Below are 144,179 nucleotides of genomic sequence, written 5' to 3' on the forward strand. Positions count from 1 at the left end.
TTGTTAGAAATAATACTATATTTCCCTTGACGGAGTCATACTGAATGTAAAAAATGGCTCAACTTTACAACACTCTCCCAAACAGTTCATCCATTTAATAAGTATTGATGCATTTTATTTGCATGCCTTCTATGTGATCATGCAAATCTACATGAAAATGTATGAGCAACTCTGGCACATTCAAAGGATTTTTCACAGAAACATTCGTAAAGTGCTATTTCCTTCCATGGCATTATTCACTTTTATAACCCAACTCTCGGGGTTATCACTAGTTACCACAGCCACAGTCAAAGATGGCTATATCGTTAAAAAAATTATGAAAACACAAATTTGCTTTTTGATCTTAATCTAAGGTTAGTGTTGGGCATACGGTTAACAGTGTGGTTAAGGTTAGGTTTAAAATAACTTTGATACATTTTAGAAATAGGCGGGGTTTATGACTTTGTGATTGTGGTAACTAGCAATTGTCAGTTGTGTTATTGAGGCTCTTTTGTAGTGCTAAAGCAACCTCTGCTGGTCATCGCGGAAATAACCAGTTGCCTCTTCGGTATTTCCGTTTCCGTGTAAACAAAACAACATGGCAGCCCACGTAGGTACTGGCATAGAGATTTCGAGTTTTACTTTTATAGCTTAGCATTTCTAAACTCGACCGTATGAACGACTCAAATTGTCCGCGTGCTGCTCTAAAGTTCTATTGCACCGCAGGGAACGGCATGGAGCCTTTCCTGATTCAGGAGGTGAAGACCAAACTTGCAGCCAAAGATGTGAGTAGTCAAGACATAAGTTAGTTCCAGGCTACAGTATTCGTGTAGCTAAGGGTAGTAATAATGTGCAATGCATTTATATGAAACACTAGCCAATAAAGTAATACCGTTTATATAAAATGGTCTTCCTCTTAACTAGCCGGAAGCCAGGCCGCTGACTGCGCATGCATATTGCATAGGTTGGCTGCTTGGAAAAAAGCCAATCGTACATCCTGGCTCTCTATTAATCTTTTCTTATTAACAACTGTTAAGTTCATGTTGTTGACATGATTATATGTTAGGGAACTCTTAGTTTGCACTAAATAATGTGTATTGTTTAGGTGGATCACATCCCTGGAAAAGTGTTCTTCACCACCTCTTTTGAAATAAAGCAAGTGAGGGAGCTGAAATCTGCAGAGAGGCTGTTTCTACTTCTAAAGCGACTCTCGGCCCCAACAGGTAAGCCTACCAAATATTCTGTGTGAATATTTATCCTCCCTGATTAAAAGTATGAAGCTGCAATTAAATGGTTTGCACAGGACTTTATATTTTTACTGTAGTTATTTTTCTGTCACACTCAGCTAAAACACCATCTGGTATCCAGTCAAGGCTCATGGGTGATGGAAGTGACTGGACCAGAGCTGTGTTGTCATGGAGATGCCTGCAGAGAGACCTGATGATGAGAAGCGACTGTACCTTGAGCCTGGCCCTACCAGGGAGGAAGAGGAAGATGGAGGAAGAGAGTGGTGTTGAGGGGTCAACTTGTAACGGACCAAATGGAACACAGAAGCTGGGACTAGGGGGGGAGAGACAAGAATTAGGACTAAGCAAGGATCACATTTCATCAACAGAAGACTCTGGAAGTGTAAACTGTGTTGCAGGGGACAAAGATGAAGAGAACCGCAGAGAAGGCAGCCGTGACAGAAAGACATCCACAGTGTCTTTCAGAGTGAACTGTCGGTGCAGTGGGGCCCTGTCCAGACTTTTCTCTCCCCAGGTATGCACTTTGGAGGAGAGAAGGTATTTGTCACATCTTTGCTTCTTAATGGAACTTCAACCTATGAAGCAAAATGCATATAAGAACAGGTGTTTAGTCTGGTAGGTTTCAGATTATTGTGTTTTTTTTATCAGGTGATAGAGGAGGATTTGACTTTGTCCTGTTTGTGATGGTGTCTGTCTAGGATCTGAGTAGGATCATTGGAACAGCGGCGAGCAGACAGCTGGGCTGGAGAGTGGACCTGAGGAAACCAGATCTGGAGGTAATATGAACCATACATGGTCATCACCCTAACATGGAGGTAATGTTAACCGTACATGGTCATCACCCTAACACGGAGGTAATGTTAACCATACATGGTCATCACCCTAACACGGAGGTAATGTTAACCATACATGGTCATCACCCTAACACGGAGGTAATGTTAACCATACATGGTCATCACCCTAACATGGAGGTAATGTTAACCGTACATGGTCATCACCCTAACACGGAGGTAATTTTAACCATACATGGTCATCACCCTAACACGGAGGTAATGTTAACCATACATGGTCATCACCCTAACACGGAGGTAATGTTAACCATACATGGTCATCACCCTAACATGGAGGTAATGTTAACCGTACATGGTCATCACCCTAACACGGAGGTAATTTTAACCATACATGGTCATCACCCTAACACGGAGGTAATGTTAACCATACATGGTCATCACCCTAACACGGAGGTAATGTTAACCATACATGGTCATCACCCTAACACGGAGGTAATGTTAACCATACATGGTCATCACCCTAACACGGAGGTAATATGAACCATACATGGTCATCACCCTAACACGGAGGTAATGTTAACCGTACATGGTCATCACCCTAACACGGAGGTAATGTTAACCGTACATGGTCATCACCCTAACACGGAGGTAATGTTAACCGTACATGGTCATCACTCTAACACGGAGGTAATGTTAACCGTACATGGTCATCACCCTAACACGGAGGTAATGTTAACCGTACATGGTCATCACCCTAACACGGAGGTAATGTTAACCGTACATGGTCATCACCCTAACACGGAGGTAATGTTAACCATACATGGTCATCACCCTAACACGGAGGTAATGTTAACCGTACATGGTCATCAACCTAACATGAAGGTAATCTGGAGGTTATATTCATTTTGCCATAACCATAATTGGATGATTACCACAACCTGTGAGGAGATTCTCATATTTCTTTGTCTGACCATGCCAGGTGTCAAAGTCAATTGAAATATTATGCATTCAGGCATGTTGACTATACTGTTTATACACTGAACAAAAATAAACGCAAAGTTGGAATTGAATGTTCGTTTCTCTGCCATAAGCTGCCTCCAGTGTCATTTTAGAGTTTGGCAGTACTTCCAACCGGGTTTACAACCACAGACCACCTGTATGGAGCTGTTTGCTGATGTCAACGGTGTGAACAGAGTGCCCAATGGTAGCCGTGGGGTTATGGTATGGACAGGCATAAGCTATGGACAATAAACAATTGTCGATGGCAATTTGAATGCACAGAGATGCCATGATGAGATCCTGAGTCTCATTGTCGTGCCATTCATCTGCCACCATCACCTCATGTGTCATCATGATAATGCATGACCCCATGTCTGTACACAAGGATCTGTACACAATTCCTGGAAGCTGAAAATATCCCAGTAAATATGTTCTTAACTCTATTTTCTTAACTGCATTGTTGGTTAATGGCTTGTAAGTAAGCATTTCACGGTAAGGTGTTGTATTTGGCGCCTGTGACAAATAAAATTCGATTTTCTTCCATGGCCTGCATACTCTCCAGACATGTCACCCATTGAGCATGTTTTGGGATGCTCAACAAGTACGACAGCGTGTTCCAGTTCCCGCCAATATCCAGCAACTTTGCACAGCTATTGAAGAGGAGTGGGACAAAATTCCACAGACCACAATCAACAGCCTGATCAACTATATGCGAAGGAGATCGTGTCGTGCTGCTTGAGGTGAACATTCACTCCAGTCTGAGGTCCTGCGCGCTCTGGATCAGGTTTTCATTAAGGATCTCTCTGTAGTTTGCTCTGTTCATCTTTCCCTCGATCCGGACTAGTCTCCCAGTCCCTGTCCCTGAAATACATCGCAACAGCATGATGCTGCCACCACCATGCTTCACCATAGGGATGGTGCCAGGTTTCCTCCAGGTGTGACGCTTGGCATTCAGGCCAAAGAGTTCAATCTTGATTTCATCAGACTGGACAATCTTGTTTATCATGGTCTGACAGTCTTTAGGTGCCTTTTGGCAAACTCCAAGCAGGCTGTCGTGTGCCTTTTACTGAGGAGTGGCTTCCATCTGGCCACTCTGCCACAAAGGCCTGATTGGTGAACTGCTGCAGAGATTGTTGTCCTTCTGTAAGTTTCTCCCATCACCATAGAGAAACTCTGTAGCTCTTTCAAAGTGACCATCAGGGTTCTTGGTCACCTCCCTGACCAAGGACCTTCTCCCCCGATTGCTCAGTTTGGCCGGGCGGCCAGCTCTAGGAAGAGTCTTGGTGGTTCCAAACTACTTCCATTTAAGAATGATGGAGGCACTGTGTTCTTGGGGACCTTCAATACTGCAGAAATGTTTTGGTACCCTTCCCCAGATCCGTGCCTCGACAGAATCCTGTCTCAGAGCTCTATGGACAATTCCTTCGACCTCATTGCTTGGTTTTTGCTCTGACATGCACTGTCAACTGTGGGACCTTATATAGACAGGTGCCCTTTTGAAATCGTTGTTCGATCAATTGAATTTACCACAGGTGGACTCCAATCAAGTTGTAGAAACATCTCAAGGATGATCAATGGAAACAGGATGCACCTGAGCTCAATTTCAAGTCTCATAGCTAAAGGTCTGAATACTTATATAAATAGGTTTTGTTTTGATACATTTGCAAAAGATGTCTAAAAACCTGTTTTCGCTTAGTCATTGTGGGGTATTGTGTGAAGGTAATTAATTGAATCAATTTAGAATAGAATAAGAATTAGAATAAGGCTGTAACGTAACAAAATGTGGAAAAAGTCAAGGGGTCAGAATACTTTCTGAATGCACTGTATATCATGTGTTTCCTCTGTAGGTGAATGTGTATATGAGTGATGACCACTGTGTCCTCGGGATACCTCTCCTCAGGTTGGTGACATGATCAGAACCTGTTCTTGCCCTCTGTGTCGACAACTGTATTCAATGTCTATTTCCTTCTGGATATCTCTTCTAGTTGACTATGTCTAATAGTGTACGCTTCCCTCTTTCTCGCCAGGCTTCCTTTAGCCAACCGGAGTTATATGAAGACTACTGGGCTGAGATCCACTATAGCCTGGGCCATGGCCTCCCTGTCAGACATCAAGGTACTGTAGCTACCTCATGGCATGGAAGGAGTTCCTCTCTCCAGCTCACGTGTTTGGTCTCATCTTCCTCTCTTTGATGTTTGGTTGTGTTCTGAGGTTCTGTGCTAACATCAAAAGGGCCAACTATTTTGTTCTCTTCTCACACCGTCGCTTGGCCTAGTGTGTTCTGAATGTATTCTCTCCTCTCTAACAGCCTGGCTCTTGTGTGATAGACCCGATGTGTGGAGTGGGAACTATTCTACTGGAAGCTGCACATGAATATCAGGTGAGTCTTCTGAGGGAACCTTTTATATTGATCCCATTTTAATTTTATGTCATGTGGGATGCTTGTGTTAGATTTTTGATGTGGATGTAGTTAAGGGATGTAATTGACAGAAAAATTTTGTAAACATGCTGATCCTTTTTTAATTCCATTACATTTGTATAATTCCACTTAAATATGTTGTTTTGTTCAGAAATTCATAGTGGGTTTTTTTCTCTAAACAGGATGCCTTTTTCCTGGGTCTGGACATTGATGAGTCTCAGTTAGTGAAAGCTGATCAGAATGTGGAGTTTGCAAAGTTTGGGGATAGGGTGCAGCTGCTGCAGGCATCATCCAAGGGTAGGAATGCCAATCCACTACACATGAGTTATTGTGAAGTATGCTGTTTATGACCATTTGTCATGTATGACTTCATAAAAATGTGGTTAATTCTGACGTATGTACTGTAGATCAAATTAGGTGTTTTAATACATGTAGCAGTTGTCCCTGATATACTGTAGGTATTATGGTATTTGTTTACCCACAATGCAGTAAATTATTCTGCATGATTTCCTGATTTAATTCATTCCTCCTCGTTTTCCTCCTTTCTGTAAAGAGATTCCACTGCCTTCCTGTAGTGTGGATGTCGTTGTCTGTGACGTCCCTTTTGGGAAGAAGTTTGGCACCAAGACTGACATGGCTGCCTCTCTTCCAGTGATTGTGAGAGAGATGGAAAGGTATTGTATTTAGCTAACTGTAGTATCACGTATCCCAATTTCATAATTGCTCAAATAAACATCCAGGATACAGCAAAAGTTGAGAAAGGAATTGCTTATTGATTGATTTATATTAATCAATCAAACATGCATGTTTTTTCAGAGTTCTCCGTGTGGGTGGGACCCTGGTTTTGCTGCTTAGTCCCCAGCTCTCCTGCCTGCTGAAGAAAAGCATGACCCCCAGACCAGTAACCTCACACACCCAGGGAGAGGGGACTGGGGTGGGATTAGGAGGGGATGTGGACCCCTCCCATACCCCAAGCCTTTTCCCCTCACTACAGCCCCTAAGCTACCACAGAGTGAGCCTGGGAGCTATAGACGCTCTTATTCACAAGTATGTCAAGATACTGACTGCTACTACCACACTCAGTGAACCTCACTGTATACACACACTCAACCCCTGCATAGTGGAGCCTGAGTGAGACTTTTAGGAGATGGATACACTGGATTCAAGAGACATTCACATACACTTCAAAGACAATACCACCTGTGAAACACAGACCATCACTGTATCAATTTGACATGGTTAGAATTTCACCGACGTGTACTGTACTACCACAAAATGAAGAGAAATGCTTAAATGTCATAGAATGTCAAACCCAATTGTGTTACTACTTTTATTCTATATTTCCAATTACTTTGTTAATGGTGGAAGGAAATAATGCATAGTTCTTGAGTTCCTCAGTTTCACTTCTCAGGAGTCTGAAATTCTGCAGCTCTATTTACCCAATCAGACAATGACTCACATCCAACAATTATACACTATCTGGGATTAGATTACAGAATACATCCACTGAGACTAAGGTAAATACACTCCGCTTAGGTTCCACTGGGAGGATTAGGGGTTGGTATCCATTGATGGGGGGTTTAGGTGCGTATGCACAGGGGTTTGGTCTGTGTCCATTGACAAGAGGATTAATGGATGTCCTTACAATTTTGGTTAGAGATCTGCTATTCTAAGTATATTCTGCTTGATCCATTATGGTCAGAGTACATATCAATGTCAGTTTGAGCCACATCTTTCTAGAAATTCAATCTTCTTTTCTATAGTTATTTTCCTTTCAAATAACTTTCATTTTTGATGACACGTCAAGGCCTCTGTTTTCCCACCAGTGATTTGACAGTTATTTGCATGACACTGAATTCTGATCACACATAGGAAATGTAGCAGTAGGCTGAATCACAGACATAATTGCATAAAGGCCCCAGACAAAGCATGAATGCAGGGGTGAAGCCAACATTGATGGTTCAATACTTCCACAATTCCAGGATGTTTTGCTCCATGGAGGTAACCTAGATTTAGATGCAGGGTCTAATGTTAGTCCCAGGCGCCTGCTGCAGCAGTGTCAGACAGATGTCTGGGGATGGGCTTGGTCAGCAGGCTGTTGATGTGAAAGATGCAGTAAGAGGTGTGTCCGACACAGTAAAGGGGTGTGTCGGACACAGACATATTAGACTCTTTCTTCCTACAAGCCCTTGCTGCAGCTCAGTGTGTGTGTAACACACAGCAAAGTGTATATCAAACGCAGCAAGGTGTGTGTCAGACACCGGCGTTGGGGGCACCCTTGCCCTGCTGGGCTTTGCTGCTGCTACAGCTGAGGATGGGGAAGGTGGTGCACATGCATCCAGACGTCACCGTCAGCCCCAGACTGAGCCAGGCACAGAAGCTGGACCAGCTGTAGCCATGCTCCACGTCAGCAGGCAGCCCGTAGATGAAGGGAGGGACCCTGGCCAGGTCGTAGGACACGTTGGCCGCGTAGGTACACAGGGAGATGGTGCTGAAGATCCCTAAGAAGGAAGAGGGACCGCAAAGAGAGGAGGAGAATGTGCAAGAAAAATCAGTTGTTTAAGAAAACAGACTATCACAATCAGGTGATTTTTTTGAGGGGGGGGGGGGGGTGTAACAGTACCTGCCATGAGAAAGAGCAGCCCAGAGACGTGCTGAGTGAGAGACTTCTCCCAGGCGAAGCTGACAGACGCCACGATGCAGCCACACAACAGAACGGCTGCCGCCATGCCTAGAAACCCTGCTGTGATCCGCCGCAGGTCTGACATCGGGAAGTAAATGTAAATTAATATATGCCCTCCTTTTGAATGGAAGGTAGTGGGAGAGTAATAGGATGTCTGAATGAATCAGGCCCATCGGGGAACCTCCTTCATAATGAGAAAAGGATCTTACGTAAGAGGTGCCACTCGTCCTGCTGGATGGTGCGGGTCAGGTTGAGAGGGATGTTGCGGAGCCGTATGGGCTGGGAGAAATGGTACTTGATGATGGTGCATCGCTGGGCTATACCTGCACAGAGACAATAACTTGTGTGAACATAATGTGTATCAGGTTAAGGCCAAAATATAGAAAAGGGCAAGTGTTTCTCAAGGACAGTTGTCTTGAGAAAAGCTGTACTCATTTATTAAGTAGACTCCCCTGTTTCTAGACTTTATAAAGCCCAAGGGGGTCTACTTTCACTTTAATGCCATGATTTATTGTAGCATCTTAACTCTATATAATTAGTTGCTATGGTATAGTCACGTACACGATAAGGTTTACTTTGATATTCAGACCTACATGTCATGTGAACAGACTTCATAATAGGGTTTTAGAGGCTGTAAGTTAGAATGTTACCCACAAGATGGCAGATTTTACTTCCTCTAGACTAGTAAAAGCCAAACGTGGAAATGCCGCACGAACCCAAATAGGTCTACTACATCTCTGATAACTAACATGTTTTGGAGTGATGTGTACTGAACAACAATATAAACGCAACATGTAAAGTGTTGGTCCCATTTTACATGATCTGAAATAACTGATCCCAGAAATGTTCCATACGCACAAAAAGCTTATTTCTCTCAAATTTTGTGCACAAATTTGTTTACATCCCTGTTAGTGAGCATTTCATCTTTGCCAAGATAGTCCATCCACCTGACAGGTGTGGCAAATCAAGAAGCTGATTAAACAGCATGATCATTACACAGGTTCACCTTGTGCTGGGGACAATAAAAGGTCACAAAAAAAATGTGCAGCTTTTGTAACACAACACAATGCCGCCAATGTCTCAAGTGTTGAGAAAAAGTGCTATTGACTTGCTGACTGCAAGATAGTCCCCCTGAGCTATTGCCAGAGAATTTAATGCTATTTTCTTTATCATACGCTGCCTCCAACATCATTTTATTGAATTTGGCAGTACGTCCAACCAGACTCACAACCGCAGATCACGTGTAACCACGCCTGCCCAGGACCTCCACATCAGGCTTCTTCACCTGCGTGATCGTCTGAGACAGCTACCCGGACTGCTGATGAAAATTAGGGGTATTTCTGTCTGTAATATATCCCTTTGTGGGAAAGCTATTTCTGATTGGCTGCACCTTTGCCCAGTCATGTGAAATCCATAGATTAGGGCCTTATTTCAATTGACTGATTTCCTTATATTAACTGTAATTCAGTAGAATTGTGCCATTAAGTATGGCAGGGATCTGAACTGCTCCCCTTCCACAAACTATATACCAATATTACAAAAAGTTGGCCTACTGACATTTCCATTGTCACTATATTAATTGGTATACTCATTTTTTATTTGAGAACCCTAGCTGACCAAACTCAACTCCACGATTTCGAGCTTTTGAGCAAGTTTCCAATTGATTGAGTTCACAGCATGTTATGTACAGAAGGCGTCCATTAATCTATTCACATGTATTCATATTGATATCACGTTCTATCCTCATGCAAATGATATGGATCATAGAAATATAATGTATATTGAACACATCCAACACTTCCTAGAATGGCTTTGGTGTCAGGTCAAATGTAATGACCTTGATTTCTGACAGATGCAGTCTGAAGCTGATCAGATCAGAGAGCTTCTCTGAGGTCTGTATGGTGGACACACTCCACCACGCATGCAACCTGTCTACACACCTAGGCCATAGTGGTTATCCAAATTAATAGATTTGTAATGGACACAAATATACACAACCATGGCTTACAGATGGGCTAGACCCAAACAGAATCTCAGAGGACAACATGATAGTTTAAAACATGTTTTGAAGCTATACATTGTTTGTTTACAAACACTGAAATTACAACAAAAACAACTACATTTTGGGTTATAATGGGTTTAAGTCAGTTGTAGCCTACTAAACTCATGAGTTTTTTTCAAGGATCAATGGATATATCATTAATTGAAATGACCATTGAACAGCATTGCATGCATTTACAAAAAGGCCTACTATTTCTTTCAGGAAAGTTATAGGCCTGTATATTGGGTCGGATGTTAAGTAATATCTCCAAGGGATGCGGTTTCACTGCACCGCACTGGGCCCCGGGTCAAATTCCCCACCGCATCTCTTACCCTTGGATATGAGGTTGTCGATGTCCTTGTCCTTTCCTAGATAATAACATTTCCTCCAAAGTCCAGAGTAAGTGGAGAAAATGGGGCGCCCGCATTCCGTTTCTAAAATTCCCATTCCCAAAATGGACCTCCAATTTTCCAGGAGCTCCTCTCTACTCCCGACGTGGATCGCCCGGAGCAGCGCCTGGTTCCTCCGAGGATTGCTGCTGTCCATCAGGGGCAGGTGATAGATGGGCATCAACCGGTTCTTGTGTTCGTTGGCGTCCGGACCGAACTGGTCGCAGTTCTGCCTGTGCCGTGTGGTGTCCGTCTCGTACCAGTGGTCAGTCATGATAGCGGTGATGAGAAGCACCAGTGACGCCAGGCTCATGGACAAACTGATAGCTGTCACCAAGGTCTGTTTCTCCATCCTTCGGTCATCAACATTTGAAGAGTTGGTCAAGGAAGCATCTGTCACTCCGTCCACTTCACTCCTCCTAATCAACACGGGTGTGCAGGGCTTCATCCTGTCCTACATGATGCCGAAAAGGCTGTAAAGTCCTGGCATCTCCGTCTGGGTGCAGGCACAGTGTTCCTGCTCTCCCACTTCGTCGACTCCCTGACTTCAGTATATCCTATAAATGTGGGACGAGGTGTGTATATCAGTAACATGTGCGCGGCCGACTCTCTGTGTGCTGTGCTTCGGATTTCCAGTTTTGCGGGATTAAAACAGGTGCGGCGTACAGAGCGCGCGATGAAATGTCAATCATTCTGTCAGCGCAGCAGCGCGTCGCTACTAATAAAAGTCCCTGTGGCACGAGAGTCATGATAACACCACTACTACTTATTATAATATAAATATATTATAATTATTTTTAATAGCAACAATGTTTCCTGTCATTATCATAACCTATATGTGTTTTTCATCATTTCTTTAGTGATATCATAGTTGAAACACAGAACAAACACTTCAACACAGTGCATTAAAATAGTCTATTTAGGCTAATGATTAACATGATGCTGCAACATGGTCAGAGACATTGTGCAGAGAAGGCTCCCTTCCCCTCCCAGTCCGCTTCATTAGTAGATACGGGGACATGGACATCTCAGAACATGGTGCACTTATGAAGATTCATTAACACAGGTATATTTGGCTTCTCATTCAGTGCGTGTTGTTGATTTGTTCCTATGCACTCAGCAGAGCCCGATGTATCAAAGGCCTTCTGTAAAGTAAGAGCAAGTACATCAATAGGAGTGAAGCTTCAATAAAGCTTTCTTAGCTGTCTGTCTTTAATCAATATTGACTGAGTTTGACTTTGACCTTTTTACCCCTCCAACGTTTTTTCTCGGGTGTGTTGACATAGGAGCACATCTCTTCCCTACTGTTGAACAACCATCCATGAAATGAAAGGCTGGATTCCTGTCCAGAGTATTCAGCGGAAATAAACCACTCCAGCTATTAGGTATAAAATGAGAGGATATTTATTATTCTGTTTGGTTCAGTGAGGCAGGCAGACATTAACGTAAAATCAAAGCTTTCCTTGCATTTGTAGACTTAAATAAATAAATAAATGATAATAAACTAATTAAAAAGCGTAAAAGCATTTATGGGGTGTGTTGGCAAGCAGCCTCAGTGACAGACAGTCCTACACAAGGCTATTCCTCTTCCCAACTCAGACTGCATAGTAGGCTACTCTGCCATGTCACCACAGGGTGGAATTGAGAACAAGGGTGCTCTTTAATGAAGTGATAATGCCCAAGAAGCCGGTGTTTTGAGGATATATTGGCACGGGTGTTATTAGGCCCGAGACCACGTTGTGCCAATATATCCTCCAATCACCGGCTTCAAGGGCATTATCACTTTTTTACAATGGGTTACCAACATTGTATAAAGTGGCCAGTGGCAACCCATAATTTTTTTGGGGGGGCTAGCCTGTTTTGCATGTTATTTTGTCTTTAATACTTGTCACATATCAGTTTGCAAACAATGGGAAAAATATATATATATCATTGAGTTAATAAAGCCGCATACAAACATGGTTTTCTTGAGTAAGGGAGCTCCAAAATGTAGGTGTTTCAGCCTAGCTCAGTGCTTTCTGTGGCAGTGTGGCAAGACAGCAGAAAATATGGAGATTTCGAAAATTCAAGCCCCTTGGGTGCTGCAATATAGTTACATTAGAAGTGCCCATCCAAGAAGCCTCATGTTCATTGACCACAGATAAAATTACCTCAAATCACATTATATCTGCAGTAGCTTTGATTGGACTGATCATGTCAACATCAAACTTTCAAAATATTACCTAGCAGTCATCATCATGAACCAAGTCGACAATCTACTGGCAAATCCTTTTTAATCCTTGTCATATAAAGAGAAATAATGAAGAGAAATTATAGATAAAACGTATCGGTGCTCATCGGCCATTGGACATAAACATTCCACAACAAGTTGGAAATCGCAAATTCAACAAGGAGTGGTTTGGAAGGAATCAGTGGCTAACTGTGAGTTCAAGACAGCTGGGAACTCGAGCTACGAGCTACGACTTCGAAAATACGTTTTGAACTTTCATCCAACTCTGAATTGTAAATCGGGAACTCGGGCCTCTTTCTAAAGCTACGACCAGAAGATCACTGACGTCATCATGATTCAACCTTGATTTTTTTTCTTCGAGTTCCCAGTTGTCTTGAAAGCACCATCAATCCAGAGAATGCCAGACTTTGACAACAAAGTTTGATAACAAAATTTGCCCACGAAGGACCGCCTCGCCACCTTCCTGTTCAAGTGAGCACAGCACAAGGTGAGTCCATAAATGTCTTGTATGCTGCTGCATAAATGATGTAATATGGCAGGGAGATGTGTTTACTGTAGCTAAGAAAGTAATACTAAGTGTATATTGTGTAGTAAGCTGTTAGTAGCCCATGTGCCTCACCCTAATAATTTGGTCTATTTTCACCTCTTAATTTCCCCTACTGTTCTGACTTGGTGGTGCACATGTAGCCTATAACCTGTTTTAGAGAAATGTAACCAAGACTAAGGAGATGATTGTGGACTACAGGAAAAAGGAGGACCGAGCACACCCCCATTCTCATCGACTGGGTTGTAGTGGAGCAGGTTGAGAGCTTCAAGTTCCTCGGTGTCCACATCAACATCAAACTAGAATGGTCCAAACACACCAAGACAGTCGTGAAGAGGGCATGACAAAGCCTATTCCCCTTCAGGAAACTAAAAAGATTTGGCATGGGTCCTGCGATCCTCAAAAGGTTCTACAGCTGCAACATCGAGAGCATCCTGACTGGTTGCACAGAGGGTAGTGCGTACGGCCCAGTACATCACTGGGGCTAAGCTGCCCGCCATCCAGGACCTCTACACCAGGCGGTGTCAGAGGAAGCCCCTAAAAATTGTCAAAGACCCCAACCACCCCAGTCATAGACTGTTCTCTCTACTACCGCATGGCAAGCAGTACCGGAGCGCCAAGTCTAGGTCAAAAAAGGCTTTTCAACAGTTTTTCCCTCAAGCCATAAGGCTCCTGAACAGGTAATCAAATGGCTACCCGGACTATTTGTATTGTTCCCCCCACCCCCTCTTTTTTACGCTGTTGCTACTCTATGTTTATCATATATGCATAGTCACTTTAGCTATACATGTACATACTACCTCAATTTGGCCGACCACCAGTGCTCCTGCACATTGGCTAACTGGGCTATCTGCATTGTGTTCCACCCACCACCCGCCAACACCCTCTTTTACGCTACTGCTACTCTCTATTCATCATATATGCATAGTCACTTTAGCTATACATGTACATACTACCTCAATTTGGCCGACCACCAGTGCTCCTGCACATTGGCTAACTGGGCTATCTGCATTGTGTTCCACCCACCACCCGCCAACACCCTCTTTTACGCTACTGCTACTCTCTGTTCATCATATATGCATAGTCACTTTAACCATATCTACATGTACAGTGGGGAGAACAAGTATTTGATACACTGCCGATTTTGGCCCACTCTTCCAGCGGGGATTTTGGCCCACTCTTCCATACAGACCTTCTCCAGATCCTTCAGGTTTCGGGGCTGTCGGTGGGCAATACGGACTTTCAGCTCCCTCCAAAGATTTTCTATTGGGTTCAGGTCTGGAGACTGGCTAGGCCACTCCAGGACCTTAAGATGCTTCTTACGGAGCCACTCCTTAGTTGCCCTGGCTATGTGTTTTGGGTCGTTGTCATGCTGGAATATCCAGCCACGACCCATCTTTAATGCTCTTACTGAGAGAAGGAGGTTGTTGGCCAAGATCTCGCGATACATGGCCCCATCCATCCTCCCCTCAATACGGTGCAGTCGTCCTGTCCCCTTTGCAGAAAAGCATCCCCAAAGAATGATGTTTGCACCTCCATACTTCACGGTTGGGATGGTGTTCTTGGTGTCCTTCTTCTTCCTCCAAACACGGCGAGTGAAGTTTAGACCAAAAAGCTCTATTTTTGTCTCATCAGACCACATGACCTTCTCCCATTCCTCCTCTGGATCATCCAGATGGTCATTGGAAAACTTCAGACATGCGCTGGCTTGAGCAGGGGGACCTTGCGTGCGCTGCAGGATTTTAATCGATGACGGCGTAGTGTGTTACTAAAGGTTTTCTTTGAGACTGTGGTCCCAGCTTTCTTCAGGTCATTGACCAGGTCCTGCCATGTAGTTCTGGGTTGATCCCTCACCTTCCTCATGATCATTGATGCCCCACGAGGTGAGATCTTGCATGGAGCCCCAGACCGAGGGTGATTGACCGTCATCTTGAACTTCTTCCATTTTCTAATAATTGCGCCAACAGTTGTTGCCTTCTCACCAAGCTGCTTGCCTATTGTCCTGTAGCCCATCCCAGCCTTGTGCAGGTCTACAATTTACCCCTGATGTCCTTACACATGTCACGAACCGGCTCAAAGCCCATAACAAAAGGGAGACAACGTGGAGATAAGGAGTAACAAAACATATATTTATTAAATAAGTAACTAAGTATAATATACAATGGTGTGTGTAATCAGTAATCAGTAGTGTAAGTGAGTGTTTTGCATGCATGAATGTGATAATGCAGGGTGTTGAAAGGTGCCAAAGTAAACAACCAAAAGGCCACCAAGAAACACAACAAAATCAGAAAGGTGTCTGCATGGAGAGTGTCTCTTCCATGAATGTGGAAGAGGTCTCTTTATCCTGGGACACACCTGGCCCAGGTGTTTCCCATGTAGCTGACGACCCTCCCAACTCCGCCCACCGGCATCCTAATAAGGAAACAAGAACAAAGAGAGAATACGGCAGACAGAAGGGAGGGTCGTCACACACAGCTCTCTGGTCTTGGCCATTGTGGAGAGGTTGGAGTCTGTTTGATTGAGTGTGTGGACAGGTGTCTTTTATTAAGGTAACCAGTTCAAACAGGTGCAGTTAATACAGGTAATGAGTGGAGAACAGGAGGGCTTCTTAAAGAAAAACTAACAGGTCTGTGAGAGACGGAATTCTTACTGGTTGGTAGGTGATCAAATACTTATGTCATGCAGTAAAATGCAAATGAATTACTGAAAAAACATACAATGTGATTTTCTGGATTTTTGTTTTAGATTCCGTCTCTCACAGTTGAAGTGTACCTATGATAAAAATTACAGACCTCTACATGCTTTGTAAGTAGGAAAACCTGCAAAATCGGCAGTGTATCAAATACTTGTTCTCCCCACTGTACATACTACCTCAATCAGCCTGACTAACCGGTGTCTGTATGAAGCCTCGTTACTTTTAAAGCCTCGCTACAGTATATAGCCTGTCTTTTTACTGTTGTTTTATTTCTTTACCTATCTATTGTTCACCTAATACCTTTTTTGCACTATTGGTTGGAGCCTGTAAGTAAGCATTTCACTGTTGTATTCGGCGCACGTGACAAATAAACTTTGATTTGATTTCATTTGTAATCATCGAATATTTTCTGCTTATATGCCCTCTTTATTTATTCTACAGTTCTGACTGGGTGTACAGGGAGAACACTGTAAAAATGTCCCACGTTCTGAATTCTGACGTTGTACATTTCAAAAGTGCTGAACAAATAGTTATATTGACAACATCCGTCCTAGCTCGCTCATTAATGTCTTAATCGAAATTACAGATGGCCTCTTATCCCCTTGTTGTCCCCTTACGCCGTAGTTTGTACATCTCAATTGTCAGTAGAAACCCCATTTGTTTAAGCAAGTCAGCTATGTTTTTTTAAAGCAGTAAATGAGGCTGAATGAACTGTTTCGCTGCCAGACAAGGCTCCGCTGATGCCAGGTGGAGCAGTGGTAAGGTGTTGGGACTGATGTTGGGACTCTGCTGTTGGGACAGCTTTACAGTATGTAAGCCCTAACAGTTTGTGGGCACCGTTTGTCACCGTTATAGTGCAGTTAATGTATTGTTTAATGTTGTGTTGTGTGGTGTGGTGGCTTTGCTGGCATGCATCCCACATAAACATGTTTTGCCCCACCAAGATTGACATGCTAAAATCGCCACTGAAAGTAGCCATGATAGTGGATCCTTAGCTACCACGAGCTTCATGGCCCATTGGATGGATAGTGAAGACGATACCAGGTGCAGATGGAAGGATCCGGACTGCGGAGGTCAAGGATCAAGTCTACTTGCGTCCTGTTGCCCTATTGGTGGAGCTTCCCACCGTGTTAGACGATGCAGACTTGCTTTCATTGAAAGGAAGATGGAGGCTTACTAAGTTCGAAGTAGTGACACTAATTCTGGGGCGGCATGATTTGGAAAGGCACACACCTTTCTATATAAGGTCCCACAGTTGACAGTGCATGTCAGAGCAAAAGCCAAGCCATGAGGTTGAAGGAATTGTCCGTAGAGCTCAGAGACAGGATTGTGTCGAGGCACAGATCTGGGAAGGTTACCAAAACATTTCTGCAGCATTGAAGGTCCCCAGGAACACAGTGGCCTCCATCATTCTTAAATGGAAGATGTTTGGAACCACCAAGACTCTTCCTAGAGATAGCCACCTGCCCTAACTGAGCAATCTGGTGAGAAGGGCCTTGGTCAGGGAGGTGACCAAGAACCTGATGGTCACTCTGACAGAGCTCTAAAGTTCCTCTGTGGAGATTGGAGAACCTTCCAGAAGTACAACAATCTCTGCAGCACTCCACCAATCAGGCCTTTATGGTAAGATGAATGCCACTCCTCAGTAAAAGGCACAGAACAGCCCGCTTGGAGTTTGCCAAAAGGCACCTAAAGACTCTCAGACCATGAGAAACAAGATTCTCTTGTCTGATGAAACCAAGATTGAACTATTTTGCCTGAATACCAAGCATCACGTCTGGAGGAAACCTGGCACCATCCCTACGTTTAAGCATGGTGGTTGGAGCATCAGGCTGTTTTTCAGAGGCAGGGACTGGGAGACTAGTCAGGATCGAGGGAAAGATGAACGGAGCAAACTACAGAGAGATCCTTGATGAAAACCTTCTCCAGAGCGCTCAGGACCTCAGACTGGGGGCGAAGGTTCACCTTCCAACAAGACAACGACCCTAAGCACAAAGCCAAGACAACGTAGGAGTGGCTTCGGGGCAAGTCTCGGAATGTCCTTGAGTGGCCCAGCCAGAGCTCGGACTTGAACCCGATCGAACATTTTTATTTATTTAACTAGGCAAGTCAGTTATATTGTGATATTTCAGTTTTATATTTGTAATAAATTAGCAAACATTTCTAAAAGCCTGTTTTTGTTTTGTCATTATGGGGTATTGTGTGTAGATTGATGAGGCGAAAAAAATATAATTTAATCAATTTTAGAATAGGGCTGTAACATAACAAACTGTGGAAAAAGTCAAGGGGTCTGAATACTTTCCAAAGGCACTGTAGTTTCATTAAAAACATTATTTTGATGAATTTATTCATACTATTTCATTCTTCCTCAAGATTTAGTCCTTGCAACCCAAGCCGGCTGGTCGTTCGTTCTATCGGTTCGGTTGCCAGAGACACGACCCAGTCATTTATTATCTTTGTTCTGTATCTATGGACGTCGTTCGTTCTAAACGTTCGATTGCCATACTGGCAGCCAGAAAAACAGCAAAGTAGCTGCATTTGTTTAAGCTGTTTTCTAGAGACATTTATTTGGGTACATCCATAACAATGAGCTAATTAGGCTCGTTTTCGCCTGGCATAGAAAATGTGCTCACTCATCAGAACACTGTTGTTCAGAGGAACTAGCCAACAACACAGCTAACAAAATCACTTCAAACTGCAGCTGGAAAGACTGTAAACCAGCTTCATTTCCTTTCAGTTGACCTTTTTTCTATTGACATTCTTTGTATATATCCATAAAAATGATGCCAGCTGATTCATGATTTCGACTGGTTGAGAAACGTTTCCTGTCTGTGTCTCGTACCGACTCCCGACACGTTCATTACTATGGGATAGGTGGAGATCGAATTTGAATATTGAAACATTGTTGCTATGTCGGAGATACAGACAGACAGGTTTATACAAATCTCAGCTGTTGAAAACTAATGTTTGTCTAAAAGAAATGTGAGATAATGTCTAGATGCTTTTTAGAGTGGAGATCAAATTTATAAATTGCTTGTCTGATGAGACAGGGGATTGTGCAGTCAGATGGAACAGAGTAAATAGGCATTTTAACGTCATACATTTGGCCGGTGGTAACTTGAATAGACACCGGCTGGAATGCGGTTTTAACCAATCAGCATTCAGGATTAGACCCACCCATTGTATAAATACTTGTAACACAATAGCTACAGTAGCCTATGTTCCAATTGGAGCAGTTGACACCTGCGTGGTCTGTCATAATTCTTGCATAGCACTTCATTACAAGACCAAGTTGGCTAGATAGAGGATTCCGCTAGTTACCACAGCCACTAAGTCAAAATGGGCTTTTTGTTCATAATTTAAGGTTAGGCATAAGGTTAGCAGTGTTAAGGTTAGGGTTAGGTTTCAAATCAAATTTTAAGAATATAAATTGTAGGCGGGTTTATGACTTTATGGCTTTGATAAGTAGTGACAACCCACACAGACATTATCTCACTCTTCTGTGTATCAACATGGCTGTCTGACCTCTATATTTACAATACTTTCTAAGTATAAGAACTTATTGAGCGCCACTATAGAGGTCAGTATTGGTAATATTATGTGGTCATTATCTACACTGCCTAGTGAAAGTCTACACAACCCTTGCACAGTCTTCACATTTGTTATACACCTTTTGAAAAGACACCTTTTGAAATGACATTCTGGTGTGTCTTTGACCATTTGAGTAATTGTCCAGCTGAAAAATGTAACTATCCCAGGGTAAGGTTTTCAGAAGACAGACTGGGTTTTCCTCTAACTTTTTACCTGGGCTTTGCTCCTTTCTTATTTCATTTGAACCTTAAACTCCCCAGTTCCTGCTGGTGACAAGCAAACCCATAGCATGATGCCACCACAATACTTGAAAATACAGAGGGTTGCGTTGCATTGGATTTGACTCAAACCTGTAGTTTTAAATTTAGGCCAAAAAGGTAATTTCTTTGCTGTGTTGTCTTGCCATATTACGTAAAGTTCTTGTCGCAAATGTAATGGATGATTTGGAGTGAGTTTTTAACAGACTTCCTTTTTTTCCTTTTGTCACGCAGGCCAGTAATGTGGAGCGAAGGCAATGTTGTTGATCCTCTGTATTTTCAAGTATTTATGGTGGCAGCATCATGCTATGAGTATGCTTGTCAACGGCAGGGACTGACGAGTTTGTCCGGATCAAAATAATATGAAAGGAGCAAAGCCCAGATAAAAAAAGTTAGAGAACCTTGTCTTAATCTTCTGAAAACCCAACCCTGGGACAGAGTTTTTAAAATTTTTATTACACATATGTTAATGCAAAAGACACCAGAATGGCTTTCCAAGAGGTGTTCCTGAATGGTCCAGTCTCAGTCCTGACTTAATTCTGCTTGAAAATCAGTGACAAGGTTTGAATTTTGCTGTCCATTAATGATTCCCAACCAAATTTACTGAACTTGAGCAATTTTGACAAAAACAGTGGATAAACATGATGTTTTCCTAAGAGTTGTACAAAGTTGGTAGAATCTTATTAAGAATGATTCACAACTGCAATGGCTGCCAAATGTGCTTCCACCAAGTATTACCTCAGTGGGGTGGAGACTTACACAATCAAGACATCTTAGTTTTTATTTTGTAACTCATTTGGAAAATGGCCTATGATTTTCTTTCACTTTGAAAATATTTAGTAGCTTCTGTAGATCAGTAGGGGAAAAATCCAATTTATTGACTTTTTATTTAAAAAAAATGGAAGACTTAACAAGTGGCGTGCAGACTCACTAGGCGCTGTCTGTCTAATGACTAATTACGAATGACAGCTACACACATTTCAGGATGTTATGTATCCCTGGAAATAATTCGAATTCATGTAAACATTACAGTTTTGAAAACATAGCTTGTCCAAAAAAAGTGGTCTCTTGGCACAACTTACCCTGGGTATGGAGTAAGTTGAGCCGCGGGACAGGGTAAGTTAACCCACCTACACATTTCTGTACTGAATGAAATATTATTACTACCTTTTTAAAACCATGTCTATCTTTATTTCCAAAACACACTCACTTTTCTGTCTTTTAATACTTTTAAGCATCTTTTAACACAGGCTTAACATCTAATAAACACTGTACCCTTTAAAACACTTAACTTAGGCCAGGCCCTGTTGTTACTATATACCCCAGCAATAATGCCTTGTATTACACCTGGGAAGGAAACATTTCAATTTTCTCAACTTGCAATTGGCTCAACCATTGGCTCAACTTTCCCCATGGCCATTGGCTTAATTTACACCAACGCAAACATGTTGACTATATTAGCTCACACAGCTACAAGGATGCACGTTAAGGACCTAATATTGAAGCTTATAGAGACCCCAAAGGATGTATAGAACAATCTTGAAAAATAACCTACTTTGGTTTCGATACAAACATCATGAAACCTCCTATACAAATTTGTTTGACTTGGACACTTTGTCCATGTGGTTTCTTCTTTCACAGGCTCCATGAAATGATGACCTATTCCTAAATATTTGGTCAAATTATTAATTTAGTAAGTTCACCCCACCCTTCCCTAACCCAACACGTGACTGAGCACGGTCTCTGCTGCAACATGAGACCAGTATAGTGACAACACAGCCTGTACGCACACACATACACACACCACCAAGGAATGAATGGCAATACCCTGTAGTGGACTAACGCTAATTAACATACCTGCTCATCAACCCTTCACTCCAGGCCTCTTGTCACCAAAACCAATGTATAAACTTTGCTATTATCAATCGTCAATTGAGCATAGTAGTGATTGACTTGGCAATGCCGTTGACCAATACCTTTAAATACACTATCATGGGGGCTCAGAAAAATGCAACCGTGAATTAAAAGCCAAACAGTTTTGTGTACAGATCTTATAGGTCTCCTGTCTAAATCTTTGTTAAACGTTCTGCCATAAAGGCAGTGAGAAATAACTGAGGCTAAAGGGTTAACCACATAGCCTACTCCAACGTTTTATTGTTATAGAAGCCAAGTCGTTTGTAGTTTGGGTCCCATATCCTTTTCTTGGGGCCAGAGCCTGTTTCATTCAATCTTTATCTCTCACTTGGTCTTTATTGTCAGCCAGCCATCTGACACCGTTGTAAGCTGCTGCACACTTTCTCCCAGTCTGCTTTTTTTTATATAGAGAATTTAAAACTACACATTGATGCGCATGCCCATTGCGCATTGGAAGCCATGTTGAAGTTTTGGTGGAGGCTTGCTGTTATTTTCTGACGCTGTATGTTTTTTTTCGATTTGTAATATTGCTCTCGTTCAACCATACTATTCGGGAACCATAAATCGGAGTTCTAAAGATGAATTCCAGCGTTGACCTATCCAGGCGCAATCCGCAGGAGGATTTCGAGCTAATTCAGCGGATAGGAAGTGGCACATACGGAGATGTCTACAAGGTAACTGCAGCAATAGTAGCATGTTGTTAATTGCTCTGCTATTTTGATACATTGTTACATTACAATAACACACGCGCATTACATTGTAACGACGCAGGGTATTCCAATTGACCCAATGATACACTAGAAAGCATACTCGTTTTTTGTTGTTGTTTTTTTTTTTTTACACTAAAACCTGTCGCTCAAGTGCTGGTGAATACCTTTGCTTGGAGCGGTGGAAGGCACCTGGCCAGAATATCATATCGCGAAATACTTAACAGATAGCCTAATCCCTCTCATGTTCTGTTTTGATAAACACAATTACGCAGTCCGTCACCCTTGGTCATTGGGTGGCTTTGTTACAATGTTGCGTTCCTGTTTGTTAGTGTCCTATTTATGGTGTGGTAGAATATCCCCGAACGATTCAGTCTGGTTCCACACAACAGACAAGGCCCGGCGTAGTCGGTCAGCCAGGGCAAGGGAAAGCGATGCATATTCAAGTTTAATTCGATTTTAGCCCTAAAAACATTTACATTGGATATTATTTAAGGAACTCAATTAATGCAGTTTTGCTGTTTTGGGACCCTGCAATAGAGTTAATTGTGTTAAGTTGTTAGGGGCGGCAGGTAGCGTAGTTGTTTGCAGCAACCGAAGAGTTGCCCGTTCGAATCCCGGGTACGACAGGAAAAAAAATCTTGCGGCAGTGAGCTGGTAACCAGAAGGTTTCTGTTATCAAATCCTAGATGCCATTTCCTGATGTTTGACCCTTGATCAAGGCACTTAACCACTCTAAACAATAGCTTCCACGATGCCCAGTGGCAGCCCAGCCACTCCTCCAAAACCTGTATATGTGCATGTATGTGTGTCTTTCGCAGGGGTTTGGTTAAAAGCGGGAGTACAATTTCGGTTGTACCTAAAGTGTTCTTAGTCTTCTAGCTATTCAAAATATGACCTATTCAGACCATTACTCTGTTACAGCTGGCAGATGGGCGTTATTAGATACCACTGGGGTAGCACAGACAATTTGACCAATCTTAACTTGTCAATACTTCCTCAATAACCGACTTGGAAGAAGAGCAATGTCTTCTAAACATCCATGTCTAGTTTTAAAGTAAATAAATGTTTTGCTCCATGAAGTAATCCAACCACGTGTACGCCGCCATCTTGACTATTTCAAATCTTCTCTCATTGATTGAGACAGGTGGGTGTCCACCCCAAAGGGCTGTATGTCTTCTTCTGTGGAGTTTAACAAAACCTATATCCTAGTACTACCTCATTTCTTCCATAGCTCCCTCCCCAAGCTCTGGGGCCTTAGGGTATCACTGCTCGTGACAGTGCCTCGTATAACTCCTTCCCTGAGAACTTTTATTCCAAGGAACCGCTCAGCCGCATCCACAATATTGTCCATCTTCCTGGACCTCCCCTACACTTTGCCACCGTGCCATTGATCACCATTGCCATACAAATCACAAAGTCCACCTTCTTTACACGTAACCTCCCTGCATCCTCCTGGAGGGAAGCCAACTCTGCAGCCTGCATTTAAGGACTTGCCAACACCATGGAGTCCTCAAGAGTACCTTTTGACCCGGCCACCCTTTTGACAGCTTCTGTATATGAAATGCAGTGGATGGCCCTGACTTTGGCAACCTCATTCGGTTTTGTCCTTGTCGGGCACTCCAAAGATGTACCTACATGCGTTCCACCACAGTTGTAACACTTCACTGCTTCTTCATAACATTCACCATCACCTTTTTCCCACAACTTCTGCATCTCGGCTTCCTCCGCCTGTAGACACTCTCTACGTGTCCAAAAATGTTACACCGTTTACACTGCAACGGCCTGGAAGTAAAAGCTCTTACAGGAAAGTACACACCCCAGCTTCACTGTGGTCGGGAGGGACTCCACATAAAAAACCACAAGAATAGACAAGCTCTTCTTTTCCTTGCCACTGACCCAACGATTCATCCTCCGTGCATCAACCACTCCAGGAATACTCTTCAGCTCCTCGATGACCACTTCTTCCGAGACTCCAGCAATGACTCCATTGACAGGTGCTCTTCTCCTTAGCTCAAAGCACAATGCAGCATGGTCATTTAATGTCGGGTCATTCGCCTGTGTTCAGCAGAAACACAAAAAGTCAAGACCAGCCCACTCCTCGTGACTCAGCGACTCCACTTTACCCACACCTCTCCCCACCATCATCTTGCATACTTCCAATGGATTTCACAATTTGGGCCCCAATTGTCCCAGAAACTGGACTCCCACCAGATATGAGGTATTCTTCACACTAGGCATATTTCTTCCCATCCCAACTTTAGCTTCTTTAACTGTTCTTTTGAACAGAGGTCAATTGTTCCTTAATTCCACCGACATCAGATGTAATATTCCACCATCCTTCCTTCATCTGAGTCTGTGCGCTCATCTTCTACCGATGTGCTATCAAATTCCATTGTTCCGGTGGCCTCAACAAATTTGTCCTGCCTGCTTAGTCGTAAAGTGTTCTGGCTAGACTTTCCTTTCTCTTGAAATCTGTCCATTACACTCACCTGTCTCGATCAATGAAAGAAGATTTGAAATAGACAAGATGACAGCATACACAATGTTGGATTACTTCATGCAGCATAACATGATTTTAATTTTGATAATGGGGCATTTTCTAAATTTAAACGAGCCCCTTGCAACTAGACCTGGACATTTAAAAGACGTTGGTTGTCTTCCAAGTTGGGAATTGAGGAAGTATCGCCAAGTTAAGGTTGGTCAAATTCTCTGTGCTACGCCAAACAGTACCTATCCTTTAACGGCTAATGGAGCATCACATTAGCCCGTTTATAATCTGCTAGATAGTCTTTCCTTTGTTGAAAGTGCACCACAAATAAACCTTTCACTCCTCCTACTTGTTATATATTAACCACAATATTGTGGAATTGTATTGTGGGAGGCAGTGGCGACCATTCAAAATTCACTAACATTCAAACAACACAGATGTGATTATGCCTGCTTAGTGTAACCTTGAGTTCAACCAGAGTAGGTGACTTAACAATCTTTTTGCCATGCAGTTAGTTGTTTGTCAAAGTATTTAGAATATAGGATGGCAATTCATTGGATAAAGAGGAATTTGAAGGCCTACAATATGAAGACTTCAAAGTATTTGTTTAGACCGTAACCATTAACTATACAGAATATAAGATATGTAGAAGATGACTGTATCAAATGTAGCCCACATCCTGAAATGTTTAGCTTAAGGACGTTTGCCGCACTATGCTTTCAGGAATGGAATCATTTTCACCGTGGTCATCGTGAATGAATGTAAAATGTGAGTGGCACAGCTGGGCAGGCATGGTCTGGAATGCAGTGGTCCTGACTTCCTGTGTGTGTGTGTGACCCATTGTTTAAGACTGATCCTGTAAAGGAAGAGGTAGAGGAGAAAGCCTGGTCAGACCTTCAGCTGGATGTGTTCACAATCGGACCGTGCAGAACCGTCTGCAGTGGCCATCCTGTTTGGGCCGGGAATTTTCTGTTTTCCTCTAGTTTCCTTATTAAAACTGTTGGACACAAGCCCCAACTTTGTTTATCTTCAGGGAGGCTCCTTCTACCTATTGAACCAGTGTAATGTACTGTAACAGCCTACAGCGTTTACCCTGTGTTTTCTTGATACACACACTAAGCATTTCTTCTACCCTAAGGAAATAAAGTCCCTCATACAGCCTCCGTATTGTTCGCCACTATGCTTGTCATATCATAATTTGCTAACTGTGCAGATTACACCAGTATAATGGGGAGAGAATCAGAAGGCGTGGCGGGGTGGTGATATCTGCCCGTCCCAATAAGAATGTGTTTGTTGTGGGCTACAGTGCGTCACTGTTGTTATGTCAGCTGTGTCTGTGAGATAGCTGTGTTTCTCTTTCTAAATGATGTCTCCTGCGTGTCACTATCAATGCCATTGGTTAAGATGTTATAAAACATGCATTAATGAGTGTTTATTCCAAGGAATAGGTTACTGCACATTACAACAGCATTCCTGTATTTGAATAATGAGGCAGTAATCACACTTGACCGTTGTCTTTTACTGCCCTTGTCCCATGCTTTTTGTTTCGGGAGGTCAGAAGTTCAGTGAGGATATTTGTTGTTTGGATTGGAAGCGGGACTTTAAGGTCTAAATCATTTTATACTGAACAAAAATATGAATGCAACATGTAAAGTGTTGGTTTCATGAGCTGAAATAAAAAATCCCAGGAATTGTTTTTCCCGCCATTTTTTTGCACGAATTTGTTTACATCCCTGCTGGTGAGCATTTCTCCTTTTGCCAAAATAATTCATCCAGGGCCTCCCGGGTGGCGCAGTGCTTAAGGGCGCTGTACTGCAGCGCCAGCTGCGCCACCAGAGACTCTGGGTTCGCGCCCAGGCTCTGTCGTAACCGGCCTCGACCGGGAGGTCCGTGGGGCGACGCACAATTGGCCTAGCGTCGTCCAGGTTAGGGAGGGGTTGGCTGTAGGGATATCCTTGTCTCATCGCGCACCAGCGACTCCTGTGGCGGGCTGGGCGCAGTGCGCGCTAACCAAGGTTGCCAGGTGCACGGTGTTTCCTCCAACACATTGGTGCGGCTGGCTTCCGGGTTCAATGCGCGCTGTGTTAAGAAGCAGTGTGGCTTGGTTGGGTTGTGTATCAGAGGACGCATGACTTTCAACCTTCGTCTCTCCCGAGCCCGTACGGGAGTTGTAGCGATGAGACAAGATAGTAGCTACTAAAACAATTGGATACCACGAAATTGGGGAGAAAACAAGGTAAAAATTTAAAAATGTAAAAAAATAAATAATAATATATATACTCCATCCACCTGACAGATGTGGCATATCAAGAAGCTGATTAAACAGCATGATCATTACACAGGTGCACCTTGTGCTGGGGACAATAAAAAGATGCCTCCAGCGTTGTTTTACAGAATATGGTAGTACGTCCAACCAGCCTCACAAACGCAGACCACGTGTAACCACGCAAGCCCAGGACCTCCACATCAGGCTTGTTCACCTGCGGGATCGATCGTCTGAGACCAGCCACACGGACAGCTGATGAAACTGAGGAGTATTTCTGTCTGTAATAAAGTCCTTTTGTGGGAAAACAAATCAATTCTGATGCCCTCCCAAGCCCACCCATGGCTGCTCCCCTGACCATGTGAAATTCATAGGTTTTGGTCTAATAAATGTATTTCAATTGACTGATTTCCTTATAAACTCAGCAAAAAAGGAAACAGCCCTTTTTCAGGACCCTGTCTTTCAAAGATAATTCATAAAAATCCAAATAACTTCACAGATCTTCATTGTAAAGCGTTTAAACACTGTTTCCCCATGCTTGATCAATGAACCATAAACAATTAAGGAACATGGCCCTGTGGAATGGTTGTTACGACATTAACAGCTTACAGACGGTAGGCAATTAAGGTCACAGCTATGAAAACCTAGGACACTAAAGAGGCCTTTCTACTGACTCTGGAAAAACTCCAAAAGAAAGATGCCCAGGGTCCCTGCTCATCTGCGCGAACGTGCCTTAGACATGCTGCAAGGAGGATTGAGGACTGCAGATGTGGCCAGGGCAATAAATTACAATGTCCGTACTGTGAGAAGCCTAAGACAGCGCTACAGGGAGACAGGATGGACAGCTGATTGTCCTCGCAGAGGCAGACCACATGTAACAACACCTGCACAGGATAAGTACACCCGAACATCACACCTGTGGGACAGGTACAGGATGGCAACAACAACTGGCAGAGTTACACCAGGAACGCACAATCCCTCCATCAGTGGTCAGACTGTCCGCAATAGGCTGAGAGAGGCTGGACTGAGGGCTTGTAGGCCTGTTGTTAGGCAGGTCCTCACCAGACATCACCGGCAACAACGTCGCCTATGGGCACAAACCCAGACAGGACTGGCAAAAAGTGCTCTTCACTGACGAGTCGCGGTTTTGTCTCACCAGGGCTGACGGTCGGATTCGCGTTTATCATTGAAGGAATGAGTGTTACTCCGAGGCCCATACTCACATGACCCTCCAGCATAACAATACCAGCCATACTGCTTGTTCTGTGCGTGATTTCCTGCAAGACAGGAATGTCAGTGTTCTGCCATGGGATCTCAATCCCATTGATCACGTCTGGGACCTGTTGAATCGGGGGGTGAGGGCCATTCCCCCCAGAAATGTTCGGGTACTTGCAGGTGCTTTGGTGGAAGAGTGGGGTGACATCTCACAGCAAGATCTGGCAAATCTGGTGCAGTCCATGAGGAGGAGGAGATGCACTGCAGTACTTAATGCAGCTGTTGGCCACACCAGATACTGACTGTTACTTTTGATTTTGACCCCCCCCCTTCATTCATGGACACATTAATCGATTTCTGTTAGTCACATGTCTGTGGAACTTGTTCAGTTTATGACTCAGTTGTTGAATCTTATGTTCATACAAATACACTGCTCAAAAAAATAAAGGGAACACTTAAACAACACAATGTAACTCCAAGTCAATCACACTTCTGTGAAATCAAACTGTCCACTTAGGAAGCAACACTGATTGACAATAAATTTCACATGCTGTTGTGCAAATGGAATAGATAAGAGGTGAACATTATAGGCAATTAGCAAGACACCCCCAATAAAGGAGTGGTTGTCAGTTCATATGCTTTCTGGCTGATGTTTTGGTCACTTTTGAATGCTGGCGGTGCTTTCACTCTAGTGGTAGCATGAGACGGAGTCTACAACCCACACAAGTGGCTCAGGTAGTGCAGCTCATCCAGGATGGTGCAGCTCATCCAGGATGGCACATCAATGCGAGCTGTGGCAAGAAGGTTTGCTGTGTCTGTCAGTGTAGTGTTCAGAGCATGGAGGCGCTACCAGGAGACAGGCCAGTACATCAGGAGACGTGGATGAGGCCGTAGGAGGGCAACAACCCAGCAGCAGGACCGCTACCTCCGCCTTTGTGCAAGGAGGAGCAGGAGGAGCACTGCCAGAGCCCTGCAAAATGATCTCCAGCAGGCCACATGTGCATGTGTCTGCTCAAACGGTCAGAAACAGACTCCATGAGGGTGGTAATGAGGGCCTGACGTCCACAGGTGGGGGTTGTGCTTACAGCCCAACACCGTGCAGGACGTTTGGCATTTGCCAGAGAACACCAAGATTGGCAAATTCGCCACTGGCACCCTGTGCTCTTCACAGATGAAAGCAGGTTCACACTGAGCACATGTGACAGAGTCTGGAGTGTAACGGTTTTCTTTAGGTAAAGTAGAGGCGGACCAAAATGCAGCGTGGTTTCTTTGATTCATGTTTAATAACAAAAGGTAAACACGAACACTACAAAACAATAAATGTGGAAAACCAAAAACAGCCCTATCTGGTGCAAAACACAGAGACAGGAACAATCACCCACAAACACACAGTGAAACCCAGGCTACCTAAATATGGTTCCCAATCAGAGACAATGACTAACACCTGCCTCTGATTGAGAACCATATCAGGCCAGACATAGAAATAGACAAACAAGACATCCAACATAGAATGCCCACTCAGATCACACCCTGACCAACGAAAACATAGAAACATAAAAAGCTAAAAATGGTCAAATGGTCTCCATGCATGGATGCTTTAGTCCAGGTCTGGGAGGAGATCCCTCAGGAGACATTACATTTACATTTAAGTCATTTAGCAGACGCTCTTATCCAGAGCGCCACCTCATCAGGAGCATGCCCAGGCATTGTAGGGAGGTCATAGAGGCACGTGGAGGCCACACACACTACTGAGCCTCATTTTGACTTGTTTTAAGGACATTACATCAAAGTTGGATCCGTCTGTAGTGTTGTTTTACACTTTTAATTTTGAGTGTGACTCCAAATCCAGACCTCCATGGGCTGATAAATTTGATAATTTTTTTCGATTGATCATTTTTGTGTGATTTTGTTGTCAGCACATTCAACTATGTAAAGAAAAAAGTATTTAATAAGAATATTTCATTCATTCAGATCTAGGATGTGTTATTTTAGTGTTCCCTTTATTTTTTTAGCAGTGTATTTAAACAAAGTTTGCTGAAAATAAATGCAGTTGACAGTGAGAGGATGTTTTTTTTGTGTTTATGTTTTACTGTAAACACAGTAAAATTGCAAATTGTTGCATTTGATATTTTTTTGTTCAGTATAGTTCTGAGCAGGTTATGTAGGCCTGTTGTCTGTGAGTGGCAGGGTAAGCAGATGAAACGCAGCAGGTTATGTAGGCCTGTTGTCTGTGAGTGGCAGGGTAAGCAGATGAAACGCAGCAGGTTATGTAGGCCTGTTGTCTGTGAGTGGCAGGGTAAGCAGATGAGAAACGCAGCAGGTTATGTAGGCCTGTTGTCTGTGAGTGGCAGGGTAAGCAGATGAGAAACGCAGCAGGTTATGTAGGCCTGTTGTCTGTGAGTGGCAGGGTAAGCAGATGAGAAACGCAGCAGGTTATGTAGGCCTGTTGTCTGTGAGTGGCAGGGTAAGCAGATGAGAAACGCAGCAGGTTATGTAGGCCTGTTGTCTGTGAGTGGCAGGGTAAGCAGATGAGAAACGCAGCAGGTTATGTAGGCCTGTTGTCTGTGAGTGGCAGGGTAAGCAGCCTAGGCCTGTTGTCTGTGAGTGGCAGGGTAAGCAGATGAGAAACGCAGCAGGTTATGTAGGCCTGTTGTCTGTGAGTGGCAGGGTAAGCAGATGAGAAAAGTAGCAGGTTATGTAGGCCTGTTGTCTGTGAGTGGCAGGGTAAGCAGATGAGAAAAGTAGCAGGTTATGTAGGCCTGTTGTCTGTGAGTGGCAGGGTAAGCAGATGAGAAACGCAGCAGGTTATGTAGGCCTGTTGTCTGTGAGTGGCAGGGTAAGCAGATGAGAAACGCAGCAGGTTATGTAGGCCTGTTGTCTGTGAGTGGCAGGGTAAGCAGATGAGAAACGCAGCAGGTTATGTAGGCCTGTTGTCTGTGAGTGGCAGGGTAAGCAGATGAGAAACTCAGCAGGTTATGTAGGCCTGTTGTCTGTGAGTGGCAGGGTAAGCAGATGAGAAACGCAGCAGGTTATGTAGGCCTGTTGTCTGTGAGTGGCAGGGTAAGCAGATGAGAAACGCAGCAGGGGATTGGTTTCTTTGGCTTCCTCAGGAGTTTAATATTTCCTTATTTTCTGAGCGCTGTACCTCTATTCACACACTGTGTTCTAACATAGTGTCTACATGTGAAGTGTTGGTTATGAACCTTCACAGCACAGAGGTTTTGGTAAGGCTATTGATCATGAAGTTAGGTGTTGTCAGAAAGTCTCTGAGCTCTCTGATTGGGGGTGAGTTCGTCCTTTGTCCTATGTTGTCAGAAAGTCTCTGAGCTCTCTGATTGGGGGTGAGTTCGTCCTATGTTGTCAGAAAGTCTCTGAGCTCTCTGATTGGGGGTGAGTTCGTCCTTTGTCCTATGTTGTCAGAAAGTCTCTGAGCTCTCTGATTGGGGGTGAGTTCGTCCTATGTTGTCAGAAAGTCTCTGAGCTCTCTGATTGGGGGTGAGTTCGTCCTTTGTCCTATGTTGTCAGAAAGTCTCTGAGCTCTCTGATTGGGGGTGAGTTCGTCCTATGTTGTCAGAAAGTCTCTGAGCTCTCTGATTGGGGGTGAGTTCGTCCTATGTTGTCAGAAAGTCTCTGAGCTCTCTGATTGGGGGTGAGTTCGTCCTATGCTGTCAGAAAGTCTCTGAGCTCTCTGATTGGGGGTGAGTTCGTCCTATGTTGTCAGAAAGTCTCTGAGCTCTCTGATTGGGGGTGAGTTCGTCCTTTGTCCTATGCTGTCAGTCTACTAGCCATACTTTAATAAAGCATGGCTAGGCTTTTTCAGGAGTATAGCATTTCCTTATTAGCCACAGAGCTTGGCTCTGTTTTATTCTTCTGGCCATCCACTAGCTTATTCCACTGGTCTAGCTAGCTGCTGGTCTGGGATGCCGGTATTTGGCCTAAAGCATTAAGGAGAGAAACTGGAACCAATTCTCTCACGCTCACACACAGCTCACTCCCCACCTGCCGCATACGCCCGTGGTTTTTTTCAGGGTCTAGGCCTATGTTAAAATGTGTCATTTAGCAGACGCTTTTATCCAAACCGACCTTCAGTAATGCATGCGTACATTTGTATGTATTCTAAGTGCAATTTGTATGTATTCTAAGTGCAATTGTGATTCACTAAGTTAAAAGTGCAATTTTATTTATTTCCATTTGGGCTATATTTATTATTTAGCTCATTTTAGGGTTTTAGGACAATTTTTGTTTTATCTTGATTATTGTTCAGTCGTGTGGTCGAGTGCTGCAAGGAAAGACCTAGCTAAGCTGCAGCTGGCCCAGAACAGAGTGGCACGTCTTGCTCTTCATTGTAATCTGAGGAATGATATAAATACTATACATGCCAGTCTCTTAGCTAAGAGTTGAGGAGAGACTGACTGCGTCACTTCATAAAAAAACATGTTAAATCCCAAATGGTTTGCATAGTCAATTTACACACAGCTCTGCCCCCCCCCCACTTATGCCACCAGGGGTCTTTTCACTGTCCCCAAATCCTGAACAAATTCAAGAAAGCGTACACTATTATATAGAGCCATTATTTCATTGAACTACATTCCATCTCGTATTACTCAAATGAACAGCAAACCTGGTTTAAAAATACAGATCAACACCTCATGGCACAACTCCTCTCTCCTATTTGACCTAGATAGTTTGCGTGTCTGTATTGATATCTAGGCTACATGTGCCTTTTTTTACATGTATATTTTAATTGATGTAGTTCTGTCCTTGAGCTGTTCTTGTCTATTCATGTTCTGTATTAGGTCATGTTTTGTGTGGACCCCAGGAAGAGTAGCTGCTGCTTTTGCAAAAGCAAATGGGGATCCTAATAAAATGACCAATGACTGACTGTGGGTTGTGTGGTCGGTCGGTTTATGTTTCTATGGCCTGGCTCAGAAGCAGTGAGAGAGCGAGGGATAGGGGGAAAGTTCAGTGACCCAGTTTTCCCAGGATAAGCCTGGATTTTAATGCTGGCTGCCTGGTCTGAAAGAGGGAGCCAAACCTGCTGCCCTGGTTTGAACCCTATACGGAATGAGCTCAGACGCTGGGCATAATGGCTCTTAGTCCAATGGTGCTCAGAATCATAAGAGATGTAATAATTGAAGCCTTGGGAAGAGGGATGGGGAGACAAAGGAGTGAAGTGACAGGTAGCCTGGCGGTGAAGAGTGTTGGCCCAGTAACCGAAAGGTCGCTAGTTTGAAATCTACAAGCCAACTAGGTGAAAAATCTGTCAGTGTGCCCTTGAGCAAGGCACTTAAACCTAATTGCTCCTGTAAATTGGTCTGGATATGTTGGTCTGTGTTTGCCAAATGACTAAAATGTTAATATAAATGGATTTTAATCCAATAATTTTGCTAGGCCTACTACTACATGCCTGTCCAGCTGACCGTAGGGTGGTGTCAACCTCTCTCCAGCCGACAGTAGGGTGGTGGTGTCGTCAACCTCTCAATGGGAATTCTGTAATGGAGAGCCACAGTCCACACAGGGCTTGTATAACCTATAGGCCTTATGTGTGTCTGTGTCCTCAAGGGACAAATTAGCCACCAGGGACAGGCCTCTGATGTGCTGGAGGATTAGGCCTATGTTTGCCACGTAGCTACATCTTTGATTAAAGATGACCCACAGACTAAAGTGAATTTCTGTGTTTTCACTCTGCCTTCACTAGAGGGGTGCTTGTCCCTCCTGGCGTCAAGGTGTAAAGCTGGGAAGTGGGAGCCAATCTATGGAGATTTCTACTGAAATGTTGTAAATATATGTTGTGAGTCACAAACAAAGGAGGTGTTGTAAAAATACAGAATACAACTTTCAAATAATCACTGTCTGTAAATATGCTCATATACTCTGAACAAAAATGTAAATGCAACATATCAAGTTTTGGTCCCATATTTCATGATCTGAAATAAAGATCTCAGATATTTTCCATGCGCACCAAAAGCTTATTTCTCAAATTTTTAGAGAATGATGAAACTGTTGGTTTCCACAACTGAAGAATGTCTGCAGAAACCGTCTAAGGGAAGCTCATCTGTGTGCTCGTCGTCCTCACCAGGGTCTTGACCTGACTGCAATTCTGTGTTTTAACCGACTTCAGTGGGCAAATGCTCACCCTCAATGGCCACTGGTACGCTGTGCTCTTCACGGTTGAATCCCGGTTTCAACTGTATCGGGCAGACGGCCTGTATGGCTTGTGTGGGCAAGCGGTTTGCTGATGTCAACGTTGTGAACAGAGTGCCCCATGGTGGTGGGGTTATGGTATGGGCAGGCGTAAGCTATGGACAACGAAGACAACTACATTTTATTGATGGCAAATTGAATGTACAGCGATACCATGACGAGATCCTGAGGCCCATTGTCATGCCATTCATCCTCCTCCATCATCACGTTTCAGCCTGATAATGTACGCCCCCATGTCGCAAGGATAGTACACCATTCCTGGGAGCTGAACATGTCCCAGTTGTTACATGGCCTGCATACTCACAGACATGTCCCAGATCTTCCATGGCCTGCATACTCACAGACATGTCCCAGATCTTCCATGGCCTGCATACTCACAGACATGTCCCAGATCTTCCATGGCCTGCATACTCACAGACATGTCCCAGATCCTCCATGGCCTGCATACTCACAGACATGTCCCAGATCTTCCATGGCCTGCATACTCAGACATTTCCCAGATCTTCCATGGCCTGCATACTCATCGACAAGTCCCAGATCTTCCATGGCCTGCATACTAACAGACAGGTCCCAGATCTTCCATGGCCTGCATACTCACCGACATGTCACCATTGAGCATGTTTTGGATGCTCTGTATTGACGTGTACGACAGTGCGCTCCAGTTCCCGCCAATATCCAGCAACTTCGCACAGCCATTGAAGAGGAGTGGGACAGCATTCCACAGGCCACAATCAACAGCCTGATCAACTCTATGTGAAGGAGATGTGTCGTGCTGCATGAGGCAAATGGTGGTCACACCAGATAAAGACTATTCACATTTTTATTTATTTTTATTTTTATAAATATCCATGCCCCTACTTTTTTTAAAGGTGTCTGTGACCACCAGAGGCATATCTGTTTTCCCAGTAATGTGAAATCCATTGATTATGGCCTAATTTATTTATTTAAATTGACTGATTTCCTTATGAACAGCAACTCAGTAAAATCTTTCAAATTGTAGCATTTTATAATTTTGTTCAGTGTAGTTTCACAACCATATGTCTTGATCCAAAAGTGAATGAGTCATAATTTAACAAAAACAAATGATTAGCAAATAAATGCAAGACAGGTTTTTTTTCTGGATTAACACAACATATTTTACAAACATATTTCTTACTTTGCTAACACAAGTGGTCAAATATGTTTTTGTGAGTATGACAACATTTGTGACTTCACAGATTACATTTGTGACCTGTGTCATATATATTTGTGACTTGCATTACATTTGTGAGTTGACTCCCAATTGTGTGGCCTCACATGTTTTACTGATCAGTTTGTGACAATTTAATATACGGAATCCAGATGAGGAAATCCTCAATTCTCATAGAAATAAGATAAAAATGAATATTGCAATTTACTTTTAGAAATGCATCTGTTTGGTGTCCTAGCTTCCTTTCCTCCTTTTCTATAATAATTTCCTCCTTTCCTAGCTTGCTTTCCTTTCTCCCTTTTTACTCTCTTGCTTTCCTAGCTCTTTTCTCCTATCCTTTTCTAATTATTTCCTTTTCTTGCTCCCTTACCTTCACTAGCTTCCTTTTCTAGATCCCTTTCCTAATTTCCTAGCTTTCTTTCCTCTTTTCCTTTTATAATAGCCATTTCTCCCTTTCCTTGCTGTCCTCCCCTCATTTTATTTTTTAGCTCCCTTTCTGCCTATCCTTTCCTAGCTTCCTTTCTTCCTTTCCTAACTTCCTTTTCTGTCTTTCCCATCTACAATTCCTCCTTCCCTAGCTTCCTTTTCTAGATCCTTTCTTATTCTCCTAGCTTTCTTTCCACATTTCCTTGTTCCCTTTCCCTAATGTCCTGTACTCTTTTTCTTTCCTCCTTTCTTGGCTTCCTTTCCCATCTTCTATTCCTTTTTTCTGTCCTTTGACAGCTCTTTGGTCTTGGCCATAGTGGAGTTTGGAGTGTGACTGTTTGAGGTTGTGGACAGGTGTCTTTTATACTGATAACAAGTTCAAACAGGTGCCGTTAATACAGGTAACGAGTGGAGGACAGAGGAGCCTCTTAAAGAAGAAGTTACAGGTCTGTGAGAGCCAGAAATCTTGCCTGTTTGTAGGTGACCAAATACTTATTTTCCACCATAATTTGCAAATAAATTCATTAAAAATCCTACAATGTGATTTTCTGGATTTTTTTTCTTCTCATTTTGTCATAGTTGAAGTGTACCTATGATGAAAATTACAGGCCTCTCATCTTTTTAAGTGGGGGAACTTGCACAATTGGTGGCTGACTAAATACTTTTTTGCCCCACTGTACATACATACATGCATGCATACATACATACATGCATGCATGCATGCATGGATATAGCATTTGAAGATATAATAGAACCTTTAAGTTAGAATATAAGTAAAACACATTTCACGTTTACTTTTAGGAGATACTTGAAGAGTTGATTAAATGGACACTCAAACAGAGTGAAGTGGCAATTGTAAGGTATGGGTGACTGTATCATTCAGTCCTGGCCTGTGGAATAGAGAGCATGTGTGTACTACGGGTGACCTGCCTTACACTTGTCCTTGGCAGGCAGGTTCACAGTCTCTGAAGGGGGACTTGGGACGCTGCGAAGTCCAGCCATAGGTTCTCTTTGCTCATGAAGTGAGGGCAACGATCAGTGTAGTGCACCCATTATCCTTGTATCCAGGTTATGCCGTGCCATGGAAGATTTGGCAAGCACACTTCTGGATGCTCTCAAGCTGGCCACCAATTATTGATTGATTTATTTTGCTGTGGCCCTCCTCCAGATAACGCTAGTCTGTTGTAAGTCCTTACCCCCAATCCATCTTCTTAATGCTGAGTGCCAAGCAGAGGGGCATCAGGTCACATCTTGTAGTCAGGGATCAAACCTCCAGCCTTCCAATCTCAGGGTGTCCTTACCCCCAATCCATCTTCTTAATGCTGAGTGCCATCTGTGGAGTCAAATGTCATATTCACAAACATATTTGACCACTTGTGTTTGCAAAGTAGGAAATATGTTTGTAAAATGTGCTGTCTTAAACAGAAAAAACCTTTCTTGCATTTATTTTTTGTTAATGAGGACTCATTTGCTTTTGGATATTGACATATGTTTATAAAACTATAATGAACAAAATATAAATGCAACAATTTAAAAGATTTTATTGAGTGACAATTCATATTAAGAAATCAGTCTATTTAAAGAAATTCAATAGGCCCTAATCTATGGATTTCACATGACTGGGCAGGGAGGCAGCCATGGCAGGGCAAAGGTCTACCCACTTGGCAGCCAGGCCCACCCACTGGGACCCAGCCATCCATAATGACTTTTCCCCACAAAAGGGCTTTGTTACAGGCAGAAATACTTCTCAGCACCCTCATCCAGAAGCTGGTTGTGGAGGTCCTGGGCTGGCGTGCTTACATGTGGTCTGTGGTTGTGAGGCCGGTTGGGCGTACTGCCAAATTCTCTTAAATGAAGTTGTAGGCGGCTTATGGTAGAGAAATTAACATTAAATTCTCTGGCAACTGCTCTGGTGGACATTCCTGCAGTCAGCATGCTCCCTCAACTTGAGACATCTGTGGCATTGTGTTTGACAACTGCACATTTTATTAGCCTTTTATTTTCCCCAGCACAAGGTGAACCTGTGTAATGATTATGCTGTTTAATCAGCTTCTTAATATGTCACACCTGTCAGGTGGATGGATTGTCTTGGCAAAGGAGAAATGCTCACTAACAGGGATGTGAACAACATTTGAGAGAATTAAGCTTTTTGTGCTTTTCTGGGATCTTTTATTTCAGCTCATGAAACATGGGACCAACACTTGACATGTTGTGTTTATATTTTTGTTCAGTGTACATAACTTTGTCATAACATGTGAGCTTGCATGGATATATCAAATTTGTCATTCATGCTCATGGGATCTATAGATTTAGGTCTAGGCTGTCGGTTAGCTAGCCTGCCAACATGGGCCTCCTCTTTAGCCTCTGTCAGTTCTCTGGCTGTCCAGCTAGGACTAGACCTACGCTGTAACCCACACACAGCTCACTCTGCCTGGAGTGTGCGCCTGATGCTTTCTTTCCTTCACTCCTATTCCATATTGTAAGTAGATGGTTTTCCATGCACAAAGTTCCTAGTTTTCCATGTACCGCATCCCCGCTTTTCCACACATTGTGCTCCTTTTTTCCATACCATGATGTCCCTGTTCTCCACAGGCCTCATGAATATTGCACCTCATATATTGCAATATTGCACCTCATGAATACTGCAGTCCTGGAGCTGGTCCCCAATCGCAGCTAGTCCATTGTAACGCTCTCCTGCCACCTCCTATATTTAGAATAGACCCCACTACTGAGGAAGGACATATGGTCTTCTGTAGCCTACATCAGTGTTCTGTGTGTCTAGAGCCCTCTATCTCCGCATCAGTGACCATGTTCACATGCACACCAATATCCCGTTATAATTCGGGATGCTCAAGCGTTCTGTTTTTGAGTTAACTCATATATAAACATCATATCCCATTTTACAATAACCTGAAAAGGTTTGTATCCCGCTTATGAGAAACCCGGATAAGATGCCTGGGATATGCTGATCTTAGACCAATACTGTGGCATGTAAACATCTTATCCCGTTTACTGATGCTTTTCAAATCAACGCCGAATACAACAGGTGTAGTAGACCTTACCGTGAAATGCTTACAAGCCCTTAACCAACAATGCAGTTCAAGAGTTAAGAAAACATTTACGAAATAAACTAAAGTAAAAAGCAACAATAAAATAACAATAACGAGGCTATATACAGGGGGTACCGGTACCGAGTCAATGTGCGGGGGTACAGGTTAGAGGTCATTTGTAGGGAGGGGTAAAGGTAGGGGTGAGGTGACTATGCATAGATAATAAACAGCGAGTAGCAGCAGTGTAAAAACAAAGGGGGGGGTCAATGTGAATAGTCCAGTGGCCATTTGATTAGTTGTTCAGCAGTCTGATGGCTTGGGGGTAGAAGCTGTTAAGGAGCCTTCTGGACCTAGACTTGGCACTCCGGTACCACTTGCCGTGCGGTAGCAGGGAAAAGTCTGACTTGGGTGACTGGAGTCTTTGACCATTTTGGGGGCTTTTCCTCTGACTTTCATGGGTATTTTTGCATATCACACTGCCTGCGCAGTTCAATCCACCATAGTAATTCCATCATTTATTTTGCTGATACTCTATAGTTCGATACGCAGAATCTCTTCTGTCATAACTTTCTGCCGTAGAAGACTAAAGTAGTGCTCACCAGAAATTCTCACATTCTATTTCAAAACAGTGGAAAGATTAATCCCTTCAAAATGTCATCGGTGTGACCGGTTTTAAGGAAATGAAAAGCTGAGAGAACTATGAAACACGTTTCTGATAAGACTTCAGTTTGTCTTAGGTGCATATTTTATTCCATTTAATTAGGAAAATTATATTTATTCATGGCTACATTCAGGGATACTCGTGAGCGGGATATCAAAAGTACATGTAAACAGCTTATCCCGAATAAGACCTTAAGCAGAATATGAGCTACTATCCGGAATACTGTGCGCATGTAAACCTGGTCAATGATATGTGGCCTAGAGTAGACCTAGCTTGCTGTTTGGCCACCGTCTGAGTCGACTGAGGTGAGGTTCTCTCATGATAGAAGATGGCGTCTAACCATTGATTATACAGATGACGTATTATGGCCTTGGGACCATTTACACTTGTCGTGAGTCATCAGGCACTTGTCAGTCCCTTGTCTGCTGAAGTACTTCTTTCTTTCCTATTTGTCTTTGTTTTTCTCTTTCTGCCTTGTCCTCTGTCTGTTTCTCTCTCTCTCTCTCTCTCTCTCTGTTTCTCTCTCTCTCTCTCTCTCTGTTTCTCTCTCTGTTTATCTCTCTCTATCTCTGTTTATCTCTCTCTCTCTCTCTCTAGGCCCCTCTCTCTCTAGGCCCCCCTCTCTCTCTCTCTCTCTAGGCCCCTCTCTGTCTCTAGGCCCCTCTCTCTCTCTCTCTCTCTCTCTCTAGGCCCCTCTCTGTCTCTCTCTGTCTCTCTCTCTCTCTAGGCCCCTCTCTCTCTCTCTCTCTCTCTCTCTAGGCCCCTCTCTCTAGGCCCCTCTCTCTCTCTCCTCTCTCTCTCTCCTCTCTGCTTCTCTTTCTGTCATTCCCTTTCTCACTGGTGACATCGGAACTGAAGCCTTTTAAGTCAGCCTGCCAACTATTCTGGGACGGTGGAGTTGTATAGGGCAGTGTTCGTATAGAGAAAAGGGCTTTGTTCATATTGCTCAGTGAGCCCTCAGTGTCTCAGTCTGAAATTGAGGGCTGGTGAAGCTAATAAGGCAGATGCTCCATGACTGGCTGTAGCTCAAAACAAGGGCCTGTATGGGAGGGTGTATATAATGTCACATGGCGTCTGTGGATGTCAATCTTCATCCTGTCTCCCACACGGTCTTATCTGCTCCTAGTAGACTGGGAGTTCTTTTTGGCTTCAGACTGGGTATTACCCATCTGTCTGGATGTTCCAGCTATAGAAGTTCTCTCCAGTTTGACATGGGCTATTCTGTCTGTGTAGTCTGGGAGGTCGATCTGTGCCCAGATGGGGTGTTCCATCCATAGAATTAGAATTGTGGGTCTGTGCCCAGACTTGTTGTTCCATCTGGCTCTAGTCTGTAGACTACATCTAGCTATCATATCTCATTTAGTCTGTCTCTCAGGTTCAATAAGATCACGTCTTTTACAGACACCATGATTGTCATTCTTATCACTGCTGTTACTGGCTACTTCAGGGCTGTGCTTGACTGAGTCTCCTGAGCCCTGACTCGTGCGTACAGGTGTCTTTTCCAGAAGTGTCTCTCAGCGGTAGAGGCTTTAGGGTTTCAGTCATGAATATTAAATACTGGTGAGATGTAGCTTCTTACTGTAAATCATGGAGACCCAGATAATGTAATATTGAGAGGGACAGCCTGTCAACAACTGTCAGACTTTCATTTCCTGTAGATATTATATGATGTAGCCTACTCTGATCTCTTTAAATAAAATAAAAAGATTGAGAAATTTGCTCTGAGTTCCTTGGCTGGACAGCAACTGTGGGTGTACCAATGGGAGGGAGGGGGAGGCATGAATCAGCAAAGTCAAAGTCAATCAGTGCTTTTTCACTTCCAAAGTAAGCGCTCTGTAAAATAAATGGTTTATATACCAGGATTTAAAGTACATGACCAGTGCTGGCGTGGGTGATGGTGACGCCTCACTCAACTAAGGAGTTGATTCTGTAATGAAAGAAAGGATGAGCAGAGAGAACTGACTCCTGTCTGCAATTTGTGCAGCCTCCTCTGAAAGCCAGAGCTCTGTGGAGGAGATGCGTCCTTTAAACGCAGTTTTTCAACCCAGCAATCTGAGACCACATTCATGCTTTTGATATATTATTCCACCACTATTTCTCATCACTAGCCCACTAATACTGTGCATATTTCTAGAAACAGATCTTGCACAAGTCAGTGTCTTTTCCCTTGTCTGACAATGACCATTAGGCCGTGGTTATGTGAACTTTATTTATGGTTATAGTGGTCATTTAAGAACAGGAAGTAGTTGATCTATAATGAATAGCATAAATATGTGTTATTTGTAAGTGAAAATAGGGGTTTCTAGGAGTCCGGTCCCCGTGGTTGGTTGTTCCATTTCTAATCTCTTGTCTGGCCCAGATCTGAGCCATCGTGCTGTGAGCCCCACCTAGGGTGTGTGTGTGTGTGTGTGTGTGTGTGTGTGTGGTACAGTTTTTCACTGCATCCTCATTATGCTTATTTATAATGTTTTTGAAATCGTACTGCCATAAAATAAAAAGAAGTCTGTCACATATTATTTTCATTCATACTGGCAGTGTATCATACAATTATAATATAGCCTAGACGGTGGGTTTTGATCGTGCTGGTTCATTAAAACTGAAGTCGTCGATGTATCATCATGTAGTTCAGGCTTTGGCTTTGCAACTTACTTTTCTGTAATTAGTCCACTGATCAGTATTCCTGGGTGCTCGGGCTGTTCTGTCCTCTGCTGCTGGGAGATTGCCATGTATGCAGGATGCAAATTATATTTAAATGCTGCCCCCCAGTCATCGTGCTGGCTGACCTCTGACCCTGCGATTGACTTGCTCAGTGTTCCCATGCGAGGTTAGCAGAACGCTGATAGGGCTTACTGCTTGCCCAATCACGCACTCGGTAATGAGTAGAGTGAAGTGAACACTGTTAAGGAGGAGTAATATGTACAGGAGTCCGCTTGCAGTGGAATCAGCTTCCAGTCCCTGTGTGAGGTCTCATAAGACTTGATCTGGATACGTGCTGGCCTTCTGGAGCTATCCTGAGAGGATATGTACAACATCAGAGGATCAAGAGGGAAGGGGAGAGTGAGGAGACTGGTGGTGAGAGTGAGGAGACTGGTGGTGAGAGTGAGGAGACTGGTGGAGAGGGGAGAGTGAGGAGACTGGTGGAGAGGGGAGAGTGAGGAGACTGGTGGAGAGGGGAGAGTGAGGAGACTGGTGGGGAGAGTGAGGAGACTGGTGGAGAGAGTGAGGAGACTGGTGGAGAGAGTGAGGAGACTGGTGGAGAGGGGAGAGTGAGGATACTGGTGGGGAGAGTGAGGAGACTGGTGGAGAGGGGAGAGTGAGGAGACTGGTGAGGAGACTGGTGGGGAGAGTGAGGAGACTGGTGGAGAGGGGACTGACAGGGCGGCAGGGTAGCCTAGTGGTTAGAGCGTTGGACTAGTAACCGGAAGGTTGCAAGTTCAAACCCTCGAGCTGACAAGGTACAAATCTGTTGTTCTGCCCCTGAACAGGCAGTTAACCCACTGTTCCTAGGCCGTCATTGAAAATAAGAATTTGTTCTTAACTGACTTGCCTGGTTAAATAAAGGTTAAAAAAAAGAAAAAAAAGAGGGGAGAGTGAGGACTGGTGGAGAGGGGAGAGTGAGGAGACTGGTGGAGTGAGGAGACTGGTGGAGAGGGGAGACTGGTGGAGAGGGGAGACTGGTGGAGAGGGGAGACGAGGGGAGAGTGAGGAGACTGGTGGGGGAAGGAGAGGGGAGAGTGAGGAGACTGGTGGGGGAAGGAGAGGGGAGAGTGAGGAGACTGGTGGGGGAAGTTAAAATGATTGAGTTTAGCTAGCTTGAGTGATGATGACAGAGCTTGTTCAGTTTGGCACAATGATGTTTTAATGTTCAGATATATCATGTAGAATAGACATGGCTCTCTGACTTGTAGCCTACATCAAAGGAGTCAGCTCTATTCATGACTGTTATAGTTCAGTATGTGGTACCTTCCAGAATGTGACCTTGATGTTGGAGACTCACACAGAAATGGACAATCAGTATCAGAGAGATGGAGAGGATGGGATTTGAAATTTGATTGTCAGAGCAGGAGACCGATGAGGGAGATGTTCAACGTATATTTCAGGGTTGATAAGATTGTCCTCCAATCAGTTTCTAAATTAACTTTTTTTGTGCGTCCAGTCTTAAATTCATTAGGCCTAAGCCAGGATATCAATTTTGCTCATCAAACTCTCACAAGATTTCAATCAACTCACTTTTTTAGACAGATTAGACAGACTGAGTTGGGTTTGAAAAGACCTTGACACAGAAAGTGAATCATTTAGCCTGATGTGGTGTGTTGACGAGTTAGTCCTAGTCAAAGGGACTGTGTTGTGAACTGGCTTAGACCTGTGACATAAGAAGATGGATGAGTTCAAGTCAGTCTCCATGTTAGATTGTACTGAGTAAGAAAATGTTCCATGAATTTCAGTCTCAAGGAATGGCAATGTTTTCAGTCCAAATCACGTTGTATTGGTCACATACATACACATGGTTAGCAGATGTTAATGCAAGTATAGCCAAATGCTTGTGCTTCTATTTCCGACAGTGCAGCAATATCTAACAAGTAATTTAACAATTGTACAACAACTACCTAATACACACATCGAAGTAAAGGGATGGAGTAAGAATATATAAATATATGGATGAGCAGTCCGTTTCCATTGCCATGAGAGTTTCTTTTTCATATGTTTCATTCTCACGGTCTGATGGTTGGAATGCAATAAGATACTGTTTGAATTGTTAACTGCTCACAGATTAAAGGGAACTTCGTTTTCATTAGTCCACTGCTGATACAGTTGCAAAATGTTTTGCATGTCAGCAGTCAAGTTTTCAAGATATTGGACTTTCAAGATGCAAAGTGTTAACTGCCACTAGGGGTGTAACAGTATGTTTATTCTTACACAACCTTTCGGTATGGAGACCTCGGTTCGGTCCACGCTGTGAACCCTAATGAATAGATTAAAAAATATATTAAACTCAGCAAAAAAAGGAAACATCCCTTTTTCAGGATCCTGTCTTTCAAAGATAATTCGTAAAAATCCAAATAACATCACAGATCTTCATTGTAAAGGATTCAAACACTGTTTCCCAAACAATTAATAAACCTGTGGAACGGTCGTTAAGACACTAACAGATTAAAGACTGTAGGCAATTAAAGTCACAGTTCTGAAAACTTAGGACACTAAAGAGGCCTTTCTGTTGACAACATCAAAAGAAAGATGCCCAGGGTCGTCCCTACTCATCTGCATGAACGTGCCTTGGGCATGCTGCAAGGAGGATTGAGGACTGATGTGGCCAGGGCAATAAATGACAATGTCCGTACTGTGAGAAGCCTAAGACAGCGCTACAGGGAGACAGGACGGAAGAGCCCGGATCTCAATACCATTGAGCACCTCTGGGACCTGTTGGATCAGAGGGTGAGGGCTAGGGCCATTCCCCACTCAGAAACGTGCAGGTGCCTTGGTGGAAGAGTGGGGTAACATCTCACAGCAAGAACTGGCAAATCTGGTGCAGTCCATGAGGAGGAGATGCACTGCAGTACTTAATACAGCTGGTGGCCACACCAGATACTGACTTTTGATTTTGACCCCCCTTTGTTCAGGGACACATTATTCCATTTCTGTTAGTCACATGTCACAGTTGTATTTTGTTATGTTCATACAAATATTTGCCCATGTTAAGTTTGCTGAAAATATAAGCAGTTTCCAGTGAGAAGATGTTTCTTTTGCGTGTGTGTGTGTGTGTTTCACACTAGGCCTATAGGCTATGTCTACGTTGCGTTGTAGGCCTGTGCCTCTTAGGTAAATCTGTGCTGGAAAAAAAACATTTCTGACTAGTCTGTTAAAACAACTAGAGCCTTTGTGCACTTTGTAATAATTGCCGTATTTCAAGCTGTCGTTTTGTGAGGCACAACCAGGAACTAGTTCTTTACGATTCGAATGGTGTCGTCGATTAACCAGAATTTGAAGATCCTCAATCATTGTTTAAATCTCTAGACACAGCCTACAGGGAGGTGGTGAGGGAACTCTGAGTGTGGTGTCAGGTCTCACTCAATGTCAACAAAACGATGATCATGGACTTCAGGAAACAACAGAGGGTGCACCCCCTTATCCACATCGACGGGACAGCAGTGGAGAAGGTGGAAAGTTTTAAGTTCCTCTGCGTACACGTCATGGATAACCTGGAATGGTCCACCCACACAGACAGTCTGGTGAGGAAGACGCAACAGCGCCTCTTCAACCTCAGGAGGCTGAATAAATTTGGCTTGTCACCTAAAACCCTCACAAACTTTTACAGATGAGAACATCCTGTCGGGCTGTATCACCGCCTGGTATGGCAACTGCTCTGCCCACAACCACAAGACTCTCCAGAGGGTGGTGCAGTCTGCACAACTCATCACTGGGGGCAAACTACCTGCCCTCCAGGACACCGACAGCACCCGATATTGCAGGAAGGCCAAAAATATCATCAAGGACAACAACCACCCGAGCCACTGCCTGTTCACCCCACTACCATCCAGAAGGTGAGGTCAGTACAGGTGCATCAAAGCTTGGACCCAGAGACTGGAAAACAGCTTCTATGTCAAGGCCATCAGACTGTTAATCTTCAGTCGACCCTCTACTTTTTTGAACATTCTGTTAAAAATCGCGCAACATTTCAGCGCCCTGCTACTCATGCCAGGAATATAGTATATGCATTTGCTTAGTCTGTGTGGATAGAAAACACTCAGACGTTTAAAAAACTGGTTAAATCACTGCTGTGGCTTTACCAGAACGGCATTTACATCGAAAAGCACAGGAAAAACTGATCACTGAAAATGGGGAAAATATATCCATGCGCTACTTGAACCCATTGATAAACGTGAACCACAATTAATTGACTGAGGTTGCAGTACCTACAGCTTCCACAGGGTGTCTAGAGTCTTGTCATTTCCCTTCGAGTTTTTTCTTGGTCAAACACATACAGGACACCGTATCTAATCCGGTCTAGGACCGGATATTTTCGTTGAGTTTCTAGCCGGACATTTTTCCAGACGGACAGCTAATGATCTTTACATCGCCTCCTGATGAATTTTATCGCTTATTAACGTTTACTAATACCTAAAGTTGCATTACAAACGTATTTCGAAGTGTTTTGTGAAAGTTTATCGTCGACTTTTTGAATTTTAAAAAATGACGTTACGTTTTGAAACGATGTTTTTTTCGTTTATCACACAGTCTACATATAACGATATCTAGGCTTAACCGATTTAATCGAAATAAAGACCCAAATAGTGTTTATGGGACATCTAGGAGTGCCAACAAAGAAGATGGTGAAAGGTAATGAATGTTTTCTATTTTATTGTGCGGTTTGTGTAACGCCGAAATGCTAATTATTTTGTTTACGTCCCCTGTGGGTCTTTTGGGGTGTTGCATGCTATCAGATAATAGCTTCTCATGCTTTCGCCGAAAAGCATTTTAAAAATCTGACTTGTTGCCTGGATTCACAACGAGTGTAGTTTTAATTCGATACCCTGCATGTGTATTTTAATGAACTTTTGAGTTTTAACTAATACTATTAGCATTTAGCGTAGTGCATTTGCATTTCCAGAGCTCTAGTTGGGACGCAAGCGTCCCGAGTAGAAGCAACAGGTTAAACAGCCATCACTAACATAGAGGCTTCTGCCTACATACAGACTCTAAATCATTGGCCACTTTAATAAATGGATCACTAGTCACTTTAATAATGCCACTAGCCTCCCGAGTGGTACAGGGGTCTAAGGCACTGCTTCGCAGTGCTAGCTGTGCTGCTAGAGATTCTGGGTTCGAGTCCTGACTCTGTCGAGTGCTGCCTGCGACCAGGAGACCCATGGGGCGGCGCACAATTGGCCCAGTGTTGTCTGGGTTAGGGGAGGCTTTGGCCGGCAGGCATGTTGTTGTCCCATCGCGCACCAGTGACTCCTGTGGCGGGCCGGTGCAGTGCACGCTGACACGGTCGCCAGATGTACGGTGTTTCCTCCGACACATTGGTGTGGCTGGCTTCCAGGTTAAGTGGGCATTGTGTCAAGAAGCAGTGCGGCTTGGTTGTGTTTCGGAGGACGCATGGCTCTCGACCTTCGCCTCTCCCGAGTCCGTACGGGAGTTGCAGCGATGAGACAAGACTTTAACTATCAATTGGATACCACGGAATTGGGTGAAAAAATATAATAATACCAAAACGATTATGCCACTTTAATAATGTTTACATATCTTGCATTCCTCATCTCATATGTATATACTGTATTCTATACCATCTATTGCATCTTGCCTATGCCGCTCGGTTATCGCTCATCCATATATTTATATGTATATATTCTTATTCCATTCCTTTACTTAGATTTGTGTGTATTAGGTAGTTGTTGTGGAATTGTTAGATTACTTAGATATTACTGCACTTTCAGAACTGGAGGCACAAGCTACACTCGTATTAACATCTGCTAACCATGTGTATGTGACCAATAACATTTAATTTGATTTAGTTTGGGAACATTCTGACTTCCCAGTAGATTACAACGGCGATGGATAAAGTTGTGGATAAAACGTTAACAGTACGTCACCAAGCTCAAGCCTATGCAGCTGCCAACGACTCCAGTATGTTGCACCATTTATGGCAGAGCAAGACTGAAACACAGAGACAAACAACACAACATTGCTTCCCTCTGTATTCAAGCAGCACTTGGCTGCTGATTTATAACCGAGCCAAAGAAATTAGAAGAGTGATAGGTAGGCTGTGTTTTATATTTTATACTTTAGTTTATAGCTGCAGACATTACGAACTTCCCTCTTGCACCCATTTCAGCAAACGGGTAGTGCCAGCTCTATATAAGCAAATCGGTAGTGCCAGCTCTATATAAGCAAACCGGTAGTGCCAGCTCTATATAAGCAAACCGGTAGTGCCAGCTCTATATAAGCAAATCGGTAGTGCCAGCTCTATATAAGCAAACCGGTAGTGCCAGCTCTATATAAGCAAACCGGTAGTGCCAGCTCTATATAAGCAAACCGGTAGTGCCAGCTCTATATAAGCAAACCGGTAGTGCCAGCTCTATATAAGCAAACCGGTAGTGCCAGCTCTATATAAGCAAACCGGTAGTGCCAGCTCTATATAAGCAAACCAAAGCCCAAGTTTTAAATGAATTGGTCAATGCATCCTGTTATGTGCTTAGTGACATCCCATCACATTACCCTGGAGTGGGAGATGTACGTATGGTGGTACAGACATGGCCCCTTTGAGAGTCACAAGTGCGCATCTGGGCTGAAGGAGGCAGTGTCATGATGTGTTCATAACCAAGTGGGAATTTACCACATATGAAAAATCCTCTTGAATGGTAGTTACTAGTGGGAAATTACTAGTGGGAAATTCATCTATCATCCTGAGCACCCACTTCTCCAACATGGTGACCTCTGACATCACCTGCTAAGTAAATGGCCTCTAGAACAGCATTTACTGTAGTTAAATGCAACCACAAAACATTCTTTATAAAAAGCTATCTATTAATGTGGTTTTTGAACTCAAATTTGTTTACAAGCATGATTGCTGTACTTTTAATTTATGCTTGACACCGCTTGTTGGCCATTAGCCAATCCCCGTTTCTCAACGAATTCTGACTTTACAACTGGTAAATTCCCACCTCCCACATGGTTACAAACGCAGCATCAGAGTGGAACCTTGAGGCCCAACATACCAGTACTGTCACAACAGACAGGAACATTGTGAATGCTGAGCATTGTGACTGGAATTTAATTTCCCCGCTGTACTGAAAAGTGAACCATGACCCCAAGAATCACAGTACGTACCGAACACAATGTATTGTTTTTATGATCTTATTTGCTTTTCAAAGGTGAATCAGCCATCTTCAGTAATATCCATCAAACATATTTGTTTATGAATCTCTTTGCAAATATTCCATCCAGTACTATTATTATTATTAGCCTGTAAGGCCAGTTAGCAAATTTTTATTTATTTTTAATTCTCCCCAATTTCATGGTATCCAATTGTTTTTAGTTGCTACTATCTTGTCTCATCGCTACAACTCCCGTACAGGCTCGGGAGAGACGAAGGTTGAAAGTCATGCGTCCTCCGAAACACAACCCAACCGCACTGCTTCTTAACACAGCACCATCCAACCCGGAAGCCAGCCGCACCAATGTGTCGGAGGAAACACTGTGCACCTGGCAACCTTGGTTAGCGCGCACTGCGCCCGGCCCGCCACAGGAGTCGCTGGTGCGCGATGAGACAAGGATATCCCTACCGGCCAAGCACTCCCTAACCCGGACAACGTTAGGCCAAGTGCATCGTCCCACGGACCTCCCGGTCGCGGCCGGTTACGACAGAGCCTGGGCGCGAACCCAGGGTCTCTGGTGGCTCAGCTGGCGCTGCAGTACAGTGCCCTTAACCACTGCGCCACCAGTGAGGCCATGCCAGTTAGCAGTTAAGCAATGTTATCCTACAGTAGCAGCCAACTAACTGTTCTAGTCTACACACTCTCAGGCTTAAACACAGTGTTGGTCTGACAGAGGCCAGTCCTCTCTAAACTCCAGTATGTTCCCTCTTACAGACAGCTGGCTAATAAATGCTCTCTCTCTCTTTCTCTCCTCCAGGCCCGTAATGTCAACACCGGGGAACTGGCTGCCATTAAAGTTATTAAGCTGGAACCTGGTAAACTCTTTTTTTTTTCTCTCTACCATGTGTCATCACTGTTTCCCTCTCCCTTCTCCTCCTCCTTTCCTCCCCTTTGTCCCTTTTTCCCTCCTTTCTCTCCTCTCTTATCCCTCTCATCCACCATTTCCCAAGTTTTCTCCAGTCTTTTACAAACCCATTTTACACTAGGCAGTCTCTTGCCTTCTGTTGCAGACATAATCAAATGTTTATTTTGTTAATCGTCCTCTGTCCCCAACAGCTGAATCGAATTATCCCTTAGAAAGACAAGGCCGTGTCCGAATACCCATAATTGCATCCTAAATAGTAGGCCGACTGAGAATGTGAAAAAATTAAGTTTAATAGTATGTGACATTTCGAAAATCAAGTATACTTTAAATGGCCGGATGTCATACTAATTTCGGCTTTCACAACAGCAGATCAATTAGATATGGGGATGTGGTACCGAAATCAACGCAGTCACGCAGGACGCAGTATGCAAAAATAGAATGTTTAATAGTATGTGACATTTTGGAAATGGAGTGGTTTAAATGCCAGGATGTTATACTCGTCTCTTCTGTAGGCTAGGCGACCTATTTAATGTATGGATCAAGCCATAGCAGTCATTCTGTTCTCTTTCCCAGTGATCAGTGCTTTAGTTTATTATGTTGCTCTCCAGCGGTTCTGACTTTTTTTCCAAATCAAATCCAATGTATTTGTCACATACACATGGTTAGCAGATGTTAATGCGAGTGTAGCGAAATGCTTGTGCTTCTAGTTCCGACAATGCAGTAATAACCAACGAGTAATCTAATCTAACAATTCCAAAACTACTACCTTATACACACAAGTGTAAAGGGATAAAGAATATGTACATAAAGATATATGAATGAGTGATGGTACAGAACGGCATAGGCAAGATGCAGTAGATGGTATCGAGTACAGTATATACATATGAGATGAGTAATGTAGGGTATGTCAACAAAGTGGCATAGTTTAAAGTGGCTAGTGATACATGTATTACATAAAGATGCAGTAGATGATATAGAGTACAGTATATACATATACATATGAGATGAGTAATGTAGGGTATGCAAACATTATATTAAGTAGCATTGTTTAAAGTGGCTAGTGATACATTTTACATCAATTTCCATCGATTCCCATTATTAAAGTAGCTGGAGTTGAGTCAGTGTGTTGGCAGCAGCCACTCAATGTTAGTGGTGGCTGTTTAACAGTCTGTTGGCCTTGAGATAGAAGCTGAATTTTTCAGCTGAATTTGCGACGCACCTGACTGTCCACGTCCTTTTCATTTGAACATTTTGAAAAGTTTTGGTGTGTACTGTTTTGATTTCTATATGTTACAACATTTAGGTTTTTACTGATACATTTGTTGAAATTAAACAAATTTCAAGTTTCTGTCTTCAGTCCTTTTTAAATAGGATAGATGGGCTATATGGTCTACTATAGTATAGGTAGAATGTGATAGTCTGCCTATAACCAACCTGAGCAGGCCTAAAACTCCATTAGGTAGAATGTGATAGTCTAACTATAACCAACCTGAGTAGGCCTAAAACTCCATTAGGTAGAATGTGATAGTCTGCCTATAACCAACCTGAGCAGGCCTAGAACGCAATTAGGTAGACTGTGATAGTCTGCCTATAACCAACCTGAGTAGGCCTAGAACTCCATTAGGTAGACTGTGATAGTCTGCCTATAACCAACCTGAGTAGGCCTAGAACTCCATTAGGTTGAATGTGATAGTCTGCCTATAACCAACCTGAGTAGGCCTAGAACTCCATTAGGTAGAATGTGATAGTCTGACTATAACCAACCTGAGTAGGCCTAGAACTCCATTAGGTAGACTGTGATAGTCTGCCTATAACCAACCTGAGCAGGCCTAGAACTCCATTAGGTAGAATGTGATAGTCTGACTATAACCAACCTGAGCAGGCCTAGAACTCCATTGGGTAGAATGTGATAGTCTGACTATAACCAACCTGAGCAGGCCTAGAACTCTATTAGGTAGAATGTGATAGTCTGCCTATAACCAACCTGAGTAGGCCTAGAACTCCATTAGGTAGAATGTGGTAGTCTGCCTATAACCAACCTGAGTAGGCCTAGAACTCCATTAGGTTGAATGTGATAGTCTGCCTATAACCAACCTGAGCAGGCCTAGAACTCCATTCCTATTCAGAGTTTAGAGAAATTAATTACATTGGAAATGAGCTATTATCAGGCTGGTTAATGCGATGCATGTCTTTTGAATTTGGAAAATCCACCCGCACTCGGCCCCGCCCCACCTATTCAGCCAATCAGGAGCCTCTCCAGCATTGCGGCCGTGGCATACTGCATACTTTTTCCTAAACAGTACATGCTAAATAGAATGCGACGATGAGTACATAGTATGCAGTTTAAGTATGTAGTACACTAGTATGGGGATTCGGACACACCATCGTCTTGTCACCGTCTTCACAATTTAACAGTCCAATTAATGCCTTTTTATGGTTCTCTCTTATCAGTCATGATTTCTGCGTAGATGTTGGTTCACAGTACACTGATTTTAATGATTTAGATGGAACTATAAACAGCTAGTTTGTTTCTGCTTGTGATTTATGAACATCATCATTCAAACCCCTTGTCTCTCCTCCTAAAGTGTTTATTTTCTGTCTAATTTGAGTTTGAGTGTAATTTTCAGAGCCCTTTAATGGAAGTGAATGCGTGTTGCTAGGCTACATTCCAATCATTCCCCAAGTCTGGAGCACAGCTTGCGAGCCAAACAAAATAACATGCAGCACACGCAGTGTCCCAGTTTCCGCCTCCTCCTCCATAGAATGTTCTATCTGCAAACAACCACAGACGCTACCAAGCTGCCACCTAAATGTGTGTTTCTGTGCCCGGGAATCCAGTACACATGCATATCTTTACCACTACAGCTGGAGGTCTTTATTTTTCCTGCACACTGTGAATATCATTTTGTTGCGCACATTAACAATTTCTTGCATCACAAAGAAGATTAGGCTAAATTTACAAGGTGGCATCCTTGTCCGTTTTTCAGTTCAAGTGGAGGAAATCTCCTCGTATTTTGATGGCATCCTCTTAAGAGATGCAGCTGACGATTGTTGAGGAAGCAGCCTAGTCTGTCTACTGTACCAAGGTACTTTTAGACTAAAACTGTGCCTCTATTGTCTGTAGGCCTTGTCCCTTGATGTACATCTAACCCAGGGTTTCCCAAACAGTCCTGGAGACACCAAGGCGAGTCCTGGAGACACCAAGGCGTGCACGTTTCGCTTTTTGCCCTGGGGAGGGGGCTGCAGGAGCGACTTTGGGAAACCCTGGTCTAACCTGACGAAAGCTGTTCACTCAGTTTTTCAATACAGTTGTTATGAATTTAATCTGAAGGATATTTATGTGTTTTTCCTCCTAATGTGTCTGTTAGGGGTGTCCTAATGTGTCTGTTAGGGGTGTCCTAATGTGTCTGTTAGGGGTGTCCTAATGTGTCTGTTAGGGGTGTTAGGGTTGTCCTAATGTGTCTGTTAGGGGTGTTAGGGTTGTCCTAATGTGTCTGTTAGGGGTGTTAGGGTTGTCCTAATGTGTCTGTTAGGGGTGTTAGGGGTGTCCTAATGTGTCTGTTAGGGGTGTTAGGGTTGTCCTAATGTGTCTGTTAGGGGTGTCCTAATGTGTCTGTTAGGGGTGTCCTAATGTGTCTGTTAGGGGTGTCCTAATGTGTCTGTTAGGGGTGTCCTAAGGTGTCTGTTAGGGGTGTCCTAATGTGTCTGTTAGGGGTGTCAATAAGGTGTCTGTTAGGGGTGTCCTAAGGTGTCTGTTAGGGGTGTCCTAATGTGTCTGTTAGGGGTGTCCTAATGTGTCTGTTAGGGGTGTCCTAATGTGTCTGTTAGGGGTGTCCTAATGTGTCTGTTAGGGGTGTCCTAATGTGTCTGTTAGGGGTGTCCTAATGTGTCTGTTAGGGGTGTCCTAATGTGTCTGTTAGGGGTGTCCTAAGGTGTCTGTTAGGGGTGTCCTAATATGTCTGTTAGGGGTGTCCTAAGGTGTCTGTTAGGGGTGTCCTAAGGTGTCTGTTAGGGGTGTCCTAAGGTGTCTGTTAGGGGTGTCCTAAGGTGTCTGTTAGGGGTGTCCTAAGGTGTCTGTTAGGGGTGTCCTAATATGTCTGTTAGGGGTGTCCTAAGGTGTCTGTTAGGGGTGTCCTAAGGTGTCTGTTAGGGGTGTCCTAATGTGTCTGTTAGGGGTGTCCTAATGTGTATGTTAGGGGTGTCCTAATGTGTCTGTTAGGGGTGTCCTAATGTGTCTGTTAGGGGTGTCCTAAGGTGTCTGTTAGGGGTGTCCTAATATGTCTGTTAGGGGTGTCCTAATATGTCTGTTAGGGGTGTCCTAAGGTGTCTGTTAGGGGTGTCCTAAGGTGTCTGTTAGGGGTGTCCTAAGGTGTCTGTTAGGGGTGTCCTAAGGTGTCTGTTAGGGGTGTCCTAAGGTGTCTGTTAGGGGTGTCCTAAGGTGTCTGTTAGGGGTGTCCTAATGTGTCTGTTAGGGGTGTCCTAATGTGTCTGTTAGGGGTGTCCTAAGGTGTCTGTTAGGGGTGTCCTAAGGTGTCTGTTAGGGGTGTCCTAAGGTGTCTGTTAGGGGTGTCCTAATGTGTCTGTTAGGGTTGTTAGGGGTGTCCTAATGTGTCTATTAGGGTTGTTAGGGGTGTCCTAATTTGTCTGTTAGTGGTGTCCTAATTTGTCTGTTAGGGTTGTTAGGGGTGTCCTAATGTGTCTGTTAGGGTTGTTAGGGGTGTCCTAATGTGTGTGTTAGGGGTGTCCTAATGTGTGTGTTAGGGGTGTCCTAATGTGTCTGTTAGGGGTGTCCTAATGTGACTGTTAGGGGTGTCCTAATGTGTCTGTTAGGGTTGTCCTAATGTGTCTGTTAGGGGTGTCCTAAGTAGAGGTTGACTGATTAATCGGAATGGCCGATTTAATTAGGGCAGATTTCAAGTTTTCATAACAATCGGAAATCTGTGTTTTTGGGCGCCGATTTCCGATTTTTGTATTATTATTTTCATTTTATTTTGTATTATTATTTTATTTGTATACATTTATTTAGCTAGGCAAGTCAGTTAAGAACACATTCTTATTTTAAATGACGGCCTAGGAACGGTGGCTTAACTGCCTTGTTCAGGGGCAGAATGACAGATTTTCACCTTGTCAGCTCAAGGGGTCCAATCTTGCATCCTTATAGTTAACTAGTCCAGCGCTCTAACCACATGCCTCACGAGGAGCCTGCCTGTTACGCGAATGCAGTAGAAGCCAAGGTAAATTGCTAGCTAGCATTAAATCTTATCTTATCTTATAAAAAACAATCAATCATAATCACTAGTTATAAATACTAATCCAGGTTAGCAGGCAATATTAACCAGGTGAAATTGTGTAATTTCTCTTGCGTTCATTGCACGCAGAGCCAGGGTATATGCAACAGTTTGGGCTGCCTGGCTTATTGCGAACTAATTTGCCCGAATTTTACGTAATTATGACATAACATTGAAGGTTGTGCAATGTAACAAGAATATTTAGACTTAGGGATGCCACCCGTTAGATAAAATACCGAACGGTTCCGTATTTCACTGAAATAATAAACGTTTTGTTTTCGTAATGATAGTTTCCGGATTCGACCATATTAATGACCAAAGGCTCGTATTTCTGTGTATTATTGTGTTATAATTAAGTCTGATTTGATAGAGCAGTCTGACTGAGCGGTGGTAGGCAGCAGCAGGCTCGTAATCGTTCATTTAAACAGCACTTTCGTGCGTTTTGCCAGCAGCTCTTCGCAAGCACAGCGCTGTTTATGACTTCAAGCCTATCAGCCTAATGGCTGGTGTAACCAATGTGAAATGGCTAGCTAGTTAGCTGGGTGTGCGCTAATAGCGTTTCAAACGTAATTTCAAACTCCGCCAGGACAGCGGAGTCAATCACCACCTTCCGGAGACACCTGAAACCCCACCTCTTTAAGGAATACCTAGGATAGGATAAAGTAATCCTTCTCACCCCCCCCCCCCTTAAAAGACCTAGATGCACTATTGTAAAGTGGCTGTTCCACTGGATGTCATAAGGTGAAAGCACCAATTTGTAAGTCGCTCTGGATAAGAGCGTCTGCTAAATGACTTAAATGTAAATGTAAACGTCACTCGCTCTGACACTTGGAGTAGTTATTCCCCTTGCGCTGCAAGGGCCGCGGCTTTTGTGGAGCTATAGGTAATGCTGCTTCGAGGGTGGCTGTTGTCGATGTGTTCCTGGTTTGAGCCCAGGTAGGGGAGAGGAGAGGGACGGAAGCTATACCGTTACACTGGCAATACTATAGTGCCTATAAGAACATCCAATAGTTAAAGGTATATGAAATACAAATGGTATAGAGAGAAATAGTCCTATAAATACTATATTAACTACAACCTAAAACCTCTTACTTTGGAATACTGAAGTCTCATGTTATAAGGAACCACCAACTTTCATATGTTCTTTCATATGTTCTCTGAGCAAGGAACATAAACGTTAGATTTCTTACATGGCACATATTGTACTTTTACTTTCTTCTCCAACACTTTGTTTTTGCATTATTTAAACCAAAATTTAACATGTTTCATTATTTATTTGAGGCTAAATTGATTTTTATTGATGTATTATATTAAGTTAAAATAAGTGTTCATTCAGTATTGTTGTAATTGTCATTATTACAAATAAAAAAATTGTCCGATTAATCGGTATCGGCTTTTTGGGTACTCCAATAATTGGTATCAGTATCGGCGTTGAAAAATCATAATTTTTTCTTTTTTTCTACTGTGTTATTGACTTGTTTATTGTTTACTCCATGTGTAACTCTGTGTTGTTGTCTGTTCACACTGCTATGCTTTATCTTGGCCAGGTCTCAGTTGTAAATGAGAACTTGTTCTCAACTAGCCTACCTGGTTAAATAAAGGTGAAATGAAAAATAAAATAAAAAACGTACTGTGAACAAAGAATCCAGACTGAAATCATGACTGATGAGAGAGAAAAGCATAAAAGGTGTTCATTAGACTGTTAAATTGTAAAGACGGAGACAAGACGATGGCCATGTCCGAAATGAACAGACCATTCCCCATGTTTCAGCATTTTACAAATTCATTTCAATGCCAATTAAGGCAATGTGGGAAGAAATGGAATGCTTCCCAATGTCTTATCTGGTACCTATCATACATTGGTTGCGTTCCAACCCTTCATGTTTCTTTATATATTTAAAGTGATGCAGCACAGTTTTTGTATAATTTGAGCCAGTAGTTAAGAAAGTAGTGAGTCAAAACGGGTCGGCAGCGTAGCCTAGTGGTTAGAGTGTTGGACTAGTAACTGAAAGGTTGCAAGTTCAAATCCCCGGGCTGACAAGGTACAAATCTGTCGTTCTGCCACTGAACAGGCAGTTAACCCACTGTTCCTAGGCCGTCATTGAAAATAAGAACTTGTTCTTAACTGACTTGCCTAGTTAAATAAAGGTTAAATTATTTATTTTTTAAACGGCTCAGTCCTGCAGAATGCATTGGATATGCTAAAGCCACATGCACACCAGTTGTCCCTTCCGCACACTGCATCATTGCTTCCCATATGAGATATTTTAACTTGACATATTATTAATTTAGCAGACTTACAGGAGCAATTGGGGTTAAGTGCCTTGCTCAAGGGCACCTCGGCAGATTTTTCACCTTGTTGGCTCAGTGATTCAAACCGGCGCCCTTCTGGGTACTGGCCCAACGCTCTTACCGCTAGGCTACCTGCCGCCCTAGCAGTCTGTGCTGTTTCATACAGTTTGTGCAGCTAGACTGACCACCACATGGGTTATTAGCTCTGACTTTGCTGTAAGCGACTGAGGAAAAGTGTACTTACTATGGCTACTATGGCTGTCTCACCTAGCTATCTTAAGATGAATGCACTAACTATAAGTTTCTCTGGATAAGAGCGACTGCTAAATGACTTGAATGTAAAATGCTCACCTCTCCCTTTAAAACCTGTATGGAAACTCCCGCTCACCTGCCCTCAAACGGTTGGAGGATATCTCATTGCTGACTGTATTGTTGTGCGGCATGTGTAGTTGTCTTGCCACGTGGGAAAACCTAGAGCCCATAACCTAAATGTGGGTAAAAGAGCTGAGAGCCAGCAGTTTTCAATAGCACCTATAACATAACGGGAGGAGATGATCCCTATTTTTGTTGCTTTCTCTTACACACATTCACAATGTTGTTAATGTATTAACGTTAACAGAGGGGAACGATTATCTGGGGTTTGTTATTTTTCTCTCTCTCTGTGTGTTGTGTCGCTAGGCTAGCTGTCAGGCTGATTGTCCTATAGAAAGGCCAATGTGGACGCACGCTCCATGGAAATGCAGTGGCCACAGTCAGAGGAATGTGTTATTGTTCACTCGAACAAGCACTTTATTTTTAGATTTCTCTTAAGTGTGTTCGAAGCCCTGTACTTATCACATTCTTTCCATTGTCTCTGCTCCCTATTGCTTGTGCGTGTGTGTGTGTGTGTGTTTTCAAATGTCTGTGCTTCTAAGTAGGTGGGGTGTGGGTGTGTGTGTGTGTGTGGTGTGTGTGTTTTCAAATGTCTGTGCTTCTAAGTAGGTGGGGTGTGTGTTTGTGTGTGTGTGGTGTGTGTGTGTGTGGTGTGTGTGCGCGCGCTACCCTCTTGTATGTGTTATTCCCCGGCTTTGAGATCTATACACAAAGTGATGACTACAGGACACGCTTATGGAGTCTGGCTTTAGGAGATATGGAAATGTCATGCTTCAGACTTGTGCTTTTGCTTACATGCTTCAAGGTTTTCCTCAAACTTTCCTTCTGTTGACAACTGAGTTGCTTGGCTTTGAGAAAAGGTATTTTAGCTTTGACTTCAGACAGTTCTCAAACAGTAAGCTGGAATAAGCAGATGAAATGGGGTGTTTTTCACATCCACCCTACAAATGCAACTCCTTACATGCTCCATGATCCAACAAACGCTGCTACCACAACTTTTTATTTAGAAGAAAGTTAGACTTTTTGTTTTGACTACTTCGTCAGGAGGCAGGACCTGTATTACCCAGGGTCTACTACCAGCAGCAGCATTCTGCAATCAAACTGCTAATGGAATCAGACTAAGGAAACACAATACAGTGCAACCATTAGGAAATGATATGTTTGGACTGGCACACCCATCAGAACATGTCAGGATTGACTGTCTTAAAGCCTGGGTCATTGAATAACAAACACACGTGTGTGTGTGTGTGATAAAGATCTATTTGAATCCTTACAGTGAATAGGCTACTATGGATTATAAGCCGGGTGGTTCGAGCCCTGAATGCTGATTGGCTGACAGCCGTGGTATATCAGACCATATACCACAAAATGTGAAAAATAGTCAAGGGGTCTGAGTACTTTCCAAAGGCACTGTAGCTTCAGGGTTTACATAGTGAATGGTATGCTCTAGTAGTGAATGTATGCCAGAACCAGGTGTTTTGTACTACTAAGCATCAGTGAGGGATTTGGCTCAGTCTTCACTGATTGGTTGACTGGAATGTGATTTATACAGTGTGAGCATCTGAACGGCTGGGTCTGGATTTCAGAGGCAAAAACCTTGAGCTTGATTTGATAAGCCATTGCACCGGTGTGCCAGTCGTTTTCATCAGGCACTAAAGGACAACAATGGAAGCCTTAAAACACAGCACTGTGTTTACTTTATCTTCAGATTTAGCTGACGTCTCCCAGGGTTGATTCCTAAGAGTTCTCCGTACACAACTCACAATTTTCATGTCAATACCTTATTGACACATCATTTCTGATTGAAGCAAAAGTTTATAAACTGCGCTTGGATGTCATTCAGGATTCGGCCCACAATCCTTCTTTTGCCTCTGCCCTGTAGCCTATGATTTGCCCTTATTTTCCCTTTTGTGTTGCCGTTCGTTATCCTTGAGAGGTGACGTGAGGACCGTAGCGGTGCGTGGGTAAAATCACTGGGGAAACAAAGCCCCCTCCCCCCAAAGCCAAATTACATCCCATGTGTTGTGATAATTGCTTTGTTTGCTCTGTAACGTGTTAGTCCATATGCCTTGCGACCTTGCGTTAGTCCATATGCCTATATAGACCTAAAGGCAGAGACAATAAGAAGACAGTGGCAGAATAAATTGTTTTATCACAAAACCGGATAGCGACCTCTGTCCAGTGAAGTCCACAAAACATATTTAATGTACAGTAACAGACAGTTACTTTACCTACAGCATGGTCAAACAAGTGAATGTTTCCATCACTAAACAACTATTGATTTAGAACCACAGAGAGTTACCGCAAGTCACAAAGATAACAGGAGCTGCCTCCACTATTGTAGCACCATTTACACTTCAACATCATCAAATCAACTCTGCTTAGTCTAATTTAGTGACAACTATAAGATACCAAAAACAAGTTAGTCCAATCAACGTAAGCTAAAGATTTCTCTGTGTGTGTTAGTGCAAGTAGAAAAACATTTTAACTCACCCTACTTGTAGAGAAACGCCAATGCCATCCGCCTCTCTTTCATATTGATGAAACAGTCTATGACTTTGTCATACAGTACCCACTTTTAGTTTTTGTTATTCTAGGCTACGTGGCTAAAATTCTTGCATGCTAGCCTAACTTCCATTCATGGGCAATGTTGCCTAGTTAGTATTAACCTTCTACTTCTAGCTACATAATGAACTTCCATCCTCTCAGGCCAGGGCCACAACAACGTATGAATTAATGGTAGGAGCAGAATCTCCATTATATTCATTGGCCAGTATGGAGAATTAAGTAAAACCACAAGTCCAAATCTCTATCTCCATCCATGGCTAATTAGGAAAGGGCCAATTTTTTTCCTAGCTGGCTAGGAAGACAACAACACAACAAGATGCAACAATTCCAGTTTTTCTGTCAATGACGTATGCTCTCAATGGGATTTGATAGGAGGGATGCCAAATCCAAGCTGGCTTCCTTTGAAACTTATTTTCTTGGTGCACCAAGACCATTCACAGTTGATCTCGCTCAGTTTAGCTCAACACTGATTGCCATTTTTTTTTTAAACTTATTTGGGATAGGGGGCGGTATTTTGATGTCTGGATGAAAAGCGTGCCCATAGTAAACTGCCTGCTACTCAGGCCCAGAACCTAGGATATGCATATAATTGGTAGATTTGGATAGAAAACACTCTAAAGTTTCTACAACTGTTAAAATAATGTCTGTAAGTATAACAGAACTGAAATGGCAGGCGAAACCCCGAGGACAAACCATCCCCAAAAACTTTTTTTCACCCTACCACTGATTTCAATGGCTGGCACTTTGATAATAGGGCGAAATCGTGCCCGATTGCAGTTCCTAGGGCTTCCACTAGATGTCAACAGTCTTTAGAAAGAGTTTCAGGCTGGTTTTTAGACAAATTTGCCAGAAATGGTAGTTTTTCTAGGTGGCTCCCATTTTGGCTGTAGTGTTTTCAAGCTCGTGAATGAGAGCGTGTTCTTTGGTATTTTTCTCCAGTAAAGACAATAACGATTTTTTGTCTTAAATTTGAGCATTTATTTGCGTATTAGGGTACCTAAGGTTTGATTATAAACATTGATTGACTTGTTTGGATAAGTTTACTGGTAACGTGGTATCGCTCCACCGCTCTCTCCACTGGCTTCCAGTTGAAGCTCGCATCCGCTACAAGACCATGGTGCTTGCCTACGGAGCTGTGAGGGGAACGGCACCTCAGTACCTCCAGGCTCTGATCAGGCCCTACACCCAAACAAGGGCACTGCGTTCATCCACCTCTGGCCTGCTCGCCTCCCTACCACTGAGGAAGTACAGTTCCCGCGCAGCCCAGTCAAAACTGTTCGCTGCTCTGGCCCCCCAATGGTGGAACAAACTCCCTCACAACGCCAGGACAGCGGAGTCAATCACCACCTTCCGGAGACACCTGAAACCCCACCTCTTTCAGGAATACCTAGGATAGGATAAAGTAATCCTTCTCACCCCCCCCCCCCCCTTAAAAGATTTAGATGCACTATTGTAAAGTGGCTGTTCCACTGGATGTCTTAAGGTGAACGCACCAATTTGTAAGTCGCTCTGGATAAGAGCGTCTGCTAAATGACTTAAATGTAATGTAAATGTAAACGTTTGGGATTCATTTTGTATGCATTTTGAATGAGGGAAACTGAGTGGATTATTGACTGAAGCGCGCCAGCTAAACTGAGTTTTTATGGATATAAAGAAGGACTTGATCGACCAAAAGGAGCATTTGTAATGTAACTGGGACCTTTTGGAGTGCCAACAGAAGACGAGGTAAGGCATACATTATATAGCTATTTCTGACTTTCATGTCGCAACTCCCTGGTTGAAAATGATTTGTTATGCATTTGTGTGCTGGGCGCTGTCCTCAGATAATCGCATGGTTTGCTTTCGCCGTAAAGCCCTTTTGAAATCTGAAACAGCATCTGGATTAACAACAAGTTAAGCTTTATTTTGATGTATTGCACTTGTGATTTCATGAAAGTTTAATATTTATCGCAATTTAATTTGATGTTGGCGCTCACCGGAAATTGTCGAAACGGTAGCGTCCCACTGATCCGCAAGAAGTTAATACTTTTTTTTGTTGTCAAGGGAGGACAGTGTCATACAGACGGCAACAGACACAGTGCATTCGGAAAGTGTTCAGACCCCTTCACTTTTTCCACATTTTATTACGTTACAGCCTTATTCTAAAATGTATTGAATTGTTTTTTTCCCTCATCAATCTACACACACTACCCCATAATGACAAAGCATTAACAGGTTTTTAGAAATGTTTGCCAATGTATAAAAAACAGATTTACATAAGTTGCATAACTTATTTACATAAGTTTTCAGACCCGTTGCTATGAGACTCGAAGTTGAGCCCAGGTGCACCCTGTTTCCATTGATGATCCTTGACTGGAGTCCACCTGTGGTAAATTCAAATGATTGAACATGATTTGAAGAGACACACACCTGTCTTTATAAGGTCCCACAGTTGACTGTGCATGTCAGAGCAAAAACCAATCCATGAGGTTGAAGGAATTGTCCGTAGACCTCCGAGTCAGGATTATGTTTTGGTACCCTTCTGGGGAAGGGAAGAACACAGAGGCCAGTGGGAACACAGGTCTGCAAGAACACAGTGGCCTCCATCATTCTTAAATTCCTAGATCTGGCCAATCGGCCAAACTAAGCAATCGAGGGAGAAGGGCCTTGGTCAGAGTTCCTCTGTGGTTATGGGAGAACCTTCCCTGCAGCACTCCACCAATCAGGCCTTTATGGTAGAGTGGCCAGACAGAAGCCACTCTGTAAAAGGCACATGAGTTTGCTAAAAGGCACCTAAAGGACTCTCAGACCATGAGAAACAAGATTCTCTGGTCCCATGAAACCAAGATTGAACTCTTTGGCCTGAATGCCAAGCTCCACGTCTGGAGCAAACCTGGCACCATCCCAACGGTGAAGCATGGTGGTGGCAGCATGCTGGGGGGATGTTTTTCAGTGGCAGGGACTGGGAGACCAGTCAGGATCGAGGGGAAAGATGAACGGAGCAAAGTACAGAGAGATCCTTGAAGAAAACCTGCTCCAAAGCACTCAGGACCTCAGACTGGGCAATGACCTTAAGCACACAGCCAAGACAATGCAGGCGTGGCTTCGGGATAAGTTTCAATGTACTTGAGTGGCCCTGCCAGAGCCAGGACTTGAACCTGATCGAACATCTCTGGAGAGACCTGACAATAGCTGTGCTGCGACGCTCCCCATCCAAGCTGACATAGCTTGAGAGGATCTGCAGAGAAGAATGGGAGAAACTCTCCAAATAAAGGTGTGCCAAGCTTGTAGCGTCATACCCAAGAAGATTCGAGGGTGTAATCGCTGCCAAACGTGCTTCAAAGAAGTACTGAGTAAAGGTTCTGAAAAATTATGTAAATGTAATATTTCAGTTTTGTATTCTTTATAAATTTGCACAAAATTATTTATTTATTTATTTCTTTGTCATTATGGGTTATTGTCTAGATTTATGAGGAAAAAACATAATTTTATATATTTTAGAATAAGCCTGTAACGTAACACAATGTGGAAAATTGTAGGGGTCTGAATACTTTCCGAATGCAGGTATAGATGGTCTACACGTAAGGAGACGGGTGCTGTTTCGCCCGTTCGGATGCTTTCTCCTGTGAGATACAATTCAGCCTCTTGCGAATTGAAGGAAAATTATGAAACACTGAGACGAGATTCATTTTTGGTTATTTCTTTTTGGTCTATATTTTGGGGGGAACCCCGACTTCCCTTGGCATCCATGAATACCCGCCACTGCGTGAGGAGAAGTCACCCATCAGGGCCATCTTTGACGCAGAATCAAGCTGTCATGCTGCAGCGTCCAGGTGTAAACACTGGTGTAGCTGGATGATATAGCCTAGCCTACCATGTCCCAGTGACAGTGATAGCACTTAGCAAGCTGTGTGGCTCTATCCCTGCTCAGGGCGCTAGCAGGATATAGGTAGTTGTGCAAGGATGAATCATTTGGCCATTGACCCACATGAATTCATAGCAGGTTTTAGTGACTGGAAAGGGATGAACCTTTATGCATAACTTGTTTTTAAGGCTTACGTGAACGATTGCAGCTGTATGCTTTTTGTCCACTGTGTTTCCACACTTCCTGTCAATATAGCTGCCGGGGCCTTGGGTCAGACTCATTACCATATTAACAGAGATTTGCTTTCGCGGTATGGGTCAGGAAGGGCACTAATTTGCTTCGACAGTCACATATCTGAGGGGCTCAACACCCAGATAAAACCTGAAAGCCACAGCCAGGGTATCCATCAGAAGGTAGACCTTCACCTCGGTGTCAGAGCTCGAAGGGTGCAAAGATCATCTTGATCCATGGACACCGGGCTAGTGCTATGTAAGCCTATGTATGCTAAGCCTATGTATGCAGAAGCCAACTCTACAATATTCACCCACAGCCATTCTTAATGTTGTCAAAAGCAATCTGTCAGAGATGGTTCTGAGTGTGGATGGATGCAAGAGTCTCACTGATTTCACTTTTACAGTATAGATGAAGCAACTGAAACAGTCACTTTTACATTTGAATAAGATATATTTTTAAGCTGGCACGCCACTGAAATGATTGTCTTTTTAGCTATTTTATCCATGCTGAGCTGTGCTGTCATTTCATATAAGCCTGGGCTCTTTCAGACATGTCCCAGTGTTTGAAGGTGTTCTAAAATAGCTGGATTTGATGCAGTTAGCGCTGCTTTCAATTTCTGCATCAATATATTTCGTGTACAGCCTCCACTTGCGCACAGCCTAATGATGATCAAAACAAGTTCTTTCATGTTTACCATCTGCTTGAATTTGAAAAGATTTCATGTCTTGGTGTCTGTGTCTTGCGACAAATGCTTTGCTGTGTTGGCCTGGTAGCCGTGTCTGTTTATGCTTAAGCTAACTTCTCTATCGTTGTATGGCATGACAACAACATGTCACGTGGATGTGGCTAAAGCACAAACAGATCTAGCCACCGGGCTAGTGCTTTATGGCCAAACCATGATCTAGGACACCGGGCTAGTGCTTTATGGCCTAAACATGATCTAGGACACTGGGCTAGTGCTTTATGGCCTAACCATGATCTAGGACACCGGGCTAGTGCTTTATGGCCTAACCATGATCTAGGACACCGGGCTAGTGCTTTATGGCCTAAACATGATCTAGGACACCGGGCTAGTGCTTTATGGCCTAACCATGATCTAGGACACCGGGCTAGTGCTTTATGGCCTAACCATGATCTAGGACACCGGGCTAGTGCTTTATGGCCTAAACATGATCTAGGACACCGGGCTAGTGCTTTATGGCCTAAACATGATCTAGGACACCGGGCTCGTGCTTTATGGCCTAACCATGATCTAGGACACCGGGCTCGTGCTTTATGGCCTAAACATGATCTAGCTACCAGGCTAGTGCTTTATGGCCTAAACATGATCTAGCCACCGGGCTAGTGCATTATGGCCTAAACATGATCTAGCCACCAGGCTAGTGCTTTATGGCCTAAACATGATCTAGCCACCGGGCTAGTGCTTTATGGCCTGAACATGATCTAACCACCGGGCTAGTGCTTTATGGCCTAACCATGATCTAGCCACCAGGCTAGTGCTTTATGGCCTAAACATGATCTAGCTACCAGGCTAGTGCTTTATGGCCTAAACATGATCTAGGACACCGGGCTAGTGCTTTATGGCCTAAACATGATCTAGCTACCAGGCTAGTGCTTTATGGCCTAAACATGATCTAGCCACCAGGCTAGTGCTTTGTGGCCTAAACATGTAACTGATCAGATGACTGACTGTTTGATTAACAGGTGAGGACTTTGAGGTGGTGCAGCAGGAGATCATTGTGATGAAGGACTGCAAACACTCCAACATCGTGGCCTACTTCGGCAGCTATCTCCGGTAAGACTGGCATACTGATAGATCCGGTATGGATAGACAGTATTACAACTCTCTGAAGTTGGACTCAAATGATACAGCTATTTCAGGCATGATATTGACTATGTTGTCGTTTTGGATGGAGCAAAATTTAAAGTACAGCTAAAATGTCTGTCTTTGGTCTAATCGAGACTTGTCTGATTGGGACAGCATGACTCACAGCATCAGTCTTGCTATCTTGTGGTCTGTCCCTTCTCCTTCAGGAGAGATAAATTATGGATCAGCATGGAGTACTGCGGAGGAGGATCTCTGCAGGATATTTATCACGGTAGTACACACACACAAACACACACGTGCGCACATAGTCTCTTCAAGCACACACCCGTTCCCACATTCACAAAGTCACTCACACTGTGGTGACCTATGCATTCATCCATGCTCACAGTCACCCTAATAGAATAGCTGTGTTTTAATCTAAAAACAGACCATAAAGCACAATAGATGAAAGCTTGTTACAATCAATATCCACACTCTTTCCACTCTCCCACTTAAGCTGTCATAGCCAGCCAGCCAGCACAGTAAATAGCACTCGTAAGACAAACATCTGGTGTTGATCTCAAACGTGTGTATGAAATGCTTCAGATACTTTGCCTTGCTCTTAAACTCTGCCCTCTTCCTCCCTCCTGTCCAGTGACTGGGCCTCTGTCCGAGTCTCAGATTGCGTATATGTCACGGGAAACCCTCCAGGTACCTTTTGTTCCCCTGTTGACGTGTGAATCTACGGGTCAGATTGACTAAGAATTAGTGATATGTTGTTTTCTCCCTTCCTTACAGGGTTTGTACTATCTCCACAACAAAGGCAAAATGCACAGAGACATTAAGGTAATGCCATGTCAATGATGGCAATAAGCGCGCTTTCAAGTAGAGACGATTGACTTTCAAACCTTGTTTGGTGTGGTTATTTTTTGCCTGACCCTATAACTTTTTCTCATAGGGAGCAAATATTCTATTGACAGACAACGGCTATGTGAAATTAGGTAAGGTCTTTGAAAACCATTGCTTTCCCTTCAACCAGATATCAGTTCCCAAAGCCTCACCTTGACTACTTAGGCTGCGTTCACACAGGCAGCCCAATTCAGATATTTTTTTGCCACTAATTGGTCTTTTGGCCAATCACATCAGATCTTTTCAAATCAGATCTGGCTAGAGCCTGTCTAAACACAGCCTAAGTTACGTACTGTATTAGAATAAGATCTCACAATACCTCTTATCTTTTGCTCATTTTCTCTCAATTCCCCCTCTTTCTCCTTAGCTGACTTTGGTGTATCAGCACAGATCACTGCCACGCTGGCTAAGAGGAAGTCCTTCATTGGAACGCCATACTGGTGAGCTTCACCCCTGGTCCCTCCCCTTGGTGTCACACTGGGTGGGCTCTGACATGATGGTGTGGTTAATTGACTTATTGATCTTAGGATGTGACAGGCCATTCATATTGCTCTGGACAGTGTTATGATTAGTGTTATGGCTGGAATTATTGACTCACAATCATTTAACATGACTCCACTTAACATGACTGATGTTAAGTACTGTTATTTTTTGATCCCTATTTTTTTCCTCTCCCTCCTCTCAGGATGGCTCCAGAGGTGGCAGCAGTGGAGAGGAAGGGAGGCTACAACCAGCTGTGTGATATCTGGGCCGTGGGCATCACTGCCATTGAGCTGGCCGAGCTGCAGCCTCCTATGTTTGACCTGCACCCCATGAGGTAGTATGTGTGCTGGGGGATGTGTGAAAGAAGCCTTGACAATGTGATGTGATGCTGGATATTTCTTGTACTTTTTGGTCTATCAACCAAGTCTATTTTCTTACTTTCCAGGGCCCTTTTCTTGATGACAAAGAGTAATTTCCAGCCGCCCAAATTGAAAGACAAAGGGAAGTGGTAAGGGTTCATGTTCTCCTCTGTGAATAGCAGGGATTGGAAACTGTTCAGGGAACAGAACCGAAAACCGGAAAATAACAAACATTTTCAAGGAACGGAACGAAAGTGATCAGTACTGGAATGGAACCATTATTTCAAATGCTGGGAACTGGTTAATTTACATTTTAGTAATTTAGCAGAAGCTCTTATACATAGCAACTTATCGTAGTGCATGCATACATTTTCATGCTTCCCCCCTCCCCGTACTGGTCCCCCGTGGGAATCGAACCCACAACTCCATGCTCTACCAACTGAGACACACGGGAACGTTCTTTTACGTTCCAGGCATTTCTCTAGTCCCACAAAAAAATGCAACAAAGCGCCTATGCAAAGTCCTCACTCTGTCACTCAGAAACATATTCCAGTGTCTGCCTGCAAGCTGAAAATGTTTGTCAGTGTATGTGCATGTTTAGGCTACTGTAGCCCCTCCCCCCTCTGAAGCATAGGCTACTGTACTGACATTGCAATCGTGACTCAGAAGATAGGGAGAGAGATTTTCTTTATTAACTAGAGAAGAATGAATGAACTTTTTCAATGCTAGATATTAAGGATATTATAGGCCAGGGCTCTCCAACCCTGTTCCTGGAGAGCTACTGTCCTGTAGGTTTTCACTCCAAACCTAATCTATCACACCTGATTCTAATAATTAGCTGGTTGATAAGCTGAACCAGGTTAGTTACAACTGGGGTTGGATTGAAAACCTACAGGGAACTGGGTTCCTGCTATAGGCCTAGTTATCACGGTTCACGTTGGATTTATAAACTTCAAGAAGGCAAGATTTTATTTTATATTTTATTTTTTATGTTTTATTAATTCTGGTGCCACTCTGCACACACAATCTTGTTAGCTAGCTAGCTCAAAGGACATTCAAAGTTCCTCCATAGAAGCCACATGTATAAATCTGTGACTCTAATTCAGATAATGCATGTCTGAAGATGCCAAGTAGAGTTTGACACAGGAACAGGACTCCGGAGGGTCTTGCGGGATTCTGTCAGGAGTGAAGTTCTGTGAAATTCGGGGCAGGACAGGATCAACAGTCTACAGGAACGGGCAGTACAGGAATAGTTTTTTGGGCATAAATATGTCATTTGTGGAGCATTTTGTAAAAACACCAACTCTGTTGGCATGGCCTAATATAGTTTACTTAATAAAAATAAATACAAAATAAATGGTAGATTTCCCCCTTCTGTCGGCTCAATCTCGCACCTTGATCCAGTAATACATGTCTTGTAAGAAATGCTGCTGTTTAAACAAATAGGCTATCAACTGGAGAGTGGGACAAGCAGCCTCAAGCAGTATACCTGCTCTACTCACTTTACCGTCAAGCCCAATTCTTCGTGTATTTAACTAAACCCGTGCCTTCTGCTGTGAAGAGGGAAATAAAAAATCTATTTTTGTCAGTGTATGTGCATGTTTAGGCTACTGTAGCCCCTTCCCAATCTGACTTATGCAGTACTGCCGCTGTTCATATATGGGCAGTGCTCAGCTGGAGGCTACAGATTTATGCCGATGCTGTTATGTGCAGACCATCCTGCTTGATTCTCTGTCCTCATCCTCCAGCCTTAATCGATATACATTTAGGTCATTTACAATATGCTCTTATCCAGAGAGACTTAGGCCTACAGTCAGTGCATTTAACTGAAATAGGGAAGACAACCACATCTCAGTCGCATATTGCAGAACTGAAATTATTTTCAATACTTCCTAATTCTGCATCCACATGAGCACGGGACGGGAGTGATTTTTATCGGGACGGGACAGGAAAGTTCTGGGGTTATAGAACTGTTGCGGGATCAGGACCGTACAGGGAAAAAAATTACGGGACAAACATTGCCCACATATTAATACATTTTCACTCCCATATCAATCTCTAATTCCCAGTGCTTCAAGCCTCCTCCTCAAACCTCTCTCGCTCTCTCCCCACCTGCTAAATTTGAGCCGCTTCTTGCGCCAAAGACTACACTTGTCTGTCCATCACGCATGTTAACAACCAGCTTGCCTGCTCTATGTGCGCTGATTGGTGAAGTCATTAAATGAGCTAAATGTAAACTGTTGGATTTCACAGGATACAAAAGGAACAGAAAGGAACAATATAAACCCTAACTTTTTGATTCTGTTCAGAATGAAACAATTAGAAAATAATTTAGGTTCCAACCCCTGGTTTTTCAATTCATATTACAATCATAAATGCTCTAACATGTATCTGTTTGTTCTGTCTCCTCCTATGAAAGGGGAAATAATTTCCATCATTTTGTCAAATTGTCCCTGACGAAAAATCCCAAGAAGAGGCCAACAGCAGAGAAACTATTACAGGTACCCCCAGTCTAAATGGAAACACTAGATTTCAGTGTCTGTCAAGAAAACATGTTAACCAGCCAATCATTGATTACCAGTTTAGAGAAGTGGAAATGCAATGGCCATCCTGTAGGCTGTGACCTCACATCCTCTTCCTGTGTCCACAGCATCCATTTGTGTCACAGCCTCTCAGTCGAACCCTGGCCATCGAGCTGCTGGACAAAGCCAACAACCCAGACCACACCACATACAATGACTTTGATGATGACGACCCTGAACCAGAGGTACAGTCACCACCCCAACCTTTACAGCTCCTGGTTTATCCAATCAAATGGCAGGATGAAGACTGACACCTCTCCTCATTGGTCTTACCATCGTCCTGATCTCTTTACTGTCAGAGTTCTACATATTTTCTCTCTCCTCCATTATCCCTCTCTCTGCTCCTTCCTCAGTTTAAGTATAGGGGCCACTTCCTTCCCATCACCCCTGGTGCTCGGCGAGCTCCTCGCTTTGCCAAGAAGGTACCAGTGTGGCCTGCATTAGAACTGCACCAGTACCTTGGTGATCAGTACCTGTAGTAACAGAGCACTAACTAACACCAATCTGTGTGTGCTCAGGTAGACTGGACCTTGTCGATGAACCCTACTCATGGAGTTGGTGTTACTTACTTTGTTCAATCTATCTGCATGTGGGATTTTGAAGATTGTGTTTTAGGCATGAATAGGCAATTTTTTATTTTACCAGGTATGTTGACTGAGAACACATTCTCATTTAGAGCAACGACCACTTACAGCAACGACCACCAGCAACGGCCAACACCACTTCCAGCAGCGTCTGGTCTCCCATCCAGGGACTAACTGCTTGGCTTCAGAAGCAAGCCAGCAGTGGTATGCTGCTGCTGGCGCAGGGTGGTATGCTGCTGTGGTATGCTGCTGGCGCAGGGTGGTATGCTGCTGCTAGTGCAGGGTGGCATGCTGCTGGCGCAGGGTGGCATGCTGATGGTGCAGGGTGGTATGCTGCTGGCGCAGGGTGGTATGCTGCTGCTGGCGCATGGTGGTATGCTGCTGCTGGTGCAGGGTGGTATGCTGCTGGCGCAGGGTGGTATGCTCCTGCTGGCGCAGGGTGGTATGCTGCTGCTGGCACAGGGTGGTATGCTACTGCTGGCACAGGGTGGTATGCTGGCGCAGGGTGGTATGCTACTGCTGGCGCAGGGTGGTATGCTACTGCTGGCGCAGGGTGGTATGCTACTGCTGGCACAGGGTGGTATGCTACTACTGGCACAGGGTGGTATGCTACTACTGGCGTAGGGTGGTATGCTACTGCTGGCGCAGGGTGGTATGCTGCTGCTGGCACAGGGTGGTATGCTACTGCTGGCGCAGGGTGGTATGCTGCTGCTGGTGCAGGGTGGTATGCTGCTGCTGGCGCAGGGTGGTATGCTACTACTGGCGTAGGGTGGTATGCTGCTGCTGGCGCAGGGTGGTATGCTGCTGCTGGCACAGGGTGGTATGCTACTGCTGGCGCAGGGTGGTATGCTGCTGCTGGTGCAGGGTGGTATGCTGCTGCTGGCGCAGGGTGGTATGCTGCTGCTGGCACAGGGTGGTATGCTACTGCTGGCGCAGGGTGGTATGCTGGCGCAGGGTGGTATGCTACTGCTGGCGCAGGGTGGTATGCTACTGCTGGCACAGGGTGGTATGCTGGTGCAGGGTGGTATGCTACTGCTGGCGCAGGGTGGTATGCTACTGCTAGTGCAGGGTGGTATGCTACTGCTGGCACAGGGTGGTATGCTGCTGCTGGTGCAGGGTGGTATGCTACTACTGGCGTAGGGTGGTATGCTACTGCTGGCGCAGGGTGGTATGCTACTGCTGGCGCAGGGTGGTATACTGCTGCTGGTGCAGGGTGGTATGCTGCTGATGGCACAGGATGGTATGCTACTGCTGGCGCAGGGTGGTATGCTGCTGGCGCAGGGTGGTATGCTGCTGCTGGCGCATGGTGGTATGCTGTTGGCGCAGGGTGGTATGCTGCTGGCTACATGCAGTTAAACTTAAACATTCCTTCTATTGTTTTTGAACATTGGTTTGTTAAAGCTAATCTTAACAGGCTTGTGATTTGTCTGGCTATGTGCTAGGCCAAGGGTGGGTGTAGTGCATGAACATGCATATAGTCATTAGAACTTGTTAGGTATGCTGAGGTGAGGTCGAGCTGCAGGGTTCTATCTATATGTAGTGTGTATATATCAGTATGTGTTTGGTCTCACAAGAAGACTGGTAAAGGAAACTTCCACCAAAGTCAATGGATGATGTGTGAATTTGAGCTCCTTGATCTGCATCTTTTGTTTTTGTTGAGACATCTCCTGCTGCCTTGCGTTGCCATGGTTTAATTGCCTGTTTGCAGTGTGGTCTGTCTTTGCTGTGTTCTGTTGCTGCCGTGGAGGCGGAGAGGTTGTTGTGACTGACTGGGCCATTGTTCTAATTTTCCCTGACTCATGGGTCAGAGATCAGAACAGTTTCAGTCCCTTCAAATATACACATCTTAGTGACCGTAGATTCTCTTGGATGCTCAGCACTATCCTTTTCCCTCAGAGAGAGGTTGAATTATGTTTTTGTTAGATGATGAATTTTGCACAGGATTTAATAGTACTACTGTACAGTTATTGGACTGAGGAATGACACTAATTTAAGCATTATTGTAATTTCAAGCATTATGAGTTGGGTTATGTGTGCGTGATGATGATGTGTGTATATGTACAGTTGAAGTTGGAAGTTTACATACACTGTAGCCAAATATATTCAAACTCAGTTTTTCACAATTCCTGATATTTAATCAGAGTAAAAATTCCCCGTCTAAGGTCAGTTAGGATCACCACTTTATTGTTAGAATAATAGTAGAGAGAATGATTTCTTTCAGATTTGATTTCTGTCATCACATTCCCAGTGGGTCAGAAGTTTACATACACTCAATTAGTATTTGGTAGCATTGCCTTTAAATTGTTTAACTTGGGTCAAACGTTTCAGGTAGCCTTCCACAAGCTTCCCACAGTAAGTTGGGTGAATTTTGGCCCATTCCTCCTGACAGAGCTGGTGTAACTGAGTCATGTTTGTAGGCCTCCTTGCTCGTACACACTTTTTCAGTTCTGCCCACACATTTTCTATTGGATTGAGGTCAGGGCTTTGTGATGGCCACTCCAGTACATTTACATTTACATTTAAGTCATTTAGCAGACGCTCTTATCCAGAGCGACTTACAAATTGGTGCATTCACCTTATGACATCCAGTGGAACAGTAGTGCATCTAAATCTTTTAAGGGGGGTGAGAGGGATTACTTTATCCTATCCTAGGTATTCCTTAAAGAGGTGGGGTTTCAGGTGTCTCCGGAAGGTGGTGATTGACTCCGCTGTCCTGGCGTCGTGAGGGAGTTTGTTCCACCATTGGGGGGCCAGAGCAGCGAACAGTTTTGACTGGGCTGAGCGGGAACTGTACTTCCTCAGTGGTAGGGAGGCGAGCAGGCCAGAGGTGGATGAACGCAGTGCCCTTGTTTGGGTGTAGGGCCTGATCAGAGCCTGGAGGTACTGAGGTGCCGTTCCCCTCACAGCTCCGTAGGCAAGCACCATGGTCTTGTAGCGGATGCGAGCTTCAACTGGAAGCCAGTGGAGAGAGCGGAGGAGCGGGGTGACGTGAGAGAACTTGGGAAGGTTGAACACCAGACGGGCTGCGGCGTTCTGGATGAGTTGTAGGGGTTTAATGGCACAGGCAGGGAGCCCAGCCAACAGCGAGTTGCAGTAATCCAGACGGGAGATGACGAGTGCCTGGATTAGGACCTGCGCCGCTTCCTGTGTGAGGCAGGGTCGTACTCTGCGGATGTTGTAGAGCATGAACCTACAGGAACGGGCCACCGCCTTGATGTTAGTTGAGAACGACAGGGTGTTGTCCAGGATCACGCCAAGGTTCTTAGCGCTCTGGGAGGAGGACACAATGGAGTTGTCAACCGTGATGGCGAGATCATGGAACGGGCAGTCCTTCCCCGGGAGGAAGAGCAGCTCCGTCTTGCCGAGGTTCAGCTTGAGGTGGTGATCCGTCATCCACACTGATATGTCTGCCAGACATGCAGAGATGCGATTCGCCACCTGATCATCAGAAGGGGGAAAGGAGAAGATTAATTGTGTGTCGTCTGCATAGCAATGATAGGAGAGACCATGTGAGGTTATGACAGAGCCAAGTGACTTGGTGTATAGCGAGAATAGGAGAGGGCCTAGAACAGAGCCCTGGGGGACACCAGTGGTGAGAGCACGTGGTGTGGAGACGGATTCTCGCCACGCCACCTGGTAGGAGCGACCTGTCAGGTAGGACGCAATCCAAGCGTGGGCCGCACCGGAGATGCCCAACTCGGAGAGGGTGGAGAGGAGGATCTGATGGTTCACAGTATCGAAGGCAGCCGATAGGTCTAGAAGGATGAGAGCAGAGGAGAGAGAGTTAGCTTTAGCAGTGCGGAGCGCCTCCGTGATACAGAGAAGAGCAGTCTCAGTTGAATGACTAGTCTTGAAACCTGACTGATTTGGATCAAGAAGGTCATTCTGAGAGAGATAGCGGGAGAGCTGGCCAAGTACCTTGATTTTGTTGTCCTTAAGCCATTTTGCCACAACTTTGGAAGTATGCTTGGGGTCATTGTCCATTTGGAAGACCCATTTGCGGCCAATATTTAACTTCCTGACTGATATCTTGAGATGGTGCTTCAATATATCCACATAATTTTCCTCCTCATGATGCCATTTATTTTGTGAAGTGCACCAGTCCCTCCTGCAGCAAAGCACCCCCACAACATGATGTTGCCACCCGGTTGCTTCACGGTTGGGATGGTGTTCTTCGGCTTGCAAGCTTCCCCTTGTTTCCTCTAAACATAACGATGGTCATTATTGCCAAACAGTTCTATTTTTGTTTCATCAGACCAGAGGACATTTCTCCAAAATGTATGATCTTTGTCCCCATGTGCAGCTACAAACTGTAGTCTGGCTTTTTTATGGCAGTTTTGGAGCTGTGGCTTCTTCCTTGCTGAGCGGCCTTTCAGGTTATGTCGATATAGGACTTGTTTTACTGTGGATATAGATACTTTTGTACATGTTTCCTCCAGCATCTTCACAAGGTCCTTTGCTGTTGTTCTGGGATTGATTTGAACTTTTCGCACCAAAGTACGTTCATCTCTAGGAGACAGAACGCGTCTCCTTCCTGAGCGGTATGACGGCTGGAATTTTCCAAGCTGTTTAAAGGCACAGTCAACTTAGTGTATGTAAACGTCTGACCTACTGGAATTGTAATACAGTGAATTATAAGTGAAATAATCTGTCTGTAAACAATTGTTGGAAAAATTACTTGTGTCATGCACAAAGTAGATGTCCTAACCAACTTGTCAAAACTACAGTTTTTGACAAGAAATTTGTGGAGTGGTTGAAGAACGCGTTTTAATGACTCCAACCTAAGTGTATCTAAACTTCCGACTTCAACTGTATGTAATGTATGTGTTTTGGATATTTAGGTATTCAATTCTGTTTTCTTCCTGACAGTCTCCTGTGTCTGTTCCCCATCGGATTCGCTCCACCAGCAGGAGCACCAGGGAAGGGAAGACGCTGTCTGAGATCACCTGTAAGTGTCTGTGTGACTGGACCCAGTTTCCCGGACCCAGATTGAGCCGACTCCTGGACTACAAAGCATGCTTAGTGGAGAATCACCATTGAATGTGCTTTTTAGTCTAGGATTAGGCTGACTCTGTGTGGCTGTGGTGGATTCATTTTTATCAGTCTGTGGTTATTGGCAGTGTGCTTAATCTGTGGTGTGGAGTGACTGACACATTCATTTCTTTGTGAGTTCATGGTAATCACAGTTTAGTGAACCTCTGTCTGTCAGGATTGGCATGAGTATAATCTACTCTTTTCAGCTTCCACAGATGAACGACTCCTCAAACCATGCAGTGAAGGAGCGCACACACACACACACACACACACACACACACACACACACACACACACACACACACACACACACACACACACTCCTCTGTTAAAGTACCTCAACACACTCACTCATCTATCTCTACCTGCAGCTGTACAGTTAAACTTCTCTCGCTCGCTCTCTCTCTCTCTCTCTCTCTCTCTCTCTCTCTCTCTCTCTCTCTCTCTCTATTGCTCGCTCTCTCTCTATTGCTCGCTCTCTCTCTCCCTAGTTGGCCAGGTGAAGTTTGACCCCCCGTTGAGGAAGGAGACAGAGCCCCATCATGAGCTGGTGAGTAGCCTGGTCCTGCAGTGTCCCCCTGATACAACTGTGGCTGAACCGTGTGTGTCGGTGCCGTAACAGGAAAAAGAAACATAGATAGGCCCCATTAGCTGAGACTCTGCTGAAGTTTAAATCCCAATTAATGCATTTCTGATCTTAAGTCTTCCATATTATAAATGTCCCAGTGTAGCATATTCTCTGTCCTTTTTTCTCCTAAATTTGTCTGAATGCGCCCCTGGCTGAGGTTTCAGTGCAGGGTTCATAAGGCATGCATGGCCACCCCTCTTCTCTCCCCTCACTCTCATCCCTCACTCCCTACCTCTCTTATCCATCCTCTCCCCTGCTTTAATCCCTTTCTCTGATTGGATGGCATTAACTTTGAATTAACGGGTCTTTCTCACTCTGCCTGTTGAACAGCCCGACTCTGACCCTTTTTTGGACTGTGCAGAAGAGCTGTACTACACGGCGAGATCTAATCTGGTATTTTCCCACATCTCTCCATTTCTTCTTCTGGGTCGTCTCTCTTCTTCTTAACGCTTAAATGTCCTCTTTCAGTTTGCCTTGTCTCTTTCGTGGAGTGTCTAAGTTTGATGGATGTCAGTAACTGTTTGTTAATTTGTGTCTGTGAAGCCGTCTTCGCCTCATTTGCTGTTTCTGTTGTTATTCTGGTCTTATGTTGGTTGTTATTTGAAATGGATGGTCTTCAACCACATATCTAAGGCTCTTGAGAGAGAGGGATGGGGGAAAACTGTTTAGAGGGAGAGGAATGGAGGGATGGGGAGAACTAATGAGGGAGGAATGGAGGGATGGGGGAAAACTGTTTAGAGGGAGAGGATTGGGGGGATGGGGGAAAACATTTATAGAGAGAGGAATGGGGGATGGGGGAAAACATTTATAGAGAGAGAGGAATGGGGGTTGGGGGAAAACATTTACAGAGAGAGAGGAATGGGGGGTTGGGGGAAAACTCTATAAAGAGAGCAGAATGGAGGGATGGAGGAAAACATTTACAGAGAGAGAGGAGAATGGAGGGTTGGGGGGAAAACTGTATAAAGAGAGCAGAATGGAGGGCTGGAGGAAAACATTTACAGAGAGAGAGGAATGGAGGGTTGGGGGAAACACTGTATAAAGAGAGCAGAATGGAGGGCTGGAGGAAAACATTTACAGAGAGAGAGGAGAATGGAGGGTTGGGGGAAAAACTGTATAAAGAGAGCAGAATGGAGGGATGGAGGAAAACATTTACAGAGAGAGAGGAGAATGGAGGGTTGGGGGAAACACTGTATAAAGAGAGCAGAATGGAGGGATGGAGGAGAACATTTACAGAGAGAGAGGAATGGAGGGTTGGGGGAAACACTGTATAAAGAGAGCAGAATGGAGGGCTGGAGGAAAACATTTACAGAGAGAGAGGAGAATGGAGGGTTGGGGGAAAAACTGTATAAAGAGAGCAGAATGGAGGGATGGAGGAAAACATTTACAGAGAGAGAGGAGAATGGAGGGTTGGGGGAAACACTGTATAAAGAGAGCAGAATGGAGGGATGGAGGAGAACATTTACAGAGAGAGAGGAGAATGGAGGGTTGGGGGAAAAACTGTAATGAGGGAGGGATGGAGGGATGGGGGAAAACTGTATGGAGAGAGGAATGGAGGGATGGGGTAAAACTATATAGAGGGAGAGGAATGGAGGGATGGGGAAAAACTGTATAGAGGGAGGAATGGAGGGATGAGGGAAAACTGTAATGAGGGAGGAATGGAGGGCTGGGGGAAAACTGTAATGAGGGCGGAATGGAGGGCTGGGGGAAAATGTATAGAGGAAGAGGAATGGAGGGATGGGGGAAAACTGTATAGAGGGAGAGGAATGGAGGGATGGGGAAAAACTGTAATGAGGGAGTCGGATGGAGGAAAAACTGTATAGAGAGAGAGGCATCATTGTTCTTCCTCTGTCATCCATGGTTACCTGCAAGGAAACACGTGCCGTCATCATTGCTTTGCACAAAAAGGGCTTCACAGGCAAGGATATTGCTGCCAGATATTGCACCTAAATCAACCATTTATCGGATCATCAAGAACTTCAAGGAGAGTGGTTCAATTGTTGTGAAGAAGGCTTCAGGGCGCCCAAGAAAGTCCAGCAAGCACCAGCACCGTCTCCTAAAGTTGATTCAGGTGCGGGATCGGGGCACCACCAGTACAGAGCTTGCTCAGGAATGGCAGGTGTGAGTGCAACTGCACGCACAGTGAGGTGAAGACTTTTGGAGGATGGCCTGGTGTCAAGAAGGGCAGCAAAGAAGCCACTTCTCTCCACGAAAAACATATATATATTCTGCAAAAGGTACAGAGATTGGACTGCTGAGGACTGGGGTAAAGTCATTTTCTCTGATGAATGCCCTTTCCGATTGTTTGGGGCATCCGGAAAATAGCTTGTCTGGAGAAGACAAGGTGAGCGCTACCATCAGTCCTGTGTCATGCCAACAGTAAAGCATCCTGAGACCATTCATGTGTGGGGTTGCTTCTCAGCCAAGGGAGTGGGCTCACTCACAATTTTGCCAAAGAACACAGCCATGAATAAAGAATGGTACCAACACATCCTCCGAGAGCAACTTCTCCCAACCATCCAGGAACAGTTTGGTGATGAACAGTGCTTTTTCCAGCATGATGGAGCACCTTGCCATAAGGCAAAAGGGATAACTAAGTGGCTCGGGGAAGAAAACATCGATATTTTGGATCCATGACCAGGAAACTCCCCAGACCTTAATCCCATTGAGAACTTGTGGTCAATCCTCAAGATGCGGGTGGACAAACAAAAACCCACAAACTCCAAGCAATAATTATGCAAGAATGGGCTGCCATCAGTCAGGATGTGGCCCAGAAGTTAATTGACAGCATGCCAGGGCGGATTGCAGAGGTCTTGAAAAAGAAGGGTCAACACTGCAAATATTGACTCTTTGCATCAACTTCATGTAATTGTCAATAAAAGCCTTTGACACTTATGAAATGCTTGTTATTATACTTCAGTATTCCATAGTAACATCTGACAAAATATCTAAAGACACTGAAGCAGCAAACGTTGTGGAAATTAATATTTGTGTCATTCTCAACTTTTGGCCACGACTGTACTGTAGGGAGAGGGATGTCTCTGTACAGCAGAGAGATGGATGAACCTCCTCATAGGGAAAACCTGTGTGACTGACTTGGACCCCTGAGGCCATGGCCTATTAGAGCGGGAACAGATCAAGCCCTACGTTGCCATTACCAGTCCCCCCTGTCTCCTTCTGCCAAATATTACTGCTGACTCAGACCACGGACTCCACAGTCACAGTTTAACTCGTTAGACCTCATTTCTTTCCCTCATATGAATACTGGGGGATTTGTTGATGTGACTGAGGCAGCAGGGTATGGCAGTTTGTTAGCATAACTAAGAATATGTTAGCTGAGCTCTCTTTGGCCTAATATAGTATGGCTGTCAGTTTGTTAGCATAACTAAGAATATGTTAGCTGAGCTCTCTTTGGCCTAATGTAGTATAGCTGTCAGTTTGTTAGCATCAGTAAGAATATGTTAGCTGAGCTCTCTTTGGCTTAATGTAGTATGGCTGTCAGTTTGTTAGCATCAGTAAGAATATGTTAGCTGAGCTCTCTTTGGCCTAATGTCGTATGGCTGTCAGTTTGTTAGCATAAGTAAGAATGTTAGCTGAGCTCTCTTTGGCTTAATGTAGTATGGCTGTCAGTTTGTTAGCATCAGTAAGAATATGTTAGCTGAGCTCTCTTTGGCCTAATGTATTATGGCTGTCAGTTTGTTAGCATCAGTAAGAATATGTTAGCTGAGCTCTCTTTGGCCTAATGTAGTATGGCTGTCAGTTTGTTAGCATCAGTAAGAATATGTTAGCTGAGCTCTCTTTGACTTAATGTAGTATGGCTGTCAGTTTGTTAGCATCAGTAAGAATATGTTAGCTGAGCTCTCTTTGACTTAATGTAGTATGGCTGTCAGTTTGTTAGCATCAGTAAGAATATGTTAGCTGAGCTCTCTTTGGCCTAATGTAGTATGGCTGTCAGTTTGTTAGCATCAGTAAGAATATGTTAGCTGAGCTCTCTTTGGCCTAATGTAGTATGGCTGTCAGTTTGTTAGCATCAGTAAGAATATGTTAGCTGTGCTCTCTTTGGCCTAATGTAGTATGGCTGTCAGTTTGTTAGCATCAGTAAGAATATGTTAGCTGAGCTCTCTTTGGCCTAATGTAGTATGGCTGTCAGTTTGTTAGCATCAGTAAGAACATGTTAGCTGAGCTCTCTTTGGCTTAATGTAGTATGGCTGTCAGTTTGTTAGCATCAGTAAGAATATGTTAGCTGAGCTATCTTTGGCCTAATGTAGTATGGCTGTCAGTTTGCGGTGTGTTGGTCCGTAGGAGTCACAGTCTGTCACTTAGCTGTGAAGGGGGAATACCGGTAAAATCGATATGTCCTCTGATCTGAGGGACCCGCATTTAGGGTTGCAAAGGGTCGGAAACTTTCTGGTAAACTTCCAGATTTCTTCCGGACATTTTCCATGGGAAGTTGAGCCCTGGAATTTGGGGAATTTTTCCTAAATTCATCAAAAACGCTATGTTATAACAGTGAACCTTTTTTGTGGGATACACATAAGGCAATTCTAGGTCTTGTGGCATATTTTGGTTAAACTATCCCCAATTCAATAGAATTGTAACCCTCTGCATGAACAGTGCATTCTTCCATCACATGAGCAGTGCACTCTTCCATCACATGTACAGCTGATTCTCAAGATCTTGCACACTAATGCCATGCTATTGAGCCCCCACTACACTATCTGAGCCAAGGACTACATGCATTCTGGTCAATTTTGATTACAATACTGGGTGAGGTGAAAATATTTTATATGACATACATTACATGATTTTTGTTAACTAGTAAATAGTAGCCTACAGCAAAGTGTGTTTTAAATCATTTCTAACTTGTTAACAATTTCTGCTAGTTAGTTTTTGCTACCATGTGGAATTTTTAGCTTGCTTGAGCCTGCTAACTGAGGAGTGTTAATTCACCTGTTTCCATATATGTTTAATTACGTCTTTTTTTATCTTACAAAGGAGTTGTTTAATCTAACTGCTTAACTATTTATCTGTACATGGAATTGTCTTTGATTTTTATTTACTCATTTTTAAAATAATCTTGACAGGAAAATGCCACGGCCACTATCTGATGTGTGGAGACATTTACCTGCAGCTAATGTAGAAGGAAAAGCTGTGTACGTTTGCAAATATTGTGCCAAATCATATGTGAAGAATGCAACAAAGATGCAGAATCATCTGGCCAAGTTCATAAAATTCCCTCAGCACGCACAACAAGCAATCTCTGACAAAAGTCCCTCTACTTCTATTCGAGGTGAAAATGATGAATCCGACACCTTATCGATAGCAACAGCTCATGGTCCTCCTTGAATCAGAAGTTTATTGACTCAATGGAGGAACGTAGTCAGAGAAATGCTGATGAATGTCTTGATCGAGCTGTTTATGCAACTGGTTCACCTCTGATGCTCACAGGCAATGTGTAATGGAAGAGATTTCTGAATGTTCTTTGCCCAGCATACACCCTTCCAACCAGACATGCTTTATCTACTATTTTGCTGGATGCAGAGTTCAAGTGAAGGTCAAGCAAATCATAGAGAAAGCAGACTGTATTGCAATCATCTCTGATGGGTGGTCGAATGTTCGTGGGCAAGGAATAATTAACTACATCATCTCCACCCCTCAACCAGTATTCTACAAGAGCACAGACACAAGGGACAACAGACACAACGGTCTCTGCATTGCAGATGAGCTGAAGGCAGTCATCAATGACCTTGGACCACAGAAGGTATTTGCACTGGTGACAGACAATGCTGCGAACATGAAGGTTGCTTGGTCTGTGGAGGAGTCCTACCCTCACATCACACCCATTGGCTGTGCTGCTCATGCATTGAATCTGCTCATCAAGGACATTATGGCACTAAAAACAATGGATACACTCTACAAGAGAGCCAAGGAAATGGTTAGGTATGTGAAGGGTCATCAAGTTATTGCAGCACTCTACCTCACCAAACAAAGTGAGAAGAATAAGAGCACCACATTGAAGCTGCCCAGCAACACCCGTTGGGGTGGTGTCATCATCATTTTTGACAGTCTCCTGGAGGGGAAGGTGTCTCTCCAAGCAATGGCCATATCACAGTCTGCCGATATGGACAGCCTCATCAAGAGGATCCTCCTGGATGATGTATTTTGGGAGAGAGTGGTAAGCCTAAAACTCCTGAAACCTATAGCAGTAGCCATTACACGGATTGAGGGAGACAATACCATCCTGTTTTATGTTCAGACTCTGCTTGCAGATGTAAGAGAAGAAATCCGTACTGCCCTGCCCACTTCACTGTTGCTCCAAGCAGAGGAAACTGCAGTTCTGAAATCCATCAAAAAGCATGAAGACTTCTGCCTGAAGCCCACACACACACACACCAAAGCACACAACAGGCTGACCAATACAAGGGTTGAAATATTGGTGGCCGTCCGGGCAAATTTGAGACTTTTTGAGCCTGACAACAAGCCATCCTCAACAAAGTTGGAAAGTGACCTTGAAGATGAGGCCTCGGAGTCTGATGTTCAAGAGGTGGACATTGAGGAGGTCCAGGGAGAAGACATGGAAGTCTGAGAGGAAGACCACCAAAGCTTTAGTTTCTAGACTATCATTTTACAGATATATGTTGAAAACGTTTTTGGGAGATGCGATGGATCATTGGGGATCATTCAATATTCCCTTTCTTTTGTTGTTCAGTGAAATCATCCCATGTGAAGATGTCCCAAAATGTGCAACCCTACCCGTAATGATACTGTTCAGTAAAGTCAATCACATTGATGCAGTACACACACACACACACACACACACACACACACACACACACACACACACACGTCACCCTTCGCCCATACCGTTGCAGCTAATTCTGCTGAGATACCTCTATACAGTATATTTTCCATTCATATCACTCACATAACATACTCATCTGTGTGTGTGTGTTCCATAGTGCAAAATACTGTCATATCCCTTTACTTATATCGCACATGCACATTAGAAACATCTTTCATAATTAGAAACTATTATATTTCAGTGTTTTTTCTCTAAGCACCACTGCAGTGGTGACCTCTGACCTATAGTGTCATCAGCCTTGCCAGCCCCTGAGGTTATTCTCACAGAGTCAAGGTCCTGTAACGTCCTGGATGGCCTGTTCATTAGTGTCATCAGTGTGGCCAGGGAGTCATTGAGGTTACACCACACTCAGCCTCGTCTCTCTCCACACGATCTCTAAGTGGTTGTAGGTGTTGTGTGTATGCATGTGTCTCAGCTCTTAATATAGTTGATGCTGTACAGTAGGTAACCTCAGCCATGGTGCCTTTCCACATTGACTGTGTGTCGTCGTGTTTCAGAAACAGTCCTGTAATTGTGATATGCCTCCTTCTAGGATCTTCAACGGGACTATGGACAGGAATCTCCAAGCCTGGTGGGAGGGAACAAGTAAGTCACTCTTTCTGGGTTTCTACTCCTCTTCCTCCACCTTTCATCCTCTGTTCTTCCTGTCCCTTCCCTAAGCTTGATCGTCTTTCCTCTCCTTTATCTCTTCTCCTAGCCTCTCCAGCTCTCCTCTCTTCTTCACCTTCTCTTGTCCTCACCTCCCCCGCTCTCCCTTCCTCCCCCGCTCCTGTCCTCCTGTTTTATCTGTGTAGAGATTAGCCTGAGCAGATGGTGGTGTTGTACTGAGAGGTGACTTCCTGTAGAGAGGAAGGCATCTGATGCGTCTGATCATTTATTCATGACACCTTTCCTGGAACTCAGCTCAGAAGAAGTGCCCTGTAAGGAGGGGGGGTGTAATAACATAGACAGACTCGCTGCTTAAACCTAGAATGATCTGCTCCATAGCAGGATGGGATGGATTGATAGATGGTGTGTTTTCAGTGTATAGGATAAATCAGACAAGGATTATTGAAAAAGCCTGATTACTGAACAATTGATGTCCACATTCCTTCTCCCACTGGACAGCCTCATAGGATTCATATTCAAATTTTCTCTCATGCACACCCACGTGCATACACAAACACACTGTTGCTTACACATAGCTGACCTGGCAGCTTCACACATCCCGGGTGAGTGTACAACTTTGAGTGGCTAAGGTAAATATTCAATGGGTTATGACGTCATCTCAGCTGGGATGAAACTCACACACTATCACACTCAAGTACGCTGAATTAATCTTCTCTGCGCTTTCCATGGGTTTTTGCCCTGTAGCATAAAAAAATGTTGTGTTAAATTAGGTCAGAACCCCCCTCTGAGAAATAACACCTTTACTCATGTCATGTGCGATTCTGTCACTGAGTTGACACTTTTTGTCCTCCATTTTTAACTTCTCCTTCGTTCGTTTCACTCGTTACTTGACAGGAGTCTTCTCAAATCAGTGGAGGAGGAGCTTAAGCAGAGGTGAGTTAGGCCACGCCCCACAGGACTCCACCTGCAACTGCTCTGGTTTTTGATTTGCTGACGCGCCCTAACCGCGCCCACCCCAGCAGCCAATCAGTGTTAACGCAGGACTAATCCAGCCAATCAGTGTCAAGCTAAATGTATCTGCTCTGACTGCTGCGTTATGGCTTGATTATGTTGTGTCCATTGTTGTTCAATGCTTAGTCAGTGCAGGCTGCCCAGTAAGATCACCTGACACCGTGAGCTTCAACAAAGCATGACTTATACACTGACTTAATTACTTAGTATAAGCCTTATCTAGTTACATAGTCTATATTGAAATCCCCCAGCCCTACATGTAAAATTAGCTAAATATAGTATTAAGGTTTAGTAAGACATATATTCCTATTTGGTTTAATTATATAGCAATGTAGTTCTTTAGTTATGCTGTACCTTTATGTAGTTTAAGTGTCATTATGTTACCCTAGTCGTGTAGTTGAGTTAATTTCCCCTTGTCTCAGTGTCTCCTCCCAGTGGGTGAAAGAGGAGAGCAGCTTCATTTTGCCTCTTGGCCTCTTTGCCTTGCTGTGAGCCCCCCCCCCCCAATCTCCTCAGGTCACATTTAGAGACTGATTATGGTGAAACTCAACTGTAAGTCGTGTTTTAGTCCATCCGCCCTCTCTGAGGAGGAAGGAGGCTACCTCTTCCAGTTTCATTCACACATCTTCATGCTGCATTCCACTACACGCCCGTGCTGTGCCTTTAGTGCCCTCCTGTGCTCCCTCCTTGGCCAAAAACACCTCTCCGTCCATCTCTGCGCCTCCAGTATCCCTGTTTCCTCCCACAGTGGAGTTTGATCTTCGGACTCAGACTTGGGTCTTGTTCATTAACGCAGTAGAGCAGAACTATCTAAAAGTTTCTGACACGTTTCATGTTGTTTCCTCTAAGCAGTCTAGCTGACTGTGCATCGTCTTCCATCTGTGAGATAATGAATGGGATTGTTGTCATGTTTGGGTTCTATTGTCAGACTGTGCGTTGCCGTAACCCCTGACCCCTGCCGTTCCTTATCTGTTTCTTCGTGTGTGTTCATCATTCTGTGACACCTGCTTCCATGCTTGTTGATCTCAGTGTGTGTTCATACCACCTGTTTGCCGTCTGTTTCCAATGTGGGTTCTCGCTGCTTGTATATCCTTACTGTTGACATGGTTGTCTTGGGGTCCATCCAATCCCCAACCCTCTGGTTAAACCCAGTGCTACTTGGTTTGTGTTCTCTCATGGTGACGTTGATCTTGTGACTCATTTTGATTGGTGCCCTGTCTGTGCCTGTAGTGATTGAGGGGTTGATAGTGTTCTCTGATTGATGCCATGTCTATGTCCGTCATGATTGAGTGGTATCTGATTGGATCACACTGTACATACACATTACATTGACTGGGCTTTTGGGATATCCTGTTCAAGGGAATGCTAACATCTTGTGTGTCAGTTGTCTTATGGTGTTTTCGGGGGTTGACAGACCTTTGTTGTCTTTACCCACAACTGCCCTGTTGTCTAAAACTACGTTGTGTTACTTAGTTGTCTAACACTGTGTTGTGATAGGAGACCATGTTGTTAGTGATAGTCTGTCACTGTGTCTGTCATTCTGTGTTAACACTTATTGTGACAACATTGTTATATAACTGTCAATATGTGGAACCTTCTGAATTTTGTCACTGTCTTACAAAACTAACCCTACCTCAATCTCTTTCCCTCTAGCAAACACAGTACCATCATGAGGCCGAAAGTCCCACCCCCACTTCCCCCCAAGGTAGGACCACCAGCATATATCATACAGCATGCAGCATTTTGGAGCACGATCAAACAACCAAGACTACTATTTAGTGGAAAGGACCCTCGAGCAAAAATCAGTGTTGCATACATCAATATTTTCTCTCAAAGCTAATTCAAACTATTGACATTACATTTGTAAGATGGGCAGCAGAGCTTGACAAATTAGGAATAAAAGGGCAAGCATTAATCAACCTCTAGAGATTGTCTACCTTTCTGCTGTCTTTGTCTCTCTTACTCTCTGTCTCTGTGTCTCCTCTCTCCATTTTCTCCCACTCTCCCTCCAGCCCAAATCTATCTGTCCGCCCCAGGAGAGCCCGTCCCAGGGAGAGGATGATGTAGGCGGAGGGGGGACCATCAAGCGCTGCCCCGTACCCGAGAGCCCCGCCCGACCTGCCTCAAATGTACCCCCCCGCCCTCCACCCCCACGCCTGCCCCCCCACAGACGCAGTAGCCTAGGTAACGAGAGTACACAGAGCCAGGCTGGCTCAGAGCCCGAGGGGAATGATGCTGGGAGCTTTAGGCATTTCTGGGAGTGGCTTCATGCCCCACACACGGAAGAGGAGTTGGAAGATGTGTTGGAGGAGGAGGAAGAAGAGAGTAAGGCCGGCCGATTGGTAGCCCCGTAGACGTCACTCCTCCCTGATTGGTTGTTAGTCCCATCAATCAGCGTCTGTAGCGTCTCGCACCTTCTCTCTCTCCCTCCCTCCCCCTTTCCTCTGTCTGTCTCTCTGTCTGTGGATGTATACAGTTCCTTCGGAAAGTATTCAGACCCCTTGTCCTTTTCCACATTTTGTTACGTTACAGACTGTATTAAATGTATTAAATTAAATAAAAATCCTCAGCAGGCTACACACGACATGATTTGTAAAGGCACACACCTGTCTATATAAAGGCCCCATAGTTGACAGGGCATGTCAGAGCAGAAACCAAGCCATGTCCATAGAGCTCCTAGACAGGATTGTGCCGAGGCACATATCTGGGGAAGGGTACCAAAAAAATGTCTGCACCATTGAAGGACCCCAAGAACACAGTGGCCTCCATCATTCTTAAATGGAAGAAGTTTGGAACCACCAAGACTCTTCCTAGAGCTGGCCACCGGTCAAACTGAGCAATCAAGGGAGAAGGGCGTTGGTCAGGAGGTGACCAAGAACCCGATGGAATCCGAATGTCCTTGAGTGGCCCAGCCAGAGCCCAGACTTCAACCCGATCGAACATCTCTGGCGAGACCTGAAAATATCTGTGCAGCAACACTCTCCATCCAACCTGACAGACCTCCCCAAATATAGGTGTGCCAAGTTTGTAGCGTCATACCCAAGAAGACTCGAGGCTGTAATCGCTGCCAAACGTGCTTCAACAAAGTGCTGAGTAAGGGTCTGAATACTTATGTAAATGTGATTTTTCAGTTTATTTTTACAAATTTGCACCAAAAAAATACGAAAATAGAGTTTTTGCTTTATCATTATAGGGTATTCTGTGTAGATTGATGAGGGGGGGGGTCAATTTAATACATTTTAGAATATGGCTGTAACGTAACAAAATGTGGAAAAAGTCAAGAGCTCTGAATACTTTCTGAGTGCAGTGTTGTGTTGCTGCAGTCATGTGACTTTGTCTGTAACCAATCTCCTGCCTCCTCTCTCCCATTGTTGATATCACATGTTGTCCATGATCAATCCAAATGTAATGGAACTCTCAGCTCAGTGTGTTAGCATGATCGAATCATTTAGTTTGAGAGATGTCCCACTCTTGTAATCCTAACCAAATATATTCCATTAATACTGACTAGTAGTAATTCGATTTTAGCATATGTGTGTACGTCTCAGTAGAACACTCACACCAACATTTAACATTTTAACATTTAAGTCATTTAGCAGACGCTCTTATCCAGAGCGACTTACAAATTGGTGCATTCACCTTATGACCTCCAGTGGAACAGTAGTGCATCTAAATCTTTTCAGGGGGGGGGGTGAGAGGGATTACTTTATCCAACCATTGAGCTACTGTCTTCAGGCAGCCCAATTCTGAGCTTTTTCCACTCATTTGTCTTTTGACCTCAGACTGCTCTTTTGCTTATAATTGGGCTAAAGATCCGAATTAGACTGCCTGTGTAAATGCCGCTTTAATCTCATGCGTGTGAAATACCACACACACACACACACACAGAGGCATGCACACACTTACCGAGGTAAGTGTAATAAACATGTCTCCTGCTGCAGGTAATGGATTGAGCTCTCACCAGAATGGAGAGAAGGACAGTGCTGCAGAGAGGCAGTCCACCATGCCCCCTAGTGTCCCCATACGGAAAGACAAGAAGGACATTCCCGTAATGCCACCAGATCCCGCACACTCTCCTTATTAACACTGACATTTCAATACATTCCTTTCACACTCGGGCATCACCATACTGATTATTATTAAAGCCAGTAAACCATTTATCTAAATCGAATGTGGACCAGTGATCATTGACCTTATCTGTGTCTCTCTGTATGCATCTCCAGAAGCCAATCAGTAATGGTCTCCCACCCACACCCAAGGTCCATGTGAGTATGATGCCGCCTTTACAGACACACCAACTTACTGAAACATTATGAATCCAAGTCAACTATGGTGTTGACCTCCTAAAATGGAGCTTTCAAAACAAGACATTTCAAGAAAAGATTACTATTGTGTTTGGCTTCCCTCTAACTGTCCAACCGCCATCGTTCTTGCTCCTCAGATGGGGGCCTGTTTCTCCAAGGTGTTCAACGGCTGCCCGTTGAAAATCCACTGTGCCACATCCTGGATCAACCCAGACACCAGAGGTAGGACACTGGGAAAACAACGTAGCCTATCAGTGACTTGGGTGTCACTTTTTACAGCTTTATTGTTATGACTTATTGGATGAATCATTGCCATGATGATGATTTTGATTAAAGGGGTACTTCAGGATTTTGGCAATGAAGTACTTTATCTACTTCCCCAGAGTCAGATGGGTACCAAGTCATGGATACTGTTTTTATTTTTGCATCCAGTATGAAGGAAGTTAGAGGTACTTTTTTGCGAGTCAATGCTAAGTAACATTAGCACAATGACTGGAAGTCTCTAGTATCTACTAGCATGCTAGCAGTTACCATGGGTGGCCAGTCATTGCGCTAACGCTAGTTAGCAATTGTGCTGATGCTCGTCATAAACTTCCTTTAAGCTGCACGCAGAGACATGTTTTTATCCACGAGTTCATCTATGTCTGGGAAAGTAGATAAAGGGCTTCATTGTCAAAATCCTGAAGTATCCCGTTAACACGACTAATTGGCTCTTTTGTTTCAGACCAATATTTGATATTTGGTGCTGAGGAGGGGATCTACACTTTGAACCTGAATGAACTGCACGAGACGTCAATGGAGCAGGTTTGTTCTTTTCTCTTCTGGTTGAAGAAACATCTTGCTCACAATGCTTTTTTTTCCTCAATGGAGGATTCTGAATGTTGTATTCAAATCTTCATTGGCTCTCTCAATCTCCTTCTGTCCCCAGCTCTTTCCCCGGCGTTGCACTTGGCTTTATGTTATGAACAACTGCTTGCTCTCTATATCTGGTAAGACTATCTTGGACCTATAGTGTCTTACTTTGATGTTTGTTCTGTATTTATGAATGGTTTTGCAGTAGTAGGGGTAATGTGCTGCTCTGACATTTTGACATTTCTCTGCCATAAAGGTACACATTTAAGAGGCACTTCAAAACTTTTACTCTGGAAAATTGAGGCAGGGATTTCTCTGTTTAAATGGTGTCTGCCCTTTTCCCAAAAATATAATCTTGCCCTGTAAGATGTGTTTTGGAAGCAGACCTTTTATTTTATTTTTGGGGTCATAAATTGCCTTTTTAAAGGTTTAGAACTCCAGTTGAAAATCATTTTTTGTTATTGCTTCAGGAAAAGCCTCCCAGCTCTACTCTCATAACGTAGCTGGTCTGTTCGAGCATGCCCGGCAAATGCAGAAGTTACCCATGGCCATTCCTACACACAAACTCCCGGACAAGATGATTCCACGGTAGGATATGTGAAGTATTTTCATTCATTTGGGTTTGAACTTGGGGTGTTTATCGGGATACATATAAAACTGAGCTCTGTCCCTTATGATCCTTGTAGGAAGTTTGCCGTATCTAATAAGATTCCAGACACAAAAGGTTGCCAAAAGTGCTGTGTAGGTGAGTGCTCAGGAAGGTGGATCACCCTTACGAATCTGTGCACACACTACCAGAAGTCGCTTTGGATAAACGCGTCTGCTAAATGGCATATATTATCAACATTCTTGACTTGCAGGTACAATTAAATAAGAGAAGTTGAGGATAGTTCAGAATAATGCACAAGACATATTGATAGAGTATAGCTCAGAGTTCAAAGACCGGTTGTGAGAGACCTTGAATGTGTTTGTTTGTGTGCAGTGAGGAACCCATACAGCGGTCACAAGTACCTGTGTGGAGCGTTCCAGTCCAGTGTGGTTCTGCTGGAGTGGGTGGAGCCCATGCAGAAGTTCATGCTCATCAAGGTCAGTCAGTGTTTGGGGCAGTTCAGGTCATTCTGGGGCAGATTGACTGAGGATGACTTATGGGATATAATGGACCCTATCTGGCTTGGATAACCAAATGCAGTCCTGTTCAGACAGCTTATTAGATTGGCTAAAGTAGCGTGCGAACATTGCTTGTCTTTCTGGTGTGTAACGGCATGCTAAATCTATCTCCTTTGGTCTCTCCTGTAGAACATCGACTTCCCCCTGCCCTGTCCTCTGGAGGTGTTTGAGATGCTGGTGGTACCAGAGCAGCAGTACCCTCTCATCTGTGTGGCCGTCAGCAAGGGCACCGAGCTCAGCCAAGTGGTCCGCTTCGGAACGGTCAACCCCAACTCAACATCCTCCTGGTTCACAGAGGCTGGTCAGTGGAAGGTGGTCATCGCAGCAATGATGATGATGATCTTCATTAGGGCGATGATTGTTTCTAATGAGTTGTTTTTCTGTCCCCTCAGATACGCCCCAGACGTGTGTCATCCACGTCACCCAGTTGGAGAGGGACACCATATTAGTTTGTCTCGACAGTAAGTTTTACCTCCCGGCAACAACTTGACTAACCCAAATAATCATTTTATTCTCAAATGACAAATTCCAGCTTCTGCATAAGTAAATGAAAGCATGAACTACTTTCTCTGCTCAGGGTGTATAAAGATCGTGAACCTACAGGGACGGTTGAAGTCAAGCAGGAAGTTATCTTCTGAGCTGACGTTTAACTTCCAGATCGAGGCGATAGGTACGTTTCCATAACCACGGCATTCACACTTCTCTAGACGCTAGAGACAGACAGACAGACAGACAGACAGACAGACAGACAGACAGACAGACAGACAGACAGACAGACAGACAGACAGACAGACAGACAGACAGACAGACAGACAGACAGACAGACAGACAGACAGACAGACAGACAGACAGACAGACAGACAGACAGACGCTAGAGACAGACACAGGCAGACACTATAGACACAGGCAGACACACTATAGACACAGGCAGACACACTATAGACAGACACACTATACTATAGACACACACTGTACTATAGACTGCACTATACTATAGACAGACACACTATACTATAGACACACACTGTACTATAGACTGCACTATACCCAAAGACACCAAAGACTGAGTCCTGTGGTGCTGAAGACATATTTTTCCATCTGTGTGTACGTCTCTACGCAGAAAGATAATTCGATGTCCTAAGAATGTTTTTTATGTGAAGCATTTCTCAGCTCGTGTCTGTGCTTTTTGTGGTCAGTGTAACATCCACGCGTCTTTGCAGTGTGTCTCCAAGATAGCGTTCTGGCGTTTTGGAGGCATGGTATGCAAGGGCGGAGTTTCAAGACCAATGAGGTAAGTGGAGGACGTGTAGGTGGGTGGCTGTCTGAGAGGAGTGGTTTGTTTGTGTACACTAGAGGGTGACTTTCCTCTGTCATGTCCCGGTCCTGTTTATAACAACAATGATCCTGTTGTATGTGTTTCAATATGATCTTAAATGATACTTTGTCTGTCGGCACCCCAGATCACCCAGGAGATCTCTGATAACACACGGATCTTCAGACTGCTGGGATCTGACAGGTGAGTACTGTAAGAGGGTCCAAGATGCTCAAGGTCACCTTACCTGACACACACACATACACACACACACACACATACAGTGCTAAATGACTTAAATGTAATGTAATGTAATACACACACACACACACATACACACACACACACACACACAGACTTACATACTTTGATCCCTTTCACTTTTACACTCGCAATGATATTTTTTAGAAATTTTTCTCTTTTAGATATTTCACTTTTACATTGGCGATAACATTAACATGGATGTCGTCATGATGCCCAGTTTGTTTTCAAATGACCTGCTTCAGTAGTATAGAACCCTGATCGCCTGAAGTCTTTGGTGTTGGTTGTGTTAGTTGTTGGTTGTATGCATGCTTGCTTGTCTCTTAATTGCTTGTTTGATTTTGTGAATGAAGAAACTCTCAGCACGACAGTTCAGGGCAGGAGGGAGCCGCCAGTCTGCCCAGGTATACTCACTTCTCCCTGGGTCACACCAGGTCTCGTCTAGCCTACAGACTCTCTGATCTATGGATGTCCCCTGTGGGGACCCTTGTTTTCATTCTGCCTGTATGAGTGTGTGGGTTGGTTTTCTGTTTTCTTGGGTCAGTAACTACTTTGTTACAGCACGTTGACCCTATTCACATGATGGAATTTGTCTATGGGGCTTGAGTATGCAATAAGTAGGATCTGGTGTGTGTTGAGGGGTGTGGGGTCTGTTGGTGTGAAAAAGTTTTTTCTGTGTGTGAGGCTTACATCCTTAACCCCCTGGTCCCCTCTACGACCATATACTTTCACAGTGTGAGTCTGATCTGAACTTGCCCCCACTGTGTTTCAGAGTGGTGGTGCTGGAAAGCAGGCCGACAGACAACCCCACAGCACCGAGCAACCTCTACATCCTGGCTGGACATGAGAACAGCTACTGATCAAACCGCACAGCATCCTGGGAACACAAGTCACTACAGACACAGACACTACAGACACAGACACTACATACACAGGCACTAGAGACACAGACACTACAGACACAGACAGTAGAGACACTAGAGACACAAACACTAGAGACACTAGAGACACAGACACTAGAGACAGACAGACAGACATACGCTAGAGACAGACAGACACTAGAGACAGACAGACACTAGAGACAGACAGACACTAGAGACAGACAGACACTAGAGACAGACAGACACTAGAGACAGACAGACACTAGAGACAGACAGACACTAGAGACAGACAGACACTAGAGACATACAGACACTAGAGACATACAGACACTAGAGACATACAGACAGACACTAGAAACATACAGACAGACACTAGAGACATACAGACAGACACTAGAGACATACAGACAGACACTAGAGACATACAGACGGACACTAGAGACATACAGACAGACACTAGAGACAGACAGACAGACACTAGAGACAAGACAGACAGACACCAGAGACATACACTAGAGACAGACAGACAGACACTAGAGACAGACAGACACTAGAGACATACAGACACTAGAGACATACAGACACTAGAGACATACAGACAGACACTAGAAACATACAGACAGACACTAGAGACATACAGACAGACACTAGAGACATACAGACAGACACTAGAGACATACAGACAGACACTAGAGACATACAGACAGACACTAGAGACATACAGACAGACACTAGAGACAGACAGACAGACACTAGAGACAAGACAGACAGACACCAGAGACATACACTAGAGACAGACAGACAGACACTAGAGACAGACACTCAGACAGACACACTAGAGACAGACAGACAGACACTAGAGACAGACACTCAGACAGACACACTAGAGACAGACACTCAGACAGACACTAGAGACAGACAGACAGACACAAGAGACAGACAGACAGACACTAGAGACAGACAGACAGACAGACACTAGAGACAGACAGACACTAGAGACAGACAGACACTAGAGACAGACAGACAGACACTAGAGACAGACACTCAGACAGACACTAGAGACAGACAGAAGCTAGAGACAGACAGAAGCTAGAGACAGACAGAAGCTAGAGACAGACAGACAGACACTAGACAGACAGACAGACAGACAGACAGACAGACAGACAGACAGACAGACAGACAGACAGACAGACAGACAGACACGCTAGAGAAAGACCGACAGACACAGACACGCTACAGACAGACACAGACACGCTAGAGACAGACAGACAGACAGACAGACAGACGCTAGAGACAGACAGACAGACGCTAGAGACAGACAGACAGACAGACACTAGAGACAGACAGACAGACACTAGAGACAGACAGACAGACACTAGAGACAGACACTAGAGACAGACACTAGAGACAGACAGACACACCCACTATAGACAGACACACCCACTATAGACAGACACACACACACTACTATAGACAGACAGATACACACACACTACTATAGACAGTCACACACACACTACTATAGACAGACAGATACACACACACTACTATAGACAGACAGATACATACACACTACTATAGACAGACACACACACTACTATAGACAGACACACACACTACTATAGACAGACACACACACTACTTTAGACAGACACACACACTATACTATAGACAGACAGACACACTATACTATAGACAGACAGACACACTATACTATAGACAGATAGACACACTATACTATAGACAGACAGACACACATACACACTATAGACAGACAGACACACTATAGACATACAAACTATAGACAGACAGAGACACTATAGACACAGACATACACAATATAGATGGACTATAGACAGAGAGACTATAGATACACTATAGACAGACACACTATAGACAGACAGACAGACAGACAGACTATAGACACACTATAGACAGACAGACAGATAGACTATAGACAGATAGACTATAGACAGACTATAGACAGACACACTATAGACACACTATAGACAGACTATAGACACACTATAGACAGACTATAGACACACTATAGACAGACTATAGACACACTATAGACAGACAGACTATAGACACACTATAGACACACTATAGACAGACAGACTATAGACAGACAGACTATAGACACACTACAGACAGACTATAGACACACTACAGACAGACTATAGACACACTATAGACAGACTATAGACACACTATAGACATACTGACAGACACACTATAGACAGACTATAGACAGACAGACTATAGACACACTACAGACAGACTAGACAGACTATAGACACACTATAGACACACTATAGACATACTGACAGACAGACTATAGACATACTGACAGACAGACTATAGACACACTATAGACAGACTATAGACACACTATAGACAGACTATAGACACACTATAGACAGACTATAGACACACTACAGACAGACTATAGACACACTATAGACACACTATAGACACACTATAGACAGACTGACAGACAGACTATAGACACACTATAGACATACTGACAGACAGACTATAGACACACTATAGACAGACTATAGACACACTATAGACAGACTATAGACACTACTGCTTTAGCTTCACAGAAGACAGATCCTTCAAGCGTCCGCTTCCAAATGGCCTTTTACTTCCTTTAACACCTTTATTTATTGTGGCAGGTAACAAACACCTGGATGACTTCTATATGATTTCAACCACTGCTATAGCATCTCAGCTCACACCACACAAGTGCTTAATTGACCTGTATTTAATTGTTGTAAATATAAATGTAGTATTTTTTTGCAGAAAGGTACCCTGGCTACTCTGGGGTTGTACACTAAAGACTGGTCATGTAGATACGTGTGCATATGTATTCTGTACAGTTATAAAGATTTTAAGGGGTGGTGCGGGGGGGACAGTTTGAGCACTAAAAAGGACTTCCTGTTTTTTGATCATGTGATCAGGGACAGGATTTGAAGCCCCCTCTCTGAGGTTTGGCTAAGTCTGAGCAACAAGGAAGTACCACTATACTGGTAATGTCATTCTGCACGCATCGTCAGCCCAAATGTGGGAACTTCCTTTCTGGTTTGCTTTGAGAAATGTCTAATGGGAGATCTACAGTTTCATTCTTAGCTTCCACTTGTAACTCTATGAGGTGAACATTCATTTCAAACGGTTTTAATTGCAGGCTTACTTCTAAGCTTAGTTGTATGCTTTTTTAATACTGTGGAATCACTGGTGTTGAAATCTGCACAAAAAGATATTTAAAAAAAGAAATGTGACGTTGTATGTAACTGTATGTGTGTGTGTAAACTTAAACATGCATATGTTCTCACAAGCTGTGACACAGGGGTTACATTAGATAAGTCAAGTTATTCTAGAACACTCACTGAACTTGTTTTGAAATACTTTGAGATCGTGGAGGGTGAAATGTCAAAGGTGAAATACCAAAACAGGCTCCAGTGATGCTGTTGTTTTAATCACCAGGGTTTCATCATGTTGTAATTCTCAATGTCAATATCGATCATATACACTATAGTCAAATGGCCAGAACTAAACATTCCTTACTGTAGGGCTCAGTGAAGATGTTTAAAAAATATGAATGTTACATGTTTTTATGTAATGCCAAAATGTGTTCTCAATTTATGGCCAAAATTTGTTGGGTGTCTCTACCTCGTGTTAGAACAAAAGGAAACGAGTTGTGTAGAAGGAAACAAGTTAAAACACTACAAAATTCATGTTGGTTTTAATTTACACAGTAAACATGTGTAATGATTATGGACAAACTAACTTCCTTTATGCTGCATTATCATTTTCATATTGCAATGCACATTATTACATGTATATACTGTAAAATAAAATCGGTTGGTTTTACATACTGTATAATTGCCTATATTTTGTTTCAAATGTGTAACAGATTTATGAAACTGGTTAACACATTAAAAGAAGGAACTGAAGGCTGTTGTCTGTCGTACAGAAATATGATGGAAATGTTGAATCTGTTTCACATTTTATGGTTTGCAAGCATTGTAGATAAGTACCTATATTTTTCAAAGGGAAGTATTTGCTAAGCAGGCAATATGATTTGTGAGTTTTTCAGAAATACGTTATTGGTTGGTTAACATGTGGTATAGCGACTATTGATTACAACGTGGACTTTTCTTATGTTGTTTAATTGTCTTGTCACAATTTCATTTATAAAAAATAAAAATAATAACTTCACATTAAAAATCAACATTTTATTTTGGTTTGGGGGGAGATATTTATTCCAATCATCTTGATGGCAAATTATAGATCTTTACCTACATTATTGCAGTTCATGAGTATACAGTATTATACAAAATATATTATCTCCATGGATATTGAGGAGACCTCTAAAATGGAAAAACTAGTACTAATTCAAAAACAAATACTTAACCTATACAGTATTTTTTACAGTAGTTATATAGGAAAGGTGTATGTCAGTCTGATCTGCTCTTCCAGCATGTTTCATATTGCATTGCAGTGTATGTGCGTCTATATAGCCTATCATTTTGCTTAGAAGTGTGTGGGCGTTATCAAGGCACCTATTTGAAGCCTTTCTCAGACCACTTAATTTGTAGTGTGGTTCTAGTCACACTTCACACAGCAGTCCCACGGTCGATGCCTAGGTGGGCGACTCCTGGGGTATTGCCTGCCTCACTGGAGTTCTGGCTTTCTGGCTTCTCTTTGTCCTTGTCTTTCTCTCCTCCCCCCGACCTAGAGGACACAGTATATATATATATGAGGTTACTGCACTGCTACTGGATACACCGTACAGCATTACTGGAGTAATTCCAGCATGTATTTGACAAGTATTGTTTCTTCCTAGCTCCTGTCAATGAATGGTGCTGTAAAGTGCCCTTGATACAAGAGGAGAGATGTTCACAGCACGACCTGTCAGACGAACATTGTCTCTATCGAAACTTCAAAAATTCTATTAAAGCTTTCAAACCTTATTTGTGGCATACAAATACATTTTTCTACGTAAACACCAAATGGAAATTGGTTTAGTGGTGAGTGGATGATTTGTTAGTAGTTTTTTAATATTTTTTACTGACATTGTCAAATAAAGTGTAGGATGATGTTGGCTTTCTGAATTTGATACTGCCAATAATGTTCTGTTTTTGGTCAGCATTTCCAGCATATATTACTTTTTCTTGAAGAGCTTCTTGAAGGAGCTCCTGAATCCTCCCTTCTCCTGTTTCCGGCTCCTCTCACTGAAGGGGGTGTGGTTATTCCCCTCAGCCTTCCATCTTGGCTCCTCCCCCCAGGGTAGGCTCCCAGAGTCCTACGTAAAGGAGTAACATTTGTTGTAAATACACTCAGTGATATGTAATACTATCACACATATAGTACATAGTCACAAATGGCCCCCAAACTGAAACACACAAACCTCCCAGCAGGCCAAGGTACTCTCACATTCTAGTCTATGGCTGATCAGCCCTCAATTCCATCTAAGAAAATAAACAATAACCTTAGGGCGCCTCAAACTCAACCTCATTGCTTGATAACTGTGGCCTTCATCCATCCACTCCCTGATGCGCACCTTGTTGTGGTGGTTATGTAGCTCCTCTTCAGTGACTCCTATCTGTCTCTCTGGCTCTGCCTTTTGCTGCGGGGGGCTGATGGGGCTGTTGTTGCTGCTCTGGCTCTTGCTGCTGCGTGGGTGATATTTATTACTGGACTGCCTCTCCAGCTTGGTGTGTTGGTGGGCCCCGTGGCCCCTTAGGTGGTCAGAGAGATGTCCGGGGCCACTATCCCCACTCACAGTGCTGTCCAGCTGCAACCCGTTCAGGGACTTGCTCTTACGCTGATCGGCCTGCAGGGGGCGGTGGTGGTGAACTCGCATCATTCCGGCCTCGTCTGGAGACACGCACCCCCGACCAGGCAGCTGCTTGTACCCACTCTCCCGGCTGCCCCTGTTGTAGACCTCACGGACGGCCTGGTGGCTCTTGGGGTAGCGCACAAAGGCAATGTCGATGCTAGAGTCAGAGGAAGCGCTGGAGCATTGGTCAAACATGGACATGTTGTGAAGAGATGAGTTTGTGTCCTCATACAGCCCCTCCAAGCCCGGGGCATCCCCAGGGAGAAGGAACTCCCCCAGGGCATCGGCCATGGCTGAGCCTGGGGGCAGCCGTTTGCCGGGCAGCCGCTCTGATGACCCGATCTCAGGAATGCTCTGCAGGCATGGGGGTTTGAGGCGAGGGTCGGTGTCAGGGGAGAAAAACGGGATGGCAGAGTCAGAGTGGTGGGCCTCGCTCTCCCAGTCCTGAAAGCGTCTAGACTGGATCTGCTCCAGGAGCCTCTGCTTGCTGCGTTTCACCTGGTTGGCATGCTCTCTGTGAGGGGAGAGGGGGAGGCTGTCAGTGGGACAGACAGAGTTAGTGCATGAAGAAATGCATGACTGACTGATAATATGAATGTCTGAGTGTAGTGAGAACGAACTTACAGTATTGCATTGCTGCTGGGGTAAGGAGAACCCATCTCATTGGCTTGCATAACGTTACCACAGTCCACGTTTTTGAAGAACTGCTTCATAGTTGACCTGCAACAAGAAAATAACTATATTTAGCCCCGTAAGGAGCTTCTTCTTTATATGGTCACATTCACAGCAGAATGTCTGAAATATACCATCACAGTTCACTGTCCTCAGACCCGTTAATCTGTACCCTGTTCCCCATGTGCACACGCTTACCAAAACACCAAATCTGAGCCTGGATCAGATGCTGACCTCTTGAGCTCCTTGCGGTTGTGCAGGAGCAGCTCTTGGTTGTGCTGCAGTAGGTGGGCGTACTGGGCAGTGAAGGCACTGAACTGCTGGATGCACAGCAGCAGCAGGTAGTAGTCAGGGTGCTCTGCATCCGTCTGCTTCAACAGGGTCTGAAACCAAACCAGACCACACAGGGACGCTACGGACTCATGTGAACCAAGCACTAACCAGTTCATACAGTCACCGCTCTAATCTCAGTTAACACAGAACTAAAGTCTTGCGTAATTGGTGAGATGTTTGATGAAGTTCTGGGTCCATGCATGTGAAGATAAGAGATGAAGAGCTGCTAGAATGAGAAGTAGAACTGGAACAAGGACCACCACCCTCTCTCTTTGCAAGTCTATGGGCTGAATGCTAACTCCTGTAAAATCGTGATTTGTCTAAATAACCAGTGACGAAAAACCTAAGCACCAGAACTGTTGCTGCTCGTTAGCTATCGGTGCCCAATAATATAAAGACAGATCTACGGTACCATTTAAGTTTACCTAGTCTGCCCACAAGACATTATCACCACTCTGATTGAAGATACTCTGATGGTGAAATCCGCTCTTTTATAAATACCTATGTTGGGTTGGTGGTGTACTGGATGTATGTATCAGAGTGTCATGGAGGGGAAAGAGCCTAACCTGCAGCAGCAGAAGGTACTCAGGGATCCTCTGTACTGGCTGGAGGAGCAGAGTGTGGAGAGAGGGGTGTGTCTCGTCCCCCATGATGTCACCCTGGAACATCAGACAGTCAATCAGAGAGGAGACAGTCAGTTGACTTAAGTCTCCACAGAAATCATGTGAAATCAATTGTCTGGAAAGGTTATCCTGTAATAAAGGCTGTGTGAGTATAATGTCATAAAACTAAGTCATAATAAACTTCACTCCGGCCTACTTGTCATGTGCTCTTTGTTAATTGAACGAGATTTACTCAACAATTTCCTGAAGTAACCCTTTCCTTCTGGATAACTGCACTATTGAGACTACTCTGCGGGTAGCTCTGTGCGGGTAGCTCTCTGCGGTGGTTGTGGTCAACACTGCCTGGTTGTTCAGTGTTCCTAATTTACCTCAAACAGGCCGGCAGCTTTTAGTGAGGTGGTGGTCAACATGCTGACCACAGACAGACATTCAGGCAGCTCCTTAAGATACGACACGTAGAAATCCAGGAAATCACTCTAGAAGACCGGCAAGATGGAGAATTAGAGACAGACAGACAGTCAGACAGACAGTCAGTCATTGAAACTCAGTAGATAGTGTTACAGTCTAGAGTCTAGACAGGCAGAGAAATGACCAGGAACATAAACAGAGCAGTACAATATATCCCCCCCAAATCCCCACATCTCTCCCGAGTATCACATGTGGTCTTGTGATAAATTTGAAGTGCTCCACATGTGACACTGTGACTGGTGAGAAGAGGCACTGAGTCACAGCCTTCCCCCTGGAGAGTCTCATCTGGGGCCCCTAACTCCTAATCCAACCATTTAACTAATTTCCCTCTTTCAATCAGTCCCACCCACTTAAACACACATTGGTCCTAATACAATTATCACCTAATAGGCTGGATACTGTATGTTAGGGGTTATGTAGTTATATGAGGGGTTATGTAGTTATGTGAGGGGTTGTGTAGTTGGCAGGCAGCCTGTGACACCATAACTATAGCCCTGAGTTTCTCCGGGTCAGGTTAGGAAAACTCAGGGCCCCTAGCCATGACTTCATGGGTCATTTGTGTCTATGAAAGGTTTGTACCTCTTTGCTGGTGAGCCTCATGAATACATCTCCCATGATGCCCTGCCACTGGCACTTGAGGACCCTCTCCTGCAGGGTGTGGAGAAGCTCCAGGTGTTGCTGGATGAGGAAGCGTAGAGAACTGGGGAACGGCCTGGAGAGAGAAAGAGGAGATCGATATAACACACATCACATTACACTGCAAGGAGAGCGGTACAGAACAGAGCAACATACAGCTATCTAGGGAGCGGTTTAAAAGACAGGAGGCCAGTTATATTCTATGGTAACGGAGAGAGTGTTGAGAAGGAGAGAGGCCAACATTGATGTGGGAAAACAGAGTGGAAATACACACAGTCCAGGAAGTGGTGGTGGTTGACAAAGGCACAAACAGAAGTGGAGAATGAGAATGGATGGATGAAAGAGAGGGAAAAGGATATGGATAACTACACAAAGAGACAAAGGAGAGGACAGAGTTGAAATACACACAGTCCAGGAAGTGGTGGTTGACAAAGGCACAAACAGAAGTGGAGAATGAGAATGGATGGATGAAAGAGAGGGAAAAGGATATGGATAACTACACAAAGAGACAAAGGAGAGGACAGAGTTGAAATTATGGAATTTAAAGATGCATTCAAATATTATGGTGTTAGTAGACAGATTACTGAGGTAAATGTTTTTGTTGTAATAGCAGTGTTAGTAACAGTCATAGCATGCTAATAGTAGCAGTAATTTATATTTTGTTGTATTCATGGTTGAACTGTGGGTGACAGACTCCCTGCCACCGGGCACTCCCCCAATACTTACAAACAAATACATGAACTCACACACATCAGTGAGCAGAAAGACAACAGTTTCACCAAATAAACGTTATGACTCATTGCTCTTACTGGTGTTAATTGAGATTAACCAGATGAAGAGACACACTCCAAAGGTCAGAGGTTATTAATGAGGGAAAGGGAAAAAGTTGAGTATACAGTAACTAGGGGAGAGCTCTCTGAAAGTTGAAAATGTTGTGCTCAGATGTCTCTGTGAACTCCAGATAAACAGGGATTACATTAAGTCAGATCTCTGTGGAGTCCTTTAAAAAGCCTCTGCTTGCCTGAATGGCTGTGTTATTCAATAGATTAATTTCCTTTCCTCGCTTTTATAATGTCCTCCTTCTGACTGTAATTAGATCGGTATCTCCTGTTTAAGCCCCTGTGTCAATGAGTGCTTGTCTGTGTGCCAAAGACGAGGGTAATCTTTGTTATATTTATGAACCGAACCAAGGTCAATGTTGAGAAAACAGTTATAACTTCCTCTGCTTTCATGAGTCATAGTGAACTATTAAACCCTAACCCCCAAATCTGAATTCATAGTGCACTATTAAAACCTCTTAAGGATCGAACCATTTTTTCCATTTTCACCTAAAATGACACCCAAATCGAACTGCCTGTAGCTCAGGACCTGAAGTAAGGATATGCATATTCTTGATACCATTTGAAAGGAAACATTTTGAAGTTTGTGGAAATGTGAAATTAATGTAGGAGAATATAACACATTAGATCTGGTAAAAGACAATACAAAGATACATCATCTTTGAAATGCAAGAGAAAGGCCACAATGTATTATTCCAGTTTAGACACAAATTAGATTTAGACTGATCCAATGAACCATTGCAATGAACCATTCAAAATGTTGTATCAAGTCTGCCCAAATGTGCCTAATTGGTTTATTGATACATTTTCAAGTTCATATCTGTGCACTCTCCTCAAACAATAGCATGGTATTCTTTCACTGTAATAGCTACTGTAAATTGGACAGATAGATTAGATTGGTGCAGTTAGATTAACAAGAAGTTAAGCTTTCTGCCCATATCAGATATGTCTATGTCCTGGGAAATGTTCTTGTTACTTACAAACTCATGCTAATTACATTAGCGCACGTTAGCTCAACCGTCCCGTGGGGGGGTGGCGATCCCGTAGAGGTTAATTGGCTCTTATGAAGCTCGAACATATGTAAAACCGGTCTGGTGGCTCTGCTGTTTTGAACTTGAACAAAACAGTTCAGACAGTGTTGCTACCTGATCTTATGTAAAATGTGTAAATAATACCCATCAGTGGTACAGTACCGTTTGTCTTTGGTGTGGAGGGCCTCTGAGCTGTTGAAGGTGATGTTGGCTTTCAGCAGCAGAGACAGGTATGACACATAGACCCTTTCTGACTCCAACAGCTCCAGGGCAGCAACCTGCCTCTTACCTGACGCACAAACACACACAAACACACACACACACAAAGTGAAAAAGAAGCACCACACTCACATACTTTTTACACCGCTGTGACCTACATTATTAAATGGGAATTTGTCTATTGACTGCTAAATAATTTAACGTAGGGATGTTAACGTGTGTAACGTCACCGAGGATGTCACTCACCGGTCTCTGGGACGCTCTGTGCATCCGTATCGTCTCGGCTCTCTTTCCTTTCTCTCCACACTGGAGACTTAGACTGAGCTCTCTGGGGCTGGCCACTGGCTGCGTCCTGCTCTGAGTTAGAGGCTGCACCACACAGTACACACATGGAGCAAACACAAGCATTTGCCAGTCGATTCCACTGTCTTTCATGTGCTGTAAACATCCCTATACAGCCCCCAGGTATTTGAGTCAGTTGAGGCAAGTACGTTCAATGACTTTCATGAACAGGTCTTTAAGGACCAGCTAGTCAGTATAATCAATGACACATACAGGACCGGTTATGAATGTCTGTCCCTCAGAGGCATAACTCACTCTGTGTGGAGGCTGTGCTCATCTGTGGAGAGCAGCTGGGCAGGCTGGCAAAGTAATGCTGGATGACATTGAGCTCTGTCTGGTTGGAGAGACACCCATGGCCCTCCCCAATGCAGTCCCCTTTGGAGCTTTTCCTGACAAAACCAAGGGGAAGTAACAGAGTGGTGAGTTCACGTCAGGTGATGATGCAATGTGTGTCTGTGAATGTTCATGCATGTAACGTGTGTCAGTGACACGTACCTCTGTTGAACGGACAGGATCTCTCTGCCGGTCTCTGATTGGAGGAGCTCCAGGCCTTTCTGTAGCTCTTTCTGTCTGCTGGTAACCTCTTTGATCTGGGATAAAGCACCACTCAGGTCCTCCTGAACACAACCACGACACACAGCACAATCCCATCACTACAATAACTAGCTACGTTCACAATACATGTGCCACAGAGTAACATACTGTAATACTTAGGCATCCTGCTAGAATTGCTAGAGACGGTTACTGGTTTGACTGTAGTCCACCGTAGACGACTTTACAAGCGTTTCGCCACACCCGCAATAAAATATGCTAAATGTGTGTGTGTGACCAATAAGATTTGATTTGATAGTATGAGAAGAATGACAAACAGGCACATATTTCGTATCAGATATCAGTGAGGTTTGTTCAAGTCATGTGGGAAGTGGGGTACCTTAAATGTGTTGAGGGAGTTCCTGATTCCCATGATCCTGTCATCCACTTCACTCTGCTGGCCCTGAGCCCTCTCCTCCAGACCTCTGCCCCTCTGCTGCAGCACAGACACGTCCTGTAACACTCCCTGCAGCCCCGTACGCAGCTCCACCACCAAGGCCTGCAGCTGGAACACCAGAGGTTAGGGGTCAGAGGTTAGGATGTAACAACAGTTACTACATCGATGGTTGTTTGTGACCTTACTAATGTCTCCAGAATGTTCAGAACACACTGTAACTACATTGGTTCTGTATGTGGGGGTGAATAAATTACTTGGAGAAATGAGCAGCTGTTTTGACAAGGAAAAGATAGAGGGAAAAGGAAGGTTAAGAGAAGGAAGATGGGGAAAGTAGAGAAAAGAGGATGGGTGAAGGTGAGAGTGCTGGGGTATAAGATGTCAGAGAACCAGGACAGAAAAGGAGAATAGAAACAGGAGTTGAGAGTTAACGGAGATTGACGGTGAGCCTATTTGAACATTTCTGTGTCATTTGAACATCTTGGAGATCGCTGCTCTCCCCATGCAGTCCTCACCAGCAGCTTCCTGTCCTGTAGTGTAGTGTCTGTGAATCTCTCACTGCAGCCATGTGTGGCCCAGCAGTTACCCTTTCAGAGGTCAGCGAGGTCACAGCTAATTTTGGCACAGGGTTTGTTTCCAACAAGGCTCTCCACTGAGTCACATTATTCTCTTTATCTTCATTATTGGGCTGTTGTTTGGAGAGTGTCCCAATTTCTCCTTATTGCCCTCCCGTTAGAGGCAAGCTTTTTTCTGTCTCTAGTGTAGCGGCCGTTCTTAGGATGTGGAGATTTATTGAATTTAGTCTGCAGAGATAAGTGAATCAGCTCATGTGAACAGACAGGGATTCAGGCTGCTGCCTGCCCCTCTCAGTTCCTCTCCTTCCGTCCTCTCTCCTCTTCTCTCCTCTCCACTTTAGTCCTCTTCACTCCTCCCCCTTTGCGCCTCTCCTCTACTCTCCTCTCCTTTCCACTCATCTACTCTCCTCCTCATCTCCTCTTTACTCCTCTCCTCCTCTCTCCTTCACCCCTCTCATGTACTCTCCTCTCCTCTCCTCTCCCCTCCTCTCTTCTAGTCTGTGGATCAATCATGTGAAAGTCATCAGGCTGCAGATTCAATACGGCTGCTACCCTTCTTTACAGATGTACAGATCTTATAAGTGTACAATACCTTGTCTCTGTTCACTACTTTAGACTGCGTAGCAGTACATACATAACACATACAGTTGAAGTCGGAAGTTTACACTTAGGGTGGAGTCATTAAAACTTGTTTTTCAACCACTCCACAAAGTTCTTGTTAACAAACTATAGTTTTGGCAAGTCGGTTAGGACATCTACTTTGTGCATGACACAAGTCATTTTTCCAACAATTGTTTATAGACAGATTACTTCACTTATTATTCACTGTATCACAATTCCAGTGGGTCAGAAGTTTACATACACTAAGACTTTAAACTGCTTGGAAAATTCCAGAAAATGATGTCATTGCTTTAGAAGCTTCTGATAGGCTAATTGACATAATTTGAGTCCATTGGAGGTGTACCTGTGGATGTATTTCAAGGCCTACTTTCAACAGCAAAGGACCTTGTGAAGATGCTGGAGGAAACAGGTACAAAAGTGTCTATATCCACAGTAAAACGAGTCCTATATTGACATAACCTGAAAGGCCGCTCAGCAAGGAAATAGCCCAAAACTGCCATAAAAAAGCCAGACTACGGTTTGTAGCTGCACATGAGGACAGAGATCATACTTTTTGGAGAAATGTCCTCTGGTCTGATGAAACAAAAATAGAACTGTTTGGCCATAATGACCATCGTTATGTTTGGAGGAAAAATGTGGAGGCTTGCAAGCCGAAGAACACCATCCCAACCGTGAAGCACGGGGGTGGCAGCATCATGTTGTGGGGGTGCTTTGCTGCAGGAGGGTCTGGTCCACTTCACAAAAAAGATGGTATCATGAGGAGGAAAATTATGTGGATATATCGAAGCAACATCTCAAGACCTCAGTTAGGAAGTTAAAGCTTGGTCGCAAATGGGTCTTCCAAATGGACAATGACCCCAAGCACACTTCCAAAGTTGTGGCAAAATGGCTTAAGGACAACAAAGTCAAGGTATTGGAGTGGCCATCACAAAGCCCTGACCTCAATCCTTTAGAAAATTTGTGGGCAGAACTGAAAAAGTGTGTGCAAGCAAGGAGGCCTTCAAACCTGACTCAGTTACACCAGCTCTGTCAGGAGGAATGGGCCAAAATTCCCCCAACTTATTGTGGGAAGCTTGTGGAAGGCTACCTGAAACATTTGACCCAAGTTAAACAATTTAAAGGCAATGCTACCAAATACTAATTGAGAGTATGTAAACTTCTGACCCACTGGGAACGTGATGAAATAAATAAATCCTGAAATAAATCATTCTCTCTACTATTATTCTAATATTTCACATTCTTAAAATAAAGTGGTGATCCTAACTGACCTAAGACAGGGAATCTTTACTGGGATTAAATGTCAGGAATTGTGAAAAACTGAGTTTAAATGTATTTAGCTAAAGTGTTTGTAAACTTCCGACTTCAACTGTACCTAATAGCAATGCAACACTGTCAGTGTATTGTATTGTACTTTACAGCTTTCCCGTACTGTTACGATATTTGATATCTATGTAGCACGGTGTTAGAACATACTGTATACTAGTCCATTGATATATAGTACAAGTCAACATTTTGGACTCACCTACTCATTCAAGGGTTTTTCTTTATTTTTACTATTTTCTACATTGTAGAATAATAGTGTAGACATCAAAATTATGAAAGGACACATATGGAATCATGTAGTAACCAAAAAAGTGTTATATTTTAGGTTCTTCAAAGTAGACACCCTTTGCCTTGATGACAGCTTTGTACACTCTTGGCATTCTCTCAACCAGCTTTATGAGGAATTCTTTTCCAACAGTCTTGAAGGACTTCCCACATGTGCTGAACACTTTTTAGTTGCTTTTCCTTCACTCTGTGGTCCAACTCATCTCAAACCATCTCAATTGGGTTGAGATCGGGTGATTATGAACTCATCAGACCAAAGGACATATTTCCACTGTCTAATATCCGTTGCTCGTGTTTCTTGGCCTAAACAAGTCTGTTTTTCTTACTGGTGTCCTTTAGTAGTGGTTTCTTTGCAGCAGTTCGATCATGAAGGCCTGATTTACACAGTTTCCTCTGAACAGTTGATGTTGGGAAGCATTTATTTGGGCTGCAATCTGAGGTGTAGTTAACTCTAATGAACTTATCCTCTGCAGCAACTCTGGGTCTTCCTCTCTTGTGGCGGTCCTCATGAGGGCCAGTTTCATCACATTGCTTGATGGTTTTTGCAACTGCACTTGAAGAAACTTACTTTAAGAACTTCATGTCTTAAAGTCATTTTCCAGATTGACTGACCTTCACGTGTTAAAGTAATGATGGACTGTCATTTCTCTTTGCTTATTTGAGCTGTTCTTGCCATAATATGGACTTGGTATGTTACCAAATATGGCTATCTTCTGTATACCACCCCTACCTTGTCACAACACAACTGATTGGCTGAAACGCATTAAAAAGGAAAGACATTTCACAAATTAACTTTTAACAAGGCATACTTGATAATTAAAATGCATTCCAGGTGACTACCTCATTAATCTGGTTGAGAGAATGCCAAGAGTGTGCAAGCTGTCATCAAGGCAAAGGGTGGCTATTTGATTAACCTCAAATATAAAATAACACTTCTTTGGTTACTACATGATTCCACATGTGTTATTTCATAGTTTTGATGTCTTCACTATTATTCTACCATATAGAAAATAGTAAAAATAAAGAAAAACTCTTGAATGAGTAGGTGTGTCCAAACCTTTGACTGGTACTGTACATATAAAGATTAGAGACAGGCCATAGTCAAAGCTATTTCTGTTTCTCTGGCAGTGTTTATTCAGATCCCCATTAGCTTTTGCAGAAGCAGCAGCTACTCTTCCTGGGGTCCACAGAAAACACAAAACATAACAAGTAACACAATACTGATAGACAAGGGCAGTCATACAAATATTAAATACACCCATATACAAACAATACAATGTAGTGTTGATCCTACATACTCCTCATAGGCAGCAGTGTCTCTTGCAAGGGGGGTGACTATAGAGCGGGTTACCTGAGCAATCTCCAGGTTGGCCTCCTCCATTTCATGGTCTTGTTCTAGGAGTCAAGAACATCAGTTAATCACACATTGTTATGGACTTACAGTAGCTCCCTGTCACTCACACATCACTATGGAGATCATCCTCAGTTACTCAGACACAAACCATTCTTTGGGGATACATATGAGAATAGACTGTGACAAAGGCAAATAATGTAGTCGTGTGGGATGTTCAACACAACGTCTCTCTATTCAGCCTATGCACAGTAAATCATGTTCCAGTAAAACCATTACAAGTTACCCAAACACTGAAATGCTACATGAATTGGCAAGGTAGAAAAGGCTCTGTGTCATAAGACAATAAAACAGTTGTGCCATAATGGAAATACCCTACTGTATTAAGAGTCTGTTTTCTGTTCAAATACCAAATGTCCAAACTACGAGCAGCATCGCGAAGGTCATTTTAAATGTCTGCTTGTCATGCATTATGCATTTGAGCTTGTGCTGGAATGACATATTCTGAGCAGTAATACTGCAAAGCTCCTGAAAGAAGAACACTGTAGATAAAAATTCACGACAACCAATGTACAAGTAAAATGTAAGTATTTCCAATGGTTGTATCATACTTAAGAGTCAGTACCTAGATAGCATGTTCTGAGAACCATATGGTACCAACTGTTGCAATAACTGTCCATCAACAACTTGCTTCAGAAAAATTGTTAAGTTGGCCAAGTAACTAGTTCAAAAGACATACAACAATAATTGTTACTCACAGCACACCAAAGATATTTATCAACAACAGTGTTTTACTGTAGCCTCTCTCTGAACTTTGTGACTACCGCCAAATCAGAAAAACAGAACCATCAACCATATTGGCGATACCTGTAACGTAGGTGACATCTTGGTTATAGAAGCAGAATTTACCATCTGACTTGCCGTTTTCCATGGTTCCTGTGCCCACTTGCCTAGTCAACAAACAGGGTTGTGTAGTATTTTCTGTCCTCCTCCTGAACACTGGCCTGCGATCCGTCGCTCTAAACCATGAGTCTGATGATCCTCCACACAAAAAGGGCCCTTGTGGAATGATGGCGGGAGAGGTCCAACAGAGAGAGAGAGAGAGAGAGAGAGAGAGAGAGAGAGAGAAGAAAGAGAGGGATAGAGCTAGAGGGCTTTTGACAGTCCTTCATGAGGAGAAAATTGGACAGCTGATTCGATTTCCCCTTACCCTGAAAGTCACATTTTGTAGGGAAGATAACTAAAACAGAGCTGTGACAAGATTTGTTCTGCTCAGGACAGTGACATGCAATAGTCAGGTAGTCAGGACATGTCTCTGTAATTCCATACAATTATTTGTTGTTTGAAACAATGATACATTTATTTTTTACCTTTAACCAGGCAAGTCAGTTAAGAACAAATTCTTATTTTCAATGACGGCCTGGGAACAGTGGGTTAACTGCCTGTTCAGGGGCAGAACAACAGATTTGTACCTTGTCAGCTCGGGGGTTTGAACTCGCAACCTTCCGGTTACTAGTCCAACGCTCTAACCACTAGGCTACCCTGCCGCCCCATACATGATGTGCTTCAATATGTGTTGTGTGTTATGCTTGCAATTGAGTAGGCCTACTGCATGTGATGTTGTAGTGTATTTGCACATATATTTGTTTGTGTGTATGTGTTTATGAGTCACTCATACACACACACAAGGATTCCCATTTCCCCAACGTTGTGTAAATCATGAGTGTGTCATTGGTGTCAGTCTTGCTAGTTGGGTGAACGTTTCTACTGTAGCTGGTAAGGTTATTATTCGTCAGTGTTATGTGAGTCACTGTGACTATGTGATGCCAGCGGGCACAGTTTCTCAGATCTCACACCCATTTCTCTGAATGTTGAATTCATGGTGGGTCACGCTTGGCTGATGTTATCTTACTCTGAAGAGAACACCATGCCAAGGTAGGAGCACATGCCACTCTTGGCCATTGCAACAATGCATTCCACATTCGGTCATATTCAAGTGAGCCTGTGACTTGTTGGAGGCCCACATGAGGGGTGATCTTGGATGAATACATTTACATCCATATTTGGTCTCTTACAGTACATGTATCATTTAGCTGTCATTTCAGATATACAAGTACATTAATATGGCTCCTGTGCTAATGTCCAGGAGTTGACACCAATCATTCCAATCTCAGCTGGCTGCCCAGCTAGCACATAACGTTCTGAGAACCACATGTTTCTTAGAGCTTGGTGAGGTCGTGCATACAACCTTCCCACAACTTTCAGTGAATGCAGGATAGTTGCGTGGCTTTCGCACATTCTCAGCACATTTAAGGAACTTGACAAAAAAAAAAGCTTGGTATTTCATTACTTTAACAGAATGTTTTCCAAAACATTTCCCCCAAAATTAAATTTGAGTAATGTTCTAGGAACATTCTTCAACTGGTTTGACATTGGGAATGTTCTCAAATAGTTCAGAGAACGTTAAGAAACAACGTTCTTCTGTGGGAATTTCAGTACTTCAGGATAACTGCACTGTTGGTTAAGGGATTGTAAGTAAGCGTTTCACGGTAAAGTCTACACTTGTTGTTGTCACGCCCTGACCTTAGAGATCCTTATTATTCTCTATGTTTAGGTAGGTCAGGGTGTGACATGGGTGGGAAAGTCTATGTTTTCTATTCCTTTGTTTTTTGGCCAGTGTGGTTCCCAATCAGAGGCAGCTGTCTATCGTTGTCTCTGATTGGGGATCATATATAAGTTGTCATTTTCCTTTTGGGTTTTGTGGGATCTTGTTTTCTGTTTAGTGTTTCTGCCTGACATAACTGTGCGCTTTTGTTTTTTGTCTTTGTTATTTTGCTTGGTGTCGTCAATAAAAATACGATGTACGCCTACCACGCTGCACCTAGGTCTCCTTCTCCCGACAAGAGCCGTTACAGTTGTATTCGGTGCATGTGGCAAATAAGGTTTGATTTGATATGAGAACGTTTCCTTATGGTTTTATTTAAAGTCATGTTCTCAAATTGTTCAGAGAACGTTAATCTTTGGGATAGGTGTGCCGCTAGCGCAAATTGAAAATTGTAGAGCGCGAAATTCAAAATTCGTAATATTAAACATTCATGAAAACACAAGTGTCTTACATTGTTTAAAAGCTTAACTTCTTGTTAGCAGCAGCCGCTTTGTGAGATTTCAAAAAGGCTTTACGGCGAAATCACACCATGTGATTATCTGAGGACAGCACCCCGCATACAAAAGCATAAAACATTTTCCAACCAAGCAGAGGCTTGGTCACGAAAGTCAGAAATAGCGATAAAATAAATCACTTACCTTTGAAGATCTTCCTCTGGTTGCAATCACAAGGGTCCCAGCTACATAACAAATGGTCCTTTTGTTCGATAAAGTCCCTCTTTACATCCCAAAAAAGTCAGTTTAGTTGGCGCGCTTGACTCAGTAATCCACCGGTTTGCCTCGTTCAAAATGCATACAAATGAATCCCGAAAGTTACCAATAAACTTTGTCCAAACAAGTCAAACTGTCACGACTTCTGCCGAAGTCAGTCCCTCTCCTTGTTCGGGCGGCGTTCGGCGGTCGACGTCACCGGTTTTCTAACCATCGCTGATCAACCTTTAATTTTCCATTTGTTTTGTCTTGTCTTCCCACACATCTGGTTTCAATTCCATCATTACAGGTTGTGTATTTAACCCTCTGTTTCCCCCCATGTCCTTGTCCGGAATTGTTTATTGTAGTGCTTGTGCACGTTATGCTGGTGTGTACCGGGTTTTGTTTACCCATTGATTTATTGTTCTGTGTACGGTGGTCAGTTTTTGCTCTCCTGCGCCTGACTTCTCTGCCACCAGTATGCACCCCCTACACAAACAACGTTTCTAATCAATCCTCAGGTACCCTAATATTTAAATAAACGATCAAATTTAAGACGAAGAATAGTATGTTCATTACCGGAGATAAATAACAAAGTGCACGCCCTCACTGAAGCGCGCCTACACTACAGCCAAAATGGGAGCCACCTAGAGAAACTACAAATTCTAGCTAATTTTTCAGAAAAACAAGCCTGAAACTCTTTCTAAAGACTGTTGACATTAACTGGAAGCCCTAGGAACTGCAATCTGGGAGGTATTCCATTGATATTCCCATAGACAGCCATTATAATGAGTGTGGAGCTCAACAACAAAAAAATTCCCGGATGGATTCTCCTCGGGTTTTCGCCTGCTATATCAGCTCTGTTATACTCACAGACATTATTTTAACAGTTTTGGAAACTAGAGTGTTTTCTATCCAATACTACCAATTATATGCATATCTTAGCTTCTGGGCCTGAGTAACAGGCAGTTTACTTTGGGCACCTCATTCATCCAAACTTCCGAATACTGCCCCCTATCCATAAGAAGTTTTTAAGAAAACGTTCCATAAAAACCACAATACATTTTTAATAATGTTCAGAGAACGTTTTACGAATGTTATTTAAAAGCATATACGTTGAACAAAAATATAAATGCAACATGAAACCATTTCAAAGATTTTACTGAGTTTACAGTTCATATAGGGAAATCAGTCAATTGAAATAAATTCATTAGGCCCTAATCCAGGGCTTACCAAACTTGGTCCTTGTGACCCCAAGGGGTGAAAGTTTTGGTTTTTGCCCTAGCACTACACAGCTGATTCAAATAATCAACTAATCATCAAGCTTTGATCATTTGAATCAGCTGTGTAGTGGTAGGACAACAACCAAAAAGTGCACCCCTTGGGGTCCCAAGGACCGAGTTTGAGAAACGCTGCCCTGATCTATGGATGTCACATCACTGGGAAAACAGATATGCATCTGTTGGTCACAGATACACTATATATACAAAAGTATGTGGACACCCCTTCAAAATAGTGGATTCAGCTATTTCAGCCACACCAGTTGCTTACAGGTGTATACAATCGAGCACCAAGCCATGCAATCTCCATAGACAAACATTTGCAGTAGAATGGCCTTACTGAAGAGCTCAATGCCTCTCAATGTGGCACCGTCATAGGATGCCACCTTTCCAACATGACAGTAACATTTCTGCCCTGCTAGAGCTTTCCCGGCCACCTGTTTTGAGTCCAACATTTTTATCAAGAAAATACATATAAATTGCCTGTATTGCATGTTATTTTGGCATTAATACGTGTCACATATCAGTTTGCAAACAATGTAAAAAATAAATATTTTTGAGTTAATAAAGCTGCATACAAACATGGTCTCTTTTTTGCTTTCTTGAGTAAGGCAGCTCCAAAATACAAGTGTTTCAGCCTGTTGTTCTCTAGTTGCACCGTGATTGGCTCAGTGTTCTTTCACTCATGGGGACACTTCGTCACCTCCAAATCTAAGGGTAGAGCTCCATTGAAAATAAGAATTTGTTCTTAACTGACTTGCCTAGTAAAATAAAGGTAAAATAAAAAAATAGTTACATTAGAAGTACCCATCCATGGACTGATCATGTCAACATCATACTTTCAAAATCTTACATTTACATTACATTACATTTAAGTCATTTAGCAGACGCTCTTATCCAGAGCGACTTACAAATTGGTGCGTTCACCTTAAGACATCCAGTGGAACAGCCACTTTACAATAGTGCATCTAAATCTTTTAAGGGGGGGTGAGAAGGATTACTTTATGTATTCCTGAAAGAGGTGGGGTTTCAGGTGTCTCCGGAAGGTGGTGATTGACTCCACTGTCCTGGCGTCGTTTGGGAGTTTGTTCCACCATTGGGGGGCCAGAGCAGCGAACAGTTTTGACTGGGCTGAGCGGGAACTGTACTTCCTCAGTGGTAGGGAGGCGAGCAGGCCAGAGGTGGATGAACGCAGTGCCCTTGTTTGGGTGTAGGGCCTGATCAGAGCCTGGAGGTACTGAGGTGCCGTTCCCCTCACAGCTCCGTAGGCAAGCACCATGGTCTTGTAGCGGATGCGAGCTTCAACTGGAAGCCAGTGGAGAGAGCGGAGGAGCGGGGTGACGTGAGAGAACTTGGGAAGGTTGAACACCAGACGGGCTGCGGCGTTCTGGATGAGTTGTAGGGGTTTAATGGCACAGGCAGGGAGCCTAGCCAACAGCGAGTTGCAGTAATCCAGACGGGAGATGACAAGTGCCTGGATTAGGACCTGCGCCGCTTCCTGTGTGAGGCAGGGTCGTACTCTGCGGATGTTGTAGAGCATGAACCTACAGGAACGGGCCACCGCCTTGATGTTAGTTGAGAACGACAGGGTGTTGTCCAGGATCACGCCAAGGTTCTTAGCGCTCTGGGAGGAGGACACAATGGAGTTGTCAACCGTGATGGCGAGATCATGGAACGGGCAGTCCTTCCCCGGGAGGAAGAGCAGCTCCGTCTTGCCGAGATTCAGCTTGAGGTGGTGATCCGTCATCCACACTGATATGTCTGCCAGACATGCAGAGATGCGATTCGCCACCTGGTCATCAGAAGGGGGAAAGGAGAAGATTAATTGTGTGTCGTCTGCATAGCAATGATAGGAGAGACCATGTGAGGTTATGACAGAGCCAAGTGACTTGGTGTATAGCGATCTTAGCAGTCATCATCATGAATCAAGTTGACAATCTACTGGCAAATTATTTTTAATCCTTGTCATATGAAGAGAAATAATGAAGAGAAATTATAGATAAAACGTATCGGTGCTCATCGGCCATTGGACATAAACATTACACAACAAGTTAGAAATCGCAAATTCAACAATGAGTGGTTTGGAAGGAATCAGTGGCTAACTGTAAGCATTGCAAAGCCATCATGAATAGCCTGCTATTCTGTGGAGTGGAATAGACTTACATGCAAAAATCGCCACTGGGTAGGCCACACAAGCTCACAAAACAGAACCGCCGAGTGCTGAAGTGTATAACCGTCTGTAAACGTTTGCTACACTACCAAGTTCCAAATTGCCTCTGGAAGCACTGGAAGCAACGTTAGCACAAGAACTGTTCATTGGGAGCTTCATGAAATGGGTTTCCATTGCCAAGCTGCCTCACACAAACCTAAGATCGCCATGCTCAATGCCAAGTGTCGGTTGAAGTGGTGTAAAGCTGGACTCTGGAACAGTGGAAACGCATTCTCTGCAGTGATGAATCGCACTTCCCCATCTGGCAGTCCAACAGACGAATCTGGGTTTGGCGGATGCCAGGAGAACGCTACCTGCCCAAATGCATAGTGCCAACTGTAAAGTTTGGTGGATGTAGGAATAATGGTCTGGAGCTAGGCCACTTAGTTCCAGTGAAGGGAAATCTTAACGCTACAGCATACAATGACATTCTAGACTATCCTGTGCTTCCAACTTTGTGGCAAAAGTCTGGGAAAGGCCCTTTCCTGTTTCAGCATGACAATGCCCCCGTGCACAAAGCGAGGTCCATACAGAAATGGTTTGTCGAGATTGGTGTGGAAGAACTTGACTGGCTTGCACAGAGCCCTGACCTCAACCCCATCGAACACCTTCGGGATGAATTGGAATGCAGATCTTCCAACATCTAGTGGAAAGCCTTCCCAGAAGAGTGGAGGCTGTTGTAGCAGCAAAGAGGGGAAACATCTCTATATTAATGCCCATGATTTTGGAATGAGATGTTCGACAAGGTGGTGTCCACATACTTTTGGTCATGTAGTGTACCTTAAAAAAAAGTTAAAGGCATGGATTAGACAACCAGTCAGTATCTGGTGTGACCACCATTTGCATTATGCAGCGCAACACATCTCCTTCGCATGGAGTTGATCAGGCTGTTGATTGTGGCCTGTGGAATGTTGTCCCACTCAATGGCTGTGCGTAGTTGCTGGATATTGGCAGGAACTGGAAAATGATGTTGTCCACGTCGATCCAGAGCATCCAAAACACGCTCTATGGGTGACATGTCTGGTGAGTATGCAGGCCATGGACGATCTGGAATATTTACAATTTCCAGGATATCAATAAAATGCAATTGTGTGAAACCAAAAACATACGTTCCCACAACTTCCAAGGAACCAAATGTGCTAGCTGGTTGTTTTCCAAGAAATCAGGGAGTTGTGTGTGTTGCCCCTCCTTATGTAACATAGCCTTGTTACCAGTGTCACAAGTTATTGCCTTGTGCTTGGAAGGCTACAGCACAGGACCACTGGGGATGAAAAGCTAGTTCAGACACTCAACAAGAGATGCGTGTTTCAATGAAGGTCACACTATTCCCACAAATCAAGGCCTTCCTGTGAACAATGTTCTCATTCTTTGTGTGTTTGTGGAGTGCTGTTCTCGCTCACCCTGATAAGCGTATGGAGGTATGGGCATGTTCTCCTCCGATCTGATACGATGGATGGGTGATGCAGTACATGTGCCATGCTACCTCCCACCCCTCCAACCACCAACCACCCCCGGCCCTCCCCTCCACACCCATATCAACAGTCCCGGGCACTCCAAGCTAGCTGAAAGGGGGAAGGACCAACATCCGTGAACTAAAGCGTAGGCAAAGTCATGTCCAGTCCTCTTTCTCTGAGAAAGGCCCAGCCTGCCTTATATCATTAGGCTATAGCCTGGAACAGCAAATTGACAAGGGGCAGTGCTGCTCTGACCTATTCTTGCTTTGTCAGAGGGGTAAACAATTTATCTCCAAACTCCAAAATAAAAGGAAACAAAGTTATCTATGCTCTCTCAAATCAAATCAAATTTTATTTGTCACATACACATGGTTAGCAGATGTTAATGCGAGTGTAGCGAAATGCTTGTGCTTCTAGTTCCGACAATGCAGTGATAACCAACAAGTAATCTAACTAACAATTCCAAAACTACTGTCTTATACACAGTGTAAGGGGATAAGGAATATGTACATAAGGATATATGAATGAGTGATGGTACAGAGCAGCATACAGTAGATGGTATCGAGTACAGTATATACATATGAGATGAGTATGTAGACAAAGTAAACAAAGTGGCATAGTTAAAGTGGCTAGTGATACATGTATTACATAAGGATGCAGTCGATGATGTAGAGTACAGTATATACGTATGCATATGAGATGAATAATGTAGGGTAAGTAACATTATATAAGGTAGCATTGTTTAAAGTGGCTAGTGATATATTTACATCATTCCCCATCAATTCCCATTATTAAAGTGGCTGGAGTTGGGTCAGTGTCAATGACAGTGTGTTGGCAGCAGCCACTCAATGTTAGTGATTGCTGTTTAACAGTCTGATGGCCTTGAGATAGAAGCTGTTTTTCAGTCTCTCGGTCCCAGCTTTGATGCACCTGTACTGACCTCGCCTTCTGGATGATAGCGGGGTGAACAGGCAGTGGTTCGGGTGGTTGATGTCCTTGATGATCTTTATGGCCTTCCTGTAACATCGGGTGGTGTAGGTGTCCTGGAGGGCAGGTAGTTTGCCCCCGGTGATGCGTTGTGCAGACCTCACTACCCTCTGGAGAGCCTTACGGTTGAGGGCGGAGCAGTTGCCGTACCAGGCGGTGATACAGCCCGCCAGGATGCTCTCGATTGTGCATCTGTAGAAGTTTGTGAGTGCTTTTGGTGACACGCCAAATTTCTTTAGCCTCCTGAGGTTGAAGAGGCGCTGCTGCGCCTTCTTCACCACGCTGTCAGTGTGAGTGGACCAATTCAGTTTGTCTGTGATGTGTATGCCGAGGAACTTAAAACTTGCTACCCTCTCCACTACTGTTCCATCGATGTGGATAGGGGGGTGTTCCCACTGCTGTTTCCTGAAGTCCACAATCATCTCCTTAGTTTTGTTGACGTTGAGTGTGAGGTTATTTTCCTGACACCACACTCCGAGGGCCCTCACCTCCTCCCTGTAGGCCGTCTCGTCGTTGTTGGTAATCAAGCCTACCACTGTTGTGTCGTCCGCAAACTTGATGATTGAGTTGGAGGCGTGCGTGGCCACGCAGTCGTGGGTGAACAGGGAGTACAGGAGAGGGCTCAGAACGCACCCTTGTGGGGCCCCCGTGTTGAGGATCAGCGGGGAGATGTTGTTGCCTACCCTCACCATCTGGGGGCGGCCCGTCAGGAAGTCCAGTACCCAGTTGCACAGGGCGGGGTCGAGACCCAGGGTCTCGAGCTTGATGACGAGCTTGGAGGGTACTATGGTGTTGAATGCCGAGCTGTAGTCGATGAACAGCATTCTCACATAGGTATTCCTCTTGTCCAGGTGGGTTAGGGCAGTGTGCAGTGTGGTTGAGATTGCATCGTCTGTGGACCTATTTGGGCGGTAAGCAAATTGGAGTGGGTCTAGGGTGTCAGGTAGGGTGGAGGTGATATGGTCCTTGACTAGTCTCTCAAAGCACTTCATGATGACGGAAGTGAGTGCTACGGGGCGGTAGTCGTTTAGCTCAGTTACCTTAGCTTTCTTGGGAACAGGAACAATGGTGGCCCTCTTGAAGCATGTGGGAACAGCAGACTGGTATAGGGATTGATTGAATATGTCCGTAAACACACCGGCCAGCTGGTCTGCGCATGCTCTGAGGGCGCGGCTGGGGATGCCGTCTGGGCCTGCAGCCTTGCGAGGGTTAACACGTTTAAATGTCTTACTCACCTCAGCAGATGTTTGATGATTTACTGAAGACACTTATAGGCATAACCTTACTTACTTACATAACCTTAATCTTACCGATCCTCGACTTCGGAGATGTAATTTACAAAATAGCCTCCAACACCCTACTCAACAAATTGGATGCAGTCTATCACAGTGCCATCCGTTTTGTCACCAAAGCCCCATATACTACCCACCACTGCGACCTGTACGCTCTCATTGGCTGTCCCTCGCTTCATACTCGTCGCCAAACCCACTGGCTCCAGGTCATCTACAAGACCCTGCTAGGTAAAGTCCCGCCTTATCTCTGCTCGCTGGTCACCATAGCAGCACCCACCCGTAGCACGCGCTCCAGCAGGTACATGAGTATATCTCACTTGTCACCCCCAAAGCCAATTCCCCCTGTGGCTGCCTCTCCTTCCACTTCTCTGCTGCCAATGACTGGAACGAACTACAAAAATCTCTGAAACTGGAAACACTTATCTCCCTCACTAGCTTTAAGCACCAGCTGTCAGAGCAGCTCACAGATCACTGCACCTGTACATAGCCCATCTATAAATAGCCCAAACAACTTCCTCTTCCCCTACTGTATTTATTTATTTAGCTCCTTTGCAGCCCAGTATTTCTACTTTGCACACTCATCTACTGTCAAATCTACCATTCCAGTGTTTTAATTGCTATATTGTATTTACTTCGCCACCATGGCCTATTTATTGTCTTTACCTCCCTTATCTCACCTCATTTGCTCATATTGTATATATAGACTTATTTTTCTACTGTATTATTGACTGTATGTTTGTTTTACTCCATGTGTAACTCTGTGTTGTTATATGTGTCGAACTGCTTTGCTTTATCTTGGCCAGGTCGCAATTGTAAATGAGAACTTGTTCTCAACTTGCCTACCTGGTTAAATAAAGGTGAAATAAAAAAAATAAAAGATCCCATGGCACGTATCGTAAGAGTAGTGGTGTTAACCCTGGTGTCCTGGCTAAATTCCCAATCTGGCCCTCAAACCATCACGGTCACCTAATAATCCCCAGTTTACAATTGGCTCATTCATCCCCCTCCTCTCCCCTGTAACTATTCCCCAGGTCGTTGCTGTAAATGAGAATGTGTTCTCAGTCAACTTACCTGGTAAAATAACAGATAAATAAATAAACAATAACCAACACACGTGTTATTGAGAAATTCATCACATAACTGAATTAGGCGAACAAAGTTAACACCAGATGCAGACATTAAGCATAGACACTGTATACCCTGGTATACATTCTACCACACACTTTACTGTGTCATGGTAAATGGTGGGAGTAAAAATACATTCTTGTTGGCATTCCAGAAACAGAACATTCATTGATGGATTCCTCCACTGATGTAGATTACTATGCTGATTATAAACAGTTAAAGCTGCAATATATAACTTTTTGGGCGACCTGACCAAATTCACATAGAAATATGAGTTATAGATCTGTCATTCGCACTGAAAGCAAGTCTGTGAACTGGTAGATCTGCTCTGTGTGCACTATTTCTAAGCTTCCCGTTCTTAAGTTTAGTATTTGCTTCTTTTACTTTTGGTTTCGTACACCAGTTTCAAACACCTGAAAATACAATATTTTTGGTTATGGAAAAGTTATTTCACAGCGGTTTAGAAGGCACAATGATTCTTCACACAATGACTGCTTGTTTTGTCACATAAACTGAAACTAGGCGAACTATTAGAATTTTAGCAACCAGGAAATGGAGGAGAGATGTATGCATAGTGCATCATTAAAAGATTGCAGTAGTGGAAAAAGTTATATATACTGTAGCATTAGTTAACTGAGGCTTACACAGACACACTGACTGTGTTTCATCACCTCTACTGAGGACTTTTGGCTGAGTGACTCAAAGTAAGAGAAATATCTCATTCATTGCATGGTGCCATGAGGAGTTTACCACACTGTCATATACTCACTGACTACTTCAGTCTTTGCTACAGGCAAAAATCTTGAAGAGACCATGAAGAGACTCATTGCAGGAGTTTTATTGGAAGAACAAGGACATTGTATGTGCCGTTTTATTAGGTGCCTTTAAAATCTCCCTCTCACTGGAGTCTAACTTTGTTATTTTGAATATGTGTTATGTACAGTTGAAGTTGGAAGTTTATATTCACCTTAGCCAAATACATTTAAACTCAGTTTTATTTCTTTCATCACATTCCCAGTGGGTCAGAAGTTTACATACACTCAATTAGTATTCGGAAGCATTTCATTTAAATGGTTTGTTTTCCTGAGGTCTTGGCTGATTTCTTTTGATTTTCCCATGTCAAGCAAAGAGGCACTGAGATTGGAGGTAGGCCTTGAAATGCATCCACAGGTACACCTCCAATTGACTCAAATGATGTCAATTAGCATATCAAAAGCTTCTAAAGCCATGACATAATTTTCTGGAATTTTCCAAGCTGTTTAAAGGCACAGTCAACTTAGTGCATGTAAACATCTGACCCACTGAAATTGTGATACAGTGAGTTTTAAGTAAAATAATCTGTATGTTAACAATTGTTGGAAAAATGTATGGTGTCATGCACAAAGTAGATGTCCCAACCGACTTGACAAAACTATAGTTTGTTAACAAGAAATTTGTGGAGTGGTTGAAAAACAAGGTTTAATGACTCCAACCTAAGTGTATGTAAACTTCCGACTAACTGTATATTCAATAAATGCTCATAAAATGTAAGAAATAAATGACGAATTAGAGTTATGTTATCTCACATCATGTCATGGGTACATGTGGAATTTAAGTTTCAAGCCAGGAGCTGCCTTGTTGTGAATGCCTCCAGTCCAAACAAGTCCCAGAGAATCTGAACTTCCCATCACCCTCCAACCTAGTCAAAAACAACAAATAGAGCTATAGTTAGCCATAGGCCTAGCCTAACATTCACTACTAGCCTATATCTACATATGACAGGAAAAAGTGAACATGCTAAAGTCATGGGTTTACCTGTTCTTGCTGTTGCAATATTTGGTCCCATCAGGGAATCTGTATGTCCCAGTGCCGTGGTACATGTTGTCTTTAAAGTCCCCTTCATACATTGCCCCAGAGGGATGCTCCAGAGTCCCTCTGCCTTCCATATGGAATAGAGGGAGCACTGTCCACTCACAGCAGAGTACCCCCCCTGAAATCATGTTTGCCTATGCCACTCCTCACCACAAATTCCTCTGTGGACCTGCAGCACTCACCTTCTGGTGATGACATCCCACAATGTAGCTGGTTATAACATGTGGTTCTAACAGTTCAAATCAAAAATATAATGTTACTCTGTCAATATGATATGAGGATTTCCCATATCTGTCATCATTCTGGAAAATATAGGATACTTTCAAACTGCGTTCCTCTGAAATGAAATATATGAGTGTAGTTCAAAACATAAGCTGATACATAGGATAATAGTTAGCCTAAAGCACACAAATGTACAATATTTAGGATATACATAGGATGGTCTGTGAAGTCTGGTCTGTACCTTTGCTTTCTGTGGCCTTTAATTTCTTCTCTGCAGGAAAAACACTTCATTAATAATGACATTATAAGGAACAGAGTGAATGGAATGGCATCAAACCATGTGGTTGATGTATTTGATACCATTCCACTTATTCTGCTACAGCCATTACCACGATCCCATCCTCCCCAATTAAGGTGCCACCAACCTCCTGTGGTAGCTAGATAGCTAACTAGCCAGTAAAACCTAACTCCAGGATGTACTTCACATCAACTGACCGTCAAGTACACCGGAGTTTTACTTGGCTAGCAACTCACCTGACATTTTTGTGATGCTTTGACAATTTACTTAATGTTGAGTCATAAGCTGGCTTGCTAACTTTAGCTGGCTGTCTGGCTGTCAAGACAGTCTACACATTTGGGATGTGTTGCTCGTTCAAACATGACTATATCTTACACTCTTTTTTCGTGCTGGTCCAGCTAATTTTGTTGCTCTCTGCAGTTCCCTAAACGTTATGTTACCGTGGCAACTCTAAAGTTATACAACTTTCAACGGAAAAGAAACTTTGACCTCTGATTCATTAACCAATGAGAGAGAAGCTGAATTTGCCGGTGGACCGATCAGCTTTGTGTCAGGTTTGTACACGTTCTTCGGTCTCTGGCTAAATAAACTGTTATTTGTCTCTCTTATGTGTTTTTTTCCTCGACCGTTCGTAGATTGTACCTTTTTTTTAAGCAAAAGCTTTCACTAAATGTCCTCTTGCCCATAAAGAAATAAACAATGTTTTCTACCAACCTGCCGGTAGCTAGGCTAACTATTTAGCTAGCTAACGTTAACGGTAGCTAGCATGGCTACTGACTAGCCATCTTCAGTACAAGCTGACTGTTAAGTGTACTGTTGATTCATTCTATTCAATTATCTCGTTTGCCCACAACCCATTGCGTTTTATGAACTGAACACGATGTAAACGTGTTTTGTCAGCCAGAAAGTACAACTTTAGCTACCCAGTTCTCCCGTTTAAGGCACCGTCACCGTGCCTTGTATAATTATGGCCACCGGCGCCGTATGTGTCATTGAACTAAAAACTGAAGCCCAGAGTAGGAAGTGAAGTCAGCAACTGCAAAACAACCGAGTGCTACAGTAATGCAAGAAGTATGTCCGGCGCATAATAACAGTTACCTGGCAATGTGTTATGCTATTGAATAGTCAAAGGCTCGTTGCAAACTACATCTGGTATGAGACTGCATCTCTCTCTCTCTCTACAGGTCGACAACTGTATCTTGCTCTCATCCTCTCATTCAGCACAGGTCAGAAGCAGGTGTCAAATGCCATTGCATTGAAGGTATGTGTGGTGACTATGCACTTAGTTTTGTGTAGACCTTATTCATGAAATAGACACACATTTGAACTCTAGATGCTTTCCAACCCTGAGCAGGGTTGACACCACAGCACTAATAATGTACCTCTTGATGTATCTGCTTTTGTTCTCTTCAGGTGTGATTGTACTTTGGATTACAGAAAGAGACTTGAAATGAGTGGAAGAAGGAGGGGGCAGCCCAACAGAGGTGGAGGGCGATTTAACAAGCCCAGAGGAGGAGGAGGAGGAGGAAGAGGGAGGGGAGGAGGAGGAGGAGGAGGAGGGGGGGGGGGAGGTGGAAAGGCAGCTAGTGGTGGCTGGGATGACGGTGATGATTTCAGTCTTGATTTTGGACCCAGTCGCTCAAACAGGTACAGTGTAATTACATTTACATTTTAGTAATTTAGCCAACGCTCTTATCCTGAGCATTTGTCTTAAGATAATTAGTTAGCTACTAGAGTAGTCATGCTTGCTCTGATCCTTTGAAATGTGGAATAAGCCTGAATAATTAACTTATTTCTCTCATCTCTCTTTCTCTATCCATAGGCCCACCTCGGGCAGAGGAAGGGGTGGGGGCAGCCGGGGCAGCGGGGGTAGCAGCAGAGGTAGAGGAGGAAGGGGAAGGAGCACTGGTGGAGGGAGGGGTAGAGGTGGCGGAGATAGGGGTAGGGGAAAGGTTAATGGTAGGGGTTTACCCAAATCCCTAATTAGCGAGAGACCTCGGCCTAGGCTGCTGGATGAAGACAAGCTTCGCCTCAGGCCTGAGATGATGGGCAACATGCCCATGCAGAAGATCTTCATGACCAATGAGAACCAGGAGCAGGTGAAAGAGCTGCTGAGAGAGCTGCAGACCCAGGACTACGACGATGAGCCATATGAGTGAGTGTTCTCAAAACATACTGTGAGAGACTGTCCACTGGAGTGCCTTTAGAACACTGGGGTGCCTTTAGAACAATCCTTTAGAACACTGGGGTGCCTTTAGAACACTCGTTTAGGACACTGGGGTGCCTTTAGAACACTCGTTTAGGACACTGGGGTGCCTTTAGAACACTCCTTTAGAACACTGGGGTGCCTTTAGAACACTCCTTTAGAACACTCCTTTAGAACACTGGGGTGCCTTTAGAACACTCCTTTAGAACACTGGGGTGCCTTTAGAACACTCCTTTAGAACACTCCTTTAGAACACTCATTTAGAACACTGGGGTGCCTTTAGAACACTCCTTTAGAACACTGGGGTGCCTTTAGAACACTCCTTTAGAACACTGGGGTGCCTTTAGAACACTCCTTTAGAACACTGGGGTGCCTTTAGGACACTGGGGTGCCTTTAGAACACTCATTTAGGACACTGGGGTGCCTTTAGAACACTCCTTTAGAACACTCCTTTAGAACACGGGGGTGCCTTTAGAACACTCCTTTAGAACACTGGGGTGCCTTTAGAACACTCATTTAGAACACTGGGGTGCCTTTTAGGACACTGGGGTGCCTTTAGAACACTCATTTAGAACACTGGGGTGCCTTTTAGGACACTGGGGTGCCTTTAGAACACTCATTTAGAACACTGGGGTGCCTTTTAGGACACTGGGGTGCCTTTAGAACACTCATTTAGAACACTGGGGTGCCTTTTAGGACACTGGGGTGCCTTTAGAACACTCATTTAGGACACTGGGGTGCCTTTTAGGACACTGGGGTGCCTTTAGAACACTCATTTAGAACACTGGGGTGCCTTTTAGGACACTGGGGTGCCTTTAGAACACTCATTTAGGACACTGGGGTGCCTTTAGAACACTCATTTAGAACACTGGGGTGCCTTTAGAACACTCCTTTAGAACACTGCTTTAGAACACTGGGGTGCCTTCAGAACACTCCTTTAGGACACTGGGTGCCTTTAGAACACTCCTTTAGAACACTCCTTTAGAACACTTGGGTGCCTTTAGAACACTCCTTTAGAACACGGGGGTGCCTTTAGAACACTCCTTTAGAACACTGGGGTACCTTTAGAACACTGGGGTGCCTTTAGAACACTCATTTAGAACACTGGGGTGCCTTTAGAACGCTCCTTTAGGACACTGGGGTGCCTTTAGAACACTGGGGGACTGTATAATATTAGAATCATTGGTTTGTGTTCAGGGATGGTGTTTTCTTCTCGGTAGAGATTTGTTTAGTTGCACTGGGATGTATCAGGTGTCACCTTGTTGACCCGAATAGACTAATAACATCACGTGATCTTATCCCACCTTTCCTTTCTCAGTGAAGAAGAGGAGTATGAGGAAGAGGAGGAGTATGATGAGCTGGATTACCGGGAGGAAGGGCAGTTCTGGAACACCCATGATGAGCCTGTTGAGAGTGCAGAGAGCCCCGTCTTTGATCCTGACTCTGAGGATGAACGGCGGCCCACTCCCGAGCCAGTCATAGGACTGTTTGCAATAGGAAAGCTCTGCAGGTATCAACACCACTTAGATTCAGACTTAACCTTCTGTACCCATCTCAGCTGTAATGATATGTCAGGGTGGGATATTTAGTGACACTTTTTAAATTGTTTAGGAAGGGGGTTGCTTCCAGTCATTTTGATGAATGTGTCATGTCTTGATGTGTCGTTTCTAACATCCCTCCCTCGGCGTTGTGTGTAGGTATGGTTTCGACCGGGAGCGCAGCAAGCAGGCCCTGGAGGCAGGTGTAGGGGAGGTGGGAGCCACCATGGAACAGCTGCTCCTCCAGGTCTTCTCCGAGCGCTACGGCCCCAAAGCTGTCTCCCCCGATGGCCTCCAAGGGGCGCCCATGGACGAGTGCCTCACCCAGAGACAGGAGGAGGCCTTGGCCCTCACCGCCATCTACGGCGACCGTTTCACCGAGCGCATCGCCAACAGCGTTTGGACTGTCACTTTGGACCCCGACTTCCTGGCTGACATTGCAGGAGGTAAACAGAACGCATCTGCTCGTACCAACAACTCCGTTCAAATTAGGGACGTCTGCAGCTTCTACCTAAAGGGTGCCGGCTGCAGGTTTGGAGCTAAGTGCAAGTATAAGCACCAGATGCCCACCAAGGGAACAGCTTCAGGCCCTCAAGACCCCGTGGGAGCCAGCCAACCTGGGTTCAGCAGCTACTCCTCTCCAGAGTACGTGCTGGAGGTCCGCTTCCCTAAAGGGAACCGCTACCCCTTCCAGGCCCCTGTCGTGGCCTTCAGCACTAACGATGAGACCATAGGGGCCGCAGCCAGGCTGAGTGTCACAGAGCATCTGTTCGGGGAGGCCTTGGCTGCAGCGAAGGAGGGGGAGCCCGTGGTCTACACCCTGATCACTTGCTGCGAGGACGAGGCCACCATGAAGGAGCTGCTGTCAGTCATGCATCATAAATACAGCTCCCTGCCCCCTGTGGTAGTGGCTCCACCCCCTGCTGCTGTTGCCATGACGAAGAGCAAGAGTGGGAGGAGCAACACTGCATCACATGTGGAGAGCAAGAGTATTACGAACATCAACAGAACTACCCCAACTAACAGCACCGCCAACAGCAGCACTGCCCCAACTAACAGAACAAGCAGCCACAGGATACAGCAGGCCACAGAAGACTTGGAGGAGGAGGAGGATGAGGAAGGAGTGGTGGTTCCTCAGACCGAGAGCTATGTCAACCTGAGGAAGAAGATGGTGAAGAGACATGAAGAGAGGACAGGGAGCCAGCAAAAGGAGAACGCCAAACTGTGTCGAGAGTTCAGGACAAAACAGGTAGAGTAGAGAACATACTTCATTCTGGGCTGTTACTACAGTACAAGAGGGACATGTAAACAGCCTGTCTTATGCTATTTAGCTCCATCTATTGGTGGTATGGGAGACTTGCGATTCATCAGTCCTGTCCATTACTAGTCAAGGCCATATCCGTAGTCATGAAAAAGCTCACTCCCTAAGGATGATATGTGAATGTCTGTTATTTTTCTCCATCTAATCCCCTCTTACTGTTCCTTTCTCTGCCAGTCATCCAGGCGCTTCACCTCCATGTTGCAGCAGAGACAGAAGCTGCCTGCTTGGAATGAGAAGGAGAACATCCTGGACCTGTTGGACAACTGCCAGGTGCTGGTGGTCAGTGGCATGACTGGGTGAGTCAGTGAAAGGCCTGAGTCCACTGCAGCACAGCACACTGTGGCCAATATGGTATATTTCTAGGACCATTTTCAATATTTGCATCAATCTGGAAAGTAAAATCTAGTAATTAGTTACAGACAATTGTTTGTGTGGAATGCCACAGGTGTTACTAGGGATGTTGCATTTTGCAGTGTTCTGTTTTTGGTGTTAATATATGGTGTCTTTATGGTGGTCTTGTACAGGTGTGGTAAGACCACCCAGATCCCTCAGTTCATTCTGGATGCATCTCTGAGTGGGCCTACTGACCAGGTGGCTAACATCATCTGCACCCAGCCCCGCCGTATCTCTGCCATCTCCGTGGCTGAGAGGGTGGCACAGGAGCGGGCAGAACGCCTCGGTAACTCAGTGGGTTACCAGATCCGCCTGGAGACTGTCAGGGTCAGTGGAACTCAATGTTGTACACATGCTCACATCCATAACCTTGCATTCTGGTTAAAGCTGTTTAAAAAAATTACACTTGCTCCCTCTCTCCCAACTCCCATACCCCCCCCCCCTCTCTCATATCCTCCCCCCCTCTCATATCCTCTCTCATATCTCTCGCTCTCTCTCTCTCATATTCCCCTCTCTCTCATATTCCCCTCTCTCTCATATTCCCCTCTCGCTCTCATATTCCCCTCTCTCTCTCTCATATTCCCTCTCTCTCTCTCTCTCTCTCTCTCTCTCTCTCTCTCTCATATTCCTCTCTCTCTCTCTCTCTCTCTCTCTCATATTCCTCTCTCTCTCTCTCTCTCTCTCTCTCATATTCCTCTCTCTCTCTCTCTCTCTCTCTCTCTCTCTCTATTTCTCTCTCTCTCTCTCATATTCCTCTCTCTCTCTCTCTCTCTCATATTCCTCTCTCTCTCTCTCTCTCTCTCTCTCTCTCTCATATTTCTCTCTCTCTCATATTTCTCTCTCTCTCATATTTCTCTCTCTCTCATATTTCTCTCTCTCTCATATTTCTCTCTCTTTCTCTCTCTCTCTCATATTCCTCTCTCTCTCTCTCTCTCTCTCTCTCTCTCTCATATTTCTCTCTCTCTCATATTTCTCTCTCTCTCTCTCTCTCTCTCTCTCTCTCTCTCTCATATTCCTCTCTCTCTCTCATATTCCTCTCTCTCTCTCTCTCTCTCTCTCTCTCTCTCTCTCTCTCTCTCTCTCTCTCTCTCATATTCCCCTCTCTCTCTCTCTCTCTCTCTCTCATATTCCCCTCTCTCTCTCTCTCTCTCTCTCATATTCCCCTCTCTCTCTCTCTCTCTCTCTCTCATATTCCCCTCTCTCTCTCTCTCTCTCTCTCATATTTTTCTCTCTCCCTCAGTCTGCGGCCACCAGGCTGCTGTACTGCACCACAGGAGTTCTACTGAGGAGGCTGGAGGGGGAGGCAGACCTCACAGGGATCTCTCATGTCATAGTGGATGAGGTGCATGAGCGCACAGAGGAGAGGTGAGATATCAAACACACAGACTCGCTCATTATCGTGCTAGTAGCCTCCCCGTGCTTTTGACCACTGTCTCTTTCGCTCTCTCGCTCACCCTCCGTCCCTCTCCCTCAGTGACTTCCTCCTGTTGGTGTTGAAGGATCTGATGGTACAGCGACCAGATCTGAAGATCATCCTGATGAGTGCCACCCTCAACGCTGACCTCTTCTCCCAGTACTACAACAACTGTAACACCATCCACATACCAGGTACGGATACACACCCTCTATCCCAGCACACACCGTCTACATACCAGGTACTGATACACACCCTCTACCCCAGCACACACCGTCCAGGTACTGATACACACCCTCTACCCCAGCACACACCGTCCAGGTACTGATACACACCCTCTACCCCAGCACACACCGTCCAGGTACTGATACACACCCTCTACCCCAGCACACACCGTCCACATACCAGGTACTGATACACACCCTCTACCCCAGCACACACCTTCCAGGTACTGATACACACCCTCTATCCCAGCACACACCGTCCACATACCAGGTACTGATACACACCCTCTACCCCAGCACACACCTTCCAGGTACTGACACACACCCTCTACCCCAGCACACACCGTCTACATACCAGGTACTGATACACACCCTCTACCCCAGCACACACCGTCCAGGTACTGATACACACCCTCTACCCCAGCACACACCGTCCACATACCAGGTACTGATACACACCCTCTACCCCAGCACACACCGTCCACATACCAGGTACTGATACACACCCTCTACCCCAGCACACACCGTCCACATACCAGGTACTGATACACACCCTCTACCCCAGCACACACCTTCCAGGTACTGATACACACCCTCTACCCCAGCACACACCGTCCACATACCAGGTACTGACACACACCCTCTACCCCAGTACACACCGTCTACATACCAGGTACTGATACACACCCTCTACCCCAGCACACACCGTCCACATACCAGGTACTGATACACACCCTCTACCCCAGCACACACCGTCCACATACCAGGTACTGACACACACCCTCTACCCCAGTACACACCGTCCACATACCAGGTACTGATACACACCCTCTACCCCAGCACACACCGTCCACATACCAGGTACTGACACACACCCTCTACCCCAGCACACACCGTCCACATACCAGGTACTGACACACACCCTCTACCCCAGTACACACCGTCCACATACCAGGTACTGCTACACACCCTCTACCCCAGCACACACCATCCACATACCAGGTACTGACACACACCCTCTACCCCAGCACACACCGTTCACATACCAGGTACTGACACACACCCTCTACCCCAGCACACACCGTCCACATACCAGGTACTGACACACACCCTCTACCCCAGCACACACCGTCCACATACCAGGTACTGCTACACACCCTCTACCCCAGCACACACCGTCCACATACCACGTACTGACACACACCCTCTACCCCAGCACACACCGTCTACATACCAGGTACTGATACACACCCTCTACCCCAGCACACACCGTCCAGGTACTGATACACACCCTCTACCCCAGCACACACCGTCCAGGTACTGATACACACCCTCTACCCCAGCACACACCATCCAGGTACTGATACACACCCTCTACCCCAGCACACACCGTCCACATACCAGGTACTGATACACACCCTCTACCCCAGCACACACCTTCCAGGTACTGATACACACCCTCTATCCCAGCACACACCGTCCACATACCAGGTACTGATACACACCCTCTACCCCAGCACACACCGTCTACATACCAGGTACTGACACACACCCTCTACCCCAGCACACACCGTTCACATACCAGGTACTGATACACACCCTCTACCCCAGCACACACCGTCCACAGGTACGCACCCTTGTGCGTCCCTAGTGTTGAGGATCAGCGGGGTGGACATGTTTTTACCTTCCCTCACCACCTGGGGGCGGCCCGTCAGGAAGTACAGGACCAAGTTGTACAGGGCGGGGGAATTGAGTGCTACGGGGCGGTAGTCATTTAGCTCAGTTACCTTAGCTTTCTTGGGAACAGGAACAATGGTGGCCCTCTTGAAGCATGTGGGAACAGCAGATTGGGATAAGGATTGATTGAATATGTTCGTAAACACACCAGCCAGCTGGTCTGCGCATGCTCTGAGGACGCGGCTGGGGATGCCGTCTGGGCCTGCAGCCTTGCGAGGGTTAACACGTTTAACTGTTTTGTTCACTTCGGCTGCAGTGAAGGCGAGTCCGCAGGTTTTGGTAGCGGTCCGTGTCAGTGGCACTGTGTTGTCCTCAAAGCGAGCAAAGAAGTTGTTTAGTTTGTCTGGGAGCAAGACATCCTGGTCCGTAAACGTGGCTGGTTTTCCTTTTATAGTCCGTGATTGACTGTAGACCCTGCCACATACCTCTCGTGTCTGAGCCGTTGAATTGCGACTCTACTTTGTCTCTATACTGACGCTTAGCTTGTTTGATTGCCTTACGGAGGGAATAGCTACACTGTTTGTATTTGGTCATGTTTCCGGTCACCTTGCCCTGATTAAAACCAGTGGTTCGCACTTTCAGTTTTGAGCAAATGCTGCCATCAATCCACGGTTTCTGGTTGGGGAATGTTTTAATAGACGCTGTGGGTACAACATCACCGATGCACTTGCTAATAAACCCTCTCACTGAATCGGCGTATTCATCAATGTTGTTCGCCGCAATGCGGAAAATATCCCAGTCCACGTCTCTTAGCGTATTTAGGGCAAGGTGTATAACAAAGTGTATAGTTAGACCAGTCAGTAGTTACGTCACGATCTCTTGTGTTTCCCAGGACGCACTTTCCCTGTCGACCAGTTTTTCCTGGAAGATGCAGTTGCCAAAACCCGGTAAATATGGCACTTCCAAACCTGAAATATTGTACCATAAACACAACAAGGTGTTGTTTCTGTTCTTCAGGTTTGTTTGACCTGTACATTCTACTCTCCTCCCAGGTATGTGATTGAGGATGGCAGTCCGTTCATGCGCTCGGGCGGGGGGAAGTCCTCATCAGGCAGTAAGGGAGGCAGAGGGGGGGCCAAAGACCCCGTGGACCAGCTGGGAGACGACATGTGGTCCTTCATGAACCTCCAGAAAAAAGACTTCATTAAAGACTCCATCCCTGACCAGCAGCTCAGCCTGCAGGAACTCACTGTCCGATACAAAGGTTTCTGATCCTCCCCTCTGCTAAATACACCACACTGTCTGGAATGGAACCCTATTCCCCACGGCTACTTTGTCTGGGAAGAGAATGTTAATCAGGATGTTTTATTTTGTTTAAAGACACCAAGAAGTCTGTCTTGAAGACCATATCTGCCATGGACCTGGATAAGATCAACATGGACCTGGTGGAGAGTGTGCTGGAGTATATTGTGGACGGGGACCATAGCTACCCTCCAGGTGAGCGAGCACCACAGACAGAAGTATTACTAGGAATGACAGATGGATAGATGCACAGTAAAGGTGTAGCAATATGATTTCAATTGAGTTAACATTTGACCATGAAGTTATGCAGTACCTGTGTGTTAATACTCCTGTAACAACATTAACAACACAACCTTCCCTGTCCTGCTCTGTCCAGGTGCTGTGTTGGTATTCATGCCGGGCCTGGCTGAGATTAAGACTCTTTATGAGCAGCTCCAGTCCAACAGGATGTTCAACAACCGGAACAGAGCCAGGTAAGGAAATACATGGACCACTGTACTGGATGAGATTCTGATTTGTGTGTGATTGTGATGGGTTTAGGTTTTCTACCGGTGTGTTTGTGGTACAGCTGTAGATGGGTTATGTTTGTTGTGGATATAGTTGTGTGTGTGTGTCCCAGGTGTGTGGTGTACCCGCTCCACTCGTCCCTGTCTAACGAGGAGCAACAGGCTGTGTTCAAGCGGCCACCAGAGGGCGTCACCAAGATCATCATCTCCACCAACATCGCTGAGACCTCCGTTACCATCGACGACGTGGTCTACGTGGTGGACTCAGGCAAGATGAAGGAGAAGAGGTACTATAACCTCTGACCTCTAAACCCTCTGATGTCTTTGCTCAACTGGTTTCCTTTATGAGAGCACATTGGATAAGTTCAAACTCTGTTAATTGGTACAACTCGTATATTCTCTATACTAACCTCTTGTAAGGAGGGGACCAAGTCCTTGATAACTGTGCCTGTGAGGATGCTTATAAAACACCAGATGGTATGTGAGTGTTATTTCGCTGACTCAGTCTGTCCCCTCAGTTACGACGCCTCTAAGAGCATGGAGAGCCTGGAGGAGTCGTGGGTGTCCCGTGCCAACGCCCTGCAGAGGAGAGGGCGAGCAGGCCGCGTGGCCTCAGGGGTGTGCTTCCATCTCTTCACCAGCCACTGCTTCCAACACCAACTGGCAGAGCAGCAGCTGCCAGAGATCCAGAGAGTCCCCTTGGAGCAGCTCTGCCTCAGGTAATCAGAGCAGAACAGGATTCATGTCCCCTAACTACAGCACTGTGCCTCTCGTGGTGCTCTCAACTGACCAATTAGGTGTTATTTACTCATGTACTGCCTCATGTAGATCCTTATTTAACCACTGACAGTCATTCATTTGAACCTTCCCTGCATTTTCGATGTAGGAACTCATGATGTGTTGTCACCAATGTAAACATTTTCACTTGGAGATTTCCCAACTGCCCTCTTTCTCCAACTCCATCTCTGTCTTTATCCCCACTTCCACCTCAAAGGATTAAGATCCTGGATGTGTTTGCGGAGCGGCCACTGGATTCTGTGTTCTCCCGGCTCATTGAGCCCCCGGCCATGGGCAGTCTGGATGCGGCCAAGCAGCGTTTGCAGGACCTGGGGGCTCTGACGGCCGACGAGAAGCTCACCCCTCTGGGCTATCACCTGGCCTGTCTGCCTGTGGACGTCCGCATTGGCAAACTCATGCTGTTTGGTGCCATCTTTCGCTGCCTGGACCCTGCCCTCACCATCGCTGCCAGCCTGGCCTTCAAGTCTCCCTTCGTAAGCCACCTCTAACTACCATTTGTGGCTCTGAGCCTACCAATGGTCTTGGGAATGAGTAGAAACGTTAACTGAAAAGAAAGGAGCAATAATTAAGAATTGTCCCTGTGAAGTGTGAACTCCTGTGATTCACTCTCTGAATGTTGAAAAGGGAAAAAAACATTTCAGTTTTTCACAGTCGCAAGTCTCTCTCCTGTGTTCTCACCCCTCTCATGTGTCCTCTCCTGCTTCCTCCTTTCTTTCCTCTGCTGCGGTGTGTTCTTCCTGTGGCCAGGTGTCTCCTTGGGATAAGAGGGAGGAGGCCAATGAGAAGAAGCTGAATTATGCCCTGGCCAACAGTGACCATCTGGCCCTGCTGCAGGCATACAAGGTGCTGTGCTGTACATATTGGATAGACCTGAACCACTCCACTGTGTATCCTCTAACCATGTCATCCATATTGACATGCTGTAACACTCACTCAATACTGAAATGTTAGCTGAACCAGCTATGGAAAAATTGCATTTGCCTTGAGAAACAGATGAACAGGTTCTGAGTGGTAATGCAATATGTAGAACCATCTAAAACACAGAGTAGCTATACGATTTGTAGTGGATATGTGACTGTCTTAAGGTAATCTGTGTTGCCGTTTCACAGGGCTGGTGTGGTGCAGCCAGAAACGGGAATCAGGCCGGGTTTCAGTACTGCAGAGAGAACTTCCTGTCTAGCCGGGGCTTACAGGTGAGATACTCTTCTGTGGCATCGTCTCCTGACAGGTGGCATTATTACCATGTTTTGTACAGTACTTGCAAGAGTCTGAGATGTGCTTTTTGGTGTGCAGGAGATAGCCAGTCTGAAGAGGCAGTTTACAGAGCTGCTGTCTGATATTGGCTTCGTCAAGGAGGGACTGAAGGCTAGAGTCATTGAGAGAATGGCTGCCAAAGGGACTGATGGTATAATTGAGGCTACGGGCCGTGAGGTAGGATGTTTTATTGAGAAATATATATCTAAGAAATCTCCATTATATAAATCCTGCATTGCTATATAAAATCTGTTCATAAATCATTAAGTGAATCATTTCACCCTTTAACTCTTGGACAGGCTAACCTCAACTCTGACAACATCAGGTTGATGTCTGCCATGCTCTGTGCTGCCCTATATCCCAATGTAGTACAGGTGAGCCTTCCTCCATCCAGCATGATCAACAGCTCAGTCCTTGTATAATGTGTGTACCTGAGCTAAGCCAGTGTTTCCCTGTGCTAGGTGAGGTCTCCTCATGAGAAGTTCAAGCAGACCAGTAAAGGAGCGGTGAAGATGCAGCCCAAAGCAGACGAGTTACGCTACATGACCAAGAATGACGGCTGTGTCCACGTACACCCCTCCTCCGTCAACTACACGGTAACACACAGCCCCACGAATAAAGTACAGAGACAACCACTACTCTTTCACAGTAACTAAACAACCACACAATAGATACCAGGTTAGTTTGTGTGTGCCTGTGTGTGGTGGTTTCAGGTGCGCCACTACGACAGCCCCTACCTGGTGTACCATGAGAAGGTGAAGACGAGCCGTGTGTTCATCAGAGACTGCAGCATGGTGTCGGTGTACCCCTTGGTGCTGTTTGGGGGGGGGCAGGTCAACGTGGAGCTGCAGAAGGGCGAGTTCGTCATCTCCCTGGACGACGGCTGGATCCGGTTCGCCGCAGCATCGCACCAGGTAAGCCGATTGGCTATCATTCTCAGAATGACGATTTAAGATCCTGACCTGGCTACCTGGCCCCTAGTTATAGCCTGGTCAGTTCACGTGTTCAGGGCAGGGGGAACTGGGCCATTATAATGAGTAATAAGCTCTTCGTCAATCAGCTCTGTGTTCCTGACTGCAGTATCTTCTGTGTGTGGCTGCAGGTGGCAGAGCTGGTGAAGGAGCTGCGCTGGGAGTTGGACCAGCTTCTCGAAGATAAGATCAGAAACCCCAGCATGGACCTGTGTACTTGCCCGAGAGGCTCCCGTATCATCCACATGATCGTCAAGCTCATCACCACCCAGTAAACCACCCCGCTCCCCTCCATTACACACCCAGCACTTGTCTTTAGATGAATACTTTGCTCCACCTCCCAGTCTTACAGTACATTGGATCAAGTCTTATTGGTGGTAGCATTGCAATGATACAAGTGCTGCTGAACAAGCATACAGAAATCACTGTTTTTGCTGTCATAGGAAGTGCAATAGATTTGGCAGAGTTTATTGTTACATTTGAACTGAATTGCTAAAAAGGTTATTTAACTGAAATGGTAATTTGCCATTGTTTGTGTATATATATATTTTGGCCACATTTCCTGTATATAGGGGAAACTCAAGTTGCGTTTTATTATAGGTTGTGCCTTTCTTGCACACAACTAAAAATAGCATTTGAGTCCATATTGGATTCCCGTACTGAAAATGGTTGCACATTTATGCTTTTGTGTGTATTTAGATATAACAAATGCATGATTGACTGAAATGTGAATACAGCTCTAAGAGCTTCTGCATTATTGTCTTTCTGTACATTTATATAGATAAAATGAACACGCTGGTGTAAAAATCATGCCATCACTATTAAAAGGGCTCATTGAAATGTAGACAATTTGGTAAAAAGCTGCCAAAGAATTTATAAACAATGTCTCATCAGCTTCAGTGACTAACTTTAGTCTGATGAATATTACAACTGAAAATAAAACAAAAAAATAAGTTGCGTGGGTGAATTTGTAGTCCTTTTTAGTTGTTCAATTGTTTAAGCACAATCACGTTGTAGACATTGAAGTCTTCCACTTAATATCTACATTTTGCTGTATTAAAAGTTGACACGTTTTTAAAGGCACAATGCAGTCTAACTTGATTTTCCCTGTGTTTTTATATATTTTCACACTGAGTTTGGAAGAACCATCTAAGACACAGTTTATTGATGGCCAAGGCTCTGACACCGCCAACCTCTGAGGCAATAGCATTGACGCCTTTTGTGCTGAATGTCAAAAAGGCGATGACTGCAGCTGTAGATGGTCAACCAAACCGTTTGAGTCAGCAATCCATTTCTGTCTCCCGGACACCATCCACTGTACATGTTGCTGCTTCAGTTCCAGACCTAAAACATGCATTTAGAGAGCCTGAGAAAGACAAGTAAGGAGTCTGCTCTAAAAGGGCTGGATGGGAGTTTCACAGATGACCAGCTTATTGGTTCAATTGTGAACATTATCTACCCAAATGCCGCATTCACGTGCTAGTTGGAACTAGGAAACTGACATTTCCAACTTGCTAACTGGTTGTAGTTAGTTATGCGTGTGCCGCTTTCAACGAATCAGCAAGCCAGACATTTCAGAGATTCCTAGTTCTGACTAGCATATGAACTCTGCATCAGATGCATAGCAAAATCAGCTGCTGCCTCAGCCCGTCTGAAGTTGAGCTTGAAGTGGTTCTCCAAGAGTTCTGAGATCGACTCTCAATCTGAATCGTGTGTGTGTGGATGCTGAAGTCTATGGAGCCACATAACCAGAGGAGGTCCACTCCTGAGCCAGGAAAGCTTGAGTCACATTCCTTTGTCAGTGGGAGAACATCTCTGTGCTTTAAGAGTGGTGCTGGTGAGATCCCAGACCACTCAATAACCACCTGCTTGAGTGTGTGGTTAAGAAACTGTTGAGAAAAATGCTCCTCCAATGCCTTTCCATTCCAGAGTTAACTGAAACAATGACGTTGCCTCTTTTAGTTAAGCTCATGAAACATGGAACTAACACTTTACATATTGCGTTTCTATATAAGAATTCAGACAGTGTTAACCCCTTGACTTTTTCCATGTTATGTTACAGCGTTATTCTGAAATGGATTACATTTTAAAATCCTCATCAATCTACACACAATACCACAATCTCAAAGCAAAAACGTATTTTTTTTTAATTCTTGCGAAAACAGATGTCTTATTTACAAAAGTATTCAGACCCTTTGCTATGAGACTTGAAATTGAGATCAGGTGCATCCTGTTTCCATTGACCATCCTTGAGATGTTTCTACAAATTGATTGGAGTCCACCTGTGGTAAATTCAATTGAATGGGCATGATTTGGAAAGACTCATATCTCATATTAGGTCTCACAGTTGACAGCTACGAGACAGGATTGTGGCAAGGCACATATCTAGGGAAGGACACCAAAAAAATTCTGCAGCATTGAAGGTCCCCAAGAACACACCGGCCTCCAACATTCTTAAATGGAAGAAATTTGGAACCACCAAGACTCTTCCTAAAGGTAACCGCAAGGCCAAATTGAGCAATCGGGGGAGAAGGGCCTTGGTCAGGGAGGTGACCAAGAACCCGATGGTCACTCTGAATGAGCTCTAGAGTTCATCTGTGGAGATGGGAGAACCTTCCAGAATGACAATCATCTCTGCAGCACTCCACCAATCAGGTCTTTATGGTAGAGTGGGCTGATGGAAGCCACTCCTCAGTAAAAGTTTGCCAAAAGGCACCTAAAGACTCTCAGACCATGAGAAACAAGATTCTAAACCAAGGTTAAACTCTTTGGCCTGAATGCCAAGCGTCACATCTGGAGGAAACCTGGCACCGTCCCTATGGTGAAGCATGTTGGTTAGAGCATCATGTTGTGGGGATGTTTTTCAGTGGCAGGGACTGGGAGACTAGTCAGGATTGAGGCAAAGTACAGAGAGATCCTTGATGAAAACCTGCTCAGGACCTCAGACTGGGGCGAATGTTCACCTTCCAACAGGACAACGACCCAAAGCACACAGCCAAGACAACGCAGGAATGGCTTCAGGACAAGTCTCTGAATGTCCTTGAGTGGCCCAGCCAGAGCCCGGACTTGAGACCTGAAAATAGCTGTGCAGCAACACTCTCCATCCAACCTGACAGAGCTTGAGAGGATCTGCAGAGAAGAATGGGATAAACTCCCCAAATAATGACGTGCCAAGCTTGTAGCGTCATACCGAAGAAGACTCGAGGCTGTAATTGCTGCCAAAGGTGCTTCAGCAAAGTACTCAGTAAAGGGTCTGAATACTTGTGAATGTGATATTTCAGGGTTTAAAAAATATATAAATTAGCAAACTTTTTAATTTTTTTTAAACTATTTTTGCTTTGTAATTATGGGACATTGTTTGTAGATTTATGAGGGGGAAAAATAATTTAATCTATTCTGGAATAAGGCTGTAATTTAACAAATTTGGAAAAAGTCAAGGGGTCTGAATACTTTCTGAAGGCACTGTATTTGTTCAGTGTACATTGGATTTGAAAAAAAAGTAATCAATGTAAATGGTTGAGGGTGAAATTTAAACTACAAGATTGTCATCATTGTAACCAATTTTCACAAACCTTGTATAAAATATGTTGAATTTGTAACTTTGAAACAACATCAGATCTTCAATGTTATATCTACTAGAAAGAAAATACTATATGCTGGGCAGCACCTCTTACTGGAGAGTTGATCTATCTACAGCTATCCCTTTGGTCTCCCATCCAGCGTTTCAACCAAGCCCATCTTTTATATTTGTTACTGACTACTACCAATGTGCTAAAGTGAGAATGATTATTGAGAAACATCTTAACTAAATATATTCACTGTTGCTATTGAAGTCATTCCAAAGGTTAGGTTTAACACAGCAAATAAAATGTAACCATACCCTCCCTATAAGTCAAACATTAGGAACCCCCCACCCCTTTTGCCCTCAGAACAGCCTCAATTCGTTGGGGCATGGACTCTACGAGCTGTCCAAAGTGTTCCACAGGGATGCTGGCCCATGTTGACTCCAATGCTTCCCACAGTTGTGTCAAGTTGGCTGGATGTCCTTTGGGTGGTGGACCATTCATGATATGCACAGGAAACTGTTGAGTGTGAAAAACCCAACAGTAGTGCAGTTCTTAATACAAACCAGTGTGCCTGGCACTTACTACCATACTCCGTTCAAAGGCACTTAAACATATTGTCTTGTCCATTCAACCTCTGAATGGCCCACATACACAGTCCATGTCTCAATTGTCTTGAGGCTCAAAAATCCTTCTTCAACCTGTCTCCTCCCCTTCATCTGCACTGATTGAAGTGGATTTAACAAGTGACATCAATATGAGATCATAGCTTTCACCTGGATTCACCTGGTCAGTCTGTCATGTTCTTAATGTTTTGTATATTCAGTGTATATCATCAAACATGCTATTTAGGTCTATATAGCAGTTACAATGTCATCAACAGATGTTTCAATTCAACCATGAATTCAACTAAACATAGACACATATAAGCCTAGGGGTTCAAGCTTTGGTTGATTTCAAATGGAATCTTCAAGTGTATCAATATATTGATTCAAGTCTCCATCTCAACCAAAATAATCCAAGTTAATTAAAGAATAGGACTAAATCAAATCGAAGTTTATTTAAAGTGCGTTTAAAGTTTGATTAGGTTTTGTCCAATTCTTTAACTTGTATTTTTGGTTGAGATGGAGATGTGAATCTAGCATATCAATTATAAATTTGTAGACAAACTGGAATTTGTTGACAACTGAGCACAATGCAATATCACTTTTGCAAAACAGCCAATAGCCTATTAACTTATCGACAAGTTCACAAATGATATGTTGGATTCGTCTCCAACTAAACCAAATATAAAAACTCAAGAATAGGATTAAAGTAATTTAATATTGGTTAATAGATGTTGATATTTGGTTGCGTTGTCAACCAAACACAATTCAATAATATTTTTCTAATAACGTAAATAGCTGACAGTTAAGGCTATCTTATAAACTAATGTAACAGTAGTTATTCACTTCCACTGCCACATTTTGAGGTTAGCCTCCTGTAACTATAAATGTCTTCTTATGTAATCATGTTCAAGATAGCATGCAAAGGTCACAGGTCTGTGGAGAGCTTCACAAGTGCTCTAACAATCTGCTCAGAATCTCCAACAGCAGGCATCACTTGCACCATGTACTCTTAATGTAATCTTAACTCCAATCCAGGTCATTTGGTTGTGCTATTAGATGAAGCACAATGACTACATATTAAGTTTTAAGTTCCTTGGCGTACACATCACGGACAAACTGAAATGGTCCACCCACACAGACAGCGTGGTGAAGAAGGAGCAGCAGGGCCTCTTCAACCTCTGGAGGCTGACGAAATTTGACGTGTCACCAAAAG

At 44.1% G+C, this 144,179-nt stretch overlaps 5 protein-coding genes and 1 long non-coding RNA gene across 15 annotated transcripts; 4 read left to right on the forward strand and 2 right to left on the reverse strand.

The window, feature by feature from the left end:
• The first annotated feature begins 544 nt into the window (after positions 1-544).
• On the forward strand, positions 545-6,751 carry thumpd2 (THUMP domain containing 2). Its single transcript, XM_029669143.2, has 10 exons — positions 545-764; positions 1,085-1,202; positions 1,325-1,740; positions 1,925-2,002; positions 4,864-4,916; positions 5,044-5,131; positions 5,325-5,396; positions 5,618-5,732; positions 5,989-6,109; positions 6,252-6,751. The coding sequence occupies exons 1-10, from the start codon at positions 654-656 to the stop codon at positions 6,568-6,570; spliced, it is 1,491 nt and encodes a 496-aa protein (XP_029525003.1). The 5' UTR covers positions 545-653; the 3' UTR covers positions 6,571-6,751.
• On the reverse strand, positions 6,737-11,226 carry LOC115134993 (transmembrane protein 178A-like). The gene is made up of 4 exons (XM_029669144.2): positions 10,492-11,226; positions 8,328-8,441; positions 8,059-8,196; positions 6,737-7,936 (listed from the first exon to the last, which is right to left on the reverse strand). The coding sequence occupies exons 1-4, from the start codon at positions 10,994-10,996 to the stop codon at positions 7,689-7,691; spliced, it is 1,005 nt and encodes a 334-aa protein (XP_029525004.1). The 5' UTR covers positions 10,997-11,226; the 3' UTR covers positions 6,737-7,688.
• A 10,986-nt stretch (positions 11,227-22,212) lies between these two features.
• LOC115134994 (mitogen-activated protein kinase kinase kinase kinase 3-like) lies at positions 22,213-98,844 on the forward strand. Of its 9 annotated transcripts, XM_065023114.1 has the most exons (34): positions 22,214-22,453; positions 50,618-50,675; positions 67,028-67,118; positions 67,358-67,422; positions 67,786-67,841; positions 67,929-67,976; positions 68,089-68,131; positions 68,407-68,479; positions 68,725-68,856; positions 68,968-69,030; positions 71,301-71,382; positions 71,532-71,648; positions 76,917-76,995; positions 77,573-77,631; positions 78,040-78,102; positions 85,101-85,153; positions 86,072-86,110; positions 87,842-87,893; positions 88,201-88,513; positions 90,130-90,236; positions 90,412-90,453; positions 90,630-90,714; positions 91,217-91,296; positions 91,421-91,481; positions 91,815-91,932; positions 92,031-92,089; positions 92,327-92,430; positions 92,641-92,812; positions 92,904-92,972; positions 93,089-93,181; positions 93,732-93,802; positions 93,972-94,027; positions 94,438-94,488; positions 94,857-98,844. In XM_065023114.1, the coding sequence occupies exons 1-34, from the start codon at positions 22,358-22,360 to the stop codon at positions 94,942-94,944; spliced, it is 2,838 nt and encodes a 945-aa protein (XP_064879186.1). In that variant the 5' UTR covers positions 22,214-22,357; the 3' UTR covers positions 94,945-98,844. The 9 variants fall into 9 exon arrangements, with proteins under 9 accessions (XP_029525006.1, XP_064879186.1, XP_064879188.1 ...); XM_029669146.2 differs by having other exon boundaries at positions 22,213-22,453; positions 94,438-94,869; XM_065023116.1 differs by lacking the exon at positions 94,438-94,488.
• On the reverse strand, positions 97,931-112,441 carry arhgef33 (Rho guanine nucleotide exchange factor (GEF) 33). 2 transcript variants are annotated; one of them, XM_029669154.2, is made up of 15 exons: positions 112,029-112,441; positions 111,120-111,163; positions 106,911-107,075; positions 106,475-106,596; positions 106,235-106,368; positions 105,884-106,006; positions 105,581-105,707; positions 103,492-103,624; positions 102,813-102,920; positions 102,388-102,480; positions 101,687-101,871; positions 101,441-101,536; positions 100,538-101,351; positions 100,143-100,279; positions 97,931-99,708 (listed from the first exon to the last, which is right to left on the reverse strand). In XM_029669154.2, the coding sequence occupies exons 1-15, from the start codon at positions 112,048-112,050 to the stop codon at positions 99,591-99,593; spliced, it is 2,421 nt and encodes an 806-aa protein (XP_029525014.2). In that variant the 5' UTR covers positions 112,051-112,441; the 3' UTR covers positions 97,931-99,590. The 2 variants fall into 2 exon arrangements, with proteins under 2 accessions (XP_029525014.2, XP_029525015.2); XM_029669155.2 differs by having other exon boundaries at positions 100,538-101,330; positions 112,029-112,440.
• Positions 112,442-125,510: 13,069 nt separating this feature from the next.
• LOC115134997 (uncharacterized) lies at positions 125,511-126,626 on the forward strand. The gene is made up of 3 exons (XR_003864423.2): positions 125,511-125,745; positions 126,376-126,452; positions 126,605-126,626. It is a non-coding gene; the product is annotated as an uncharacterized LOC115134997 (long non-coding RNA).
• A 471-nt stretch (positions 126,627-127,097) lies between these two features.
• Positions 127,098-139,748, forward strand: dhx57 (DEAH (Asp-Glu-Ala-Asp/His) box polypeptide 57). Its single transcript, XM_029669156.2, has 21 exons — positions 127,098-127,346; positions 128,716-128,907; positions 129,095-130,184; positions 130,431-130,552; positions 130,781-130,976; positions 131,890-132,014; positions 132,124-132,257; positions 134,857-134,911; positions 135,017-135,228; positions 135,345-135,461; positions 135,643-135,739; positions 135,886-136,059; positions 136,291-136,491; positions 136,767-137,043; positions 137,318-137,413; positions 137,680-137,763; positions 137,864-138,001; positions 138,124-138,198; positions 138,286-138,420; positions 138,538-138,738; positions 138,927-139,748. Exons 1-21 carry the CDS (start codon positions 127,234-127,236, stop codon positions 139,068-139,070), a joined length of 3,978 nt encoding a protein of 1,325 aa, XP_029525016.1. The 5' UTR covers positions 127,098-127,233; the 3' UTR covers positions 139,071-139,748.
• Positions 139,749-144,179: the final 4,431 nt, after the last annotated feature.

Source organism: Oncorhynchus nerka, linkage group LG10 (assembly GCF_034236695.1).
Source record: "Oncorhynchus nerka isolate Pitt River linkage group LG10, Oner_Uvic_2.0, whole genome shotgun sequence".
Taxonomy (NCBI): Eukaryota; Metazoa; Chordata; class Actinopteri; order Salmoniformes; family Salmonidae; genus Oncorhynchus; species Oncorhynchus nerka.

Coding starts and splice junctions, on each gene's coding strand:
- thumpd2 (XM_029669143.2), top strand. CDS start 654: ATGAACGACTCAAATTGTCCGCGTGCTGCTCTAAAGTTCTATTGCACC. Junction 765..1,084: donor CCAAACTTGCAGCCAAAGAT/GTGAGTAGTCAA, acceptor TGTATTGTTTAG/GTGGATCACATCCCTGGAAA. Junction 2,003..4,863: donor TGAGGAAACCAGATCTGGAG/GTAATATGAACC, acceptor TTTCCTCTGTAG/GTGAATGTGTATATGAGTGA.
- LOC115134993 (XM_029669144.2), bottom strand. CDS start 10,996: ATGAAGCCCTGCACACCCGTGTTGATTAGGAGGAGTGAAGTGGACGGA. Junction 8,197..8,327: donor GGACGAGTGGCACCTCTTAC/GTAAGATCCTTT, acceptor TCCCGATGTCAG/ACCTGCGGCGGATCACAGCA. Junction 7,937..8,058: donor GCTGCTCTTTCTCATGGCAG/GTACTGTTACAC, acceptor CTTCCTTCTTAG/GGATCTTCAGCACCATCTCC.
- LOC115134994 (XM_029669146.2), top strand. CDS start 22,358: ATGAATTCCAGCGTTGACCTATCCAGGCGCAATCCGCAGGAGGATTTC. Junction 67,977..68,088: donor AAATGCACAGAGACATTAAG/GTAATGCCATGT, acceptor TTTTTCTCATAG/GGAGCAAATATTCTATTGAC. Junction 68,480..68,724: donor TTCATTGGAACGCCATACTG/GTGAGCTTCACC, acceptor CCCTCCTCTCAG/GATGGCTCCAGAGGTGGCAG.
- arhgef33 (XM_029669154.2), bottom strand. CDS start 112,050: ATGGAAAACGGCAAGTCAGATG. Junction 105,708..105,883: donor ACAGAGCGTCCCAGAGACCG/GTGAGTGACATC, acceptor TTTGTGCGTCAG/GTAAGAGGCAGGTTGCTGCC. Junction 101,872..102,387: donor AGTACCTTCTGCTGCTGCAG/GTTAGGCTCTTT, acceptor GTTTGGTTTCAG/ACCCTGTTGAAGCAGACGGA.
- dhx57 (XM_029669156.2), top strand. CDS start 127,234: ATGATGGGCAACATGCCCATGCAGAAGATCTTCATGACCAATGAGAAC. Junction 130,977..131,889: donor TCCGCCTGGAGACTGTCAGG/GTCAGTGGAACT, acceptor TCTCTCCCTCAG/TCTGCGGCCACCAGGCTGCT. Junction 135,740..135,885: donor AACAACCGGAACAGAGCCAG/GTAAGGAAATAC, acceptor TGTGTGTCCCAG/GTGTGTGGTGTACCCGCTCC.